This window comes from Carcharodon carcharias, chromosome 25 (genome assembly GCF_017639515.1).
Source record: "Carcharodon carcharias isolate sCarCar2 chromosome 25, sCarCar2.pri, whole genome shotgun sequence".
Lineage (NCBI taxonomy): Eukaryota > Metazoa > Chordata > Chondrichthyes > Lamniformes > Lamnidae > Carcharodon > Carcharodon carcharias.
The window spans coordinates 18180458-18324636 of NC_054491.1; the positions used below are offsets into that span (position 1 = coordinate 18180458).

General features: G+C 41.9%; 3 protein-coding genes across 3 annotated transcripts; all 3 read left to right on the plus strand.

Moving 5' to 3' along the window:
* Positions 1–21029: 21029 nt before the first annotated feature.
* On the plus strand, positions 21030–56878 carry gig2o (grass carp reovirus (GCRV)-induced gene 2o). Its single transcript, XM_041174266.1, has 6 exons — positions 21030–21173; positions 24853–25531; positions 34507–35176; positions 35729–35874; positions 50388–50472; positions 55763–56878. The coding sequence occupies exons 2-6, from the start codon at positions 24895–24897 to the stop codon at positions 56280–56282; spliced, it is 2058 nt and encodes a 685-aa protein (XP_041030200.1). The 5' UTR covers positions 21030–21173; positions 24853–24894; the 3' UTR covers positions 56283–56878.
* Positions 56879–70109: 13231 nt separating this feature from the next.
* LOC121269568 (G protein-activated inward rectifier potassium channel 3-like) lies at positions 70110–74245 on the plus strand. Its single transcript, XM_041174267.1, has 3 exons — positions 70110–70325; positions 72105–73368; positions 73926–74245. The coding sequence occupies exons 1-3, from the start codon at positions 70110–70112 to the stop codon at positions 74243–74245; spliced, it is 1800 nt and encodes a 599-aa protein (XP_041030201.1).
* An 11531-nt stretch (positions 74246–85776) lies between these two features.
* Positions 85777–117914, plus strand: zw10 (zw10 kinetochore protein). Its single transcript, XM_041174343.1, has 16 exons — positions 85777–85920; positions 89691–89825; positions 91214–91315; positions 92170–92247; positions 93126–93297; positions 94548–94697; positions 96178–96369; positions 96572–96735; positions 97928–98110; positions 100173–100411; positions 104113–104184; positions 110271–110440; positions 112136–112266; positions 114248–114379; positions 116020–116222; positions 117563–117914. Exons 1-16 carry the CDS (start codon positions 85816–85818, stop codon positions 117681–117683), a joined length of 2349 nt encoding a protein of 782 aa, XP_041030277.1. The 5' UTR covers positions 85777–85815; the 3' UTR covers positions 117684–117914.
* The last annotated feature ends 26265 nt before the right edge of the window (positions 117915–144179 follow it).

Below are 144179 nucleotides of genomic sequence, written 5' to 3' on the forward strand. Positions count from 1 at the left end.
GCTCTGCCATTTAATATGATCATGGCTGATCTGATAGTAACCTGAAATCTGCATCTCACCTACCCTCGATAACTTGCTTACCAAGAATCTATCCATCTCTGCCTTAAAAATATTCAAAGATTCTGTTTCCAGCATCTTTTCAGGAAGGGAGTTCCAAAGACACACAACCCCCAGAGTGAAGAAATTTTGCCTCATCTCTGTTTTAAGTGTGTGACCCCTTATTTTTAAACAGTGACCCCTAGTTCTAGATTCTTCCACAAGAGGAAATATCTTCTCCACATCCACCCTGTCAAGACCCCTCTGGATCTTATATGTTTCAATCAAGCCATCTCTTACAAGCCTAGTCTGTCCAACCTTTCCTCATAAGACAACCCACCCATTCCAGGTATTAGTCTGGTAAACCTTCTCTGAACTGCTTCCAATGCATTTACATTCTTCCTGAAATAGGTGACCAAGACTGTACACAGTACTCCAAATATGGTCTCACTAGTGCCCTGTACAAATGAAGCATAATCTCTCTACTTTTACATTCAATTCCCCTTGCAATAAATGTTATCATTCTTTAGCTTTCCTAATCACTTGCTGTACTTGTACACTAGCCTATTGTGATTCATGCAGTAGGACACCAGATCCCTCTGCACCTCAGAGCTCTGCAATCTCTCACCATTTAGATAATATGCTTCTCTTTTATTCTTCAAGCCAAAATGAACAATTTCACATTTGCCCACATTATACTCCATTTGCCAGATCATTGCCCACTCACTTAACCTATCTATGTCACTTTGTAGGCTCCTTACATCCTCTTCACAACTTACTTCCCTACCTATCTTTATGTCATCAGCAGATTTAGCAACCATTCCTTCAATCCTTTCATCCAAGTCATTTATATAAATTGTAAACAGTTGAGGTCCGCACACTGGTCCCTGTAGCATGCCACTTGTTGCAACTTGCCAACCTGAAAAAGATCCAGTTATGCCTACTCCCTGATACCTGTTAACCAGCCAATCTTTGATTTTAAAAAGAGCGTGGAGAGTGAGGGGACTTCATTTTAAAAAGAGCGTGGAGAGCGGGAGACTTCATTTAAAAAGAGCAGGGTGGGTGAGGAGACCGAGCAGGGAGAGTGAGGAGACTTCATTTAAAAGGAGCAGGCAGAGCGGGGAGACTTCATTTTAAAAAGAGAGTGGAGAGTTCATGTAAGGCTAGCGGCAGAGTGACATCATGAACCACAGCGTGATGCGAGTGCAGGGAAAGCAGCTGATTGGTGAGTAGGGTTGGTAAGCATTTCTAGTCTTTTAAGTAACGTAAGGTCCTTAGTTTGTGTTTAGGCTGCTGGTTTCTTTTTTCTCTCTCTTTTTTCTTAAAAATAGCCTGTTATGTATAAGATCAATACTGTGTTAAAAAATAATTATAATAAAGTATAAAGAGTGGAATTCTTCAAGTGTAAAGAACAGGGATACCAGAGCAATTCATTAATAAATTAAATAAAATACGATAGTGATGGCAGGACGGGTGGTGTGTTGCTGCTGCAGGTGATCCAGAGCAAGCACATCTGTAGTAAGTGTTTGCAGCTCGAGGGACTTCAGATCCGAGTTGAGGAGCTGGTGTCCGAGCTGCAGACATTGCGCCACATCAGGGAGGGGGAAAGATACCTGGACACTTTGCTCCAGGAGGTGGTTACACCCCTCAGATTAGATAATTCAAATTTGGTCTGTGATCAGGGACAGGAGGGTGTAATTTCAGGTGAGACAGGTAATGGGGACTCAGCGCATAGCGTTCGAGGAGCCTTGGCCCCTGCAATTGTCCAACTGTTATGAGATTCTTGCCATCTGTGTAGATGAGAGCAGGGAGTGCAGGGAGGGTGAGTGAACTGACCACAGCACCATGGTACAGGGAGCCATTCAAATGTGGGGAGGAAATAGGAATATGGTAGTGGTAGGGGACAATATAATTAGGGGGATAGATACTGTTCTCTGCAGCCGTGAGCATCAGTCCCAAAGGCTGTGTTGCCCACCTGATGCCAGGGTTAAAGACATCTTCTCAGGGCTGGAGAGGAACTTGGAGTGGGAGGGGAGGAATTCAGTTGTCATCGTCCACGTTGGTACAACGACATTGATAGGACTAGAAAGGAGATTCTGCTGAATAAATTTGAACAGTTAGGAGCTAAATTAAAAAGCAGAACCTCCAAGGTAATAATCTCGGGATTACTGCCTGAGCCACGTGAAAACTAGCATAGGGTAAATAAAGTCAAGGAGTTAACTGCGTGGTTCCAAGATTGGTGTGGGAGGAATGGGTTTCAGTTCATAGGGCACTGGCACCAGTACTGGGATAGAAGGGAGCTGTTCTGGTGGGACAGAATTCACTTGAACTGTGCTGGGACCAGTGTCCTGATGAATCGAATAGCTAGGGCTGTAGGGATTTAAATTAAATAAAGAGGGGGAGGGTTCTGGAGAGGGGATACGATATGTAGGCTTACAAAACAAAAGAATATGGCAATCTTGCAGGGCAGCTATTTAGTTAATGCTCCCAGAGTGTGACAAGAAGGGACAGAGTGTACAAACATAAAAAACAGCAGCAAATAAGGTCAAAGGGGGGAAAAAATGATAAAAAGGCAAAATTAATGGCTCTTCACTTAATGCACGTAGTATTCGGAACAAAATTAATGAATCAACAGCACAAACAGAGGTTAATGGGTATGATTTTATAGCCATTACAGAGACATTTGTTACAAGGAGATCAAAGCTGGGAACTATATATTCAGGGGTATGTGACTTTTCGAAAGAACAGGCAGGAAGGAAAGGGTGGTGGGGTAGCTTTGTTAGTACGAGATGGAATAAGTACGATAGCAAGAAATGATCTTGGATCAGAAGATATAGAATCCATATGGCTGGAGTTAAGAAATAACAAGGGGAAGATGACACTATTAGGAGTAATCTATAGGCCCCCTGACAGTAGCTATACTGTAGTACAGGGAATAAATCAGGAGATAATGAGGGCATGTAAAAAAGGTAGTACAATAATCATGAGTGACTTTAATCTTCATGTTGATTGGGAAAATCAAGTTGGCAGAGGTAGACATGAGCAAGAATTCAGAGTGTATTCGGGACAGTTTCCCAGAACAATGTGTTGTTGATCCAACCAGGGATCAGGCTATTTTGGATCTGGTAATATGTAATGAGGCAGGTTTAATAAATGATCTCAGAGTGCAAGATCCCCTAGGAAACAGAGACCATAACACGGTAGAATTTAGCATTCAGTTTGAGAGTGAGAAACTTGGGTCGGAAACAACAGTGCTAAACTTAAATAAGAGTTATTACAAAGGACTGAGGGCAGGGTTGGCTGGAGTGGACTGAGAAAGGAGTTTAGCAGAAAAGACCATTGATGAACAATGGTAGACGTTTAAGAAAATAGTTCATGACTCACAACATGGATATATCCCAGTGAGGAAGAAGGATACTAGGAATGGAATTATCCAACCATGGTTAACCAAGGAAGATATGGATAGTACCAAATTGAAAGAAAAAACATACAATGTGGCAAAGATTAGTGATAAACCAAAGGATTGGGCAAGTTTTAAAAACCAATGAATAATGACCAAAAAAATAACAAAGAGGGAGAAAATTCTTTGGGGTAAACTAGCAAGTAATATAAAAACAGACAGTAAGAGCTTCTTCAAATATATAAAAAGGAAGAGAGAGGCCAAAGTGAACATAGGCCCCTTAGAGAATGAAGCTGGGGAAGAACAGTAGGGAACCAGGAAATGGCAGAGGAGTTGAATAAATACTTTGCATCAGTCTTCACAGTAGAAGACACTAATAGCATTCCAAAAATACTAAATAATCAAGGGGCAAAAGGTAGGGAGGAAATAAATATGATAACTATCACTAGAGAGAAAGTACAAGGGAAACTAATGGGGCTAAAGGCCAATAAGCCCCCTGGACCTGATGGGTTGCATCCTCGGATATTAAAGGTAGTAGCTACAGAGGTAGTGAATGTACTGGTAGTAATCTTCCAAGAATCCTTAGATCTGGAAAAGTCCCAGAGGATTGCAAAATTCGAATGTAACATCCTTATTCAAAAAGTGAGGGGGACAAAAATCAAGTAACTATAGGCCAGTTAGCATAACATCTGTCTTATGAGGAGAGGTTGAGTAAGTTGGATCTGTACTCATTGGAGCTTAAAAGAATGAGAGGTGACTTTATTGAAAAAAAAATTCTTATGGGGCTTGACAGGGTAGATGCTGAGAGGTTGTTTCCCCTTGTGGAAGAGTCTAGGACCAGAGGGCATAATTTCAGAGAAAGGGGTCATCCATTTAAGATATGAGGAGGAATTTCTTCTCTCAGAGAGTAGTGAATCTGTGGAATTCTTTGCTGCAGAGGGCTGTAGAGGCTGGGTCATTAAGTATATTCAGGGCTGAGATAGACAGATTTTTAATCAGTTAGGGAATCAAGGGTTGTGGGGGGAAAGGCAGGAAAGTGGTGTTAAGTATTATCAGATCAGCCTTGATCTCAATGAATGGCGGAGCAGACTCAATGGGGTGAATGGCCTACTTCTGCTGCTACATCTTATGGCCTTATGGTCTATCCATGCCAAAAGTTACCCCCTATAATGATCACAAAGAGGAAACAAATTCCACTATGCTTTGCAGAGCCAACTCTAACATTATCCAATGGCAGTTGCAAGCTACATAGGATAAGTCTAAGTAAAATAACCTCCCTACTGCAACCTTTTTGAGCCTCCTCATTTTAGAACCATAGAACCATAGAATACTACAGCACAGAAAACAGGCCATTCGGCCCTTCTAGTCTGTGCCGAAATTTTATTCCGCTAGTCCCATTGACCTGCACCTAGTCCATAACCCTCCAGACCTCTCCCATCCATGTATCTATCTAATTTATTCTTAAAACTTAAGAGTGAGCTCGCATTAACCACGTCAGATGGTAGATCGTTCCATACTCTCACCACTTTCTGAGTGAAGAAGTTCCCCCTAATGTTCCCCCTAAACCTTTCCCCTTTCACCCTAAAGCCATGTCCTCTCATGTTTATCTCTCCTAATCTAAGTGGAAAGAGCCTACTCACATTTACTCTGTCTATACCCCTCATAATTTTGTAAACTTCTATCAAATCTCCCCTCATTCTTCTACACTCCAAGGAATAAAGTCCTAACCTGTTTAATCTTTTCCTATAACTCAACTCCTTAAGACCCGGCAATATCCTAGAAATCTTCTCTGCAATCTCTCAATCTTACTGATATCCTTCCTGTAGTTTGGCGACCAGATTATTGATACAAACTTGTTCCAGGGGTAGGAACATAGGAAGATGGGAACAGGAGTAGGCCATTCAGCCCCCTGACCAGATCCACCATTCAATGAGATCTTGACTGATCTGTAATCTAATGCCCATATCCCTTGCTCCTTATCTCTTAATAGCATTGGTTAGCAAAAAGAATCATTCCTCTTTTACTCCTCCTATACTCCAGATATCTGTGCAATACGCTCTGCCCCTTCCCTGCATTATCACTGTGTTGATATTAAGACTCATTATACTGTCTTCACCTGTAACATTCTTTCCCAGGACCTCAAGCTAAGGAATGCTTCATTTCCCTCCGTTTCCTCTTCCTCCTACAGTATATAAGCTTTTAAAACCCAAAGTTTGGTCTCAACAAACCACGAGCTTAATTTTGCCCTTGACGGGCGGGCGGGCCTGACCAACTTGGTGGCGGGTGGGCAGCCGATCACCACTGCCGAAACGGGCTCTGCCGCCATTTTAAGTGGGCAGGAAGCACTATGCGGGTGGGGGAGGAATTCCCCAAATGCGAGAGTGAGCTCTTTTGCGCGTGTGCATGAAAGAGCGCACATTTCCCTGAGGCTAAGTGGTGCCTCAGGGAGATCGCTGAAAGGTTTTCAAAGTTTAAAAATAGAGAAAGAAGAAAATCATTAACATGTTCCCCTCATGTGACAATGTCACACGAGATGGGACATGTTAATAAAAAGCACAAAAACTTTAATCAACTCTTTTAAAACTGACATGAAACCCCATCCCGCCGCTGGATGAGGTTTCGTGTTTTCTCTATTCGCCGCCGGAGCTCCTGGACGACCTGCCAACATTAAGCTTGGACGGGCAGGTCCTTTAATTGTTTTAATGATCCTGTCAATGGCCTCAATTGGCCATTGACAGGTCGGCGGGCGGACAGCTGATTGCGCTGTTCCCCCTCCCACCTTCCTGAATATTTAAATGGGGCGGGATGACATCGGGAGTTCCCCCCAACGTCACCCCGCGTCATTTTCCCCTCGGCGAACGGGTCCCACCCCCTCCTCGCCAACGGAAAAATTCAGCCCCACATATTAGCGATTTATCTCCTCCCTTATTCTTTCCAACCTTAATGTTGTCCTGCTGTTTAGGACTAGGCATTTCACGAAGTTCCTAAATGTAACAAAAAATCAAAAATTGCTGAGCAATCGCAAAGAAGATGTAATTCAATAAAATTTCTCTCAGGTCACCCAGTGAGAGCTAAATGGTTTTGGCTGTCCAGAGAATTGAGACCCGATGGATGCATAATCTGACTCTACCGAACTATTCTTCAGAAATTATTCACGTGTGCTGATAGAACAATGGAGGTCTTGTGGTACAGTGTGTAGTGGCTCTGCTCCTAAGCCAGAGGCTCCGGGTGTGAGTCCCACCCCAGGATTTGATAGCCAAGGAAGGTGCGTTCATATCATAACATGGCCAAATGGGTTAATTATCAACCGGTGAATACTTCTAACGCACACCAATGGCGGTTGGTAAAAGTGGGAGGGATTCCTGGTTAGCTATGTAATGGTAAGAAAGTTGGAGTCTCTACCTCAGGGCTGTCCAACCTATGGGCCTGTTGGTGGGGGACCACATTCCCAAATTTCTCTCACTCAAGGGACCAATGAGCAAATTCCAGAAAGATAAGGTTCAGCGCAACATTACACAGGAATTAAAAGCAAGATATGAAATGAAACAACTTGCTGAGCAAAAAAAAGGTAATAAATAAAGATGAGTATTAGAACGTAATAGGGCGAGAGTGTGCGTGTCTGGTTCAATCCCGGACTCAGGGTGCTCACTCACTCACCCTCACCCTCTGTGAGAGTGGATGAGAGTGTGTGTGGGTGATGGTGAATGAAAACCCTGATGCTGGGAGTGAGCCAGACTTATAGACACACTCTGCCCAGCACACACTCTCTCTCCTCTGTCTCCTCTCTCACACTCTCCCCCTCAGTCCATTCACACCCTCTCACTCTGCCCCTTCACACCCTCTCTCCCCTCACACACGCTATCTCTACCCCTCACACCCTCTCTCCATTAGCTCTTCACACTCTCTGTCCCTGTCACACCTTCTACTCCTCGCAAAATCCCTCCCACTCACCCCCTCAAACCCTCTCCCTCTCTCCTCCCTCAAACCCGCCACCTCTGCCCCTCACACACTCCTCCCTCACACAATCATCCCCCTCACACACTCTCCCCCTCCTCACACACTCCCCTACCCCGCCTCAACACTCATGGTGTTGTATGGTGGCCGAGTTGTACTATGGCTGTTAGAGTTGACCTGCAGACACTTCTTGGGTGGAAACATTAAGTTTATTTACAATATTCTTTTTGGAAAAATATACTTTATTCATAAAATATCTGAAAGAGCATTACAAAATATTTCTAAATGGCCATCACAAAATGTGCAATCATATTCAACTTTTCCACATAGATCTTGAGGTGCTTTAATACAATCAATGAATATTACAGTCATTTCAGTATGGTCATTACAGTCAGACAGTGCAATAGGATTGGAGTTGTCGACATACATCATGTTGCACTCTGAGGTGCTTCAATACAATTATAATACATTTAGTATTCACTACAGACATTCATTGTGAGCCGTACAGCTCGAGAGCTCTATACAATTCCCAGTCCCTCTGTGCACTGTGGCAGAAAGATCTTAGACAGCGACCTTTCCCCATTGCACCTTTGTGGTGGCTGCCCCAAGCTTTAGTGTGTCCCTCAGCACATAGTCCTGGAGCTTGGAATGTGCCAGCCTGCAACACTTGGTCGGAGACAACTCATTGCACTGGAAGACCAACAAATTTCGGGCAGACCAAAGAGCGTCTTTCACCGAGTTGATGATCCTCCAGCTGCAGTTGATGTTTGTCTTGGTGTGTGTCCCTGGGAACAGCCCATAGAGCACAGAGTCCTGTGTCACAGAACTGCTCAGGATGAACCTCAACAGAAACTACTGTATCTCTATCCAACCTTCTTTGCAAAGGCACAATCCACAAGGAGGTGAACAACAGTCTCTTCCCCACCACAGCCACCTCGAGGGCAACGTGCGGAGGGGGTGAGGCTCCTGGCATGTTGGAAGGATCTGACAGGGAGGGCTTTTCTCACCACCAAATAAGCTATATCTTGATGTTTCTTGGAAAGTTCTGGCGATGAGACGTTCTGCCAAATGACTTTGACAGTCTGCTTGGGGAACCATCTGACAGGATCCACTCTCTCCTTTTCCTACAGGGCCTCTAGGAAGTTACGTGCCGACCACTGTCTGATGGACTTGTGGTCAAAGGTGTTTCTCTGCATAAATGTTTCCACGAGGGACAGGTGGTACGGCACGATCCAACTACTTGGAGCGTTCTGCAGCAGCGTGGCAGACCCATCCTTCACAACACCGGGGTCAAGTAGAACCTCAAAACGTAGTGACACTTGGTGTTTGCATACTGAGGATCTATGCACAGCTTGATGCAGCCACACACAAAGGTGGCCATCAGGATGAGGGCGATGTTGAGCATGCATTTCATCAATAGACTCAGCAGCAACTATACGTATGTTTTCAACTCCAACTGTATCTCTACACTGATTGTGGAGGTAGCCTGTGTACTCTTCTATTGGTTACTACAGATCATGTGATCTTCCTTAACTAGTATTATTCTTAAAGGTACATTACACACTAAATAAAACCATAATTACTACACGTGGGCTTCCCGGCCCTCAGCTACCCACTCCAGGACTCCACAGGCCCCGAATGCACTGCAACTAGTGTTCACTTCTCCTCCAATCACAAATTGCTTCTCTTCCACATTTGCTGCTGATAGGCTCGACTAGTGAGAGAAGTGGCCTGTGATTGGAGGAGCAGCTCCGTGCAAATCTCCCACTCAAATTTACCTTTCTGACCGGGATTTTGAAAACTTGCTCATAGAGGCTGCATAGAGGGGCTCCATGGGCTGCATCCGGCCCGTGGGCCACACGGACAAACCCGCTCTACCATCGCTATCCATAGCTCTAAACTACAACACGTGTGTAAAAGTGCGTGTTGCCACAGCAACTCTGAGTCTCTTGAGGGAGCTGTAACGTGTCATCACCACTGGTGGAACTTCATGGTATGTGAAACTGAGGACCTCTAGTGGCTAAGATGAAGTGTAGTATCTGTTCTTATCAGTGCTGTCTAAGACCTTTCTGCCATAGTGCACTGATGGACTGGGAATTGTATAGATCCCTTGAGCTGTACGGCTCGCAATAAATGTATGTATTGACTACTAATTGTACTATAATTGTATTGAAGCACCTCAGAGTGCAACATGATGTATGTCGACAACTCCAATACCATTGCACTGTCTGACTGTCTGTAATGACCATATTGAAATGACTTAATATTCATTGACTGTATTGAAGCAGCTCGTGATCCATGTGTAAAAGTTGAATATGATTGCACTTTTTGTGATGGTGATTTAGAAATGTTTTGTAATGTTCTTCCAGATATTTTATGAATAAAGTATTTTTTCAAAAAAATCTGTTCTTATCAATTTCTTCTGCATGTACAGACTCCAGTGCATAACATCAGGAACTTGAAGAGGTGATGGCTGCAACCAATTGTGCCCCAAACCAGGGGGTACCGTTAAGCTGGCAGTGAAGGACAGCAAAGGAGGTACACCCTTGGACTGTGCATTCTTCATTAAGCGAATCCTTTTGGAGTCATGTGGATTTGAAGCTGCAGAGATTTACTGTCTGCAGCACTTTCCCAGCGCTGGATACTTCGATGTGACTTTCAGGAATTTTGCTTCCTGCATCAAGTTCCTGAGGGTGTTCAAGGAGAAGAGAGACCAGCCGCAGATGAGGATCCTGACGGTGGAGCCGCTCTTTGCTCTGCCATTGCAATGGGACCATGTGGTGACTATACATCTCCACAACCCCCATGTCCCTGTCGCTGATGTGCTCACCTTCCTCGCCAGGTAATTTGACAAGGCTGGGAACTGCACCGAGGGCAACGACGCCTTCGGGATTTGAACCAGCAAATGCCAGGTCAAGGTCACGCTCAAGACAGGTGATAAGGGAGCCATTCTCTACCCTCCTTCCAGCTTCGCTATTGGGGGAAGCCATGGCTACCTTGTCTACGCTGGGGAGTCCAAACTTTGTCACTCTTACGGCAAGTCTGGTCATGTGGTGGCCAACTGCAGCCATCCTCTGAAAGAACTGCAAACAGGAAGGGCACCAAAGGACTTCAAACAGACTAAGTGCTGCAACCTGTGAGGCGAGGCAGGCCACCTTTACAAGACCTGCCCCAAACGCTGCCCTATTTATGCACAGGCAGCTAAAACCAACAAGGGGAAAGCAGATGAAATGGTCAGTGTCACTATTATCAAGGACACTTGCAACCCTCCAACTACCAAGGCCTCCAGCAAGCACAATGGTACAAAGGAGGAGACAGAGAGAAACAAAATGAAGGAAAAGATTGAGGCAGCAGACAGCCAAACAATTGCACTACCCCCTGAACCTCCCAGTCCTCAGGAGAGCGAATCAATGGAGGAGGAACCAGCAGAAAATCAACCAGGGGAATGGCAGCTGGTGAAGAGAGCCAATAAGAAATGGCTAAGAAGGGACCAAGCCACTTCCCTGACGGGTGGCAAGAGGCATCTCCCATCTGAAACGGATGACACAGACGAAGAAGGGCAAGTGCGGCACCTACAGAAGAAGCAGCAAAGCTCTATGGAGCTGGAGGAGGAGATACTCGAGCTCCAGAACATTGGAAACAAAGAAGAGACCAGCAGCGCACCCCAACTTCACCGTTAACTTGAAGAGGCCGGTGCACCCCAGCCCTAGGAAGCTGGGAGCAGCAACACCCCAGAGGGGGAATGGATCGGAGAGGCTTCTCCACAGAGAACAATTCAAACCTTGCTCTTTGTACGAACCTCCTAATGCCACCTGAGCGGAACATCTCCAATGGGAAGGTTCAGGACGGGTTTCCTCAGCTCATCCAAAGTGAGACAATTTGTGAACACTATGGGTAAGCAGGAGCAGAGCAAAGGGCTGGAGCTCTCAAATACAACAGGTTTGGTAAGCGACAAAACGTATTAAAAATGGGGATGAAGATTGCATCCATTAACGTGCGCAGCTTTAAATCTACTACGCGATGTGTTGTGACCTTGGGCTACCTTGCCAAGGTCAAAACTTACCTGTTGTTTCTGCAGGAGTGTGCGATACCTACAGGCAACGGTCACCATGGTGGTTCCATGGGCCATCGATCTAGTCGGGAGGAAACGACTCTCGTTCCTCCGGCCTAGGGATTCTGCTGCAGGGAGGCAACTTCACCGTCTCCGAGGTTAAGGAGGTGGTGGGTGGGCACCTCCTTGTAGCAGATGTGATGTACGATAATGCTCCACTCCGGTTAATTAACGTGTACGCCCCGGCACAAAAGGGTGAGTGGCTGGCAGTCTTTCAGCAGCTCCCACTGCTGCTGGCAACCTCCAGGCCGGTCATTCTGGGCGGTGACTTCAACTGCATCATCGATGCAGGGCCGACAGCAGATTGAACGCTGTGTCCAGATCCCTGATGGAAACAGTTAAGGATACCAAGCTGCACAATGTCTTCAGCAACCCTGCAAACAGAGTGCAGCATAGATACACCTGTTCGCGGCCAGATGGGTCCAACCGTTCCAGGATAGACTTCCTGTTTGTGTCCCGTGCATTCACAGTCAGATTGACTGACGTCAAGCCGGTGTTCTTCTCTGACCACTGCCTCCTACTGGCTGACTGTCTCTTATAGGAAGACCAGAGGGTTGGCAGGGGGATATGTAAGCTGAACGTGCAACTGCTGAACCCAGAGAACATTGAGGAGCTCAAGAGGGATCACAAAGGTTGGAGAACCGTGAAACCCCTCTTTGAGTCCCTGACACACTGGTGGGGAGCGATCAAGGGAAACATCAAGAGGTTTTTCATCCTCAAAGGCACCCAGAAAGCTAGAAAGGAACAGAGAGAAATGTCCCGACTCCAGAAAAACATGCAGAACCTGCTCCGGCTGCAGTCAATGGGGGTCGATGTCAAGGAGGAACTCCAAGGGGTGAAGAGCCAGCAAGTCTCGCTCTTTGCCTCAGAGGCCTCCAAGATCATTTTCCATTCCAGGGTCCGCTCCGTGGAGCAGGATGAGACGTGCTCACGTTTCTTCTTCCAAAAGGTACACAGAGAGAGCTCTGTGATCAGCAGCCTGAAGGAAGAAGACGGCTCAGTAAAGTCATCGCAGTCCGACATTTTGAGGATCAGTAAATCCTTTTATGCCGGATTGTATGACCTGAAGCCCACAGACAACACGACCTCCCAGTCCTTACTGTCCTCTATCATGGAGGTCTTAGACGACAGTACACAGGAGAGTCTGGCCAAGCCGCTAAATCCTGACAAACTGATTAAGGCCCTTGAGTCCTTCGAGAAGAGGATAACTTCCGGAAGCAGCAACTTATTGGCTGAGCTGTATTCGACTCTGTGGGACTGGATCAGCCCAGACCTGCTAGAAGTGTACGAGAGTATGCTTCTGGCCGGCAGCATGTCAGAATCCATGAGGAAAGACATCATCATTTACAAGCGGAAGGGGGAAAGGGAGGGAATTAGAAATTGATGACCCATTTCACTGTTGAACGTGGACTATAAGATTCTGTCCAAAGTCATCACCAATTGAGTCAAGTCCGCTCTGGAGTTGGTGATCCATCCTGACCAGACCTGCACTGTGCCGGGCAGGAAGATCTCTGACAGCCTCATGCTGCTCAGGGATACGATTGCCTATGTGCAGGACAAGGGTGTGGACACCTGCCTCATCAGACTGGATCAGGAGAAGGCCTTTGACAGAATATCGCACACCTACATGGTGGATGTGCTCTCCATAATGGGGTTTGGGGAGGGAATCCGCAACTGGATCCAACTGCTCTAGACTAAGCACAGTCTCAATCAATGGGTGGGAATCAGATAGCTTCCCAATTAAATCTGGAGTCAGGCAGGTCTGCCCTCTCTCCCCTGTCCTGTTTGTGTGCTGCATAGAACCCTTTGCTGAGCCCATCAGGAAGGACCTGGGCATAAGAGGAGTGATGATCCCTGGCAGTGGAGGCACTCAGGTCAAAGCCTCCCTGTCCATGGACAATGTCGCCATCTTCTGCTCGGATCCACTGTTGGTGCACAGACTGATCCACATCTGCAACCAGTTCGAACTGGCCTCGGGAGCCAAGGTAAATCATGGGAAGAGCGAGGACATGTTCTTTGGGAACTGGGCTGACCGATCCTTTGTCCCCTTCACCATGAAGGTCAGACAGCCTGAAGGTGCTGGGGATATGGTTCGGAGAGACAGGGTCATGCGTTAGAAACTGGAAGGAGCAGGTGGCTATGGTGGAAAGAAAACTGGGCATGTGGGAGTGACGCTTCCTCTCCATTGTGGGTAAGAACCTGGTCATCTGGCGTGAGGTGCTCTCGCTGTTGCTGTACGTGGCGCAGGTCTGGCCCATTCCTCACTCCTGAGCGGTGGCGATCACCCGAGCCATCTTTAGCTTTATCTGGAGGTTGAAAATGGATTATGTTTGCAGGGACGCGATGTACAATCCTTTAGACAAAGGGGGAAAAAACATGCCCAACATCACCCTCAACCGTTGTGTGCGGCTGCATCAAGCTGTGCATAGACCCCTGGTATGCAAACACCAAGTGTCGCTACGTGCTGAGGTTCTACCTGTCCCCGGTGTTGTGAAGGATGGGTCTGGCCACGCTGCCGCGGAACGCTCCAAGTAGTTGGACCGTGCAGTACCACCTGTCCCTCATGGAAACAGTTATGCAGAGAAACACCTTTGACCACAAGTCCATCAGGCAGTGGTCAGCACGTAACGTCTTAGAGGCCCTGAGGGAAAAGGAGAGGGTGGATCCTGTGGGATGGTTCCCTGAGCAGACTGTCAAAGTCATTTGGCAGAATGCCTCATCACCAGAACTTTCCAAGAAGCACCAAGATATAACTTGGTTGGTGGTGAGAAAGACCCTCCCTGTCAGATCCTTCCAACAAGCCAGGAGTCTCACCCCCTCTGCACGTTGCCCTCGAGGTGGCTGTGGTGGGGAAGAGAATGTTGTTCACCTCCTTGTGGATTGTGCCTTTGCAAAGAAGGTCTGGAGAGAGATGCAGTGGTTTCTGTCGAGGTTCATCCCGAGCAATTCTGTGACACAGAACTCTGTGCTCTACGGGCTGTTCCCAGGGACACACACCAAGACAAACATCAACTGCAGCTGGAGGATCATCAACTCGGTGAAAGACGCTCTTTGGTCTGCCCAAAACTTGTTGGTCTTTCAGTGTAAAGAGTTGTCCCCAACAGATTGTTGGAGACTGGCGCATTCCAAGCTCCAGGACTATGTGTTGAGGGACGCACTAAAGCTTGGGGCAGCCGCCACAAAGGTGCAATGGGGAAAGGTCGCTGTCTAAAACCTTTCTGCCACAGTGCACAGAGGGACTGGGAACTGTATAGAGTTCTCGGGCTGCACAGCTCACAATAAATATATGCACTGAATACTAAATGTATTATAATTGTATTGAAGCACCTCAGAGTGCAACATGATGTATGTCGACAACTCCAATCCCATTGCACTGTCTGACTGTCTGTAATGACCATACTGAAACGACTGTAATATTCATTGATTGTATTAAAGCACCTCATGATCTATGTGGAAAAGTTGAATATGATTGCACATTTTGTGCTGGCCACTTAGAAATATTTTGTAAGGCTCTTTCAGATATTTCATGAATAAAGTATATTTTTCCAAAAAAAAACTGAGGACCTCTAGTGGAGCAGTGACACAGCACATTTCTTTAGTCCTTTGCTCTACCTCCCAATTCATTCTGTTTGCTGGATTACATGCTGTCTCAATATCCATTCAGAGATGGGATAGAGGTGGTTAAAATTATGAGGGGTTTTGATGGCATATATAGAGATAAGCTGTATCCACAAGGCATAAAGGTTGGTAGCCAGGCAACACAGATTTAAGGTAATTGATAAATGACCAAGAGGACAGATGAGGAGAATTATTATGATCTGGAATGTACTGTTTGAAAAAGTGATAAAAACAGACTCAGGAATAACTTTCAAAAGGTTATTGGATAAATAGTTGAATTTTTTTTTACTGGGTTATGAAGAAAGACTCTAATTGAATACCTTTTACAAAAAGCCAGCATAGCCCCAATTAACCAAAAAGGCTCTGAGCTGTGAGACTCGATGATTCTATTCTATGACTCATTTACACCCTCCGTTCCTCATCAATCGTGATAAGATGCTGTAAGATTACTGGAATTAGTCTGCATAATGTGAAAGAAACAATGTTACGAGATGACATTGTATCCGACTCTTCAATTATTTCATTTGCCCTTCTCGATTTCACCATTTTGTGACTAATTCTCATTCCACATTTAAAGAGGAATCACAGAATCATTAGAGTGCAGAAGAAGTCCATTCGCCCAATTGTGTATGCACTGGCTCTCTGAATGAGCGATTCACTTGGTGCCAGTTAAAAAAAATCACTTAAGCTTGACCATGTTGCAAGGCATTTGCCTGATTGTATTTTTGGTTAACACAGTTTCTTTATTTCCTTTAACATGATTGTATTGTTTTTCACAGGTCCTGCGCTCTACAGGAAGAAAAATAGACGTTCATGTAGCAGTCACAGGCCCTGCCATGCGCTGCACTTTGCGTATCTTGCACTGTGACCTTTAAAGCAGCAATTGATTCTTGCAGATAAAAGCAAAAAACTGAGGATGCTGGAAATCCAAAACAAAAATTCGAAAGCATGAAGCAGAAATGAGTTCCGTGGGGCAGGAACAGGCTGACACGATCGGTCTGCCGGGACAGTCCTGTTTGGGGATTTTGGGTAGGAGGTAGAAGCGGGCCGTTGAGGTTGGGTGACTATCAGGTTGCTTCATGCTCTTGTCTGGACCTGGAAAAATTTATTAATTTTGCTTTCAATTTCCACCGCTCCATCATTTTCACATGGTCCATCTCTGACACTTCCCTTCCCTTCCTTGACCTCTCTGTCTCAATTTCTGATGATAGACCGTCCACCAATATCCATTACAAGCCTACCGACTCCCACAGCTACCTCGACTACAGCTCCTCACACCCCGCTTCCTGTAAGGGCTCCATCCCATTCTCTCAGTTCCTTCACCTCCGTCGCATCTGTCCTGATGATGCCACTTTCAAAAACAGTTCCTCTGACATGTCTTCCTTCTTCCTTAACTGAGGTTTTCCACCCACGGTGGTTGACAGGGCCCTCAACCGTGCCCGGCCCATCTCCCGCGCATCCGCCCTCACACCTTCCTCTCCCTCCCAGAAACATGATAGGGTCCCCCTTGTCCTCACTTATCACCCCACCAGCCTCCGCATTCAAAGGATCATCCTCTGCCAGTTCCGCCAACTCCAGCATGATGCCACCACCAAACACATCTTCCCTTCATCCCCCGGCGACATTCCGTAGGGATCGTTCCCTCTGGGACACCCTGATCCACTCCTCCATCACCCCCTATACCTCAACCTCCCCCACCCCCACCCCGCCCACCCCAACAACCGCCCCCCCTCCCCCACAGCACCTTCCCATGCAATCACAGAAGGTGCAACACCTGCCCCTTTACTTCCCCCCTCCTCACCGTCCAAGGGCCCAAACACTCCTTTCAAGTAAAGCAGCATTTCACCTGCACTTCCCTCAATTTAGTCTACTGCATTCATTGCTCCCAATGCGGTTTCCTCTACATTGGAGAGACAAAACGCAGACTGGGTGACTGCTTTGCTGAACACCTTCAGTCTGTCCGCAAGCATTACCCAGACCTCCCTGTCGCTTGCCATTTCAACACTCCACCCTGCTTTCTTGCCCACATGTCCATCCTTGGCCTGTTGCATTGTTCCAGTGAAGCTCAACGCAAACTGGAGGAACAGCATCTCATCTCCCGTCTAGGCACTTTACAACCTTCTGGACTGAATATTGAGTTCAACAATTTTAGATCATGAACTCTCTTCTCCATCCCCACCCCCTTTCCGATCCCCCTTTTTTTCCAATAAGTTATATAGATTTTTCTTTTCCCACCTACTTCCATTATTTTTAAATGTATTTCCATCCATTGTTTTATCTCTAGCTTTTAGCCTTTTTCAATTCCTTCACCCCACCCACCCCAACTAGGGCTATCTGTACCTTGCTTGTCCTGCTTTCTACCCTTAATTAGCACATTTCTTAGATAATATCAGCAGCTTCAACACCTCTTTGTCCTTTTGTCTGTGACATTTTGGTTATCTCCACCTATCACTGGCCCTCTATCCAGCTCTAATTGTCCTACCCCCCCTTAAACCAGCTTATATTTCACCCCTCTTCTATTTTTATGTAGTTCTGTTGAAGGGTCATTCGGACTCGAAACGTTAACTGTGTTCCTCTCCGCAGATGCTAACAGACCTGCTGAGTTTTTCCAGGTATTTTTGTTTTTGTAATTGATTCATGCAGCTGCCTATTTGGCAAACAATTTGGCACTAACTTCACATACCACTCCAGGTTACTCTTGCAGGGCCTGAGAGGAAGAGAAACATGTGCTGCTCAACCATGACATCAAATGTCTCTGTAAATCTTTCGACATATCTGTTTTTTTGGTGATGGGAACTAGCAGCAATTATGAAACAAAAGCAAAATATTGAAGCTGCTGGAAATCTGAAATAGAGACAGAAAGTGCTGGAAATACTCAGCAGGTCAGACAGCATCTGTGGAGAGAGAAACAGAGTTAATGCTTCAGGCCTGTGATCTTTCATCAGAGGTGGGTGTAAACAAAGATGAAAATCGCTTCTCAACACTTAGGAACATAGAGCAGGAGTAGGCCACTCAGCCCCTTCAGCCTGTTCCACCATCCAATTGAATTGTAATCTTAACTCCACCTACCATTTTGGTTTCGTAACCTTTAATGCCCTTGATTAACAAAAACCTATCCACCTCAGATTTGAATTTTTTCAAATGATGCCCCAATACCCATCTTTTCTCTGTTATTGACCCACGGTTCATTTCCTGGATTACCTTTTTTTTAGCTCAGACTTGCAGCGTTTACGTTTTGAAAAAAATCATTTTTAATTCTGCAAACAATGTGAGGCGGTTTCGATTCTGAAGATGCCAAAATTGACAAGCAGATCTGAACTTCTTACAGGCAATCAATTTCCTCTCTAAACAGAACAAAGCTTTTGGCAGCTCAATTATCCCCTAATTAATTAAAGTGGAATAACAGCCACTTGCATTATTTAAGCATCTTTGTTTATTTGGGAAGTAACAAATACAGACGACAAGTGAATGCAATTAACTGAAAGGCCACAACATATCGCAACAAACAACTTTTGTTACATAATATCTTTAACATAGGAAAAGATCACAAAGCACTTCATAGAGAGGCAATTAAAAATGGGCACAGAGCCAAAGAAGCAGCTGGGCATTAGCTTGGAGGTGGGTTTTGATGGGGGAGGGGGTGGCTTTGAAGGAGAGGGCTGTGATCGATAGAAATAGGCAAGTGCTAAACCAAACTGAAAGTATAATGTGGAGCTGGATGGATCATTTTAAGTCTTACCGATGTTATGAAGCAAGTTCCTTCAGAGGCTGGAACTGTGTCTAGTGCATAGAAAGGCATCTGATTGTGGCCTGGATACCTTGTCAATCTTTCCATCCTGGGCTTTTGGCTGGCTCAAAAAGCAATTTTTATTGTAGATTATCGATCAAGTAGAGCCTGTATCTTAGGAACTTGCTCCTACCTTCAAAATGAGCAGTAGGAGGCAAAAGGAAAATAAAGTAAAGATTTAAAGGTTAGTTTTAATGTTAAAAACAAGGTTAGGCAGACAGATTAGATGGGGAAAGAGTCAAAATAAATTAAGGGCAGAAAGCGAGAATTTGTTTTATTTGCTTCTGGGATATGGGTGTCACTGGCTAGGCCAGCATTTATTGCCCATCCCTAATTGCCCTTGAGAAGGTGGCGGTGAGCTGCCTTCTTGAACGACTGTAGTCCCTGTGGTGTAGGTACACCCATAGCGCTTTAGGGAGGAAGTTCCAGGATTTTAACCCAGCGACGTTGAAGGAACAGCAATATATTTCCAAGTCAGGATGGTGTATGACTTAGAGGGGAACTTGCAGGCCATGTTGTCTTTTGGAGGAGAAGTTAAACTAAAGATCAGTTTGCTCTCTCAGGCAGATGCGAAAGATCCTGTGACACTATTATGAGGAAGAGCAGAGCAGTTCTCCCAGGGGCAGGATTTTTCATATGGCGGGCGGGCTGTGTGGGAGCGGGCGGGGCTGGGCACAGAGCCGATTGCAGCCTGCGATTGGCTCCATGCTGCCATTTTACACGGGCGGGCCAATTAAGGCCCTCCCAGCGTAATATGCGACAGTAGCGCTCAGCAGGGGTAGGAGGGAGAATCAGGGCCAGTGCTCTTTCGCACATGTGCGCAAAAGAGCGCAGCAACCTCCCTGAGGCACGGAGCTGCCTCAGGGAGATTGAATGGATATTAAGATAATTAAATGAACGATTGAAAACTGTATTTCAACATGAGTCACATGAGTTGAGACTTGCTTTTATATTTATGAAAAATTATTAATTGATTTAATAAAAGCTTCAGGAAACCTCATTGCGCCCGTGGATGAGGTTTCCTGAAAAACGCAATGGCCGCTTGGGCTTTTTGTCTGCCTGCCAACCTTAAGGCTGGATGGGCAGTGTTAACAAGTACTTCAGTTAATTTCTTAATGGCCTTAATTGGCTGTTTATATTTCGGTGGCCGTGCACTGGAGTTGGCTGCGCGCCCGCCGAATGAAATATCGCAACGACATCATCGCGCATCATTTTACGCCTCAGCGTGTCAAGCCAGCCCCTGCACGCCGACTGGAAAATTCTGCCCCATGCTGTCCTGGCAATATCTATCCCACCACCAGTCTCACTAAGATTGCTTAGTCATTATCATGTTGCTGTTGTGGGAGCTTGCTGTGCGCAAATTAGCTGCAGTGTTTTCTACATTAAACAGTGACTACACTTCAAAAAGTACCTCATTGGCTCTAAAGTACTTTTGGGATTTCCTAAGATCCTGAATGACGCTAGATAAATTCAAGTCTTTCTGTCTAAAGGATTTTATTACTTGCCAAAGTAGCTATCTAAGGCACTCATGCCACTTATGGGCACCTGGTGAAGGTACTGGAATAGGGTTGCCAACTATGATTAAATGAATTCCTGGAGGTTTGATCACATGACTTGCCCCACGCTCTAGTCGGCCAACATGTCCATCCTTGTGATGCACTGTCTTCCGATGCCAATTGGAAAGCGAAAAGACTCATTACCCAATTGGATGATGCTTGACTGTCAGTCAAACAGCCTTTCCCCACCACCATCAACCACCTCCCCCTCCCCCCATTTCCAATATTTTCTATCTAGTAAAGATAGAAGATGACAAAAAAAACCCAATTTCTTAACGTCCTGATGATTTTTCTCCAGCACACAGCCATGTCCTGGAGATTGACCTTCAATTCCTGGGGACTCGAGGCCGATCCCGGGGAGATTGGCAACCCCAAACTGACTTAAAAACACCTGAACGTACCCTATCCAGGGAATGGAGTTGAAAAGAAATTGGATCACCGTTCCGGTTACGAGATAAAGTCACAATTCCAGGACAAATTCCGGGATAATTGGAGCGCTGAAAAACACAATCACAGTGATTTTGGGAGATTTGGGAATCAATTCAAAATCGGTGGCATGCACCAAAATTGCGCACTCGTTCCTATTTCAATCGTTAATATTTCAGTCTTTTGCAGAACCGAAAGTAAACGAGTGTTAAGTGGAAAGTTGGTTTCGATTTCCATTCCTGAAAGTCGGGAGAGGTAACCGGACAGGAGGTAACCGGACAGGAGGTAATGGGTTTTAATTCGGATTTTCGGGAAGAACTTTTCCGTCTATTATAATCTCATTGGATGATTTTTTTCGCGATTATTGGAAAGATGGTAACAGTCACTTTCGCACACTTAGCGGGAAATGGACCCGTTTTAAAGGTTGGCGGCAGAAAGGATATTTATAAACGACCCAATTTCCTTGTGCAGGACAGGGTGTGTTTTAAGTGGATGGAAGGGGGTGTAGTGGAAGAGTCCATGCCGCCTGAATCGGAGGCAGAAACGGGCGAGAAATGTGACATGTGGGCTGTGGCAAAGGCAGAGGTTCAGTTGGCACCGTGATCCTTATATCTTTAACGTGCTAAACGCGGGGTTACAATAGAATTTACATAAATGGGCTATTAAAGACGCCACAGAGATCTGTTGTCACCCTATCGCGTTCAAACGATCTCCCTGACCCCAAAGTTGCGTGTGCGGCAGGAGGGCTGTTTGTCACTGCCAGACCACTCCCAAAGAATGTCACTTTTACATCCACTTTTTTTTTAACAATCTTCCACTCGTCCCTGCTGGGCCCCTGCTTCGCTTCCCCCTTCCCCCTGACTTTATCTCACTTGTAATTTTGTTTGCCGGAGCCTTTGAGATAATTAAAACTTGACTAGCGCTAGGGAATAAAAAAAAACACGAGTAAAATGCGGAATAAGCCAGGCAGGGTTTTGCAACACCGAAACAGGCCTGTGGTTCATGCTTGACAGGGCTCCCCAGCCCGATCTGTTTGAGTTATCTCACCCTACCAGCATATCCTTCTGCACCTTTCCCCCTCTGGCACTTATCTAGCTTCCTCTTAAAGACATCTGTTCTCTTTAACTCAACCACCCCTGTGGCAATAAGGTTCCACATCCTCACCACTCTGCTGAATTCCGTATTCATAGTGATCGTCTTGGGCCTGCATTTTATGTGCCGCCCCCCCAAGGTGTGTTTTTGGTGAGGGTGGTATGTAAAATAGGGCAGGTGTCAGCCTCACCACTTTCCCACCCCCTACCCCCCGAACTCACCCCATAATACGGTGGGGCGGGGGGAGGGGGAACTGGCAGCCTGCCACCATATCTAAATAAATAAGACTAAATTGAGCTTATTATCCAGCCAGTTGACCCTGATAATACACTGCCCGCACCATAACACAGTTGGTAGCTTGGCCTAAATAGCCAAGTGGTTATGGTACTGGGTTTGTAACCCTAGGATCAAGAGTTCAAATCCCACAATGGCAAACTATGAAACAATGTAACTTCATCTGAAACAGATGGAAACGGGTTTGTACTCGAAAGCGTTACAGACATACTTGCATTAGGCTTGGCCTAAATAGCCAAGTGGTTATGGTACCGGGTTTGTAACCCCAAGAGTTCAAATCTTACCATGGCAAACTATGAAACAATGTAACTTCATCTGAAACAGGTTTGTACTTGAAAGAGTTACATGGAGTCAGCTAATATGAAGGCTGCAACCAAACGATAGTATAACACAGTTGGTCTGGGCAGTCAGGCAACAGTGGGCAGGCCATCTGATTAAAAGAAGGGGGTTTTCTATCTTCGGGAGGTGCCCTTTGTACATGCCCCCACCTAAGATAGTACCCCTCTTCCTATCCGCCTGCCCAATAAAACATATCAATCCCGTCTTCCTATACTGCCCAAACCCCCCAACCTGTCCAACAGCCTGGATTTGCCTGGGCCTGCTGTTGGTGCTGCCAAGACTGCTGGAGCTGCTGGCCAAGCCCCCCCACCCCAATCCCAATGCAGGACTTCCTCCCTATGAGGGAAGAAACAACTTAGAGCTAGTTTAGCCCACCTGCAGTGCATTATGGCTGCAGGGCAGGATGCCAGCCAGCGAGTTGGCTCCACACTGGCTTTGCTTCCGGGAGTTGAGGTGGTGGGGGTGCAAGTTGTCTGCCCCCCCCCCCCCCCTGGTCATAAGCTGCCCTTCCATCCTAGAAAAATCTTATCCATGTTTACTCTATCAAATCTCTTCATAATTTTAAAGACCTCTTTTAGGTCACCCTTCAGTCTTATCTTTCCTAGATGATTTGATTTAATTTATTTCACATCATTTCTGATCTTTCAATTTTACCTGCAGATACCTTGTGTTTGTTAAATGTATTATCATTTAGCCTAGATCTGCTGCTGTCAGTAATATATACATGATTTTCCATTCCCTTTAGTATATTGAGGATGCGGTATTTCTCTACAATAGGATATAATATTGGTGTTTAGAGAGTTTCAAGGCCCACTGTTATCACAGGTTTTTATTTGTTAATTTTTGAGGTTTTTAATCAACTATTTCTCTTGTGTCCATTGGCAAAGATCATGCCTTCATCCTCTATGAAGCACTGTGCGTGCCCAGTATCTGGTAGTGGATTAAGCCCAAGAGTCAAAAAAGTCAGCAGAATGACACTGGGACTAAAAGGGTTTAATCGGGAGGGCAGGTTATATTGCCTAGACATATATTCCACAAGTATAGAATGTTCAGAAGTGATCTAATCGTGGTTTTAAGACAATTGAAGGATTTGTTAGGGAAGTAGAAACAATTGCCTCTGCTGGGGAAAGAACAAGGGAGCGCACTCCCCGTTACCAAGGAAATTAAAAAATACCTCTCAGTCTGTCAGTCAAACATAAATAAACCAGCCATCTAGGCCAGGAGTTAACCTCCAGCGTCAGTAGAGGCTGTCTACAAATGATCAGACCCAATCCAACGATTCCCTCTTTCATCTGAAAGGGTCATCCCCAACACAGTGAGTGATGTTAACCCAATGAACCTCAATAAATTATTATTCACTGCTGTACTGAAAGAATGCGGTGTTTAATAGGTGGGTACCCGTTTACCAACTCAGGCAGCAGGAGACATTCTGTGAATCAACTGATTTATTGTTAAACTGTAGTTCAGTACAAATTGCAGTTTCCACACTTCCCTTCTGCATCCTTTCTCTGTCCAGAAGCAAAACCCCCTGTACTGAGGAAAATCCCAGCTCTTAAGTACAGGCTCCAGTGAACATCAATTCACTCTGCAGCTTGTCGTGGTTTCCTCCTTAAGAGACATGCATCCCTAACATTGTCATACGGCACTGTCGGGGCTACTGTCTTTTGGATGAAATGTTAAACTGAGACCTTGTTTGTACATGTGAAAACTTCCAAGGGAGAATTTTGAGGAAAGCCAGGGGAAATCCCCATGGTGCCCTGGCCAGTAGTTATCCCTCAGCCAACAGCAAAAAACATTTATCTGGCCATTGTCAGATTGCTATTTGTGAGAGTTTGCTGTGTGCAAATTGGCTACGGTGTTTCCTGCATTATAACAGTGAAAACACTTCAAAAGTACTTCATTGGCTGTAAAGGGATGTCTGGTTCATGAAAGATGCTCTATAAATAAAAGCCTTTTGAAATTAACTTGATTTTAACCCTGAACGCGCTGAAATGGGAGGACAGAATAAAATAAAAAGTAGGAGCAAAATGTCACATTTTGTCACATTAGGAAATAAAGTACAGCCCATGTAAACATATAAACCTAGCTCAGATATTTTAAAGAGGTTTCAGTCTATCTCTGTATAAGTCTAAATGTACCAATACCTCATTTCACAGTCCCTCATTAATTTTCTTATGAAAGTGTACTTCTGGCTGTGGCCGAGACCTTAGCAATACTGTGTAAACATTTCCCATTACAGGTCTCACGTGACTGCAGAAAGAGATAAACACTATTTCGAAAAATGTCAGTTGAGTTTTATGGCTGGCAGGCAATCTACGAGGACAAAGGGCACCTGAAAGCGGGACAGGAGCTTCAAGATGGTAGAGGATATACCATGTACCATGGGACCCATAAAAATAATGCCGCAAATATAATACGCTTGGGGTTTATACCATCGAAGGATGGACTCCTGGGCCCAGGGATATATGTTAGCAGAGATATGAATAAAGCAAGAGCATACCCAAAGCTTATAGCAGACCATGACAAAGTGGTATTCAAGCTGAAAGTTAGAGTTGGAAAAGTGAAGAAAATAGACTTGGATAATCATCCCCTTCAAAAAACCTGGCATCAGCAAGGCTATGACTGTGCTTGGGTCCCACCGAAATGTGGGATGAGCTTCATTCCCAGTGGAAAAGAAGAAGACTGCATCTGGGATCCCAAACGGATTACAGTGGTAGATGTCGCCTATGCAAATGACCTGGTCAAGAAAGATCTGAGGAAGCTGATATGCAAACAGCCAATGGCCAAGAAAGTGAAGCTCAAGGATCAGTGCGATGTCTGTGGCTATCAAAAATATTCATCCCATGTCATTCAGAAATGCTGGGGTTGTGAGAAGGACATCTGCCCTTTTTTGAGCAAGCATGTTTGTAAAGAAGGGAAATAGGTTTAGTGGTCACTCTTTTTTAATCATTGTTTCTGAATGAGCTTATTTGTCTCTTCAGTCCTGGTCTTTCTCTTCTTCATTAATATTAAGAATATCAGGAACAAGAAAAGGTCTTTACATCCAACAAGCTGTAGTTTTCACCATTAGACCCCCACCTGCCTGCTTCTCACCCTACCTATCCATTCTGTCCCTTTGCAGAAGCACTTTTGATTGCATCACAGGCCCAATTATATATTCGAATGCCAATGCCACAGACAATATAACTCCCTTTAGGCAAATAAGTTTTGTGACTTTTGTTCTCAGCCCAAATTTCCAAATGTTTCATTAACTCCTCCTTCACATGCATTTGCACACTGCAGCACACATAATGGTGCACACACACACACACACACACACATATGTACACATATGTACACACTCTCTCACACACACACGTTTTCTCCCCATTAAATTTCTACCTCTCAGCATCACATTTTTTTGTATCGCAGACACAGGTTTTGCTCGTATGTCCTTGAGAGGTTATCTCAGCCCTGACCACAGATCCTAATCAATCTGGATAATGATGTATAACATCCTCCCAACAACACAACCTTTACCACAAGCTTGTTACACTTGCTGGTGCAGCCCTGCCAATCTTTGAGCCAAGGCGAGATGTGGTGGGATTGCGATCACACTGAAGGTACTAAAATAGCACCTGCCCTCTGAAGTGCTCATTCGCCTGTGTGCTCAAAGAACATATAGATATTTAAGCTCCGAAGAAGAGTCAAAATGTTAACTCTTATGTTTCCTATAGGGGCAGTGATGGTGTAGTGGTATTGTTGCTGGGCTAGTAACCCAGAGACCCAGGGTAATGCTCTTGGGACCTGGATTCAATTCCCACTATGGCAAATGATGGAATCTGAATTCATTAAAACTCTTGAATTAAAAGTTTACTGATGACTGTCAATCAATTGTTGTAAATAAAAACCCATCTGGTTCACTAATGTCCTTTAGCAAAGGAAATCTACTGGCCTACATACATGTGACCCCAGGCCCTCTGAACTGGGGATGTGTAATAAATGCTGGCCTAATCAGTGACACCCACATCCCCTGAACAAATATAAAAAAAAGATGCTGCCAGACAGGCTGAGTTTTTCCAGCATTTTCTGTTTTTATTTTATATAAAGAGATTTGTTGAGTGTATTAACCAGTGCAAAACAACAATTGAATCCCTAAGAGTTTTCTTTAATTTTCATTAGCTACAATTGCCTTATGGGTGATTTTTCACACATAAATTATAAATCTAATACACATACAAGCACCAGAAGTCTTTCCCTAAAAAGCTAAAGGGTAAATAATACCATTTTGCATGTCACTAAGCCATACAGTCTAAGGATGTTCCACACTCAGCTCTCTATTTTAAGTGATTTCAGATGGTGTGGTACTTTGGAAGCTGCTACTTGCTTGATCAGCCTTGCGTTAGGGAGCAGATAAATCAGCCAGAGTCCTGCTCAGGATCACCATCCAGTTCTGATGATTATGCACGAGCACTTTCAGGCAAGGAATGGATTGGACTTAGCTGTGATGCCCTTCATGGTTAATCAGCCAGCCCTGATTGTTTAAGTGAACACACGATGAATGGCCACTGGATGACTGGCCACACATGTGGAGGTGTCTGCCTACAAGAGGAGGAGAGTGAAAATTGTAGCAGATCAAGACACACAAAGGCCTGGGCTGTTATGATAATTGCTTTGGAAGGAGGTGTTCTGTGTCATGTTACAGTCCCGAGATTACAATAATGTTGTGCAATATAGCATATCAAGTTTACAGTCTCAACTAAACTGCTTTTTTATTGTTGTCAGAAAGACAAGTAATGCTAATTAACTTTTACACCAAGTGTATTACATTAACATCAGGGGATATCATGTTTTATAATAGTGCAATAGTTTCTTAACCTGTTTAAAATAACAGTTAAGAAGTTTACAAAGGAATTTTACATACATGAGTTAACAGAAGAAATTAAACCCTTAAGTTTTGAGGAGATAAACTCGGCACTAAGTTCATAAGGACAATCGTCTTAATATCCTGTTGCATTGCTTGCATATTTTCAAAGATGTATTATTTCCTACAATGATATTCTTTTTCAACTGCAAATTACCACTGCCTATATTGTGAAACTGCATTAAAATTATGTCAGAGGAAATCAGCTATGAGTCACCTTGTGTTGAATATTGTCACAGCTTAATTCTAGGAAATGAACATAGCTTTTGTGAACAAGTTCTTGTTCAAACATTTTCTATTTGTTTATATAAAGGACATGTAGATAACTTTGGAATCCTGTAGTCATTGTGTCTAAAAATGGCAGAGTGGGCCTATGGTAAGGGGATAAATAATTGCAAGACAGTCTAAGATGAAGGTGCCCTTTTTAAATTCATTTTTGGGATGTGAGCGTCGCTGCAGCATTTATTGCCCATTCCTAATTGCCCTTGAGAAGATGGTCATGGGCCATCTTCTTGAACCACTGCAGTCCATGTAATATTGTTACATCCACAGTGGTTTTTCCTGTCACAGTTTGATGCAAGCGGGAGTCTTGTTAGTCCATTTCAGAGAGCAGTTAAGAGTCACACACATTACCATGGACCTGCAGTTATATGTAGGCCAGACCAGGTAAGGATGGCTGATGTTTGTCCCTGAATACCTGGAATGGGTGGGTTGTCTTATGAGGAAAGGTTGGACAGACTAGGCTTGATTCTGCAGGAGTTTAGAAGAATAATAGGTGACTTGATTGAAACAGATAAGATTCTGAGGGATCTTGACAGGGTGGATGTGGAGAGGATGTTGTGGAAAAATCTAGAACTAGGGGGTCACTGTTTTAAAATAAGGGGCTGGCCATTTAAAACAGACATGAGGCAAAACTTTTTTCACTTAGAAGGTCATGAGTCTTTGGAACTCTCTTCCTGAAAAGGCAGTGGAAGCAGAGTCTTCGAATATTTGTAAGGCAGAGGTGGATAGATTTTGGTAAACAAGGGAGCAATAGGTTATCGGGGGTAGGTGGAATGCAGATTTCAGGTTACTATCAGATCAGCTATGATCTTATTAAATGGTGGAGCTGGCTTGAGGGGCTGAATGACCTACTCCTGCTCCTTGTTCTATGTTCATATGAAGAACACCTGTGAACCAAATGAGTTTTTGCAACAACCCTGTAGTTTCATGAGCATTATTAATAAGACTAGCAATTTAAATGCCCTCAAGTGTGCTGTGATTTGAAATCATGTCTGTGAAGCATTAGTCCAGCCTCTGGATCATTAGTTCTGTAACATTACTATTGTGTTACTATTTTGTCCTTTTACTTTCTTGGTCTCTCAGCACCAGTCACCAACTCCTCATGAGAGGGCAAATGATCAATCAACTTTCACACTTATGCCTGTGCCGCTGTGTGGCTGGGATGAAGGATGCTGGGTCAAAGTGACTGTTTTGCCAAACTCTGCTCCCTCTCTGTCCAAACTCCTGCCTACAGTGTGCATAAGCACATGGGTAGCATGAGACTACCCTCCACAATGGCTTAGCAAGTGAAGAGCTGAATTTAACGGACCAAGGGCAGAAATTCCCCCCCCCCCGTTGGGGGGTGTGGAATTGATGGGCTGGAGCGTGCTGGCGCGCTTCCGATCGGCGCCCCCGATCTAAGGCGTGGCGCCATTTTATGTGGGTAGGCCAATTAAGGCCCACCCAGCGTGATGTCCGCAGGGAAGTGCTATGCACTCCTTATGTGGGTGGGGGGGGGGGCAATCCCTAAAATCGAGAGTGCACACGTTCACGCATGCGCACGAAAGAGCGCTTTCATCTCCCTGAGACTAATCGTAGCATCAGGGAGATCGCCTCTACTTTCAACAATATTAAAAATAGAGAAAAAAAAATTCCCTTACATGTCCCCTCATGTGACAATGCCAGATGAGTTGAGACATGTTCATAATTTCCATAACAACTTTATTAAAATTTTAAAAACCCTACATGAAACTTCATCCCACCGCTGGATGAGGTTTCCTGTTTTCTCTATTTGCCGCCGGGTCTCCTGGCCGACCTGCCAACCTTAAGCTTGGACGGGCAGGTCCTTTAATTGCTTTAATCGATCCTGTCAATGGCCTCAATTGGCCATTGACAGGTTGGTGGACGCGCAGCTGATTTTTCTGCGCCCCTGCCGTCCTGAAAATTTAAATGGGGCTGGGTGATGTTGGGAGTTCCGCCCCCATTCACTGACGGTAAAATCCTGCCCCAGGAGTCTCCAAGAATTAATTTTTATTCTATGATGAGTCAGCAAGGTCAATGACAGAAGGGCCTGAATTTATACAGCTCCTTTCTCAATTTCATTGATTTCCAAAATTAGGTAACAATCAATAAAGGTTTTTTTTAATAAAGTGAAATATGTGTTGTAAAATAGGGAACAAAAATTGCACACAGGATTCTACAAACAGCAATCTGCTTTTTAGTAATATTGATTCAGGGATAAATATTAACCAGGACACTGGTTCTGATTCTCTTTGAGTAATGTCATTGGATCTTTCATATCCATTTGAAAGAGCAGACAGACCCTCAGTTTAAAGACTAATTGTAAAGATGACACTTTTGACATTGCAGTATTAGTTCAGATTCTGTGCCCACGTCTGTATGGGTGGGACTTAAAACCAGAACCTTTAGACTCCAAGGCAACAGAACTACCCACAAAGTTCAGACCCTAATTTGAGTGGTGTTGGGGGAATTACAATTGACCTCAGCACCTTCTGGTCAAAAGAGGGAAAACTGGCTGGAAATACTACACATGACTGTCATGTAGTGATCTCTAATGAAAATCCATAAGCTGAAACAAGGGTAGGAATCTTTAGATATAACTCAAAATTTTCCTTGGAGCAGAGAATGTTAAGAGGAGATCTGACAACGAGATTTCAAATTGTTGAAATTTGGTAAGAATCTAAAGTTGATGACTTAACAACTAAAGGGTCCTAAATTTATGATCATCACTAAAAGTATTAAGAGAGAGATCGGGGTAAGAATTTGAAAATGAAATGGGACAATATTTGAAGAAGAAAAGTAGAAAAAGGTAAGGGCAGGGGAATACCACTAAATCGATTGCTCTTCAGAGAGCTGGCACAGAGCAGTGGGCCGAATGGTCTTCTGTATTGGAAAGATCAACAATTCTGTCATTGTATATCCAGACAGTAGGTGTGGTCAGGATTAAGTTTGTCTATAATGCTCTCCTGCCCAACTGCTCCATGACCAGAAAACTCATCAACACTTAGGTCAAGCTTTGGGTAGGAATAGAATCCACATGAACAAGATATCAGAGGACTATTAGTGTCTACAGACAAGTACTCCAACAAAAAGTTAACACCACTTTCAGCAGAAGGAGGGGAGAAAATTAATAAGCAGGAAAATGAAAGCCAGAAAACTCTTTGCATGTCAGGAAGGGTGGTGAAGCCTTCGGAGTTTGAGGTTAGATAAAGAGATAGATGCTGGGATTTGGATCCCAGTTTGCATTAGGGGCCCTCTCACTCTCACTTAGCTCCAAGCTGTTTGAATGGTTTATCTGTGTAGTTGGGATCTTTAAACAGTCATTTCATAATGAGACAGGCTTTTTTTTCTATTTTAAGGTATTGAAATTGAAAGTTAAATATTGTTGGAGCATGTGAAATCCAAGTGGGCTCTCATTCTTTAAAAGGAATCTACTTTACCAGCTAAGTATTTAATCGACTGACACAACTCAGATCAAATCGGTGAGCTTGTTGATATTTTATATGTTGAATATTTCAGACTGTTTACCGATTGGTGTCTAAAAGCAGTGGGCACTGCAGATGTGTATGACCACTTCCTGATTATTTCTCTCTTTGTAGCTGTTTGATGTACATGTTTTACCACTCAATACATGGACTTATTTTGTGTTTTGTATTCTACATGTAGCACAGTTGCTGATTTAGTGGGTAAATGTTCTGTCCAGGGGCTTGACAAACCAGGAAGTATCAGCTATGGTCCCCGACTCTACTGAGTGAGCTAATTTAACTGGGTTGCGGCTACAATCAGCCACAATGCCCTGACAAGGCAATCAGGCTTCTTGTTCCCGATTAGGATCTTGAGGAGTTTCCTTACAAAACCATGTGAAAACAGGAATTGGCTTTGCAGTGATGATTTTCATGGTTGAATATCTTACTGACAATCATTGTCCAGATATTGGAGGAGTGGGGGGGAGGGGGTTGGTTTGACACTCACGAAATTGTACCCTGGCTTCAATGAACAACTAGGGAAAAGTGGAGAGCATTTTTTGTCGCTCATTAGCTAATAACCCAGCAATATAAATATTGTGGAGGAATCACAGAATTTTTCAGCAGAAAAGGCAGCCATTTAGCCTATCATGATCTTTCCAATTAGTCCCACTTAACTGCTCAATTCAAGCAGCCCTGCAAGCGTTTCCTTTCCAACTCAATATCAAAACACTTTAAAAAAAGTTATTATTGAATCTCTTTCTGACACTCTTTCAGACAGTACATTAATAACTACTCACTGTATAAAAATGTGTCCTCATTTTCCCCTCTGACTCTTTTGACAGTCACCATAAATTTACATCATTTGATTTCCAACCCTCCTGCAGAGGAAACTGTATCTCTTATTTACTCTATCTTGTAACTTGAATACCTCTATTAAATCTGCCCTTTACCAGCTTAGCTAGTCTCCCCACAATTTTCTACAGACTCATGATTGAGTGAGTGTGGTCAGACCCAAACTTCAGGCAATAAATATAAAATAGTCACCAATAAATCCACAAGGAAATTCAGAAGAAACTCTTTTACTCAGAGAATGGTTAGACTGTGCAACTCATTACCACATGGAATATTTGAGGTATAGCATAGATGCATTTAAGAGGAAGTTAGATAAAAAAAGAATAGAAGAATATGCTGATAGATTCGATGAAGAAGGGGTGGGAGGTGGCTCATACTGACATAAGCACCAACATAGACCAGTTGGGCTGAGTGGCCTGATTCTGTGCTGTAGGTATTTTGTATTACTTTGTAACTTTATAATCTGTTTAGAAATGCATGATACGTTGATTTTGTTTTGGGGTGCAGGAATTTTTTACAGGGGTTGCGTGAGCTTGGTGATGGTCTATTAGCATTCACATCCAATTTGCAGAAGCGCAGATTGGAAATCTGATGAAACTCTGCATTTTGGTAACAATATACATGAATAGGTCAAGCTCGTTCCTTGACAGTTGGCTAAGACTTGGATTAGGCAGGGAGAGTATGTGATGTTGGGCGTTGATGCATGTGAAATTTGGGTGGTATGTGGTCTGTAACGATGTTCTGTTGGCCGCGGACAGTTTGGAAAGTGAAAGTTTCCCCAGCCTTTTGGAACTTATCCAAAAAATACTTCCTACATCAAATGTTTTCCCCACCGTCTCTGCTACATGTCATCAGGTCCTGTGGGGACCCTGGTAGATAATTGGCCCCAAAGAGATTAAATCATTGAAGGTACAAGCATCTAAGTAGTCAGGCTTCGATGAATCAAGGAGAAGAACACTACGTCCGAGAGCCAAATCAGCAGTGGCATAAAGAAAGCTGTGAATTATCCATTAAAATGCCCATCCTACTGCTGGAGTTACTTTAACACTAAAAGTATGATTAAGGTAAATCAAGAAAATAGATACAATCATCCCATGCTAAAAAAACTTGGAATCAACATAGATGCAACACATCCTGAGTCGCCACCCGCCTGTGTGTTATCAGCAAGCGATTTATCTAGAGTTGGTAAGGTTATTGTATCGGTAATACACTGGATACCAGTGCGTGTCCACATGTTTAAAAGGTGTATGTGAGCTGGCCCTGGGATTTGCATTCTCTGAAATCCAAAGCTTGAAATTTATTGAAAGTAATCTGAATATAATAAATATTTCATAAATATCTCAGGTTTTAGTGTGATGTTGGTGACAAATTAGCTTTGCTGCAGGTGTCCAATGCATACATACTCACACTAGCAAACAAACAGATAGCTTTGACATTGTCATTCGCACAGGGTTCCATCAACACAGTCACATGAATGATCACACACACACACACACACACACACACACACGTTTTTATAAGTAACATCAATAACATGCACATATATACGTTCACATTTACGAAGAAACATAGGACAGTATTTTCAGGTTGGCCCAGCCCACTCGAGCGTAAAATAACGTGTTAAGATGTTGGGCCAGCATCCCGACCTCATCCCCCGCTCGCGCAATGTTTTGGTTGGCAGGCGTGAGGACAAGTCATCCAAGGGCGGTATGAGGTTTCCATTATTGAATTTAAAAAAATCTATGGACAGAATTATTATAATGTACCTATTCAGGTGACTGTTTGCAATGCTTGAGCATTTAAAAATTTTTTTTAACACTTTTGAAGTCTTCAGCTCCCTGAGGCAGCTGTCTGCCTTCAGGGAGCTTTCATTCCATGGTCGCCCGCACCCCTGCGCTTACATCAGTGCCCGGCCCCCCTCCTGCCCCCATTGCTCAGCGCTGAGCATTTCAGCGCGCGCTTCACAATGGCTGCCCGTTAATTGGCCAGCCAGCGTGGAATCGCGGTCGGGGGCTGATCGCGCAGTCAGCTGTCCATTCCCCGGCTGCTCCCAGACCCACCCATCGCGCCCACCCTCCGACCTGAAAATTCTGCCCATAGAATTATACAGCATAGAGGAAGCTATTTGGCCCGCTGTCCTCAGCTGGGTATGTGCTAATGCAGCCTAATCATGAATATAGACATTCACACACAGCTGCGCAACAACTCTAAATATTCACAGACTCACACACAATTCTTTTGTGTACATGCACACACTTCCTCATTTGAGCAAGTTGTAACTGAATTAATACTAGACCAAGTCAATCTTCAAGAGGATATATCTATTTACATTTTAATTTATTTTTGTTTTCTTGTTTACAGGATACTACATCTCCCTGTGCTTGAGCAGCCAAGACCAGTGGTGAGATGGCGTTGACATTTTTTGGTTGGGACACTATTTATGACAATAATCATCATTTGCAATCAAGTCAGGAACCAATGAATGGGACAGAATATATTATGTACCATGGAACCTCAGTCAACAATGCAAGGTCTATCATACAATCAGGCTTCAAGCAATCAGGCAAGGGAATGTTAGGCCCTGGAGTCTATGTTAGCAGAGACAAAGAGAAAGCTAGGAGGTATCCAATTAACAGACCGAATGATAGAGTTATCTTAATGCTAAAAGTACGAGTGGGAAAAGTCAAAAAAATAGACAGAGAAAACCATCCCATGGCAACAACTTGGAACCAACAGGGATATGATACAGCTTGGGTCCCTCCCAACTGTGGGATGAGAAATGTACCCAGTGGATTGGAGGAAGACTGTGTTTGGGATCCACAAAGAATCCGGGTGATTGATATAATAAATTCCCCCGATCCCGTAACAACACAGCAATTGAAAGATTTGCTTCAAGCAAGCTTGAACAGTCAGCCTGTGTCTGGACTAGAGTCGGGTGAGCACTGTGAGGTCTGTAGAAACACTTTGGCACCTTCTCACCAGTTGCAGAGCTGCTGGGGCTGTGGGCAGACTATCTGCCCTTTTATGGAAAGACACTTCTGTGCCGGCAGTCGAAATTGAAACCGTCTCAACCTGATAGGCGTGCCACCTTCCTTTATTTTTCCGTCTTTCTCTTCATGACTTTGACACTGCCTGCTTAATGAAATACTGCTGGGAATCTCGGCTTGCAATGTACATTGGCACATTGACCTTTCTCCTCTGTCAGTTCCCTGTTGCTGAAAAGAGAATTATGATTGGCTCAGTTCTTGGAGGAGTAGAAACTGGAACTGCTTTATGCAACAAATATGACATCATGAAGATCAAAAGAAATCAGCCTAAGTTTAATCGAAGATGATTATATCCATGATTGAGAGAAACAAAATTGGCAATTCAGGAAATCACTGCCATAATATGCATGATATTGCTGAGAATTTTCAGAAATTGCATTTATACAGCACTTTTCACAACTTTGGGACATCCCAAAGCAGCAAAAAAAGACAGAGATACTTATTGTATAAGCATCAAACTTGTTTAAACATGGTAACATCATGTGTCCAATCAGGAATTTGAATTTCTGTGTTAAGATTCATGAGTCAATCATAATGTAACTTAACGCCTCTTACTCCTGTCAGGCGAATGGATATTATGATGGAATGTGATATCGAGTTACAGCCCCATAGTTTCCGAGCGCTGTCCCGCAATTTGTCACTAAAATTGGAACAATTAATGTCATACAAGAAGGATCATTTGATTAAAACCGTGCCTGATATGGATAATAGTACAGTGCTGGAGCATCATGTTTTAAGTTCTGAAGATGAACTATTATTATACAGGAATATGAGGGAAGGACTTACTTTTGAAGTCCAGCTTATTAAACAATGCTTTTGCTATGTTTGGAATGATGAGGAACATAAACTACAGGATCAAACAGCTGAAGAAGATATAGTAATGTCAATAATGTCATTGGAAATGATTTTAAAATAAAGTTTATTAGTGTCTTTGCCTATGTATGTGTGTGTGTCTTAATTGGATTAAAGTCAGCTGGTCTAGAGCTTTAATGTATAGAAGAGAAGTAGGTTTGAAATGGTAATTAGATAAATATAGGGAAATAAAAGGTGAGGTATAAAGGGGGAAATTTGCATTTTTTAATAGACCATTCAGAAGAGCGGGTGAAATATTACACCTAACCAGTGGGTATTATGAAAGGATTTTATTGTTAGAAGATTTAAAGTAAAAAAATCCTAATGGCAATGAGAATTTGCATTCAAAGTGGAAAATATATATAAAGAAAGAGAAGGCTGTTGGTAAAAGGTGGTATTCTAAGATCTAAAGCCTCCAGCCTGTAAGGCTCAAGTCTGTCTGCAAGGACCCAGAGCTGAAAGAAACTCTTTTGAATGCGATTGTCCAGGGTGTGCTTTGCCAGGGGTCTGTTTAAATTTACGTGTTTTACTGTTGCCTTAGTGGGGGTCTAACTGAGAGTCAGATTAGTTAGGGGATTTTTGTACTTATAGTAATAATTTTGTAGACATATGCATGTGCTCACAATCTTTCTTGTATTAATAAATGTTTAATTTACTTTTATAAACAAGCTCTTGAGACTCAGTGATCTTATTGCTGCTGAATTCAAAGCCTGAATCTCGAAACATACAAATTGTAAAAATGGGTTATGACAGTTGTTTCAAGTTTCCCTTTGTGATTTGAACAACTCAGCCTTTACCATTGGCTGTGTCATAATATAATGTTGACAAGATGGTGTAGTTCTTGGGCAAACTCACAGTGGGAGGAGATTAAGTTTGTTCACTGGCAATGGAAACAATTTTACTCGAAATAACGATAAATTCTACACCATAGTCTATTATATTTTTAGATCATTTCTGTAGTTTAAGAACGCTAAACTTGAAAGGCAGCAAAAAAAGATGGATCTGTACCAAGGGCAATTATAACATACTCCGAGCCCAGCTGGCACATTTAGATTCACTTTATCACTTCCAGCTGGAGACCTGATTCTATTCTAATGCCTTTCTAACCTAAACATTGTCATTTTGGGTAAGATTTTACGCGTCGGTGACTGGGAGCATGTCCCGCTCACCGACACGTAAAATGACGCAGGGTGGCGTCGGGTGGAACTCCCAACGTCACCGCGCCCCATTTAAATTTTCAGGTAGGTGGGGGAGCAGCGAAATCAGCTGCGTGCTTGCCGACCTGTCAATGGCCAATTGAAGGACCTGCCCGTCCAGCCTTAAAGTTGGCGGGCAGACCAGGAGCCCCGGCGTGAATTAGAAAAAGCATGAAGCCTCATCCACGGGTGGGACCAGGTTTTGTGGAGGTCTAAAAAGTTTTAATAAAGTCTTTGTAAAAATTATGTACATGTCCCAACTCATGTGACAATGTCACTTGAGGGGACATTTTAGGGAAAATTTATTTTTCTATTTTTAGCTTTTTGACATTTAGAGCCGATCTCCCTGAGGCTGCATTTAGCCTCAGGGAGATGAGTGCACTCTTTCATGCTCATGTGCGAAAGAGCGCACTCTCGATTTTGGGAGTCACCCCCCTCCCACACAGGAAACACATAATTGGCCCGCCCATGTAAAATGGTGCTCTGCCCCTGATTGGGGGCACCGATCAGAAGCACGCCTGTGCACGCCCGCCCTTCAACTTCGCCCCCGATGGAGGAAATTCCTGTCCTCTGTGTGCAACTTCAGAAATAGGCCTCGGATATTTGGATGTGGAATTGGACTAAATGCAGACTTCATCCAAAGGTCATGGGCTGGCACTGCTTAGAAATAATACAAGTAAAGTTAGATCATAACCACAAGGGGAAAAATCAATGAGTAAGCTGAGTTCAGCTGCTGTAAGGGACTTTTTTCTATGATGCATTCAATGTAAGCTTGAGTGGCATGAATATGTGCAACTATCGTTTTCAATAAAGTCGCAAACCATTTTTACTTTGTATTTAGACTCATTATTAATATAAATGCAGGATTGTTAACCTTTTTTTTGTCTAAATACTGGAACAAAATTCTCATTCCAGCAATTATATTGCTCACCTCTACCACTACCTCAGCCTATCTGCTGTGAGAAAGAAAAATCACCTAAAATGTTAAATTATAAAGGGAAGCAAGAACAGTAAAATAAGAAGAACAAGCATTGTCATGTGAAGTGACCTGGCATCAAAGGTTAGATAAAGAGTAGATAAAAAGCATACAGGATGCGATAAATGCAAAGAGATGTTGTAACTTGGAATGAATAGCACATTTTTAGAAGAGTTAGGGATAATCAAAAATCATTGCCACAGAAGGCTGTGGAGGTCAGGTCATTGAGTGTATTTAAGACCGAGATAGATAGGTTCTTGATCGGGAAGGGGATCAAAGGTTACGGGGAGAAGGTGGGAGAATGGGGTTGAGAAACTTATCAGCCATGATTGAATGGCAGAGCAGACTCGATGGGCCAATTGGCCTAATTTCTGCTGCTATGTCTTATGGTCTTATGGTCTTATGTATGCGTAAGCAAAATCAAATAGCTAGCCTAGATATAATTATAAGAGAATAAAGAAGGGCAAGTTAATAAGATCACTGTGTAAAAATGCTGGGGTCACGTAATTGTACTGTATAAATACTGCTGGTTGAACACTAACTTCAAGCAGATCTAGATGATCTCTCCCAGTGGCCATTGTACGGTTTAGCACTTGAATAAAAGTACTCTTTCTCGATGTAACCTATGATTGTTGGTATTTTTCCTTGACAGCTGCTTTAACTTTCATTCTCAGACTCACCTATTTCAATGTTTTCCAGCTGGTTTCTCATTCTCTTCCCTCTATGATCTACACATTCATCCAAAACTCTGCCAGTAGATCCTACCCCATGCACTCATCACCCTGTACTGGCTCCTATACCCCTACCCCTAACCAATGTCTTAAATTTAAAGTTCTCATCCATTACTGATAATCTCATCACATTCTTCCATGCCTTCATCCCTCTTCACCTCTATAATCTCCTTTAGACCTCCAAAGGCCTTCAGTCCTCTGTTGCTCCAACTCTGGCCTTTGTAACACACCACCCTGCTCTCATGCCCACATGTCCGTCCTTGGCCTGCTGCAATGGTCCAGTGAAGCTCAACGCAAACTGAAGGAATAGCACCTCATCTTCTGATTAGGCACTTTGCAGCTTTCCGGACTTAACATTGAGTGCAACAACTCCAGATCATGAACTCTCTCCTCCATCCCCACCCCCTTTCCGATCCCCCTTTTTCCAATAATTTATATATTTTTAAAATATATATATATTTTATATATATTTTTCTTTCCCCACCTATTTCTATTATTTTTAAATGTATTTCCATTCATTGTTTTATCTCCACCATTTAGCCCATTTTGATCCCTTCCCCTTACCCCATCCCCACTGGGGCTATCTGTCACTTGCTCGTCCTGCTTTCTACCCTTAACGTCACCATTAGCACATTCCATAGCCAATATCACCATCGTCAAAACCCCTTTGTCCTTTTGTCAATGACATCTTTGGCAATCTCTTCTTTGCCTTCCCCTATCACTGGCCCTCTGTCCAGCTCTACCTGTCCCACCCCCCTCTACCAGCTTATATTTCATCTCCTTTCTATTTTTCCTTAGTTCGGATGAAGAGTCATATGGACTCAAAACTCTCCGCAGATGCTGTCAGACCTGCTGAGTTTTTCCAGCTATGTTGGTTGGATAAGAGTCTTTTTTGTCACCTGGTGTGAGCCAGGATTTTATGGATTTTATTTTGAATGGAGATTTAAATGGCTCACCGCATCTGCTGGGGGAGACACACCATGGCAGTGCCTTAAAATCCTGGCCTATGGTTTACAGAGTCTCAACCCCATTCCCAGTGGGTAGAACTCAAGCCCACTAGAGAGGCCATGGGATTGGCTGCTGTGAGAAATGGGAAAATAGCACAGTAATGCTCTAGGTGGTGCCTTTCTGAGATTGGGCAAATGGTGTACTCTTGGGACAATGCAGAAGGATCTTTGGCTTGCACTTAACCATTCTTTTTTAATCTTGATTTTGCTTTATACTGTTCTTGTGAAGTTTTCTTACGTCAAGGTGCTATATGAATATAAGTTTCTTTTGTTGTTGTTGTTGCCACTGTGGAGCCCTCTATTTTTCACAGTCGATAAAAAACATTTGCATTGATGAAGCACCTTTCATGACATCAGGATGTCCCAAAACACTTTGCAGCCATTGAAGTATTTTAGAAGTGTAATGACTGTTGTAACATAGGAAGCAGACCAGCCAATTTTCCCAAAATCAGTAATTAAATGAATGACAAGATCATCTGTTATAGACGAAATTCATTAGATAATTACGAATGAGACAGGCCATTCAGTCCATCATTTACAATCCATTCAAAAGATTCTAGAGCTTCACTGCAGCATCCAATTGTTTCATATGTGATTCAGGCTTTCCAATCCACTACTCGAACCTGATGTCCATCTCATATATGGATCACACTTTAGTTGAATTCTCCTCCCATTGACTGGTTAGCAGGGTGGTGGAACTTCATCTCCCTGCGTGAATATTGTTTTTCTGGAGCCCTCATTGGTGATGCATGTAGGGCTGGAAGCAGTGATACCCCTCCTTAGGGGATAAGCAGCAGGAGAGAGAAAAACACTGTCCTTGGTTGAGACTAGAGACCAGAACTCAGGGGCTCAGTCTTCAAAAAAAAAAAAATCATTATTAGAGAACACTAATCTTGTGATCAGGCAGTGTAAATGTTTTCCACATATATAGGTTAAGACGATGGAGGAGAGGGAGGACTCCATTACCTGTGATTGCACTGCCTTCCAGGATGTTTCATGTGGCATGCCCAGAGAGTGACAGTTGAGGATAATTCTGCAGCAATAAAACACTGAGATGTTATATTACAGACAGTGGTAGTTTCCAAAGTAGATGCCTTGAAGGTCAACATGAATGCCTTACTTTCATATAGGATGAGGAATTTTATCGGGTTGGGGAGGTGACAATTTTAAAAATCCAAATTCCGACCCCAAGCCCCCTCAACCTGTCTACTCGGTTTAATGGAGGTGGGACAATAAGGTGGGCAACCGATTTCTCCTAGGAGGCAAATACTTTAAATGTTTTAGTAAGGCTCACATCCTCTGATTTAACCTGGTCGGTTGGGCTTCCTAGGCCCTGGGAAATCCAGCAGCAGAATTGAGGCGAGGACAGCTTCAGGGAGAAGGCAAGTCCCTTCACAGCACAGTGGACCAGGAAGAGCTGAAGTTTCACCTGAGACCCCTCCCACCCCCGTCCCCCACAGGTTTCCCTCCACCAGACTCTCCTCACATCATAAAGGCCCCAGGATCAGACCTACTCCCACCTAGAGTCATGAATTAGACACCCAGTACCTAGTTCTGTGGCCTCTTCTAGCACTCTGTGCCTGACTGGAAGCCAAGCCTGAGAAACAGGCTGACTTCTGGGCAGGGAGCCTCTAAGGTCCTTGTCGTGGAGTTAAGACTCCACAGCACATGGAAAACACAGATGGTCTGAAACGATATCTACCCCGATTAAGATCAAGGCCATGGTTTCCAAACCTGGTGGGAAGTATCCCATCTGTAATAACACTGACTAGCAGTATAGTATTCCAATTTGTCCATATTTTGTCCATTCTCCACTTTGTCAATATTTCACTTTTATTGTCTCCAACCAGGGCAGATATTTTCAATGATAGTTAAATTTAGGCAACTCAAAAGTGAAAGGAGGTAGAGATTTTAATACTACATAATTCTATTTCATTGAACTTCAGCTGTGTTAATGCAAGCGGCAATGTGCATACACTATCAGTCTCTGGGAAGCTTGGACCCTCCTTCCAGAATAGCTTACCAACTGGGATTTCCTGGAATCCCCCATTCACAATGTTCCTGGACTGTTATTGGATTCTCTTGTCTGGGGATAGCATTTTCACTTAATTTTCCTCAGACTTTAACACAACAAGGACAAGTTTCTTTTTTTCAAAGAAATCATAGAACGATTCAATACAGAAGGAGGCCATTCTGCCCATCATGCCTGTTGCAGCTCTTCAAAAAAGCTATTCAGTTAGTGCCACAACCCTGCTCTTCCTCCGCAACTTTGTAATGTTTACATTTTCAAGTGTTTATCCAATTCCCTTTTGAGGGAATTGAGTTTGCTTCCACCAGCCTTTCAGGCAGCACATTCCAGATCATAATAACTTGCTGTGTAAAAATATGTTTCCTCCTGTTGCCTCTGTTTATTTTTCCAATCACTTTTATACTTTGCTCTTATGCTCACCACAACTATTATTTCTTTTATGCTTTGTGCATAGTGAAGTATTAAATGTATTCCATATAAATGCATTTATGATTGTGCTACCATGTACCCTGACAATTTTTCACTCCATCTTGGATGGGGAGGGACAGAATATTGTCCATGCTATGTATCTGGACACACTCCTGCCTCTGTGCCCTCCCACCCCCCCACCCCCATTTCCCAGCGGCTAGACATGGCAGTACTTGTCTATATATGCGTGGGTCTCTGCTCTTTATTTTTAAACCAACCTCAAGGTAATTTTACTTTGTATCCGTTGCTTTTCTTCACAATCTTGTCATCCATGTTCCTACATGGGACTTAGTGTTTCCAGGTTCTGGGCAATGATTCATCAGTTCTCCTCTCTGGTCCTTTGCAAGATTCCTGTAATTGGACTTATTGCTTTATCTGTGATAATTAAATTTCTTTCTCAAGGTTGCTTCTAAAAACATAGTAGGGTCGCAAGTGGACTTTCACTTGACAGTACAAAGATGCTATTCACATATATCATAGCATAGCAGGAAGTCATCTCCGCATAATGACTGTGCATAGAATTCAAGTTCTTGATCTGACAGTTCACTACTAATATTAAGCATTACACTTATCTTAAGCAAAAGAAATCACTGTAAACAATACAAAGCAGGGCACAAAGAAAAATAATTTATCCTGACATAAAGGAAACAGACTATGAACTTGCCATAGTGCAACCACACTTTTGCTTTCCAAGGGCATACATTTCTAAATTGGCATATAGATTTAATCCTTTCCCCAGACTTCAATTTTACACAAAGCTTAATTTTGGGTAAGACTACAATTTTAAAAATATTCATTCACGGGATGTGGGCTTCGCTGACTGAGCCAGCATTTATCGCCCATCCCTAGTTGCCCTTTAGAAGGTGGCGGTGAGCTGTCTTCTTGAACTTCTGCAATCCCTGTGGTGTAGGTACACCTACAGAGTTAGGAAGGGAATTCCAGCATTTGGACCCAATGACAGTAAAGGAACGGTGATATATTTCCAAGTCAGGCTGGTGAGTGACTTGGAGGGGAACTCCAGGTGGTGGTATTCCCAGCTATCTGCTGCCCTTGTCCTTCTAGATGGTAGCGGTTAGGTTTAGAAGGTGCTGTCTAAGGAGCCTTGGTGAATTCCTGCAGTGAATCTTGTAGATGGTACACACTGCTGCTACTGTGCGTTGCTGGTGGAGGGAGTGAATGTTTGTGGATGTGGCGCCAATCAAGTGGGCTGCTTTGTCCTGGACGGTGTCCAGCTTCTTGAGTGTTGTAGGAGCTGCAATAATCCAGGCAAGTGGGGAGTATTCCATCACATTCCTGATTTGTGCCTTGTAGATGGTGGACAGGCTTTGGGGAGTCAGGAGGTGAGTTACTCATTGCACAATTCCTAGCCTCTGACCTGCTCTTGTAGTCATAGTATTTGTATGGCTAGTCCAGTTCATTTTCTGGTCACTGGTAACCCCCAGGATGTTTATAGTGGGGGCTTCAGTGTTGGTAATGCCAATGAATTTCAAAAGGCGATGGTTGGATTCTCTCTTTTTGGAGATGGTCATTACCTGGACTTTTGTGGCACGAATGTTACTTGCCCATTGTCAGCCCAAGCCTGGATATTGTCCAGGTCTTGCTGCATTTGGTCATGGACTGCTTCAGTATCTGAGGATTTGCAAATGGTACTGAACATTGTGCAATCATCAGCGAACATCCCCACTTCTGACCTTATGATGGAAGGAAGGTCATTGATGAAGCAGCTGATGGTTTGGCCTAGGACACTACCCTGAGGAACTCCTGCAGTGATGTGCCAGAACTGAGATGACTGACCTCCAACAACCACAACCATCTTCCTTTGTGCTAGGTATGACTCTAATCAGTGGAGAATTTTCCCCATTGACTCCAGTTTTGCTCGGGCTCCTTGACGCTACACTTGGTCAAATGCTGCCTTGATGTCAAGGGGAGTCATGTTTCAACCAAGGCTGTGATGAGGTCAGGAGCTGAGTGGCTCTGATGGAATCCAAACTGGGCATCAGTGAGCAAGTTATTGCTAACCAAGTGCCACTTGATAGCACTGTTGATGATCCCTTCCATTATTTTATTGACAATCGAAAGAAGACTGATAGAACCATAGAACCATAGAAAAGTTACAGCACAGAAGGAGGCCATTTGGCCCATCTTGTCCATGCCAGGCCGAGGACACCCATGTGCTCTTTCTAATCCCACCTTCCTGCACCCGGCCCATAGCCCTGCAGTTTACAGCAGTTAAGGTGCAGATCCAGGTACTTTTTAAAAGAGTTTAAAGTTTCTGCCTCTACCACCAACGTAGGCAGCGAATTCCAGACACCCACTACCCTCTGCGTAAAAAAGTTCTTCCTCATGTCCCCCCTACAACTTCTGCCACTTATCTTGAATCTATGTCACCTGGTTCTAGAATTTTCCATCAAGGGAAACAATTTTATCCTGTCCACTCTATCCATTCCCCTCACAATTTTGTACACCTCAGTTAAGTCACCTTTCAGCCTTCTTTGTTCTAAGGAAAATAACCCCAACCTATCCAATCTCTCCTCGTAGCTACACTTTTCCAACCCTGGCAACATTCTTGTAAACCTCCTCTGCACTCTCTCCAGAGCTATTATGTCCTTCCTGTAATGTAGTGACCAGAACTGCACACATTACTCCAGTTGTGGCCTCACCAGTGTTTTATACAATTCCAACATTATATCCTTATTTTTATATTCTTTACCTCTGCCTATGAAGGAGAGCATTCCATATGCCTTCTTTACAACCCGTCTACTTGAACTGCTGCCTTCAGGGACCTGTGTACTTGTACGCCAAGATCTCTCACTTCATTTACCCCTTTTATATTCCTATTTATTGTGTAATCCCTGTAACTGTATGACCTCACACTTCTCTAAAATCCATCTGCCACTTTACCGCCCACTCCACCAACCCACTTATAGCGTTTTGGAGATTATGGCTATCCTCTACACTATCCGCTACTCGGCCAATCTTTGTGTCATCTGCAAATTTCCCAATTGTTCCCCCCAGGTTCACATCCAAATTGTTAATATATAACACAAACAGCAAGGGTCCCAACACCGAGCCCTGTGGAACACCACTTGAGACAACTTTCCATTCGCAAGGGCATCCATCGACATTACCCTTTGTTTCCTGTTACAAAGCCAACCTTTTATCCAGTTTGCCACATTACCCTGAATCCCATGGGCTTTTACTTTCCTGACCAATTGCCATGTGGGACCTTGTCAAATGCCTTGCTAAAATCCATGTACACAACATCCACTGCGCTACCTTCATCAACCCTTCTTGTCACTTCCTCAAAGAATTCAATCAAATTTGTGAGGCAAGACCTTCCTTTAACAAATCCATGCTGACCATCCCTAAATAGTTCATGCCTTTCCACATGACAGTTAATCCTATCTCTCAGGATTGATTCTACTAATTTGCTCACCACCGATGTAAGACTAACTGGCCTATAATTGTTTGGCAATTCCTTTGATCCCTTTTTAAACAATGGAACTACGTCCAGTCCTCCGGTACCTCCCCTGTATCTAGTGAAGGTTGGAAAATCATCCTCAAGGCATCTGCTATCTCCTCCCTGACTTCCTTCAGCAGCCTTGGAAACAATCCATCTGGCCCTGGTGTCTTATCTTTCAAGGATTTCAACCCTTCGAGTACTTCCTCTCTCTTTATGACTATCCTGTCCAATATCTCGCAGTGTTCCTCCTGGACTACTATATCTATATCCTCCCTTTCCTTTGTAAACATGGAGACAAAATATTCATTCAAAACCCTTCCCACAGCCTCTGCATCTACACACAAGTTTCCATCTTCATCTCTGACAGGTTCCACTTTTTCCTTAACTAACCTTGGGGTGGTAATTGGCCAGGTTGGATTTGTCCTGCTTTTTATGTACAGGGTAATTTTCCACATGGCTGGATAGATGCCAGTGTTGTAGCTGTACTGGAACTACTTGGCTAGGAGCACAGCAAGTTCTGGAACACAAGTCTTCAGTACTGTTCTGGAATATTGAGGATATTTGTGGAGCCTCCTCCTCCAGTGAGTTGTTGTCCACCACCATTCACGACTGGATGTGGCAGGACTTCCAAACTTTGTTCTGATCCATTGATTGTGGGAACGCTTAGCTCTGTCTATCACTTGCTGCTTGGCACGCTGTTTAGATATGCTACTCGGCATCTGGTTTCATTCCTTTTTTGTGTCTTTGTAGCAGCTTGTTACAGCTGAGAGTCAACCACATTGCTGGCAGATTTCCTCCCCTAAAGGGCATTAGTGAACCACATCGGCTTTTACAACAATCGACAATGGTTTCATGGTCATCATTGGACTTTGAATTCCAGATTTTTATTGAATTCAAATTCCATCATCTGCTGTGATGGGATTCGAACCCAGGTCCCCAGAGCATTACCCTGGGTCTCTAGATTACCAGTCCAGCGACAATACCACTATGCTCGCACCATTGCCTCCCCTGAATGATTCCTAATAAACTCATGTCTGTAACATTATACAGAAGAATGTACAAGGAGGACTGATGTTGTTTTTGGAAGAGAATTCTAGTGCAATGTTTAACTAGCGTAGTTGGATGGGTAACTATTAATGTCACCAAGTTTCGCATCACAAAATTGACTAAAAGTGGGGACTATATCAAAGTAATATCTAGTCCTTTGTGTGAGGAGACAATTTGTCCAGAGAAGCTTTTATTTCAAGGTGGTTGGAATATAAGAATAATGATGACTTGCTGCAATTATATAGAGTTTTGTTGAGGACATGCTTGGAGTGCTGTGTACAGTTTTAGTCTCTTTACATATGCCTTAGAGGGAATGGGGGAGGGGTGCAATAAAGGTTCACTGGATTGATTCTTGAGATGAGGGGTTTGGCCAGTGAGGAGAGATTGAGTAGAAGATGTATACATTCTCTGGAATTTTGGAGAATGAGAGGTAATTGAAAGGTATAAAATGCTTAGATGGTTTGATGGGGTAGATACTGAGCAGTCTCGGAATATGGGTCATATTCTCAGGATAAAGGGGCTGACCATTTATGACTGAGATGATTAATGGCTGAGTAATGTTTTCACTCAGAGGGTTGTGAATCTTTAGAATTCTCATCTCCAGAGTGTTGTGGGTGCTCAGCTATTTGGTATATTCAAGACTGAGATCCAAGATACTTGAGTATTAAGGGAATCAAGGAATATGGGGATCGGGTGGTAAAGTAAGGTTGATGTATGAAATCAACCATGATTTTATTGAATGCTAGAACAGGTTCAAGGGGGAACATGGTCTATATCTTATGTTCTTATATCTCTATTATTAGTTCAATATTTACCTTTTACCGGTTTAATCCAGTGTCTCCTTGTCCCGCTTTCATAATTTAGTGCAGAGTGGCTATTCAGTTTGACCTATGAGATTGTTTACTATCTTGCTTACGTGTATAACGTCACCTCTCAGACTCCCCCTTTCAATACTGTGTTGCTCAAGTTTTTTTTTTCCGTTTTTCTTCAGAATTGAGGTCTCTAACTAATAATCACAGCTTTATGGCTCTCCTGACCCCCACCACATACCCCATAAGACCATAATGTAGCCTGACATCCCAATGCACCACTGAGGGAATGCTGCATTGTAGGAGGTGTCCTATTTTTGGATGTAACACTAAAAATATGACCAGTCACAAAGGATGAGATGTGATAGGGAAGCAAAAGGGAAACAGGAAATGATTGGAGCGGGAGAGATACGCCTCAGTTGTTGCTTGCAAGCTGCTGAAGTGCCTGTTTACAACATTAATGAAACTGTAAAATAAGTATTTGGTGAGGGAATTTTACTGCCATTATAGAGTAAAGGTTTAATTCCACACTGCAAAATAAAAGATTTAAATATTCATGGCTTCTTAGAATAATTAAGATCAAAATCCAATTAAAGGCATCAAATAAAGAGTTAATTCTACAATGAGTGCTTCTGTTAAGAAGTAAACTATTAGTGACCAGGAAACATCTGCTTTTCCTTCACAGACAGGGTGGGGCTGTCTTCCCCAAAATAGCAAAGTTTCATTTTTGATTCAGCAAAGTATCATCACAGTGTTTGTTTCAGGGTGATAGTAGTTCGATGTCAGTTGATGAGACATTATTTGGTTTTGGATAAATTAATAACAGGAACCATGTACTGCTGAACACAGTTTTTGCTCCAAATTTTGTGCTCACTACCCTCTTTTGAGCTATGGCCGGTTATGTTTACCCGGGTAATGGTAGCCCACAGATACTTTGTCCAAGGGGCCAGTCTTCATTTGTGTGCCCGCAAGCGCCAGTATTGTGTAATGTAGCCTATCCCCTGAGATTAATCCTGTCCTCATCTGGACGTACATGGCACAGACACACATTTTCTGGCACGAAACCCTGGTCAGGGTTGAGAATCCTACTGGATTCTGCCCCTCCCACTCTCTCACTTAGTCCCTGCCACAGTAAGTTCCTCTCCAGCCCTGAGCAAATGTTCCAAACCCTGGCATGGACAGGCAACACAGCCATCTGGACTCTCGCTCTTTGCTGTAGAAAACAGTGTCAATCCCCCTCAATATACTGTCCCCTACTACCATTACATTCTCTTTTGCTTCCCCGTGCTTGAATGGATTCCTGTACCATGGTGCCCTGGCCAGTCTTCTCATCCAGATTGCAGGTTCTGCTTTCGTCCACACAGGGCCCAAACACCTCGTACCAATGTTTGACAATTGCAAAGTCTGAGGCTCCTCTACAACTGTCTGCTTGGTCCCTTTACCTGCCTCTCTAATGATCACACCGTCCTATCCCTCACTGCTGTCCAAAACAGAAGACCCTATTCTAAGAGGTGCAACTGTCTGCTGGATCAAAGTGTCCAGGTATTTCTCCCACCCCCTTTTGTTGCGCATGTCTGCAGTCGGCATCCAGGTCAATAATCCTGATTCAGAATTCCTCTAGCTGCTTACACTTTCTGCAGACATGTTTGCCCTGGATTGCCTTGGTGTTCAGAAGTTCCCACATTCCACAGCTGCAACATAATACCTGTTCTGCCATTGTTTTTTATGTTATTTAGTTCATTTGATTTAATTACTTTCTTAATTAACTTAGAATAATTCCTACGTATACCACAATTTACTGTGCTTATTAAAAGCTAGTACCACCTACAACTAAAAGTTATACATTACCCGATTGCACAGGTATCTTTAAAACTATTTATTTTAATTATTTCTTTTAAAATTTTTAGTTATTTTTATTTATTTATATTCATTTTATATTGATTAAATTGAGCAAGAACATGGTAAGCGTGTAAAACCCAGCTGCAAATTTGTTATCAGCCCTCTTGCAATAAAGCCCAACACTAATTTCATTCCCACAATCTGGTCATTTATTTCTGCAACTGTTTGTGGGATCTTGCTGTGCACAAATCATCACCTGTGTTTCCTATAGTGGAACAGTAGGTACTCTCTTAAAAGTATGTCATTGGCTGCAAAAATCTAGAAGTTGCTATGCAAATGCAAGCTCTGTCTTTTCTCCTGATTGACACATAATTCCACAGCTCCACTCATGTATTATAAATCATGTTATAGCTCCTCGTTACAATTATTCTAGTCTGCTGTGGACAACCTCTGTCTAAAAGACTAGGGGAAATTATTGCCAACATTGGCTGTTTAATCCCAATCTCTGATTATTTAAGGATTGCGATTAAATTGGTCAAATACAATAAAAATCATTTTCAGACAACGGGGAAAAAAAAGATTGCTCATTGGGAGTTGACAAACTGAAGGACAGAGGATATTAGCACATCTGTCTCATCTGAAGGATTTCTCGGGGGTGGGGTGCTGGTATTGGTGATGGAGTTTCTATAAACGGCATTAACTTGAAAAATGTTAAAGGTATTGTGCTTGATCTGAGACATCTTGATTAAGTTATCTCTCAACTGTTTGAATGCAAGAATGTTCTCGATAACGTGTTACTCTTTTAGAGGAATTGAAACTGAAACTTCGAAAGTTGAGCTATAAAGTCCAGATGTATGCATATTCTGCTGCAGAGTTACTGACAGCGTTGAGGTGAGTGCCAGAAACTCCCTACAATTCACTTCATGCTAAACTGTAAAAGAACTAGAAGGGAGGTGAGGAAAATATTTCTTTACGGGGTGAGTTAAGATCTGGATTGCACTGTCAGAAGCTGTGGTGGAAGCTGATTCAATAACTTTTAAAAGAAAATTGATAAATATTTGAATTGCCAGAGAATCCAGGACTATGGGGAAAGGTGATTGGGGAGTGAGATTAATTGAATAGTTCTTTCAAAGAGCTGGCACAGGAAGAAATGGGCCAAAAAATAGGCTTCTTCTGTGCAGTTAATTCTATGGTTTACTGACTGTATAATGCAATGGACCCCATCTGGAATAGTATGTGGTGTTTTGTTAACTTAGTAATAATGAGGAGAGAGCAATAAAAGTAATTATGTCCGTCTAGGATTTAAACAGTTATGAAATTTTAAACATCTTGTGCTGAGAGAATTGAAGTCTTCAAGTTCAAGAAACCAGTTTGACAGGTCAGTTCTGTAGGTCAGTTCTTCAGTATGGTGAAGGATCAGAAATTTAAACTAAGAAAGCTCAGAGGGAGAAATGAATACTTTTTCAGACTGAAGATGGTAGGAGTTATCAGATTAGTTACCAAGGAAGGCACTGAATGCACGAGAGAGAAGTGATTGAAAGATATGGTCGAAAGGTTGGTAGTTGGGTTTAATCCCTGAGGAAACATTTACTTATCAGGGCTGGCAGTCTTTTCTTCTTCCAAAATCTAATACAGACTTACAGCTAATGTTCCTAAATTTTTTTTGTGTGTTTGGCCTGTTTATTACATTGCATGGTAGGCATTCATTGCTGCATAGCTGAGCACATAAGCACCTGAAAGGACATGTTGATGTTGCATGACCTGTTTGTTCCAAAGTACATTTCAGATTGCTGTGCACATACATGGTTTAGAGGCAACATTGCCTGCAGTATTGAGCTCAGATTCTTTTGGAAAAGTTGCTGAAGTTATACTTTATACGTGTGCATTTTGAAGTTAATGTTGTGTTATGGTAGTTGCTATTAAACTTTACTTGATATATTTTCTTGTGTTTCCTAATTTTAATAATAGAATCAAGATAAGTATAAAGCAAAATACTGCGGGTGCTGGAAATCTGAAACAAAAACAGAAAATGCTGGAAACACTCAGCAGGTCTAGCAGCATCTGCGGAAAGAGAAACTGAGTTAACATTTTGAGTTCATATGACCCTTCTTCAGAGCTCTGATGAAACGTTAACTCTGTTTCTCTCTCCACAGACGCTGCTAGACCTGCTGAATTTTTCCAGCATTTTCTGTTTTTGCTTGAGTATAAAGTGGGCTGTGCAGTGAGTGAAATGCCTTACAAATTTGGTGCAATCATTAAGTACAGCATTGTGAGGCAAACTATACTTCAGTATTACTTAAACTGTAAATCACAGTGAATCACAATTTGCAAATAATGTCAGTATCACTTTCACCTTTGCCAGATTATTTGTCATTTTCTAGTCTATTTTTGCCCCACCCTGTGTCCAGTCACAACTAAATTGATTCTTTGAGGGTTGCTTTCAAGCTTTGTGCAGCCTGTAAATAAAAACAAGCATTTTCTCAATTAGTTGAAAGGAGTATCCAGTCGATCTGAGAAATGCTTCTTCCTGATGTTTTCTGGTTAGTCAGGAGATTGAAGATTGAATGTTCTACATGAAAAAAATATGGGAAGTCAAACTTTTTCAAATCTGGCCCCTTAAAAACTACTCAGGATTCTGTGAAACTTCTATAACTACCGGAGCTCTGTATAGCAAGTCAGTGAAACTACGTTTAGATTGTTGTGTGACGTTTGGAACATTTTTAGTGAATTGCAACAAGGGTCAAGGATGAATTTTAATGAAAAATAAGAAAATACTTGTTTTTCACCCATAATTGGTGAATGAGCAATTGGAATATCAAGTATTTTCTGAGAAATTTCAAGACTGCTAAAACAGATTCGACATTCAAACTTATTCTCTGCGGAGAAAATACTTTTTTTGGAAAAATATACTTCATTCATAAAATATCTGAAAGAACATTACAAAACATTTCAAAATGGCCATCAAAAAAAGTGCAATCAGATTCAGCTTTTCCTTATAGATCATGAAGTGTGTTGTGGTCACTTTGACAAACAGACCACAGGCATCTCAGGTACAGGTCACGATCATTTATTCGAGCAATTGCAAGGGGAGAACCATCTCAATGCAGCTTGAGATAGCACTCTGCTAAATTACAAATGTTCAACATATTTATACATTATTGGTCATGTACAAGAACAATTTCCAGATTCCAATCTCGTCATCATATAGGTTTACATTAAACAGACATCTCTGGTAACAGGTACATGCATTGTATGTCCTTATTTTCACCTAGGCAGAGACCTTCCCTCCTACCTAAACTAGGACCATCTGTTCGTTCCCTATCTGCTGTAAACAGGCTCAATCTTAGATTAAAAACAAAAAACTGCGGATGCTGGAAATCCAAAACAAAAACTGAATTACCTGGAAAAACTCAGCAGGTCTGGCAGCATCGGCGGAGAAGAAAAGAGTTGACGTTTCAAGTCCTCATGACCCTTCAACAGAACTAATTTTTCTTTACAATGAGAGGAGTGAAATATAAGATGGTTTAAGGTGGGGGGGGGGGGGCGGGGGGGGGGGGGGGTGCGGGGGGGTGGTGTGTGTGTGGTTGGGGGGGGTGGTGTGTGTGGCGGTAAGGAGAAGTGGAGGGGGGTTGTTGTTGTAGGGACAAGCAAGCAGTGATAGGAGCAGATCATCAAAAGATGTCTCTTTACATTGAGAGGAGTGAAATATAAGCTGGTTTAATTTCACCCCTCTCATTGTAGAGAGACATCTTTTGATTATCTGCTCCTATCACTGCTTGCTTGTCCCTACAACAACACCCCCCTCCACTTCTCCACCCCCCCCCCACCCCCACCTTAAAGCAGCTTATATTTCACCCATCTCATTGTAAAGAAAAATCAGTTCTGTTGAAGGGTCATGAGGACTCAAAACGTCAACTCTTTTCTTCTCCGCCGATGCTGCCAGACCTGCTGAGTTTTTTCAGGTAATTCTGTTTTTGTTCTCAATCTTAGTTGCTTTTTTACAACCTAAGTCTCCAGTCTGACTTCCAGGGCTTTGCTGGTGATTGCAAACCCTGAGGGTGTACAAAGTTCAAGAGTGTATAACGTTCATCTGGTGCTTTTTCGCTGATTATGTACTTGCAGGCACTGGCTGCTTGTAGATTCCAACAGTATCATTCCCTTGCAATGAAGTCTCCCTTACCATAAATTCTTATTTACTTTCCTCCCCCTAACAAGGTGCTTCAATACAATCAATGAATACTACAGTAATTTCAGTATGATCATTACAGGCAGTCAGACAGTGCAATGGTATTGGAGTTATCGACATACATCATGTTGCACTCTGAGATGCTTCGATACAATTATAATACATTTAGTATTCACCACATACATTTATTGTGAGCTGTACAGCCCGAGGGTTCTATACAATTCCCAGCCCCTCTGTGCACTGTGGCAGAAAGGTCTTAGACAGCGACCTTTCCCCATTGCGCCTTTGTGGCGGCTGCCCCAAGCTTTAGTGCGTCCCTCAGCATGTAGTCCTGGGGCTTGGAATGTGCCAGCCTGCAACACTCTGTCAGGGACGACTCTTTGCACTGGAAGACCAACAGGTTTTGGGCAGGCCAGAGGGCGTCTTTCACCGAGCTGATGATCCTCCAGCTGCAGTTGATGTTTGTCTCGGTGTGTGTCCCTGGGAACAGCCTGTAGAGCACAGAGTCCTGTGTCACAGCACTGCTCGGGATGAACCTCGACAAAAACTCTACAGGGGAGAGACTGAAATTGCAAAGTCATGATGAAAAATGAAGTTTTCATAACCACTGGACGTCTCAATGCCCTTTGCAGTCAAGGAAATACTTTTGAAATGTAGTTACTGATACAATTTGCATGCAGCAAACTCCCACAAACAGCAATGTGACAATGACCTGATAATCTGTTTTTGTGTCATTGGTTGAGTGATGAGGAGAAGCATTTTTAATTATACTTCGTGGGACATTTTGCAAAAAGAATATTGGATGAGTTATGGGGTTCATGTCAGCCACTGCTCCTTTGGTTGCACTCTTCCCTCTGAGTCACAAGGTTCTTGGTTCAAATCCCACTTCAGGGCTTGGGCTCAAAAATCAAGGCTGACAGTCCAGTGCTGCATTGTTGGAGGTGTCATCTTTCAGCTGAGATGCTAAACTGAGGTCCCATTTGCCTGTTTGGGTGAATGTAAAAAAATCCCATGGCATTATTTCAAAGAAGAGCTGTGTAGTTATCCCCAGTATCCTGGCCAATATCTTTGGCAAACTATATTTCAATATTATTTATTGAAGATATTGGCCCTCTTTCCAGCTTCACCTGCTCCACCCCGCCAACCCCCATAAACAGTATAAATTTCATCATATTTTTACTTCTCTTTAGCTCTGAAGAAGAGTCATACGGACTGGAAACGTTAACTCTGTTTCTCTCTCCACAGATGCTGTTAGACCTGCTGAGTTTTTCCAGCATTTTCTGTTTTTGTCTTCTAATGACCTGTTATGTTGAGCTGTTGATGGTCAGGGATGTATCACGATGCCTTGAACAGCTTCTCAAAGTTTAGGAACATCATTTCCTTTATTTTCCTTTGATTGTGTTCACTCCTGGGCTGCTGGCAGCCTTCAACTTCATCCCCTGAATGGCCATTATTTATGTGTAAGCTTTTGCATTGAGTGTCAGGCAGGATATTCTGCTACTGGGGCATCACCACAGTTAAAACAAATCCTGCCTTTATCTGATATTCATGTTAGGAAGTGCCTTTCATTAAGTGGTCAAAAGCAGAGGTCCCTGCAGGTTTTTGCATGTGGTGCTTGAACGGTTGGAGTTAGGGGGTGGGGGGGTTGTTGGGGTGGGGGCGGTGGTGGTGGTGGTAGATGAGTTGTTTGGAGGTTTGTGCGCGCTCTCCAAACTTTACCTCTGCATGTTCCCATCAAGGTCTCACCATGTATTCTTGGTAAGCAAAGGATAATAGCGGCACCCCAACAGTGGAGGTCAGCTTGTTAATTCAGCAGTTTTGCGATCAAACCCATGTTCTATGTAAGTGCATTTTTAAGAGTAAGGGTTATTAGAGGAGTTCACCAGTAATAACAGCATAGGTAAATATAATCAGATATTGCTGACAGACTCAATACATAATTAAAATGTCTTCTCCTGCATTTAACTTTCCTCTCTTTTGTTAAAGGTCAAGTTGAGAAGTTTGCCTGTTTACCATGGCATATGCTTGCGGTAATACGTGGGCGGAAGAGGATGGACCTGATTTTGTTCCAGCATGTCTTCAAAGCTACACAGCACCACAGAACAACAAGATCTATAAGATGTACCATGGAACCACCGAGAAGAAAGCACGTTTGATTTGCAGAAATGGTTTCCATCAATCCAAGCATGGCATGCTGGGCCCTGGAGTCTATGTCAGTAGGGACATTGAGAAAGCCAGTAGATATCCAATGAATCTGCCTTATAATGAGCAGAAGGTTGTGCTTGAATTAAAAGTTAAAGTGGGAAGGGTTAAGAAGATAGATTACCAAGGGCACCCACTCCAGTACACTTGGCATTATGAAGGCTATGACACTGCCTGGTGTCCTCCAAACTGTGGGATGGTGCCAAGTGGTCTGGAGGAGGATTGTGTCTGGGATCCCAATAGAATAACAGTTACTAAAGTGCTTAAAACATCATCTACGCCAGACCCCAGGGCCTACACTGACTGGTGCTGAGTTATATAGTGATCTCAACTGGGAAAACAGAGGTGGGAGGGTCAAGGGATGGGCAGCGGAGCTCTTGGGTGAGGGAGGGAAGATTCTGTCATGTTCTCACTCTTCAGGGATTGGGTTAAATATGATGCTCCATAATCACAGAGCTCGCTGAAACTTATTGGAGTAAATTTTTGGCAACTCTGCTCCTGACAATGAGTCTTGCGTGCCAGGGGCACAAATCAGAGTGTTTGTCACTGTAATCATCATGTCCCATTCTCAGTGCACCTCAGCTCCCGGAGCAGAGTCTCTAAAAACACATCTCATTATTTAGATTCGCACATGAAAAGTGGTTAAGCCATTGCTGATGGGGCAGAGCTTCAGAATGAGTCACTACCTTCAGAAGAAGAACAGAGCCAGTTGGGGAGAAAAAGACAGTTGATATTACTAAAGGTATTGCAGGAAAATCAAAAGCACAAGTTCCAATATAATGTTCTTTGAAATACAATCTGTCAAAGCAATCATTTTGTAACATTCTGTAACAAGATTTTGGTGATTTGAAAAACGATTGATTGCTGTACCTAAGGTGTTCATAAAATTGAATAAAATCATTAACTGTCTCTTTCTGTAGTATTCCAATATTTATGGAATGAGATGGATGCTGAAAAATTAATGCATGTCCAACTTGAAAAAAATCATTCTGTTAAACATAAAAGGCCTTACCCGGATTAGTGCGGCTCCAACAACACTCAAGAAGCTCAACACCACCCAGGACAATGCAGACCACTTGATTGGCACCCCAACTACCACCTTCAACATTCAATCCCTCCTCCACCAATGCACAGTGGAAGAAATGTGTACCATCTACAAGATGCATAGGAGCAATAAACTAAGGCTCCTTCAACAGCAACTTCCAAACCCTTGATTTCTACCACTTAAAAGGACAAGGGAAGCTGATGCATGGGAACACCACTACCTACAAGCTCCCCTCCAAGTCACACACCACCCTGACTTGGAAATATATCCCCGTTCCTTCACAGTTGCTGGGGTAAAATCCTGGAACTGCCTTCCTAACAGCACTGTGGGTGTACCTATACCACATGGACTGCAGCGGTTCAAGAAGGCAGCTCACCACCCCTTCTCAAGGGCAATTAGGGATGGGAAATAAATGCTGGCCTAGCCAGCGATGCCCACATCCTATGAATGAATAAACAAAAGGGTGGTGTGTGGGGTGAGGCTGTTCTTTTACCCTCTCTGCTTGATGAAAACTAGCTATAATGGGGCGGGTGGGGGTGGGGAGGGGGGTAGTTAATGTCCAAGCATTGGCCCTAATGCTTTGTTTCCACCTTGTTACAGTATTGCCACACTGAAGCATCAAGTCTCAGAAATGTGTGCAAATAGGAATTTTATTTGAGAGGCATTTTAACTGCCTCTTTAACAGAGGAACGTTGCCATGGATGCTTCACTTGGTGACCAACCTAGTTTTGGCCAACTTTGTTGGGTGGGTTTGGGGCAGGTGTCCAAATTGAGGTTTGTCCAACTTGGCAGGAACAAAGAACAAAGAACAAAGAAAAGTACAGCACAGGAACAGGCCCTTCGGCCCTCCAAGCCTGCGCCGATCATATTGCCCATCAACTAAAACATTTTGCACTTCCGAGGTCCGTATCCCTCTATTCCCATCCTATTCATGTATTTGTCACGTTGCCTCTTAAACACCACTATCATACCTGCTTCCACCACCTCCTCTGGCAGCGAATTCCAGACACTCACTACCCTCTGTGTAAAAAACTTGCCCCGCACATCTCCTCTATAGTTTTCTCCTCTCACCTTAAATCTATGTCCCCTAGTGATTGACTCTTCCACCCTGGGAAAAAGCTTCTGACTATCTACTATGTCCATGCCACTCATAATTTTGTAAACTTCTATCAAGTCGCCCCTCAATCTCTGTCGCTCTAGCGAGAACAATCCGAGTTTCTCCAACCTCTCCTCATAGCTAATAACCTCCAGACCAGGCAGCATCCTGGTAAACCTCCTCTGCACCCTCTCCAATGCCTCCATATCCTTCTGGTAATGTGGTGACCAGAATTGCACACAATATTCCAGATGTGGCCTAACCAAGGTTCTATACAGCTGCAGCATGACTTCCCAGCTTTTACACTCAGTATCCCTGCCAATGAAGGCAAGCATGCCATATGCCTTCCTGACTATCTTATCCACCTGCGTTGCCACTTTCAGTGACCTCTGGACCTGTACACCCAGATCCCTCTGCCCGTCGATGCACTTAAGGGTTCTGCCATTTACTGTATAATTCGTGCCTGTATTAGACCTTCCAAAATGCATTACCTCGCATTTGTCTGGATTAAACCCCATCTGCCATTTTTCTGCCCAAGTCTCCAACCAATCTATATCCCGTTGTATCCTTTGACCATCCTCTTCACTGTCTGCAACTCCTCCAACCTTAGAGTCATCTGAAAACTTACTAATTAGCCCAGTTACATTTTCCTCCAAATCATTTATGTATACTACAAACAGCAAAGGTCCCAGCGCTGATCCCTGCGGAACTCCACTAGTCACAGCTCTCCATTCAGAAAAGTACCCTTCCACTGCTACCCTCTGTCTTCTATGACCAAACCAATTCTGTACCTATCTTGCCAGCTCACCTCTGATCGCGTGCGACTTTACCTTCTATACCAGTCTGGCATGAGGGACCTTATCAAAGGCCTTACTGAAATCCAATATATAACATCCACTGCCCTTCCATCATCGATCATCTTTGTCACTTCCTCGAAAAACTCGATCAAGTTAGTGAGACACGACCTCCCTTTCACAAAACCATGCTGCCTCTCACTAATGCGCCCATTTGCTTCCAAATGGTAGTAAATCCTGTCACAAAGAATCTTCTCCATAAATTTCCCTACCACTGATGTAAGGCTCACTGGCCAGTAATTTCCTGGATTATCCCTGCTACCCTTCTTAAACAATGGAACAACATTGGTCATTCTCCAGTCCTCTGGGAACTCACCCGTAGCCAGTGAGGATACAAAGATTTCTGTCAAGGCCCCAGCAATCTCCTCCCTTGCCTCCCTCAGTACTCTGGAGTAGATCCCATTTGGCCCTGGGGACTTATCCACCTTAATATTCTTCAAGACGCCTAACACCTCCTCTTTTTTGATCTCAACATGATCCAGGCTATCTACACACTCTTCCCTAGACAAATCGATCGCTAAGTCCTTCTCTTTGGTGAATACTGATGAGAAGTATTCATTTAGTATCTCTCCCATTTCTTCTGGCTCCACACACAGATTCCCACCTCTGTCCCTGAGTGGGCCTACCATTTCCCTGGCTACCCTCTTGCTTTTTACATATGTATAAAAGGCCTTGGGATTTTCCTTAATCCTGGTTGCCAATGACTTTTCATGACCCCTTTTAGCCCTCCTGACTCCTTGCTTAAGTTTCTTCCTACTTTCTTTATATTCCCCATGGGCTTCATCTGTTCCCAGCCTTCTAGCCCTTACGAATGCTTCCCTTTTCTTTTTGACTAATCTCATAATATCCTTCGTTATCCAAGGTTCCTGAAACTTGCCATGCTTATCCTTCATCCTAGCAGGAACATGCCGGTCCTGAATTCTTATCAACTGACGTTTGAAAGTCCCCACATGTCAGTTGTTGATTTGCGCTCAAACATCCGCCTCCAGTCTAGATTCCTCAGTTCCTGCCTAATATTGTTATAACTAGCCTTCCTCCAATTAAGTACCTTAACCCGAGGACTCCTGTTATCCTTATCCACCAGTAGCTTGAAACTTACTGAATTATGGTCACTTTTCCTGAAATGCTCCACTAATGAAACTTCGACCACCTGGCCGGGTTCATTCCCTAATACCAGGTCCAGTATTGCCCCTTCCCTAGTTGGACTATCTACATATTGTCTCAGGAAGCCCTCTTGGATGCACCTTACAAATTCTGTACCATCCAAGCCCCTAGCACTAAGTGATTCCCAGTCATTATAAGGAAAGTTAAAATCACCCACCACAACAACCCTGTTGCTTTTACATCTTTCCAAAATCTGCCTACATAACTGTTCCTCAATCTCCCGCCAGCAATTGGGAGGCCTATAGTAAACCCCCAACATTGTGACTGCACCCTTCCTATTCCAGAGCTCTATCCATAATGCATGAGCCCACCGAGGTGTCCTCCTGTCGTACAGCTGTGATATTCCCCTTAACCAGCAGTGCAACTCCCTCACATCTTCTACTTCCCTCTCTATCCTGCCTGAAACATCTAAATCCTGGAACGTTTATCTGCCAATCCTGTCTATCCTTCAACCAAGTCTCTGTAAGAGCAATGACATCATAGTCCCAAGTACTAATCCAAGCTCCAAGCTCATCTGCCTTGCCTGTTATACTTCTCGCATTGAAACAAATGCATTTCGGACACCCAGTCCCACTGTGTTCAGTAATTTCTCCCTGCCTGCTCTTCCTCTAAGTCCTACTGGCCATATTCACTGGTTCCCAGTCATTTATTTCACCTGCTGACCTACTGCTCTGGTTCCCACCCCCCTGCCATATTAGTTTAAACCCTCCCGAGTGACACTAGCAAACCTCGCAGCCGGGATATTGGTGCCCCTCCAGTTTAGATGCAACCCGTCCTTCTTGAACAGGTCCCACCTGCTCCGGAAGAGATCCCACTGATCCAGATATCGGAAACCCTCCCTCCTACACCATCTGTTCATCTACGTGTTCATCTGCACCATCTTCCTATTTCTAGCCTCACTGGCACGTGGCACAGGGAGAAATCCTGAGATTACAATCCTAGAGGTCCTGTTTTTTAACTTTCCGCCTAACTCCATGAACTCTCGCTGCAGGACTTTGTCACTCTTCCTGCCTATGTCGTTAGTACCAATGTGTACCATGACCTCTGGCTGTTCTCCCTCCCCCTTCAGAATGTCCTATACCTGATCAGAGACATCCTGGACCCTGGCACCAGGGAGGCAACATACCATCTTGGTGTCTCTTTCACAACTACAGAAGGGCCTATCTGAGCCCCTGACTCAGAGTAAGGAGAGCCAGCTGGGAATCAGAGGTTCAAAAGACCGACTTGGTGGCTGAAAACGGAGGCTGAAAATGGAGGCCGCAGACAAAGCCACACTGGTTGACATCTGAATGATAGGAGATTGGCAGGTGGCAAGTCAGAATCCCTCCTGACACCCTTCCCTTCCCCTCCCATGCCCTGTTGATTCCATCTTTATTTCTGTTACCCAGCAGAGGCATCAAAGGGTAAGTTCAAAGGCTATATTTGCGGGGTCAGGATACACAGGAACATTCCTCTAGCCCACACAAAGAAAGCTTGTGTAGTTTCCATCCTTTGCAGCCCCTCCCTACCCACTAACCTGATTGCCAGCCAAGTAGCCATCTGTTATTAGACAATCTCAAACCTGCCAAGCTGCCACTGGTCACCTATTTGGGCTGGGGATCTCCTTGGTTACATTTAAATAAGGTATTGCCATTAAAATATCCCTGGACTCACGCCACAGTTCCTGGAAGATCTGTCCTTTGTTTTCACCAGTCGACCATCCAAGAGTTAAAAATCTCCCTCGATCAACTAGGTACTTTTGTGTTTAAGTGTGATTCTTAAAGCAACAGTTGTTTGAATAGCAGCACAATGCAAGCACATAGTATTAAAAAAATACTACACACTGACTTCCATAAGATCCTAAGAAATAGGTGTAGGCATAGCCCATTTGGCCCATTGAGCCTGCTCTGCTAGTCAGTAAGATCATGGCTGATCTGATGTGGCCTTAACTTCACTTTCCTGTCTGTCCCCCCATAGCCCTTGGCCCCCCCGCCCCCTAGTTGCCTTTCAAAAATCTGTCTAATTCAGTCTTGAATATATTCAATGAGCCAGCCTCCACTTGTCTCTGTGGAAGAGAATTTCGAAGATTAACCACCCACAGTTCTCGAGCTGTGAAAATATCACCAATACGTGAGATCAAATATTGATCAACAATCTTCCCAACGTCCATGTGAATATTTACTGTGCTCTTCTGATTCTGGTCTACTGCGTGTTTCCCCCTCAACTATCAATGACAGTGCCTTCAGCCCTCACTCATTTGCATTGTGAAATTCTCTCATTAACTTCCTCCAAACTTGCTGCCTTTCCATTAAAAGCCTCTTCAAACGTAACTGTGTCTAAGGGTCTATGATATTTTGTAGAATGTGTGAGAGCGTAAAAGCATGTGTATGTGTGCAGCTGTATAAATGTAAATATTTGTGTGAAATTGTGCCTTTTAAAACAAAGTCCTAACTAAATTAATTCACTTGATAACATTAGGAGGTGAATTACTGCAGCTACTTCAATAACCAACAAATATGCAGTGAATTACAGTCCCTTAATACAACATGCTAGTGTCAGCATTATACAAATCTCCTATTGAACATCATTATAGATGTAGGTTTATAATGGATCACATTAACTAAAATGTTTCTGTAAATCTGAATGGCATGGAAAGGATAAACGATCATCATAAAAGTACCATAAAAGGAAGCATGGTGGTTACAGCCAAAATTGAAGATAATGAGCTATTGAAAAACAACAGGAAACAGATCATGAGGGTGGTTAAAAATAAGATAACAAGAGAATGGTTGAAAATCAGGTGACCAGAGAAAAATGCTAGAGTGAACTGGGTGGGAGGGAACTGGAGAAGGAAGCGTTTACTTACTGGGCAGGGTCAGGGAATACAATTTGAACTGGGAGAGGGGAGGAATAGTTCTTCCTATTTGGCTTTGTGTGTGTGTGTGTGTGTGTGTGTGTGGGTGGGGGTGGGGGGGAACGGGGAAGAAAGCCAGCTTGAAATCTGGGGGATATGGGTTGCGATGAAAAGAGTGCTAGTGTGGACTGTGAGTAGGGGGAGGAATGAGTGTGAACTGGGGGTAGGGGCGGGGGGAGTATGTATGAACTCTGGGTGGGGAGGAGTGAGTGTGGACTGCAGGTTGGGGAGGAGTGGGGGTGAATTGTGGATTGAGGAGGAGTGAGTGTGAACTGTGTGGGGGAGGGGTGAGTGTGAACTAAATGGAAGAAGCACAAGAGTGCGAACTGGTGGATTGAGAAAAATGGAGAAGGGCACCTCAGTGTCAGTGCGATTGAAGCAAGCCTACAATCTGACTTAGTCGAGAGAGTGCAGTTAAATATGCACAATCATGTACACTATTTCCAACTTATCACAAATGTCATATCCATACCAAATACTGTCAAAGGATCTTTATAACATCAGCAGCTAATGGTCTAACATGATCCAGTTATCTCAATAAGAAGGATTAACCTTTAGTGACACCAAGAATTTAGCTGACTCAGTGTTGCTCTAGGTCATTCTATTTGCAGGTATATCCTTGATTGAAGCATCCATGTCTTCCTCATAGGGCTGTATAATGACCAGCAGCAGTAACCTGGGGCAATTTCTCTACAGAAAAGATGTCCAATTAAAACACAACTAGTAGGAATGGTTCTGAACTCTGGCAAATTCAGTTCGAACTGGCTTGTCTCATCTGAATATTGAGGGCCTGGGAGGTTTGGAAGGGGTTGCTGGAGGGAGGAATGGGGTTCACACTAGCCTTTCACCAGGGCTCAGGCTTCAAATCAAGCTTCAGGCTGATGATAGAAAACTCTTCATTATCGCTGAATGTTGGGGCTCAATTCTGGGGCCCTGACGACATTGGAAATGGACGGAACCTGAAAATTATGAGCCTGGCTGGCCTGTCAGCATCCCGAGACTGTTCTCGATTTTGACTATTTGAGCCGGCACAGGTTCAGGGCCTGGGAAGCCACCGACCCCCATCTGACCCCCATAAAGTGGGCACGCAATTAAGCTTGTTAAGAGCAATGTTGATTAAAGAGGCTGACTGGGATTTTCCAGTCAGCTTCTAGTTAACTAATGGTGATGACAGTGGTGGGCGGAAGGGAGATCAACTGCCAGGAGGGAGGGCACCCAGTGGCATGCTGAGGTGCCAGTGCTGAAGTCAGGCTTACAGGGCCTCCTTGTCTTCCGGGGTGGGGATACAACAAAAGGCCGCTCTGGAGAGGGTCTCCCACCCAACAGTGGGAGTTTTTAAAAGTGCTAGAGAGGGCGCCTTCTTGCTGAAGCTACTTCCCCCCCACTCCTCCCCGCACCCACCTTGCAGTCACTTTGCATGTAGCCCGGTGCTTCTCTGAAGCTGGAAAGTCTATGATTGGCCCTCCGGCTTCGAGAGCCTGCCAGCTGCCCTTAATTGTACAGAGAACTTATCTCTATGCCAATTTAGGGCTCACCCACATGAAAATCTGGACTTTAATCAATTCTCCACCCGAGATGGGTTCAGGACCTGAAAATAGCCCCGGCTCCTGTTTCCTGCATCCATGGGGATAATTAAACCCTTGGTATTCAGCATGAAGCTATTTTGAGCCATCTTAACCTATCAATACTGCCCCTAATTTAGCATGCATTGGCAACCACTGAGGAGACATGGGATAACTGTATTTGTTTTTTTATATGATAATGTCATCTATCCTTACCGCTTTTATATGGAAGTATAGAATATTTTTATATAATCCTTACTGCCCTGTCCTGGAAGTTTGATAGGATATTGTCACACATCCATTACTTCTAAAATAGGATAGAATTCTCCCCCCGTCGGGGGATTGTGTGGGGGCGGGCGCGAGCAGGAGTGGACCCAATTGGTGCTCCAGATCGGGTCCGCGCCACCATTTTACATGGGCGGGGCCAATTAACAGTGTCACATGAGCAGGGACATGTCAATAAACTTTAATGCAAAAAATTATTTAATTTATAAACCCTTCATGAAACCTCATCTTGCCCGTGGATGAGGCTCCATGAAAAATGGAAAGGCCTCCTGGGCTCTTCGCCTGCCCGACAACCTTAAGGTTGGACAGGCAGCTTTCTCAATAGCTTTAATTAGTTAATTAATGGCCTTAACAGGCCTTTGACAGTTTGGCTGCGCGCCTGCCGAACTGAAAATCTAAATGATGCGTGGTGAAGTTGGGACACACACCTGACATCACCCTGCGTCATTTTATGCCTCAGCGAGCGGGCCCTTGCTGAGCTGAAAATTCTCCCCATAGATTCAAGTAAGAAACATTGAAATGCCTGCTTAATACTCAATTAAATCAAATCAATGAGATAATAACATATAACCCCTCACATGCAGCGCATATGAAATATATTATTTCACTAAAATACAATTAATAAATGCTTAGAAAGATTTGCATTTAGGAAACACCTTATCATTGTTCAGAAAATTTTCACATGCAACTAACAGAATCTGAGTGGAAGGATCAAGTAATAACGTAGCGATGTTCTGGACATTCATCCGCTGAGATATGATTTGAGATTGGGTGGAAGCTTTCATCCCATCAGCAGGAGCTGGATTTGAATCTAGGTGCCAATATTGAATGATCAATGTGTTATCCAATGGACCATCCAGTTCTTCTGTATCATCCTGTTTTTGTTGCGTCCTATTCAAATAATATCTATCCGCCAACAAGGACAGAAAGGCTTTTCAAGTAGAAGTATGCACAATGGAACAGATCCCAACAACTTGGGGTTGATGGGGTTAGTTGAAGAAGGGTGGGAGGAGGCTTATATGGAGCATAAACACTGACATTGGGACAATGACCTGTTTCTGTGCTGTAATTGTTTAGTATATAATTTGATTTGCAAAAACTAACATGCCTAGTGCTGTGATCAGCTTAAATGAACATTGACCATTGTTCATTAAAGGTTGCAGCTTGAGTGAGTGTCAGGATGGCTTGGAGAGGAAACCATAGTGGTTTGTCAGGCTCTGGCCATCACCAGCAATGAATTCCCTGGGCCCAACCTTTCTGATGATCTCATTTTGAAGTAATGCTGTGTGACATTGAGTTAGATTAGTAAGGAGCCTCTGACGAGGGATTGGAAGCAATTAGCCTTGCTTCCATATCTCAACACTTGCATTTGGAAAAACAACACTCTACATTGGGAAAATAAATAAATTTTGTCATTGGACAATGGATGATGTGTCAGGCTAAACACTGGGATTGAGATCTCTTTTTTGTCTTGGCTGTTTCTGAAGAGAAGCTGGAAGAAAACTGCAGGAATCTTCTTTGTATCTTCAGATTTGTCTTGAAGAACCGAAAACGGTTTAAGTACGGGACTGGATTTTAAGGTGAACTGAATTGCAACAGCTACTTTGTCTAAAGAACGTGACCTACCTTGTATGTATCGTTTGTGAAAGGTAACACTTTATACCACACTTTGTAAGTTTAATGAGTAAAAATACACATCTCATGTATAAAGTATAAATAAAGGTATAGATAATCCTATATTCTTGCATTTGCATATTGTAACATGATTGTTAACCAAACCAAATCAAGCCTCCCAAACCTTCTCAATAAAGCAGAATGTGGGACAGACAGGTATTTATGGGGATTGATTTTTAAAAATGTATTATTTCAGGTGATGTGGGTGTCACTGGCGAGGCCAGCAATTGTTACCCATCCCATGAGAAGCAAGTTACATTAATATGATAATGTAGAACATTTGTGTGTCTTTGCTCATAATAATAATGGTTTGGAGTGAAATCTCTCGCCTGGTGCTTAGAAACCTGATTCCCTCAATCAGACTGGAGTAAATTACCTGCCTTGAGTACATGACAATGAGGTGTTGGAATGGAAAACTAGAGTCACACTGCTCCAAGAGGGGGTGTTATTCTGAGGTTTGCGCTGAGGAATATTGTTGGGGCAGAGCAGAGGAAGCTGTACTCGCTCTGCTCCAACCAACCTGGGACGCTTAGTGTTGCCACTGGGTGTCTGAAATGCAAAGTGTTCCATTAATCGGCACTAGAATTACTCACCTTGAGAAACAATTAAGTTAAAAAAAACACTCTTCTAGGTGAGATTCGAAAAAGAGTCGTGATCTCTCTGTAAGCTTTTTTATGCAAGAGTTAAACATACTGGGCAACAATTCAACATGGATACATTGGTTAGGTCTTCTGATTGGATAATTTCATTTTTCATATTCTGAACATAAATAAATTGCTTAGGTAATTTGAGATTGAATGAGAAATACTGACTGCCAAGAAACGGGCATGTCAATTTAAGAATCACTTTAATGGACAAGCACTTGATATTGCTATGTCTGGAATTTTATTGGTGGCATTAGCCTGTTTAGTTTAAATAGATTTGCTCCCAGGTTAAACTAAATCATGGAGGAATTTTATATAGACTTGTTCAATGTTTGCTCAGCTAATAACAACAACTTATATTTATATAGTGCCTTAAACATAATAACATGTTAAGACGCTTCACAGGAGCATTATTAACCTAAAAATGACACTGAGCCACATAAGGTGATATCAGGACAGACGGCTGAAAGCTGGGTGTCTAAAGGTAGGAGATAGAGATAGAGAGCAGCATTTTCCCCTCAGCAAGCAGAGGGTGGAACCCGCTCACTGACAGGTAAAATGACACGTGTGTCCTGACGTCACCGCATGTCATTTAGATTGTCAGTTCGGCGAATGCATAGTCAACTTGGCTGCGTGCCCGCCAAATTGCCAAACACCTATTAAGGCCTGTTAAACTGTTAAAAACTAATTAACTCAATTTAATGAGCTGCCCGTCCAACCTTAAGGTTTTTGGGCAGGCGAAGGGCCCAGGCGGCCTTCGCATTTTTCATGAAATCTCATCCACGGGCTGTTTGAGGTCTCATGAACTGTTTTAAAATCTAATTCAAATTTATACATTTATCCTTTGACATGTCCCAGCTCATGTGATAGTGTCACATGAGGGGACATGTTTTAAAAGTTTAAAAATCTTTTATTCCAAAAGTTAAGACTGAAACAAATCTCCCTGAGACACCTCCGTGCCTCAGGGAGATCTCTGCTCTCTTTTGCGCGCATGCATGTAAGAGTGCAGGAAACTACTCAGGGAAACCACCCCCCCCCCCAACACTGCCCGCACAGGGAGTGCTCAGCACGCGTCACAATGGGCAGGGCTTAATTGGTGCACCCACATAAAGTGGCAGTGCGGCCCTGATCGGGAGTGCCATTCGGGTTGGTGCCTGCCCCTGCCCCCGCCCATCCTCGCACAAATCCCTCGATGGGGTGGAATTTCTGGCCAAAGAGGCAGAGAGGTGTAAAGAGGGAATTCCAGAGCTTAGGGTCCATGCAACTGAAGGCGTGACCACGAATGGTGTAGTGATTAAAATCGGGGATATTCATGCAGCCAAAATGAGGGAAGGTGCAGATACTTCAAAGTGTTGTGGGGTTTGTGGAGATTATAGGGAGATGGAGGGTCAAGACCATAGACGGATCTGGAAACAAGGATGAGCATGTTAAAATCATGATGCTGCTTGACTGAGAGCCAATGTAGGTCAGCAAGCACTGAGCTGACAGGTGACTAGGCTTTGGGATGAGCTAAGACAAGGGTAGCAGAGGTAAAAGTAATGCCTAGCTTAGGGACAGGTGCATGCAGCTGCCATGCAGGGAAAATAATAATGATTTATTTCCTCTGCAAATGTCTTCTGTTCTCCCCTGAAGGTCCTTACTCTTGCCGGGACAACATTTCATGACTGTTGGACCTACCCCATGTCAGCTGCATGTGTCTTCAGATTAACCGTGGGGCATCAGAAGCAAGCCCCATCCAATCCTTACCACACACGTACATTTTCCACTGCAAGCTATTAGACAGCAATTAGAAGCTGACACATTGGGTTCATATTTTCCTTAGCTCACTAACTTCAGGAACTTGGCAGCTAAGAGGACATCTTTCCCTTTTAATTGGACACGAAACCACACAATAACTGTGCATGATATATCAAAGATAATACAAGTACATAGCGCAGCTGCATATCAATAGAAACCAATATAAAGTGGCCTACACAGGTTGGAAAGCCAATTTATGTTCTAATTCTAGGGTGTGGTTTCAGCATAAACATTGACAATACATTCTAGCACATGCCAAGTATCAATAATTAGCTGGCAATTAATAAGGACCATCATTAAGGAGTTGATATATGTGTTGCTTTATCTTGTAAACTTTTGAGACTAATTGCTACGTATAATGCACAATTTACCACTGTTGTTTATCTGTTTGTGAGTTTTAAATCTACTAGGCCTTTGTGGAATCTGCAGAATGACAGAATAAATTGCCAAGATCCTAGTAGTGGTCTAGATCAGCGTTGTCCACGAATGAATTGTGGGAAGATATAAATTCAAAGATACCTTTTTCAATTGGTACTTAAAGAATGCAGCAACATATGGGTCCAGGCCTGGTACTCATTACACAGCTCAATATCTCGATCACACACCTGGGAACTGTTACCAAGCAAAAACCTGAACCTTCCCACAGCAAAAAAAAAATGAGTTTGGATGCACAGCTCTATTAAGTGGCTCTAATTCAAGAGGGCTCTGTCACATGCTGAATGGACGTTGAGATAACCCAGTCTCCTGGTAGAACTCCCTTTTATTTGGTGTAGAATAGGGAACAATGAATGACAAGATTATCCACATTCAGGGAAGGCATGTGTCATGTTCCGGAAAGACAAAGTAATAGTGCGTATATAGAGGGCAGTAATGAAAGAAGAGGTGGCCTCAAGTGATTCTTTAATAGTACTAGGAATACCACCAGCCAACTTTTCCAGTGGCATTGAAACTATTATAGATGTAAAGTAATAATAAAAAGTTAAATAAACTAATGATCTTAAGTGAAGAAGAAAATTACCAAAGAGCATTTTATCTGGTTGACTTTTGAATGACAATGAAAGGTTCTTCTTTTCTACAGAGCTTTGCAAAGTATCACTCCATTTTGTGCACTGTAGTAAGGAGTACCATGAAAACCACCAATTTGAGCTGCAGCATGGACCTGTACAGGGACAATGAAGTCCGTGCTTATCATCGCATCAATCCTATGCCAAAAAACCAAAAGGAGTGCAAAAGGCATCGAAACTCCATACCTCCTGCCCAGACACCTAGAGGCAAGCACATGTTGGCATATCTTCCAAAGGTTCCAGTGGAAAAGGGCCAATATGGAACATTTTCAGTAAAGGTGAGCAAATATTCTCAGATTGCTCAAGCTATAGGGATATCTGCCTTTGTCGTTGGGAAGAAAAATAAACGGACCAGCTGTGTTTCATTTTCAATGCAAAACCATTCTGAATTTTGGCATGAATTGCTGAATATTTACCAAATAGTCCAAAGAAAAAAGGCTTGTCACTTTTGAAAACCTTCCCATGATGGCCTGAATGTATGGTACGAACAGGCCAATGTGAAAATTCAAGGCTTAACCTCTAGTCCATAAATTGGCTTCTCTGAGCCGAGCCACAGTTAAGATTTTAGAACTGGGATCAGTGCCCTGGATTAAAGGCAAACAGCAGCTCCTGACCACTTTCAAACATCTATTGCAGGGAAGAAATGTGTGAGTGTCATGTGAGGAAGGGATCAGGTTTGCTTGTGATGCTAGTCAGCAGCAAATAGAAGGTTGATTCCCACTGTCAAGATACATACTTTGGGTAAACTTTTGGAGGGCACTCATAGAACAAGACTCCTTAGAATCAGCATCTGCTGGAGATTGGTTGAGCAAAAGGATAAAAGAAACCTTTTTGTAAGCTATGTTGTCAGGTTCTGCTGGTCTATCTCCGTCCTTCACACAGTGGGGATGAGATTCATCTTTGGTATTAGCTTCAAAATGGATGATAGTGAACTGGCAAACTATTCTACACCCATCTCAATTCTCTTTCAATCAGAGGTCATTGAAAGAAATATCAAAAGGATGTAAAGCAGTCTGCTGATTCACTATCATCCATTTTGCTCCACCAACCAAGATCAATTTCAGCCCTGTTATCTTTGACGGGTTAAAATTAATGCACAGACAGAACTGGAAATCATAAGCCTTAGATTCAAGAATACACCCCACAGTACAGAAGACTGTGAATTACACACTGCACTTACACAGCTAAATCAAGGCAGCAATACACGGTTTGCTGAAACTGTTCAGGAGTGTAAATATCCATTACTGCTTCCAAGTTGTTCTTATGTTTTCTTAATATTTGGATTGTGAAACTGAAAACAAAACTGGAATTGATCTGAATCCTCCTGGCATTTTACCGATGTGAGGAGGCTCAGAATGGGAAAGGAAATAAGGTGCAAAAGAGGAGAGAAGATCAGTACTGAAGTCATGATTAAGTGATAACTTGGTAGGGTTTTAAAAGACTCCTGATTGTAGGATAAAACAGAGACCTACAGCTTTGTGTGTCTGCGAAAGGAAGAATTAGAGTAGTAGATAGTCAATGACCCTTGATTTTAACATGCTGAGGATGGGGGAATTTTCCTTGTGGACATTAAACCATGACAGACAATTCATTTAGTGGACTCCAAGGTATTATTGAAGTTACATCTGCTTCCACCTGTTGCTTGAATGAGTTTATCTAGCCAATATCTGAAACTAGCAAAGCCCCAGATTGAAGCATGTTGAGATAAATGGTGTCAGTAGGGGAATTGCAATTGGTCTGAGTATTTTAGTATTAGAGAAATTAATTTTGATTTTGGGTGATAATGTCAAACTGGCAACATGGAATCAACTGTCCATTGTACATCCATCCACGCGCCCCCCCCACCGCCCACCCCCCACCCCCCCCCCCCCCCCCCACCCCCCCCCCCCCCAAACCTGTATTTCCACTGAAGATAACAGGATGGATTTACAACAGCTGGCTGGTTATCACCCAAAGTCAAAATTGCTTTCAGTTTTTTTTAAATGGTCTTGGGGATAGATGGCAAAGGATAATTGTTGAGAAAAATGTAACATATTTCAAAAACTTGTCTCTTTCAGCCTGAAACCAAATTGATAGCCACATTAGAAGATATTCCAAAATCTCCACAGCATAGAGATTTCTCGTCTTCTGGAAGAACTAGCATTATTTCAAACTTAAAGCCATTGGTAGGCTGGAAGAATTGTGAGACACAAACATCCAATGATGCTTTAGCTCTGCAGTTTGCTTCTAGTCCAATCATAAATTGCTCGCAACTTGCACCCAACTCAAACGCCAAGCAGAGGTTAAGTGTGTCCGTCGATGTGGATGAGCACCCCAGGCATCGTTGCTTATTGACTAGTCTCACAAATTCCCAAGACATTAAAACAAGTTTGTACCCGAGGCATGCTGATAGCTTACCCAATCTTCCAAATCATACTCGGAATATACGAGCTTCAGCAAAAAGTATCTTATCTGTCCCAGGATCCCCTAAGCAGCGGTGCAAACTGATGAACAACAACCGGCAACTCTTCAATATTGCATATCAGCAGAAGCGACAGCGTTATGTAACGAAAGATGGGAAATGCCAAGTGAATCTGGGAAACATTGCAGAGAAGCAAAAGTTCCTGTTTGACATTTTTACTACAATCGTGGATTTGAAGTATCGATGGTTTCTCTTTGTCTTCATGATGTGCTACATTGTGACTTGGATGACTTTTGGATTTTTGTACTTCTTCGATGCATACATTAGAGATGATATTAACCATGTAGGTGAAACTGACTGGAAACCTTGCTTAGATAATGTGGATGGCTTCATTTCTGCCTTACTGTTGTCTATTGAAAGTCAAAGGACAATCGGTTATGGGTCTCGCATGGTAACTTCTAATTGTGCAGAAGGTGTCGTTTTACTCATAGCTCAGTGCATTATTGGTTCGATGATTGATGCTATGATGGTGGGCTGTGTGTTTGTGAAGATTTCACGGCCCAAGAAGCGGGCCGAAACTCTGAAGTTTAGTCAAAATGCAGTGATATCGCACAGGGATGATAGACTTTGCTTGATGTTTAGAATTGGTGACCTGAGGGAAAGCCACATGGTCGATGCAAAACTAAGAGCCAAACTCATCAAATCTAGACAGACAAAAGAAGGTGAATTCATACCTCTAGATCAAATAGAAGTTAACCTTGGCTACGACACAGGGAAAGACCGTCTCTTCCTGGTAGAACCCCAGACTATTAGCCACTCCATTGATGAGACAAGTCCCTTCTGGGAAATGTGTGCTGAGTCAATGAAGAGGGAACAGTTTGAAATTATCGTGATCCTGGAAGGCATAGTGGAATCTACAGGTTAGTTGCATCCTAACCATTTAAATGTTCACTGTGGAGTACAATGTGCAGCATTGTGGGCCTTAATTCTCTGGAGTTTAGAAGAATCAGAAGTGTACTCATTGGAATGTATAAAATACTTAGAGGACTGAGAGGCTGTTTTCTCTGGCTGGAGGGTCTAGAACTAGGGGTCATATTCTCAGAATAAAAGATCAGCCATTTTGAGATGAGAAGTTTCTTCACTCAGGTGGTTGTGGATCTTTGGAATTTTCTATCCCAGAGAGCTATGGGTGTTCGGTTGTTGAATATATTTGAGACTGAGATTGACAGATTATTGGGGATTAAGGGATATGGGGAGAGGGAGAGAAAGCAGCATTGATGTAGAAAAGCCGCCATCATTCTATTGAATGACAGAGTAGGCTTGAGGGGTCGGATGGCCTTCTTCTGCTCCTATTTCTCATGTTCTTATGACCTCCTAACTATGTATTTAATTATGTTACACTGCTCTGTAAAATGAACAAACAAAAGAATGAAGACAATGATTGATGAGTTGCTCTTTACTTTGTGTCCCTTTACAGGGATGACCTGCCAAGCTAGGACTTCCTATAAAGAAGATGAGATCCTTTGGGGCCACCGGTTTGAGACTTGTATCTCCTTGGAGAAAGGTGCATTCCGAGTTGATTATACCAAATTTGATAAGACATTTGAGGTGCAGATGCCACCGGGCAGTGCAAAGGACATGCGAGAGACAAAGGAAATAGACAAACATTATCTGTCCTCACTCAGTTTGTACTGGGATAGTCTGAACCATTCCTGTGCCAAAGAGCAGGGCCATAGTTTGACTGGGAATTGCAATATTGTGGAAGAGAGTAATATGGAAGATGGAGAGAATGACTGAAGGATGTAATTTTCTTGCAATGAAGAAGATGCCATTCTGAAATCAGGGGGATAATAAAGAATAAAAGGTTTAAAATCTATTGAGGATCTGAACAAAAATAGTTAATCTGGCCTTGACTAAGATCTTCAGCAAGAACTAGATAGGAAAAGAGAACACGATCATTGTAAAGACTGAAAAACTGGCATCAGTGGGACACAAAGATTCAAGGTTGAAAGGTTGATAAGCATTGTTTGGGGGACTGGGGTTGGTTGGGTGGGTAGATATTCAAAGTTTACACTTCATAATTACTGGAAGTCATTTTGAAGAACTTGGTGGATTCACGGGGTGTGGTAAAGACTATAATAGGATGGCAACTGACTTGGGTTGAATAGCCTTTTCTCATTCTTCCCTGAATGAAGCTTCTCTATTGTTCCTCCATATTGGGATGTGATATTATAGTTTCTTTGTGCTGTACAGGAACTAAATTGATTGAAGTAACAAAGCCTAGCTCATTTTAAAGTTATCCCAGTTTAAATACACACTGAATTTGTTGCAATATAATGAATAACCTACAATGGCTTTCAAATTCCTGGGCTCAAAAAGGGCAGAATGGTTGTTATTCACCTGGACAGAGGGCAGGGATGAGGGCAATGTGAGTGGGGAGGAAAGGAATTTGAGAACTAGGATTCCACCCATTGGCAATAATTCTATATCTTCTATTAGGGTGGGAGGGGATGTGGATGTGTTCCTACCCACCCATTTTAAGGGTTGTCTTACTAGTTACCTCACAGATTCTACCCTTTATAACCTTAAAGGATCTCAGCAGAACCTTTGTCAGTTGAGAGGTGACATGAGTCCCTCTAAGAGACCCCAAACCTTTTCTAGGGAAAGGCGATTGATCCTGGATCAGTTACCTACTCTGCGACGTTAATTTACTGCGTTGGGAAAAGAAGGTTCCTGGTGGGCCCCCTCTTTGTCAGTAATAGGGTACAGCCCCATTCCTACCTTTTGACTGGTGGTTCAGGGTGGGTTCTGATGAACCAGTCTTACTGTTCTACCACCTTGATGAAGTGAATAATCCTGTTTGTGCAATTTTGGGATGGGGTTTGAGGTTAATGTGAAGTGGGTAAATGGGGCGTTCCACTCTCTTGCACTAACACCGGCAGAAGAAGCTCCTGGGAATTTCTGTGCCATTGTGCTCACTTTACAATATTGTTGCTTCTTATTACAAGACAACTGTACCTCTCACTATGGCTGTAACAATGTCTACATATTTGCCTGAAAATTCTCTTTGTTGAATCTTTGGTGTTCATGTATATTATTTATTCAGAATCGGATTATGAAGCATCATTAACTGTATTCTAGGATTGCATCAGTATTAAATATGCATTGGCGAAAAATATGCATTTTATTCAATGATGTAGGAAGTAGACATCAATGAATTAATATAAATCTCTATTTAAAATTTCTTCTGAAATGCTCGGTGCCACTGAAATTATGATGGAGCATTGGAAAGATTGGTTGCATAAGGTGAGAAATACACCCTCCCTCAGTCACAGGATCATTTCTACCCTTTTCACAATGAAAGATCTCAATGTCTAAACCTTGTCTTCCTCAACATTCCTTTCCTGTTGTCAAGGACTGCTTTCACTCAGTGGATGGACACAGTTAGCCACATTCCTCACCCCTCCACAAATTTCCAAACTTTGACAATATGCATGTTCACAGCTAACATGCTGACAGACTCATTCTGCTTGAACATTCTGCTTCACTCTCTGATAATAAAGTTCACAGATTTAAACTTAACTTTTAAAAAGGCCCTTTTCTGGCCTGCTACATCACCACAGCCTCCAGAATGATCTTTTTCTTTCATTCTCTCATGTTCCCTTCAAATATTTTTCAAGAGAAAATGTATTTTCTTGTGCCTTGACAAATAAGAAACTTATTTTTATTTTTTGACCATCACACTCCTGATTTGCGCCTTCTCAATGGCAGACAGGTTTTGGATGTCAGGAGGTGAATTGCTTGACAACAGAATTCTCAGCCTCTGACCTGCTTTCGTTGCCATGGTATTTATATGGCTGGTCCAGTTCTATTTCCGGTCAATGATAAGCCCCCCAGGAAGTTGATATTGGGGGAATTTAGCGATAGTAATGTTGCTGCATGTAAAGCGGAGATGGTTAGATTCTTTCTTATTTCACATGGTCATTGCCTGGCATGAATATTATTTGTCACTTATCAGCCTAAGCCTGAATGTCACCCAGGCCTTGGTGCAGGCAGGCACAGACTGCTTCAGTATCTGAAGAGCTGCAATTGATACTGAACGCTCTCCACTCATCAGTGAATGTGGCTGGTCTGGTTAAGTTTTTGGCCAATGCCAGGAAGTTGATGTTGGGGGTTCAGTACCTACGTGAGGAAAAATGATTAGTGCAATTTGCCCAACATGGGTGGCTGGCCCATAATAAGTGCACGTGATCTAAATAGCGGGGGACTATCTCAGTAAAAGGTAATTTTCAAATCCTTTCAACTGACTGCATTGTACTGGACATGAAGCAGCACACCATGCAAGGAAACATTAGAGAGCTCAGCTATTTTCAGCAGTCTGTTAATCAGGATTAGCATTGAGCACTCCCCGGTCTGTCAGTGCAAAGGACAATTAAAATCAGATTAAGCTTTCCTCGCTGAAGCACTACTAAAAATGATAGCAAACAATTAGCATTTAGCAGAGATTTAAGTACAAGAAGTGACATCCACAATCAAAGTCTTTGCAGGTGACCCTCCTGAACTTTCCATGAAACGTACCTGGATTCATTAGTTGCATTAAAGCACAGGAACGTTATTGAGAAAACCAACACAAAACATAAACAGGCACTGAGTTACCTGAACTCCCTGGTTTATGTTCAGTTAGTGGTGACAAGCACATATCCATATATTTTAATTTCAGTTTTGAACTTGAATTCTTAGATTTCAATTCCAATAATTTACAGCCGTTTCTGAAATACAGGCAGTAAAATCATAGTTTCCACTTACATTAGGCAAAAGTAAATTACAAACCTATTCAACTTTAAAAACAACAAAAGCTTGTAAACCAGAAATTAAGTTTGGTTTTTTTACATGTATTATGAGTTGGATGGATCAATCTTAATTGAGCACTTTTTTTATTCTTGGATGCATGATACTTCTAGGCAATTCTTGATGAGGGTATCAGGGTTTTGGTCTCACAAGTTGCTGCTATACTGGAGGCACAATGTTGAATTGTTTTTTGCAAACCATCCTGTTATATTACCTTTTCCAAACTCATCTCTGCAGCTGTGAGAGTGAATAGTGCCATCTGGTGGTTCCTATACAAGGACGGTGTTTAAGTTTTTACACTCAGCTATGGAACTATTTTGTCATCATGCCTGTTTTCCCTTAGAAAGAATTTACAGCACTGAAATAGGCCATTAAGTCCAACTAGTCCACACAAGCGTTTCATGTTTTAACAACTCCTTAGGTAAGGAAGTTTCTCCGGAATTTCCTATTGGATTTACTAGTAACTATCTTATATTTATGAACATCTAGGGCAGAATTTGGCCCTTGGTGGGCATGTGGGCCGTGCCGGCTCAGCGGGGGGCAGACAGCTGACCCCCACCGCTGAAACGGAGCCCGCCGCCATTTGAGTGGGCGGGCCTTATGACCCGCCCAGCTGCCTGCTCAACGGGGGGGGGAAAGGGAAATCCCAGCTGTCAAAGTACATTCTTTCATGCATGCACGTGAAATGGTGCACTACTCCCTGAGACTAAGTGCTGTCTCAGGGGGATTAGTGACAGGTTAAAAAAACTCTAAAAATAGAAAAATAAAAACATTATTATTAACATGTCACATGAGATGGGACATGTTAATAAAAACGACGTTAACTTTATTACACTTTTTAAAAAAGGACATGAAACCTCATTCCGCCAGTGGATGAGGTTTCATGTATTATCAGGCTGGGACTCCTGGCCTTGATCTTAGTTAGCCTGTCAATGGCCTTAATTGGCCATTAGCAGGTCGGCGGGCGGACAGCTGATTTCGCTGTCCCCCCCCCCCCGCCTTCCTAAAAATTTAAAGGGACTAGAATGACATCGGGGGTTCCTTCCGACGTCATCCCGCGTCATTTTCCCATCGGCGAGTGGGCCCCGCCCCCAAATCGCTGGCAGGAAAATTCTGGCCCTAGTTTTGGTCTCCAACATAAATGGAAATGCATTCTTTCTGTTTACCTTAGCAAACCCTTCAATAATCTTAAAAGCCCTCTATGAGGGGTCACCACTCAGCCTTCCCTTTTCTAGAGGAAATACCTCCAGCTGGTTCACCCTTTCCTTATATCTATAGCCTCTCCGACCTGGTATCATCCTTGTAAATGTTTTTTGTACCTTCCTTTTCTGGGAATAATTATGAGGAGAGATGTGACATGGACTGCCAAGCTATTATCACCATTTTCACAGGGGGAGATGGTGGTGTAGTGTTAATGCCACTGAGCCAGGAGCCCAGGCAAATGTTATGGGGCATAGGTTCAAATCCCAGCATGGATACACTCAATCAATAAATCTGCAATTAAAAACAAGTTAGTAACAGTGACCATGAAACCAATGTCAATTGTATTGTTATTTAAAAAAAAAATCTGGTTTACAAATGCCCTCCTACCCTTACACAGTTTGGCTTACATGTGCACAGCAATGTGGTTGGCTGACTGAGCAACTCACTGAGTTGAAGGGTAAGTAGGGATGGGCCACAAATACTGGACTTGCCAGTGATGCCCACATCCCATGAAAGAAGAATTAAAAACAAAACATTAGTGCACAAAGTCAAATTTACTCCCATGGGGTCTTTTAGGAAGCTAGCTTTGCATCTTCAGCATACTATCCCACAAATGGAGACTCAGGGAAAATTCTATCTATTTATGCCTTTTTTATGTCAATTGCAGAATTGTTCTGAGTTTAAAAGGAAGACAAACTCTTAAATAGCAGCTTATGACCGCTCTCAAAAATGTCCCAAATTGTGAGATACAATTAGTTAATTTAAAATGTGATGACTATGGTCATGTTGGCAGAAAAGGGTGAGGTCACATTGTTGGGTAGTGCATATGCAGGTGACTTGATTCTCAAAGCTGTCAAACAGCAGTTAAACTCTAGTGTATCTCTTGAAATATGTGCAAACATGTAAAGAAAAGTATTAAAATGTAAATTAAATGTAAACCGCAATTTAAAGTATATGGTAGCATTATCACACTAATCTGAAAAATGTGACCAAAACAGGCTATATTCATTCTTGATTTAACTAATGCACAGAAACTATAATCCTGAAACCAAATCATACAGATTGAGAGCAAATAACTACAGTTGGAGCTTTTATAAGTCCTCATTGAGTAAATGTGCTCTTCATTAATCCACAGCAGCCATTAAAAAAATTAAGCAAGAGATTTTTCTGGTCAGAACTGCCACGAGAATCACAATCATAGAATTAAGAAGAGTTTTAAAAAAGATGGAAAGGATCAAAGGTATTGTCATGGACAGAATTTTATGTGTTTTGTACGTGAGGCGTGTGCATTTTCTTACCCTCAGAGTGATTGTCTGAATATAAATAATTCCTTTGTTAAATAGTTCCAGCGGAAAGCTTTCTTGTGAGTTTTAAAATAAAGTTATTTATTATCCCATACTTGCCCCAGAGGTTTAAAAATGTGGCATTTCACTCACTTCCCTTTCAGATGCTATCACTCATACAAACGTTAGATACAGGTGAAGAAAAAAAATATGATTACAAGAGATAAAGTCTCACATCTTTCTTTTGTGTCAAGCCTGTGGTTTCTTAAGTGATTTGAAGCTTTTAGTTGATTTAGTCTTATAAGCAGAGTTTTCTCACTAAGCTGTGAGGCTTCTTGTAGTTGAATTTCCAGGAGGTTGGTTCTCAGGTGAACTTGAAGTCACAACAGGTGGGAGAGAGTCCTTCTTCTAGTTTCAAGGTATTGCTGTTTATTATCTTGGCTGCTGAGTTGGCTACAGCTGGTTTGATGGCTTTCTAATGGATTGCTGCCCAGAACAGCTTCTTGCTGTTTTAAAAGCAGGCCACAAACGTGACTGTCTCGCCTGTTACAAGTTCAAAGCCCTTTCCAAATAAGAGTGGTGTTAAGGCTGGTAAACATCCTGTGCTGCCATTTGCCACTTTGAAAAATAGCCAGCCTGGGCTCAGATGAAGGACCATCTTAAAACAATGGGAAGTTATTGGGGGCCCCTTCACATTGTCAAAGACACATTGAGTTTTGATGCGTCTTTTGTCCATGGTGAGTCAGAAAGTTGACTAGGTTGGAATGCTGCGGATGTTTTGTTGAAGTCCATCCTTAAACAAAGTGATGTGTGAATTTCCTGGATGACTGTGAATGTCCTTAAATAATTAGGTATTTGCTTGAGTCTCAGTGCTGTCTGGAGCTGATACTGCCAAAAGTAACATGGTTTACCGCAGCCATTTTAACAGTCTGCTCATTAAAAGTATTGTCTGAGAGTTCGTAATATACAGTTTGAAGCTGTAGCTTTAATCCCTGCAAAATGGTGGAAGGAATAGCCTGAAGGATGGTCAACGGTGAAGACATGTAAGATGCTAATAGGCTTCTTTATTTACAGTAGCTCAGCTCACCCGATCACAATGATTACAAAATATTTCTGATATGTTTTGTGCTGTACCTGAACTATAAAAACAAAATATTTAATGACAAGTCATTGGCTGACTTGTGGAATTAAAAATGCTACTGAAACTTTAGAAAGAAAGACACTTGAGTTTATTTGATAAACTTCATGACCTCAGGATGTCCCAAAGTGCTTTACAGGTGAACAAGTACTTCTGAAATGTTGTAACATAAGAAACACAGCAGCCAATTTGTGCCCAACAAGGTCCCACAAATGACAATGTGATAATTACCAGATAATTTGTTTCAGTGCTGTTGTTTTAAGGGATAAATACTGACTAGGAAACTAATAGAATATAACTACCATTTAGGAAAACACTGCATTTATCCGAGCGAGTTTGAGGTGTAACTTTTCAGCAGACGCTGTGAATAAGACACAGGGTCATACCTTAGCTGGTAACATCAGTCAAAGGCAGACCTGTCATGCTCAACGATGGGAGGTAGTGGTCTAGTGATAAAGTCACTGGAATAGTAACCCTGAGGCCCAAGCTAATGCTCTGGGGACATGTGTTTAAATTCCCACAAAGGCAGCTGGTGGAAATTACATTCAATTAATAATTCTGGAATTAGAAGCTAGTCTCAGCGACAGAGATCATGAAACAATTGTCGATTGTCACAAAATGCCATCTAGTTCCCTTTTAGGGACAAAATCTGCGTCCTTGTCTGGTCTGGCCTAGATACAACTCCAGACCCACAGCAATGTGGTTGACTCTTAACTGCCCTCTGAAATGGCCTAGCAAGCCACTCAGTTGTAGAAAACTGCTACGAAGTCTTAAAAAAGGAATGAAAGTGAACAGGAGGTTTAAAAATGTGGCATTTCACTCCCTTCCCTTTCAGATGCTATCATTCATACAAACGTTAGCTACAGATGAAAAAAAAATGATTACAAGATATAACGTCTCACATCATTCTTTTGTGTCAAACCTGTGGTTTCTTAAGTGATTTGATGCTTTTAGTTGAAGTAGTCTTGTAAGCAGAGCTTTCTCACTAAGCTGTGAGGCTTCTTGTAGTTGAATTTCCAGGAGGTTGGTTCTCAGGTGAACTTGAAGTCACAAGTCCCGTCTACCCGACATTGCCATAGGCACCGGAAATGACAATGACAATTGCAGCCCCATGAAGATGGGACATAGTGATGTACAATCACAGGAGTTGCCCTGGGAGTCCTCAGCATTGACTCCGGACCCCATGAAGTATCATGGCATCAGGTCAAACATTGGCAAGGAAAGCTCCTGCTGATTACCACCTACCAGCCCCCCTCAGCTGATGAATCAGTTGAATGCTCCATGTTGAATGCCAATTGGAAGAAGCACTGAGGGTGGTAAGAGCAGAGAATATATCCTGGGTAGGGGACTTCAATGTCCATCACCAAGAGTGGCTCAGTAGTACCACTACTGACTGAGCTGGCCGAGCCCTAAAGGACACAGCTGCTAGGCTGGGTCTGCGGACTGGGAGGAAAAGGTTCCCATCCTCAGTGATGGGGGAGCCTAGCACATCAGTGCAAAAAACAAGGCTGAAGTATTTGCAATTATCTTCAGCTGGAAGTGCTGAGTGGGTGATCCATCTTGACCTCCTTCTGAGGTCCCCAGCACCACGGATGCCAGTCTTCAGCCAATTTGATTCACTCCATGTGATATCAAAAAACAGGTGAAGCACTGGAACTGCAAAGGCTATGGGCTCTGACCACATTCCAGCAATAGTACTAAGGACTTTTGCTTCAGAAATAGCCATGTCCTTGCCAAGCTGTTTCAGTACAGCCACACCCAACAATGTGGAAAATTGCCCAGATATGCCCTGCCCATAAAAGCGGGCAAATCCAACCCTGTCAATTACCACCCCATTTGTCTACTCTCCATCATCAGCAGAAGGTGTCATCAAGTGGCACTTGCTCAACAATAACCCTGCTCACTGATGCTCAGTTTGGGTTCTGCCAGGGCCACTCAGCTCCTGATTTCATCACAGTCTTGATCCAAACATGGACAAAACAGCTGAACTCAAGAGGTGAGATGAGAGTGACTAGCCCTGACATCATGGCAGCATTTGACTGAGTGTGACATCAAGGAACCTGAACAAAACAGGAGCCAATGGGAATTGGGGGAAAACTCGCCACTAGTTGGAATCATACATAGTACCATGGAAGCTAGTTGTGGTTGTTGAAGGTCAGTCATCTCAGCTCCAGGACATCACTGCAGCTGTTCCTCAGGGTAGTGTCCTCAGCCCAACCATCTTCAGCTGCTTCTTCAATCACCTTCCCTCCATCATAACGTCAGAAGTGGGGATGTTCACTGATGATTGTACAATGTTCAGCACCACTCACGGCTTCTCAGATGCTGAGGCAGTCCACGTCCAAATGCAAAAAACTGGACAACATTCAGGCTTAGGCTGATAAATGGCAAATAACATTCACAAGTTTCGGGCAATGATCATCTCTGAAGAAGAGTCATACAGAATCGAAACATTAACTCTGTTTCTCTCTCCATATGTTGCCAGACCTTCTGAGTTTTCCAGCATTTTTTGTTATTTCAGATTTCCAGCATCCAGTGTTTTGCTTTCGTCTTAGTGCTAACAACTGATGTGTGGCTGGGACTGGAGACCAAGGAAAAACTCATCAAATGAAACAGTGATGATAAAAGCAAAATACTGGGGTTGCTGCAAATCTGAAACAAAAACAGAAAATGCTGGAAAAGCTCAGCAGGGCTAGCAGCCTCTGCGGAGAGAGAAACAGAGTTAACATTTTGAGTCTGTATGACCCTTCTTCAGAGCTGAAGAGAAGTGGAAATGTAGTGAAATTTATACTGTTTCGGGGGATGGCGCAGAAGAAGCTGGATAGAGGGCCAGTGATAGTTGGGGCAAAGGAGAGGAGAGGAGAGAGAATTTCCACCCCTCCATCATTTTCACATGGTTCATCTCTGACACTTCCCTTCCCTTCCTTGACCCCTCTGTCTCAATTTCTGGTGATAGACTGTCCACCAATATTCATTACAAGCCTACTGACTCCCACAGCTACCTTAGCTACAGCTCCTCACACCCCGCTTCCTGTAAGGACTCCACCCCATTCTCTCAGTTCCTTCATATCTGTTCTGATGATGCCACTTTCAAAAACAGTTCCTCTGACATGTCTTCCTTCTTCCTCAATCGAGGTTTTCCACCCACGGTGGTTGACAGGGCCCTCAACTGTGTCTAGCCCATCTCCTGCGCATCTGCCCTCACACCTTCCTCTCCCTCCCAGAACCATGATAGGGTCCCCCTTGTCCTCACTTATCACCTCACCAGCCTCCGCATTCAAAGGATCATCCTCCGCCATTTCCAGCATGATGCCACCACCAAACACATCTTCCCTTCACCCCGCCGGTGGCATTCCCCAGGGAACATTCTCTCTGGGACACCCTGGTCCACTCTTCCATCACCCCTTACACCTCAACCTCCTCCCACGGCACCTTCCCATGCAACCACAGAAGGTGCAAGACATGCCCTTTTACTTCCCCCTCCTCACCGTCCAAAGGCCCAAACATTCCTTTCAAGTGAAGCAGCATTTCACTTGCACTTCCCTCAATTTAGTCTACTGCATTTGCTACTCCCAATGTGGTTTCCTCTACATTGGAGAGACCAAATGCAGACTGGGTGACTGTTTTGCGGAACACCTTCAGTCTGTCCGCAAGCATGACCCAGACCCTCCTGTCGCTTGCCGTTTCAACACTCCACCCTGCTCTCATGCCCACATGTCCCTCCTTGGCCTGCTGCAATCTTCCAGTGAAGCTCAACGGAAACTGGAGGAACAGCACCTCATTTTCTGACTAGGCACTTTACAGCCTTCCGGACTGAATATTGAGATCAACAACTTTAGATCATGAACTCTCTCCTCCATTCCCACCCCCTTTCCAATAATTTATATAGATTTTTTCCCCACCTATTTCCATTATTTTTAAATGTATTTCCATCCATTGTTTTATCTCTACCTTTTAGCCTATTTCGATTTCTTCCCCCTAGCCCACCCCCCACTAGGGCTATATTACGTTGCTCGTCCTGCTTTCTACCCTTAACGTCACCTATTAGCACATTTCTTAGCTAATACACTGTCAACACCTCTTCTGTCGGAGGGTCATGACGACTCGAAACGTCAACTCTTTTCTTCTCTGCCGATGCTGCCAGACCTGCTGGGTTTTTCCAGGTAATTCTGTTTTTGTTTTGGATTTCCAGCATCCGCAGTTTTTTTGTTTTTAACACCTCTTTGTCCTTTTGTCTATGACATTTTTTGGCAATCTCCACCCATCACTGGCCCTCTATCCAGCTCTACCTGTCCCACTCCCCTTAAACCAGCTTATATTTCACCTCTCCTCTATTTTTCCTTAGGTCTGTTGAAGAGTCATACTGACTTGAAACGTTAACTTGTATTCCTCTCCACAGATGCTGTCAGACCTACTGAGTTTTTCCAGATATTTTTATTTTTTTGAGAGATTGACAAAGATGTCATGAACTAAAGGACAAACATTAACACTCCCTTTGTCCTTTAGTTCATGACACCTTTGCTCCACCAGCTCTACCCACCCCCCCCCCACTTTAACAGTATCAATTTCATCACATTTCCACTTCTCTTCAGCTCTGAAGAAGGGTCACACGGACTCGAGACGTTAACTCTGTTTCTCTCTCACCACAGATGCCGCTGAAGCTTTTCCAGCGTTCCCCGTTTTCGAAACAGTGAGGATGTCACCCCACCCACTGCGGCATGCGGTGGCTGAGCGTCTCAGCTCTGGCTTCCCGCCCCTGACTTTGAATGGGGAGCGCGCGGGGGTTGACGGGAAGGGACTACAACTCCCGCCCTGCCTTGCGGTGGGGTGGCCACGCATGCGCGGGAACGGCGAGATTGGCGACCCGGTGGGGGGAAGAGGGAGAAGAAAAAAAAATGGCGTCTTTCGTGGCTGAGGTGCTGGCGTCGTCCGGGAGGCTGGAGAAGGAGGACATCAGCACCAAGATCAGCAAGCTGGCCCGCCGGGTGGAGGAGGTGAAGGTAAAGGAGGGGGCGCCGGGGTGAGTGTGGGGGAGGGGATGGGGAGAATGTTTGGTTCGGGCCCGGAGGGAGCCGAGTGACGGGAGGGAGTCTGTCCTGTCCATCCGCCCACCCGGCTTGACACCCTCCCAGTCACAACCCTGGCTTATTGAGGGTCATGAGGACTCAAAACGTCAACTCTTCTTCTCCGCCGATGCTGCCAGACCTGCTGAGTTTTTCCAGGTAATTCTGTTTTTGTTTTGGATTTCCAGCATCCGCAGTTTTTTTGTTTTTATCCCTGGCTTATTGATGTTTACTTTGGTTGATATCTGTCTGCTTCAGTTCGTTCAGATGGGGCTTGTCGCCCCGCCACCACCGCTGCTTTTACTTTCAGCTGTCTGCCCTGTGAGCTCTTGCACTTGCCTACCTTGATATTTTAGGCTGGCGGTTTGTTATGAGTCATGCCCCTAAACGGTTCAACTTTTTTTGTTTTAAGAAGCAGTTATAATTGCTGCTGGAACATGCTTTGTCTGGCTGCATTGCTTTTCAAACTAAGGTGTGTGTATTATTTTGTTGTTGTTGTTGTTGACAAAGTAGAAAAGGTTTAAAACAAAAACAGAATTACCTGGAAAAACTTAGCAAGTCTGGCAGCATTGGCGGAGAAGAAAAGAGTTGACGTTCCGAGTCCTCATGACCCTTCGACGGAACTTGAGTTCGAGTCCAAGAAAGAGTTGAAATATAAGCTGGTTTAAGGTTTAAGAAAAGGTTTAACTCTGGGATCAGTTGGAGGGAATGCACTCGGTGAACTGGAGCTCTAATTTGGCTGTGTGAATGATGCAGAACGTTACTATACTATAGCTGAATCGGGGGTTGTTTGTTTTTACCATCTTGGGTGCACCTAACAATCATGTTTCCGGACGGGTTTAACAAGTCTGTTTAAAGAAGAAAAAAAGGTAAAATTAAAAAATGAGCCAGTTGGGAGAAAAGGCATAAAAGTTTGTCGCAGGGTGTCACTTTAATCACTAAGCTTAATTGTATTCATAAATCTTACATGATACTTACTGTCCATGTGACTGTCTCCGGCAATGTTGACAGCATTCTGTCTTTTACTAGTCTTTACCCCGGACAGGTGCTGAGATAGGGGCTTAAGTTCTAATACTTGAAATTAATTGGTGAAAATGTATTAATATATTAACTAGTGCTTTTAAATTGAGATACAGAGGAAATGGATGTATAGTCTGCTGATAATTCAAAGCTGTATTCCTGAAAAACATTTGAATTATCCAATAATTAAGGTAAGCAATGTGGATAACTGGCTCAAAAAGTTAAACTTGAATTATCAGATCATTTCAGTTAGCTAGCTCAACCAAGTAGGCTGTGTTTGTGATAATTTGGATATTTAATGCCTAATTTCAGTTACAGAAAATCTGGACCATTCTATTGAAAATTGGACTAGTGGCAACAACCCAAGTATACAATAGCGTCCCATCTCCCAGCCACTCATGTTCTCTATCACAATCATTGTGACTTCCTCCAGCCCGACAATCCTCCAAGCACTCTGTGTCCTTCCAATTCTGTCCTCTCATGCAGCCCTCACTCTTTCTGCACCACCACTGGTGGTTTTACTTTCAACTGTCTGCCCTGTGAGCTCTACAGTTACCTACCTAAAGCTCCCTGCTTCACCTCTCTTTAGGACCATCCTAAAAACTTAGCAGTTAGTCAGCCATGCCAATATGTCTTTCTGCTCTTTGTCAATATTCATCTGATCACACTTCTTGTGAAGGGCTTTGGGATGTGTTTCTACATCAGGTGCGTAAATGAATGGAAATTGTTGTTGCGTTGCTCCCAACAAAGCAATGTCAGGATAGATTAGATGCGGTATGGAAATTATGCAGTTGTTTTACAGGCAAGAGGACCCCCAAGTGTTTGGTCTTTCCAGTTACAGTTGATTTATGCTGGAAAAGGAATGATGGACAAATTTCAAAGCAAAATAAAACTGTGATATAACTTCATTGTAAATCTTCAAAATCTATGTTGTAGTGGAAATGTAGTTTGCGCTTACTTTCGTAGTGCTGTCATGTTTAGCAGATTGATACTGATGAGCTAAAAAGTGAACTTAAACCAATATACTTGAGATACCCTTAATCCATTAGCTTATATTGCTCCCATTACTTTGCCAGCAATGATGGATCTAAATCTAACATTGGTGTCATGCAGCTAAAAATGCTTTTTCCCTAAACAGCCTGAGTTCAGAAAGCCAAAATCTTTAATTGTGCCGCCAGTTTTTTTCAGTGTTTAAGTGGACAAAATAATAAACTTCGTGATTATGTGTGCTGAAATCCTTTTGGGTGGAGGGGAAAACAGCCACAAATGCAGAGCCACATAAATATTTAATACACCTGCCATTCCAGTGGACCATAGCCCAAATTACTTACGGACATATTGAACTTAAGTAAGACATATGTTTTTAAATGAAGGACGTACAAGCAAAGGCTGGCTGAGACTGTAAAGTACCCACTTGCTGAAAAATTCCTATGTGGATTACACTTGATCGACTATTCCAGAGAACAGAATGTTACACCTAAAAGGTGTCAAGGCCTACTTCAGACAGAGACACTTCAAAGGAGAAGACGAAATGCAAAAATTGAACTGTAATCTCCTATGGTTGCAGGGATAATGAAGGCCGATTACCATCTCAGCAAAAACCATCTCCTGAGAGTTATATCCCAGACTGTGGATATGATGCGAGTTGAAAAGAAAGCAGATCTGGGTGAAAGACAGCTTTGTTTTATCCCCTCCAGGAATACACAAGAAAAGGGGTTAAAAGCCAACTGCAACAATCATCTGTGTGTGTTAGTTTTGGTGTTCCAGGCCTGGTGTGTCAGGGTGTGCTGTGAAGGCCATAGCTGAAGAACATCAACTAGGCATCCCTGTGCTTGCAGGTAAAAAAGTCTTCTCTCTCTGATTGCTGGAAGCAAGTCACAAGTCAGCAAAGCCACAGTCAAAAAGGAAACGGGACAACTCCTTTCAGCTAACCTGCGGAACCAAGAATCTCCAAACCAACTGCCCAAAGTCAGCTCTGCCAGAATCATCCAACTTAATACCCGTAACGTTTCATCATGCACTCCTTATGGATCAGCCGAACTCGCTTCTCAATTTTAATCTGTGTGTATATGTGTTACTTTTTTATTATTTTTTTTCTTGCGTTTTAGTAACTGATAAGCTGTCTTTAACTCAAGAAAGCCTGGTTCATTTGGCTCCTTTTAAAACATCAATACATTTGGACTGGGAAGAGGTATCCATGAGGGAAGGGATCCTTCTTAAATTAACCTTCTGACCAACCGAGGGGATTGAATAAAGAAAGGGAGCCAGTTCATTCCTCCCCACTACAGAGCATAACAAATTGGGGAACCTCACCTGGGGACAGGTTGTAACAACTGCAACCTGGCAATGGCAAACCACCACTAACAAAAACTCCCAAGGAAGCAGCTCAGGATGAATTATTATCAGACAATGAGCCAAGGGCCAGCTTCAAGCAGAGCATTCGTAAATGAGCAAATGGATATGTATCTACATTACACACCAACACTAGCTTTCTTTATAGGTGACAGTTTAAAATATGGAAATAACTTTTGCATTAAATTACCAGTTTGTTTTATTCAGAGATGATAAGTTTGTTTTTTCCAGCATGATTACAGCCCTTTTTGCTTGAGGGTTATGGTAATATTATAGCACAGCTAAGGGGAATAAGAATTTTGTGAAACTTGTGGCTTAAAGTTATTTTCTTACAGGGTGAAGTATGTGACATGATCAATAAGAAGTATGAGGAGTTCGTCCCAAGTTTAAAAAATGGAGAGGATTTGGTAAATCAAGTGGATGGGATATCGATGGAGATAGACGTCCTTAAATCACAGATTGAAAATGAGGTAACAGAAGCAAACAAGAATTTTTTTCATTCATTCATTCATGGGATTAGGCCAACGTTTATTGCCTATTCCTAATTGTCTTTGAAAAGGAGTAAATGACAGAGCATAGCAAGGCCTTATTGCCTAAGCTAAAGCGTTGCACGAGCTGTATTTAGGCCTCGGACTGGTGCTCAGGATACAGTGAACACTTAGCAGAGTTATACTGCCAGCTGTGCCCTGCTGCTGGTCACACACAGCTCAGCCACAATGGAGGTCAGCAGAGTCGAGCTTGGATGCATGCATCGAGCTCTGCTCCCAATTGCTAACTTTCAGTGTTGGGATACGAGCAGGAGTGTTTGTAAAATTCCATAGGATATACAGCACAGAAACAGTCCATTTGGCCCAACCAGTCCATGCCAGCATTAATAGTCTCCTGGCATAAATGAATGACAACATTTTGTACATAGAAAAGGCAAAATACTTTGGATGCTGGAAATATAATCAGAAAACGTTGGTAATGCTCACCAGGCCAAGCAACATCTGTTGGAGAGAGAAACGGAGTTAACATTCCAGCTCTGTGGCCTTCAGGCAGAATTGGAAAGTACAGAGACAAGAAAAGGGAGTGGAAGAAAGAATAAAGGAGATAGCCTGTGATAGTGTGAAAGGCAGGGTGACTTAAAATGGCAAAAGGGTTGATGGTGAAAGCCAAAAGGGAGTATTAAGGGGGCAACTAAAGAAACAAAAGGTGGGATTAGAGGAGCTATAAATGGCTACAACAATCATTACTGTGCAAACACAATTTTAAAATATCCACGACACCCAGTGAACTACTCAGTACCTTATAAAATTAATGTTGCTGATGCCGGTCTGGATCAACCTGAAGAAAGACTTGAATCCTGAGTATTGCTGATGCTTTAGTGTTTGATGTGTAGTGGAGACTGCTTTACATCAGTTGTACAGCAGCAGTGGAAGCTTGCATTAGGTTTGGCTATTAAAATTTCAATGGCACTTTTTTTCAAGTTCTTTTTTAAATTGAACTTTCATCATACGGATGCAGACAACCCATTCTATAGAGAAGAAAACAGATGAGTTTAAAGATTATAAATTTCTCAGAATACTTCAGACTTGCTGCACAAGTGTGCTTCTTATAATCAAAGCATAAAAGTTTCACCTTTTAAGTCTCTTTTGCAAAAAGCTCACTAACTGCTTACCTCAAATTTTATCTTTAGACTCAAAACGTCATACATGAATTAATTTTTTTTTTTCCCTGTGGATCTATAGGGATGAAATGTCTGGACTTTTTGAAATAGATGTAATATTGCATAATATTAATGTTGTAACTTGCACTGAATTTAATTGTCTTAATAACCCATGGAACTAATATGATGGTATCTTGTATGTTTTAACAGGTGCAGAGAGATCTCCGTGTTGCTGTGACTGAGTTCAGTGAGCTGAAACAACAACTGGAGAAAAGTACGGTTTTACTGGGTGTGTTGACCCAATTACATGAGGTGAGTAGCCACTTTGCGTTCTGTTCTAGAATGGATTTAGTTCCCTTCTATTAGTTTTATTGTAAATGGTTTTGGCAGATTTCTGAGTGGTGGGGGTGAGAGCTGTCCAGTTACCTCAATGTAATTCTTAATACTTTTGCCTAAAACATACTTACAGCCATTGTTTTTGTTTGCTGCAAAGAGGAGAAAGTAATGATTGGTGAAGGGAGGGGATTCAGTATCATTGGCATTTGCTCTAAATGAAGAGGATGACAGGAACATTGTGGATGAATCACACATGGTGTAGTGTAGCATTACTGATCAAATTTAAAAAAATTGAAATAACAAAAGGATTTTCTTGAATCATTTTTATTATATAGTCAGACTTACATTCTTCCCCACGCAGTTTTTTTCTGTATTGTGTTCTGAATGCTATGTTTGTATTTTAAGCAGTATTGGCATTATTCAGTGTCAAAGCTTTATGTAAATATTTTTCTCCATTAATTACTTGTCTGTTGTAAAAGGCATGCCTTTTTCCTGCACTAGAGCAGGAAATGCTGTAGACATAAAGCAGATCAGGCAATTTTTCGGAAATTAAAAAAAAAGTCAATGTTGAGGGTGTGAATCTTATCAGAAGTGGAAAATGAGTGTACTTTTAAAAGAATTGAATGAAATAAAAAACAGAGCCAAATTCACAAATAGGTTTTCTTTTGAAAGGTTGGAGGGAAGTTGAAATTGGAGAATAATTGCATTGTATCTTAGTGAGGATGAAAATAACTGAAATAAATCAAAACATAAACTGGTTTGTATGTGAAAAGTCAAAAACGGAGGAAGTTAGTGGAGCTAATTTTATTTTTGCTTGTTACTGTTTCCAGTTTGACACTGCCCTTGAAACGCATCACCAAGCCTTGTTAGAGAAAAACTACATCAAATCTGCCACTCATCTCACTAAGGTAAGTACATCCATCCCACACAACTGTTTTTGGAACCATAATGCTGTTAACTGTTTGGGATTTAACAGGATTATACAGATTGTAAATGAGACTTAAAGTTGGCCCTTATGCTGCTGAGTCGAAGGCTCATTGAAACGGAATATAAAAATAAATTCCTGCCACTGTAGTGTTACTGCCATAGTCTGGTGGAGCTGATTATAATTAGATTCTTGGGGTCTTGCTATCTGGACCAAGTCTGAAATTTACCATAACTGCTCCATGCAAGTCGATTTTTCATTATTCCCCACTCTGTCTCTTTTTGAAGTTTAATAAGCAAGCTCTGGTGTTCCAGGCATGTTGCTGTCATTATCTTTGTTTGGTTTTAAACTCCTTAATGGAATACGGAGATTCTGTTTTGCCTACTGCAATCAAAAGGCAACTTGTATTTATATATAACCCGTAACACATTTCTCAGACATATCAAGACGTATTCCATACGGTGAATTAATTTGTGCAGTGAGTGTTACATAGGCAAATATGGGAACGATTGTGCATAGCAAGATCTCACAAATGGCATTAAGATTAAACTATTAATTTTTTGGAAGTCAGTGGTGTTGGTTTAGGGTCACTGTTGATCAGGGCGCCAGGAAAAATTTTCTGCTCTTCCAATATAGGCATGTGAATTTTAATGTCTATCTGATCTATCAAACAGACAGACAGGCCTCAGTTACACATTTTTGTTCACCCATAGAGCAGATGGTTTGGCTTATATGCCTGAAATGCAATTATTTGTGGCCAAAATAAAACATGCACAGTTTAATTTTTACTTCCAAGTGTCTGAGTTCAGTTAAGGCTGCTGACAAGTCCAACGTTCCCTTGTTTCTGCTTATGTTTATCAGGCACAGTCCAACCTGACCCTACTAAAATCAAGGAAGGGAGTTGAGCTGAAGATGTTGCAAGTGCTTCACACAGAGCTGATTGTACAGAAGGAGAAATTGCTGTACCATCTGGGTGAGGAGTGGAAGCAGCTGGCAGTTTGGAACTTGCCCCCTTCACCAGCTCCTAAAAAAGGTGAATCGACTTGATTTTTTTTTTGAGGGATTAAATAATAGAACAAAATATGAAGGAGGTCTTGTTGCACAGTTGTAGTGTCCCTTCCTCTGGGTCAGAAGCTCTGGGTTCACGTCCCACTCCAGGGCGGATGGCCATGGAAAGTGCATTCATGACGTGGTCAAAAAGCTAGGTTATCAGCCTGTAAATCCTTCCAATTTGCCTGAAGGTAGACAGTAAGAGCGGGAGCGTTTCCTGGTCAGTCATACGGCAGAAGGTAATGGACAACCACTTTGCCAAACACAGTCATGGACCAGTCTAATGGAAACCCATCATTGCCAGTGCCCTCTTAGTGATTAGCGCTTGAAGGAGGAGGAGGGACTAAGGTATGAGCTGTGAATACCTAGATACGTTTGGAGAAATCTGTATACATCAATCTTAAAAAAAATTCTTATGTAAGACGTATAGAATTTCCTGTTGATGTTTTCCATTGACAATTCCTGTGTCCTTATTTACAATGAAAACTGCCTATGGAATTACAATCGCTCACCAGTGGAATTGCTGCAGCACCACCACTCATGATTGGGTGTAATTAGTGTGACAGTTTACAAAGACTACATGATAAATAAAATAAGAATTTATGATAGTACTGTTAAAATAAGGACAGAATGTGACTTGAAAATAGGGACTGAATTACACCTATGCACCTTGGTCCAGATAGCTGCAACCCTCTAACCATGCTTCACCAGAATGATAAATTGGCCTTAACTCTCTGTGTGCATGGTCATGGGAGATTGACCAGTAAGGATTATAAGCCATGCTAATAGCATAACTTCTGGTAATACATTCTCTCTCTCACTTTGTTGAGAAGCCTATTGTAAAGCAACATAATTCTTTGATGAGCAACACCTTGAGATATGTAAAATGAATGTAAATGCTTCTAGTTATAATAGTATATAGGATATTTTATTTTTATCTTTTTTCCAACTTAATCCTGACTTTTCTGCTGCGATTTTTCAGGATTTGAATAGCTTTGTTTTTAACTTTGTACTTTATTTCCTTGCTGTGCATTGGCAACTCTTGCATCATAATGACTTGCTTTTAGTTCTCAACTAATTTTTCTCAAGCATTCCAGTACAAAGGAAACTTGTGCACCATTGCCTAGCATTTTTCTACTCCTCTGCACAGAAGAAATACATTTTTGAGGTGAAGTGATAATGAAACTGTTGACATATGGGAGGAGCTGATCACTTGTTGCTGTTTTCCTCCAGCTGAGGATTTATTTGGGTGGACTTTGAAGACTGAGCTGCGCTTGTGCAACATGACATCAAAGAAGAAGAGTGATCTTGAGCCTCTACTTGTGTCGATACTTCAAGGCTTTGCTATCCTTGGTGAACTGAGCAGGAAGCTGAAATTCTTCAGTAAGCAGTTTTTATTAGTAAAATACTTCAGTTTTTTTTGTGGCCAGGATATATTGAACGTTGTGAAGCATTGGCACAATAGATCACAAATGTAGTTGTACGATCATTACTTTCTGAGTTGGATAACGTCCTTGCAGACAGAAAACATAAGTGATGTACTGTGGCATAGATTGGTAGGAAACAGGCGTTGATGCTTGCCCTTTGAGTATTGGGAAGAAAGGAATGCTATCAGTTAAATTAATTTTTATAACCCTAAAAGTAAAACTCATCTATTCACATTGTACATGACAACCCTATAACACTCTTCCTCCATTGTATTTCCACCTGCGTTGAATGAAAGTCTGAGAACCAGACTTCCAACAGTAAGTTCACAAGAGCAATGAAATGTGCCTCAGAAATTAACTTGTCCAATAATAAAATAATTTCTGTGTGCAGATCAAAGCTTTTATATCCATAAAATCCGTAAGACTTTTCATAGTGCTAATAGGTTTTAGAGGTCTGACTGCAGGATTGCAAAAACAATGAATACTCAAGCTTCAGTTAACCATTAAAAATCTTTACTGTTTTTCAATGCACTGTTAGTCAGATAATGGAACACAAAGAAACGTGGAGTTACAAGGAGCTTATATCTACAAAAAAATCCACGAATGATCAGTTCCCCAATGATTGTAGTCTTCAGTGATCGATTAGATTCTCTCCCTCTCCATTGACTGTAGTATGGAAATTCAAAAGTTGCTGTCTTTAAAATAATTGAACTTCCATCAGCAGGTGCTCTGTTGGGGGCAGATCCTTACCTTCTGATGTACTTTGGTTGAACTCAGTTTGGGTTGACTAACTTGGCAATTTTCCAGATATGAAGCCTGAGTACTTTGTTTGGAGGCAGGTAATTAGTTGCGTTTATCAGTTTCTCAGGTTCCTGATTGACACAGATCTGGTTTTCTGGACCTTCAAGGTCTTTTTTTAGCCTTTTTTAAAATAACTCCTCATTGTCCTCTTGTGATAACAGTGTGGCTCCCATGTAAGAAAATCACTTTAACAGACATTCCTCAGTCCAATAAACCTGGGCAAAAAATTCCCACTAATCTTGCTCCCTTAAAGCATGTTAGCAGACAGTGATGCTAGATGACTTTAGATTGTGGGTTTTTTTTACTTTCAAAGTTTCATTCTGGTCATGGTTTCTAAAGTGGATAAATTCATGCAGTTTTAAAATGCCTATAAAAATATTTTTATTGTTATTATTTATTAAAAAGATCAATTAACTGGCAAATTTCATTTCCTGTGGTGGGTGAAGGAAGAGAATTGTCCCCCTGTGAGCAATGGTTGAGGTCACATTGTAACTGTCATGTATATGTGTCTACTTTTGAGTGCAAGTTTGGGAAAAATCATGCACTTTACAGTTGCATTGTTGTAGAATGTCATTGATGTTTTTGCTCTGGATGCCTTTCATGACTTAATGTGAATTCGTGTCTGAATTGCACAGGTCAGATTCTGATGAAATACATTTTGAAACCACTGGTTCTTGATCCTTCCCTTGATGTTGAGATTGAACTTCAGACACAAGATGCGATATTACGGCTCAGTGCAATTGAAAGGCAATCTGACCATGCCTTGCCAGCAGCAGTTTACCAGAAGGTGATCACTGTGTTGGAGTTCCTACACCAACATCTTCTTTGTACGTACATTTTCTTTACTTTGCCCGTCTGCTTTCTGAATATGCAATAGGAATTTTGTTTATGTTCGAACATAAGGAACTTTGTTTGTTGCCTCATTAAGGAGATGCCTTTGAAATTAGTCCAGTAGCATAATTCAGATAAAACACTTACAATTGGATGTGTAGAATATTGACTGTGTCTTTCCTTTAATATTTGTATTAGACGTGTCTCAGTGGGATTCTGTGGTTTGTAACGTGAAGCAGGATGTAATCTTAGCAGAGATGCTGGGAGATATGATCTGGGAGGATTTATCCGAAATCATTATCAAGAATTGTTTAGTATATTCTATACCAGCAAACAGCAGCCAGTTGGATCAGTACGAAGAGGTAAGAAGAACACAAAGCTAACTTCACCAATGACTGGAGAAAAGTTAGAACTGCTTTGTGAAACCTGTTGCATAACAGTTTTGAAAACCCTGTAATTGGATTGTTGGTTTATAATAAGTTGATGGATTTTTGGGATAGTTAATGTGTTCTTTGTGAAATTATTTTTGTGTGTATATATCCAAAAGTGTTTCATAGGATGCTCACTTCCTATCCTCAAGCCTTGTTTCCAGTTGTTTCCAGGTTGGGCCACACTTTTCAGCTATTATTGAAAAATGTTGACACAAGAATTTCCAATCAATTTTGCTTTGTCAACCTCTCACAGTAGTTACAAACTCTGGTCTGTAAGTGGATTACCAGAGCAGGTCCCTATGTCCACTTTGCCACCATCTTGTATATTTGAAATAAAGTTTACTTACGAACTGACCACGGGCAATTTACTAAAATTTATAATCAAACATTTGCTCATTGAAATAGGATTGTTAACTATAAAAGTCATTAACAGTGGAAATAATCTGCCCAACATGTAAATAGCAACGCTACGAGCCAATACCAAACATGCAAATACTCATTATAATTCATGGCGTACCCTGCATCTCTGTTCTCCCACCAAAGCAAATTATTGATATAAGTGCTCCCTTATCTCTGGATGGAATCAGTACCACTTTCCTAGCGTTGCAGATGAAAGTTTTGCAGGGGAGGATAGGGGGTGGTTATCTTTTTTTATATTCCCTCTCTCCATGGAGGAGAGGACTTTCATCTCTGCCCTGTATTATTAAGTACTTGCTGATCCTTTCTCAAATTAATTGACTTAATTTTCCAATGAGCAGGAGCCCCTGTTTCTGTGACTGCATAATGCTACTAAAGTAAGCTAAGACAGGCTTTGGGGAGAAGCAAAATCTAATGCTTTTAGTTCCAGACAAACCTACTGTGGAACCAGCCAGGCTGATGCATGGAGGACGAGTTTTGACAAACATCTGACCCTATGGGTTTTGCTGTACATCCTTGTCATTGTGGTTTTTATATAAACATGTTGCAGCTTCAGTGGTTATAGACACCCGAGTGGGCATTGTAACTGAATTTTGAGGGATATAAATGAGAACAGAGTATTGTTGTTGAGTTCAGACATCATGGTTTATTGCTTTTTCTGGCATTGATTTGTATGTGTTTTTTTTCTGGCCCCTTTCTCCTCCAGGTGATAAAAGAAACAGATAAATTTGAGAAGAAGCTTAAAGAGATGAAATTTTTGCGGGACCATTCCACAGACTTGTTAAAATATGCAAGGAATGTAAATGTTCACTTTGCCAGTAAGAAGTGTCAAGATGTGATAGTGACTGCCAGAAACCTGATGACATCTGAGATCCACAACACTGTGAAGGTGAATTAGTGTGTATAGCCATAAGCAGCCATATTATTCTGACTGGAGATGGATTGGGGCAGGGCTGGCCATACCCTGGGCCCTCTGCAGTTTTGTTTTTAACGTAACTATAAATAATAGTAGTGTTCGAACATTAGCAATAGAATGCTGCTGATTTCCCGATCTGCAAGAAATACCCACCCGTGACTTATAACATTGTTTGAATTTCTTCAGCAAGTACTACACGTTATGATATGGCAGGTGTTATTTTCCAGGCTGACCAAATCCACAAGGGAAACTTGGCCACACCATCACAACGTATTTAATATGCAAAGGTCTATGCACTGAGTAATGAGCCCACTAACTCCTTTGGAGATTTTACAAATTAAATTACAATGTTTATTAACAAAAGAAAAGAATAAAACACATAAGATTACAATGACTTAATATTATCACAATTCTCAAACTTCGTAATTAACCAGATTCCCAACTACACATTCCCTTTAAGGCAACAGTCCAAAATAGACTTTAAATTTATAGAGACAATCCAGCAAGGTTACCACAAACAACCACTTGGCAATGGAATTCCAAAGGCTTTTAACACAACTTTAGTTACTGGAACAGCAGACTTCTGCAAAGTGGCTAGATGCTTCCCCCCCTGCACCCCCCCAAGCCTGTTTCACATGGTGTACCTTTCAGATCTCACATGGCCCCACACCATACAGTCTTCCATCCTTCTTTAAATATACTTCTCCTTCTTTGATTTGTAAATTCCATTGTTCCCTATGTCTTTGGAAGTTACTTTTCCCATAATATAAAAGTCTTTTTTGCTGTCGTTGTGGTCAGTACTTTTGGGGGGAAATCAACGTGATAACCTTGCTCTATTTATCTTGTTAGTTGTAAATATCCTATCATATATCTTTGAAAATCCAACAACTTTTCCCCCCTTATCCAAAAATGCAAATTCCCCTTACCTTAGCTCATCCTTTAGCAAATCAAATGCCTTTTTACACCTAACTCTCTTGATAATTTAAACCATCTCTAATTCAATTAAACCAGCCACACACACACAACCACACACACATATAAGCCTACTTTACAATATCCCACAATAATATGAGAAATATGATAGTTTTGTGACACTACGCTTTCTTCCATATGGTCATTAAACTTATTTAGTATTGATAACAATGTGCTATTGGGGAAAAAACACCACTACATTTCAAACTTGGGCAATACTCTCATGTCATTTCATTCTTCCCACAACTAAACTTTGCCTAATGTCTCATAATTCAAAGTACTTTTCTCCACAACCTAAGTTTGAAGGACAAACCTTATGTTTGCACAGTTTGACTTTTTTTCATAATTAGTGTTGGCATTATGTAACATTTTACAGGCTTCCCCACCTGTAACGCTTTACTGAAATATCTGTTGAAGTAGTGTTTTAAATGGCCAATGTTAAATATCGGTGCCAAATTTAACATGCCAAACTTGGCAGCATTATTGAATCTGGAATGGGGTCTTAATCAGTGGTTTTGGGATTTTCATTTGTTCAGAGCACCCTGATGCACCAGGGGGTGCTCTAACCTAACGTTCGAAAGACTGTCATAGATGCATTCAAGGGAAGGCTGGAGCAAAGAATAGAGGAATATGTTGATGGGGTTAGTTGAAGTAGGGTGAGAGGAGGCTCATGTGGAGGCTAAACACCATCATGGACCAGTTAGACAGAATAGCTTGCTTCTGTGCTATACATTCTATGTAAACTAACTTCAGATCAGATATATTTTATAAATATACAATATAAATATTCTGCAGGTAAGTCAGTGTGTACAGAAAAGTTCAGAAATCTGATGTTGGGGAACTTTTAGGATCAGTTTGTGGATCCCACTAGAATCTAGAACCCCTAGCTTGACAATTTGTCAATTAAGTAGAATGTCGGATTTCAAAAAACACTGCTTAAAAATCTCAATTTTTTTGATTGGCAGTATTTTAATTTTAGTTGTAAGCCTAGGTTTAAATGTGGTGCAAAACCTTGAGCATGAGTTGTTTGCGCTAGTTCAAAAGTCTACTTACTGTTTTTAAGATTACACCCGATTCTAAGGTCCCCATACCAAAGCTACCCAGCCTGGGGTTGGTCAGCAGAGCAAAAGCGCCAAAGACGTCCAACATTGCTCCGAGCGACATGGTGAACCTGGGGAATGGAAAGCAGCTCAGCCATCGGACTCTCTGTGTTCCCACCTGCCGTATCAGCGAATCCGTCCAGAAACTGGTGGAACTGGCCTACCAGACTCTCTCTGAGGCCACAAACGCCACGCCTGAATGGCAAGTAATTTTGTGCATTCGCTCACTAATGTTTAGAGATGTTAGTTCTTTGGGATAAAAAGAGTTCTCTGCAACCCTGAGATTGTATAGTGTGTCCCCCAGAGTCAGTGTGGATAAAAATGTAAGTTCTGTACATCCAAAATAAAGCAGAAAATGCTGGAACTGCACAACTGGCTCATCAGCTTACAGAAAATTAGACTAACATTTTGTTCACACAGCCTTGGATCTTTATCTTGGGCAGTGTTGGCTGTGGAGTGGAATTGTTTTTCTGTACCTAAGCATTGAGCTTAAACCTTAACCTGAAAGCTGTTTTACGTTTGGCAGTTCATGTCCAACATTCCAGTTGGGGCAGTGTAAGAAGATGCCATTATATTTTAGTGGATATTAACTACGGGAAATAAAATTGCAGAGTAACACTCTCTGCATCTCAAATATAGAAATCATTGATTAATTCAAGGGCTCATACAAATAGAAGGAAGCCATTTGGCCCATTGTACCTGAGCCTGCCCTTTGAAAGAACTATCAATTTGGCCCCCCTTCCCTATTCTTTGCTCCATCCTGTCTGTAGGATGGCATGCTTCTATCTCACCTGTTATATACTGCCCTATTGTGAATCAGCTGAATGGCTGATGTGAGTCTGAGAATGATGATTAGAAGTGCTTTTAAGCTGGGTGTCTGCTTCCTTCCATGCATACAACTATTTTGTTGTCCGAGGGTTAAATTTGTAATAAAAATCTGTGTCTCTTGTTACTTATAGATAGATAAACATTCGGAGTGGGGTACACCTTTTTTTAATTGTTTCAAATCCTATTACCTTCAAGAACAGCTGCCTGCTTGATTATTATCTTCAGGGCCAGGGAGGCAGCCGCAACTGCACAAACATGAGTTTCCAAGCCCAGAAACACTACAAACCATTCATCTCTTTGACAGTGAGTTCATGGCATAAAAAATACAATCAGTGCATCGGAGGTGGCAGTGTTTTCTTCAGAGAGACTTGAGGTGAAAAACAGGTCCTACCTAGTGTTCATGTGGGTTAATAGAAAGAAGGAACTTGCATTTATAAAACCTTTTATGAGCTCCAGATGCCCGAAGAAGTGTAGTCACTGTTGTGAGGTTGGAAATGTGGCAAGCCGGCACTGCAAATTTTTCAAGTTAACACCATAGTCTGAGACTATAGGATAGCTGGTGGCATATAGAAGAATCTTGCACTGGGCTTTACATGGTCTTAGTTTGGTGCGTTGGTGGTCAGAGTGGAAGGAGATTTATTGTGCATCTAACTATTAAATTTAACCTGGTAATACTGGATGCCTCAAATGGCATAAGTGTTTGTAGGAAGAATATGGGGAGACAATATAAAATAAATACAACTCTAAATAGGGTGCAGGAGTAGAGGGATGTGGATGTATATGTGCATGAGTTGTTGGAGGGGGCAGGACAAGTTGAGGGAGTTAATAAAACTTACAGTATCTTAGGCTTTGTTAATACGAACATAGAGTACAAGAGCAAGGAGGCTATGTTGAACTTGTATAAGACACGAGTTTGGCCTCAGCTGGAGCATTGCGTCCAGTTCTGGGCATTGCACTTTAGGAAGGATGTGAAGACATTGGCAAGAATGCAGAAAAGATTCCCGAGAGTTGTTCCAGGGTTAGGGAGGGTTACTTGGATGGATTGGGGAATTTAGGACTTGTTTTTCTTGGAGAAGGGAAGGCTGAGAGGAGATTTGATGCAGGTATTCAACATTGTGAGGAGTCTGGACAGGGCTGATAAGGAGAAACTTTTCACTCGTGAAAGGACCGAGAACGAGAGGGCACACATTTAAAGTAACGAGCAAAAGAGACAAAGATGATGTGAGAAAAAGATTTTTCACGAAGCAAGTGGCTAAGGTCTAGAATGCACTGCTTGAGAGTGTGGTGGAGGGAAGATCAATTGACATTCAAAAGAGAATTAGATTGTTATGTGAAAAGGTAGAATGTGCAGGGTTGTGAGGAGAAGGTGGGGAATGGCATTAGGTGAATTGTTCATTCGGAAAGCCAATGCAGACATGATGGTCCAAGTGGCCTCCTCCTGCGCTGTAAAAACTCTGCTTCATTTCCCCATACAAATGTCCTTCAGCTCAATGCGCAAAATTATTAAAAAACTTTTGAGGGCAATTTTAAAAAAAAATTTCAGGATCTGCAGCATGTTAGTTTCTTTGCTCTGACATAGAACCCTGCTTCCAGTGGAGTCCTCTTCTGAGCAATAGTTCATAAGGAGCAACTGTTAAAAGAAATCATGTAACTCCATGGTAAACTTGTATATAACAAGGATTTGTATGCTTGGGTTGCAAGTGAGTGAAGTGAGTTTTACATTCTAGAATGATTCTCAGACTTTAAAATAAGAATGACACTTCATTAAAATGTGCAGAAGAAGCCAGTAACTATTTATGCATTGTAAGTGAATCTAGATTTGTATATTATGGGGTTTTCCCCACTAGTCTCAAGATTCCTGTGGATAATAGTGTGCTTGAATATTCAATCCTTGTTGCCTGCTAGTTTAGTGGTGACATTAATGCAATTAAGTTTAATGCCTGCTTCAAATCACAGTCAGAAGCTGTTGTATGGAATACATCAAGTGATTTTGGTATCCTGTTTCTTTTTCAAAGAGGGAAAGTGTTGTCAGAATGTTGAATCGTAGATTCAGAAAGACCTAATGAGACGTTTTCAATAGTGTTTGAGAACTGGTGTCCTCGGTTCTGCATTTTTTGGCCATGGGGTGGTGCTAAGTTTCAGTTCTTTCAGGACAACGATTTACAGTGAAAGATCACTTCTTGCATGAAGTTGTAGATTTCTTCAAAAGGTAACTGTCTCATTTGGATCTTCATTCAACAGTTGCTGCTAAAGCTGGCCAGTTCATCAAGTAACCCTCCAATTCCACCACCTCCAGTGTTATGCCACCACCAAACACATCTCCCCTTCTCATCCCCTTTCAGCATTCCAAATGGACTGTTCCCTCTGCAACACCTGGTTCACTCCTCAGTCACCCACCAATTCCCATGGCACCTTCCCATACAAGTACTGGAGATGCAACACCTGTCCTTTTTATCTCTTCCTTTCTCACCATCCAAAGCCCCAAACACTCCTTGCAGGTGAAATGGAAATTGTATGTTTTTCGATTTAGTATAGTGTGTTTGCTGTTCACGATGTGGTCTCCTCTACACTGGATTGACTGAAAACAGATTAGATGACCACTTTGAGCAACCTCTGTTCAATCTGCAAGTGTGACCCCAAGCTTCCAGTCTCATGTCATTTTGATTCTTCATCTTTCCCTCATTCTGACTTTCTGTCCTTGGTCTCATACAACACTCCAATGAAGCTCACGGAAGCTTGAGGAACAGCATCTCATCTTTTGACTGGACACAGTTCAACAATTTTAGATCGTAACCTCTGCCACCATTTTATTTCCTTCTTCTTTCCTGGTTTAGGTTTTTCTTTCTTGCTTCTCTCGCTTTGCTTGTACCATGGACCCTTTTGTCCTTTAATCTCTCCTTCCCTTGTCTTCTTGTCGATTCACCCTCTTCCCCACCTTCCCTCTCCCCCACCACCCCTTCACTTAAGCTCTTAACTTTTCCCAATTCTAATGAAAGGACATTGATTCAAAGGTTAACGCAGTTTCTCTCTCCACAATCCCTGGTTTGTCCTTACGGTGTGTGTTTTGTTTTTCAGTGCCGTTCAGCTTTTCTACACAGTTAGAAACATGTTCCATTTGTTCTACGATGTGGTGCCTACCTATCATCGGTATGTATTTTATAATGTTTTAAAAAACCTGATTTTAAATTCCTTTGCAACATTGAGTTTATATCCAAGTTACTATATTTGCTGCTACAATACCTTGACCTTATTGCTGATTAATGGTGTATTCAGCCTATTTAGGGAAGTCAACTTCACAGTCCCTAATGCAGGCATAAATTGACATGTGCTTAAATGAGAATCCTCTGTTCCACCTTATTACATTTTAACAGCCCAACATATGTGTTTGCATTTTCATTCATCCCCATGCACACCATTATACTTGAGGTGTATATAATTATAAGTTAATAGGGAAGCTTTGTGAAGAAATGTGTTAAGTTTACAGAAAAATATGATTTGAAGGGATATTGATTTACCCTAACCTGGGAGGGAATAAAAGTCTGGTGGCGCAGAGATATAATGTCCAACTCTGTGTCTGATATTGCAGTATGAAAGCTTACTGTATTTATATGAATCAATTCACCAGTTTTTGTAGAAGAAGTTTTGAACAATTTTATATATGAATTAGGAACAGGAGTAGGCCACTCGGCCCCTCGAGCCTTCTCCGCCATTCAATAAGACCATGGCTGATCTGAATGTAACCTCAACCCCATATTCCTGCCTACCCTCCGATAACCTTTCACCCCCTTGTTAATCAAGAATCTATTTAGCTCTGCATTACAAACATTCAAAGATTGCTTCCGCTGCCTTTTGAGGAAGAGTTCCAAAGACTCGATCCACTGAGAGAAAAAATTTCGCCTCCTCTCTGTCTTAAAGGAGCAGCCCTTTTTGTTTAAACAGTGACGCCTAGTTCTAGATTCTCCCCCAAGAGGAAACATCCTCTCCACGTCCACTTTGCCAAGACCCCAAAGGACCTTAAAGGTTTCAATTAAGTTGCCTCTTACTCTTCTAAATTCCAGTGGATACAACCCTAACCTGTCCAATCTTTCCTCATATGATAACCTGCCCATCCCTGGTATTAGTCTAGTAAACCTTCACTGAACTGCTTCTAACATATTTAAATCTTTCTTTAATTAAGACCAGTACTGTACACAATACTTATATATGAATTAGGAACAGGAGTAGGCCACTCGGCCCCTCGAGCCTTCTCCGCCATTCAATAAGACCATGGCTGATCTGAATGTAACCTCAACCCCATATTCCTGCCTACCCCCCGATAACCTTTCACCCCCTTGTTAATCAAGAATCTATTTAGCTCTGCATTACAAACATTCAAAGATTGCTTCCGCTGCCTCACTATTGGTGGTCTCACCAATGCCCTGTACAACTAAAGCATAACCTCCCTACTTTTGTAATCAACTCCCCTCACAATAAATAACATTCTATTAGTTTTCCTAATTACCTGCTATACCTGCATATTAACCTTTTGTGGTTCATGCTTTAGGACACCCAGATCCCCCTGAATCTCGGAGCTCTGCAATCGCTCACCATTTAGATAATAAACTTCTTTTTTATTCTTCCTGTCAAAATGAATGATTTCACATTTGCCCACTTTATACTCCATCTGCCAGATCTTTGCCCACTCACTTAACCCATCTATGTCACTTTGTAGCCTCCTTACGTCCTCTTCACAACTTACTTTCCTATCTACCTTTGTGTCGTCAGTAAATTTAGCAACCATTTTTCCTGTTCCTTCATCCAAGTTATTGATATAAATTGTAAAAGTTGAGGCCCCAGCATTGACCCCTGTGGCACACCACTCATCACATCCTGCCAACCAGAAAAAGACCCATTTATGCCAATTGTTTCCTGTCAGCTAGCCAACCTTCTTTCCATGCCAATCAATATGTTATCCCCTACACTGAGCTTTTATTTTCCACAATAACCTTTGATGTGGTACTTTATCAAATGCCTTCTGGAAATCTAAGTACAGTACATTCACCTGTTGCCCTTTATCCACAGCACATGTGACTCCTTCAAAAAGCTCCAATAAATTGGTTAGACAAGATTTCCCTTTTACAAAACCATGTTGACTCTGCCTGATCACCTTGAAATTTTCTAAGTGCCGTGCTTTCGCATCTTTAATAATAGCTTCTAGCATTTTCCCTATGACAGATGTTAGGTTAATTGGCCTGTAGTTTCCTTTCTGTCTCCCTCCCTTTTTGAATAAAGGAGTTATATTTGCCATTTACCAATCTAATGGAACCTTCTCTGATTCTAGGGAATTTTGGAAAATTAAAACCAATACATCATCTATCTCACTAGCCACTTCTTTCAAGACCTTAGGGTGAAGTCCACCCGAACCCAGGGATTTGTCAGCCTGCAGCCCTAACAATTTGCTTAATGCCACATCCCTGGTGATTGTAATTTTCCTGGCTTCCTCCCTCCCTTCCATTTCCTGATTTACAGCTATTTCTGGGATGTTACTTGTGTCCTCTATAGTAAAGGCCGAAGCAAAATACCTGTTTAATTCATCCACCATCTCCCTACTTTACATTATTAACTCCCCAGACCCATTTTCTGTAGGACCAACGCTCACTTTGTTAACTTTTCTTATTTAAATATTTATAGAAACTCTTACTATCTGTCTATGTTATTAGCTAGCTTTCTCTCATACTCTAATTTTTCCCTCCTTATTAACCTTTTTGTCATTCTTTGCTGTTCTTTCTATTCTTTCCAATCTTCTGACCTGCCATCTGTCTTTGCATAATTATATGATTTTTCTTTTTAAGTTTGACAATGTTTTTAACTTCTTTAGTTAACCATGGAATTCCTCCCATTGGAATTTTTCTCTCTCATTGGAATGTATCTATTCTGTGTATTCTGAAATATCCCTTTAAATGTCTGCTACTGAAACTCTATTGACCTATCCTTTAACCTCATTTGCCAGTTCATTTTAGCTAGCTCTGCTTTCATTTCCTCATAATTACCCTTATTTAAGTTTAAGATACTAATTTTGGATGCACTCATTTGTCCTTCAAAATGAATGTGAAATTCAATCGTATTGTGATCACTGCTACCTAGGAGTGCCTTCACTGTGAGGTTATTAATTAATCCTATCTTGTTGCTCAGTACCAGGTCTAGTATAGCCTGCTCTGTGGTTGGCTCCAGTACGTGCTGTTCTAAGAAACTATCCCGAAAACATTCTATGACATTCATCTACGCTAACTTAGCCCAGCTGATTTTTCCAGTCTATATGTAGATTAAAATCCCCCATGATTATTGAAGTACTTTTCTGATAAGCTCCCATTATCTCTTCTTTTATACTCTGTCCTCCCATGTGGTTACAACTAGGGGGTCTGTACACTACTCCCATAAGTGAATTCTTGCCTTTTACCATTTCTTATCTCAACCCAAACTGTTTCTACATTCTCATTTCCTGAACTTGGCTCATCCCTCTCATCTGCTAATACCATCATTAGTTAACAGAGCCACCTCTCTATCTTTTCCTAGCTTCCTGCCCTTCCTAAATGTCACGTACCCTTCAATATTCAGTTCCCAATCTATGTCATCCTGTGGCCATGTCTCTGTAATGGCTATCAGATCATACTTATTTATTTCCATTTGTGCTATCAATTCAGCTGTTTTGATTCGAATGCTATGTGCATTTGGATATAGAGCCTTTAGTTTTGTCCTTTTATTATTTTTGTAGCATCTAGCCTTGTCTGCTGATTTATTCTTAGAATTTTACTCTCTGTCCCTTCCTGTCACAGTCTGTTTATCATTTCCCATATTAATACTTTTCTCTCTTGCCTTATCTCTTACTCTGTTTTTTCACATCTTCCCAAATTTGATTCCTTGCTCCCATTATTCAGTTTAAAAACCCTCTCTACTTCCTTAATTAGTGGCTCGCGAGAACACCCATCCCAGCATTGCTCAGGTGTAGACCCACCCAACAGTACGGATCCCACTTTCCCCAAAACTGGTGCCAGTGCCCCACTTTGCCCACACCAGTCTTTGATCCACGCATTTATTTTTCTAATCTTATTTGTCCTATGCCAATTTGCACATAATAATCCAGAAATTGTTACCTTTGAGGTCCTGCTCCTCAGTGGCAATGAAGAGTTTCCTTCCTCATTCTGCCTATGTTGTTGGTACCTACTTGGACCACAACCAATGGATCCATGCCCTCCCACTGCAGGTTCCTCTCTAGGCCTGGGCAGATGTCCCAAAACACCAGGCAGGCAACAAAGCCATCTGGAATCTCGTTCTTTGTGAGAACAGTGTCAGTCCCTCTCACTATACTATCCCCTACTACCACTACGTTCCTTTTTTCTCCCCCTACTTCAATGGCTTTCTGTACCATGGTGCCATGGTCAGTTTGCCCATCCATTCTGCAGCCTCTGCTCTCATCCAAACAAGCTGAACGAACCTCAAACCTATTGGACAATTGCAGAGGCTCACACTCCTGCCCTCTGGGTCCTCTTGTTCCCTTACTCGCAGTCACCCTCCTGTCTCTGGCCACTGACCAAATCAGAAGACCCTATACTAAGTGGTGTGACTACCTCCTGGTATTAAGCATCTAGATAACTTTCCCCCTCCCTGATATGTGGCAGAGTCAGCAGCTCAGCCTCCAGCTCAATGCTTCTGAGCTGAGGTTCCTCAAGCTGCAAACACTTACTGCAGACGTGTTTGCCCTGGATCACAATGTTATCCAGGAGCTCCCACATGCTGTAGTCTTAATTTTTTAAATTTAAATTTTATTTTAAATGGCCTATTGCCTTTGTTTAAATTGCACAATAATTTCATACAAACTTAAATGTTCGTATTGTTATATCAATGTACTTTCTGAATTGAAAGATTTGCCAGAGATTTTCTCAAGTGTCTCTTCCTAAATGAGCCAACTATCTGACTTGGCTGTATAGGACTAATTATTTTTCCTTGCAGTTCTCAGTGCAGGTTGGTTTTATATTCCTTCATATACACTACATAAATAAAAGTTTATAATTCAACTTTTGTGATTTAGATTTTCAAATGTAGGATTCAGACCAAAACATATTAGAAATTTGTGGCTGTGTGTTAGCCTTTGGGCTTAAGGATTAGCTGAGATCATCTTGTGATCTTTTAAACCGTATCACAGAATTTTAACAGCACAGAAAGAGGCCATTTGGCCCATTGTGTCTGCACCGGCTCTCCAAATGAGCATTATGACCTAGTGCCATTGCCCCTCCTTTTCCCCATACACCTGCACATTGTTTCTATTCAAATAATCACCTAATGCCCTCTTGAATGCCTCGATTGATCCTGCCTCCATCACACTTCCAGGCAGTGCACTCCAGACCCAAACCTGTAGCTAGAAGGATGAGAGGCCCAAATTGCAGGGATGGAAGTAAATTACATGAGCTGCATTGGCCTCCACTAAAGCAATGTCTTGATTTTAAAATTTTCATCCTTGTGTTTATAACTCTCCATGCTGTTGCCTCTCCCTATCTCTGTGATCTCCTTCAATACCACAGATGCCTCTCAGATATCTGCACTCCTCTAATTCTGGCCTCTTGTGCATTCCCAATTATAATTGCTCCACGTTGGTGGCCATGCCTTCAGTTGCCTTTGCCCCAAGATTTGGAATTCCCTCCCTAGACCTCTCTGCCTCACCTTCCTCCTTTAAGACACTTCTTAAAACCTACCTCTTTCTTTGACCAAACTTTTGGCCATCTGGCCTCATCTCCTTATGTGGCTTAGAGTCGTACTTTGTTTATAATGCGTCTGTGAAGCGCCTTGAGGCTATTCATTACATTAAAGGCGCTCACCTTCTCAAGGGCAATTAGGGATGGGCAATATAAATGCCCATGTGCCATGAAAGAACCCTATCTGATTTAACTACTGTAGCAGTGACAATCCTTTCTCAGGACGATGAGTTAGCCACTTTCTAAGTTATTGCCCCCAGAAATTCTGTTTAAATACAGCATTTCTTAATGTTATTATGGAAAGATTGCTATATCATGAATTGGATCTTGCTTATCGCTGCTGTTAGAAGTGTCGGTGAAAACACTAACAAAACTTGAGTTGCATTTGGCCTAGCTTTATAGTCGCTTTGGTTGTTGGATGTCAAGACTGTTCCAGTTGCCATTTAGTTACTTTTGGAGGATGCAATCTTAAGGTAATTCTAAATCTGTTCTCTTTTTCTCATTCAGGGATACCCTGCAGAAGTTACCTCAGCTGGCTGCCATTCACCACAACAATTGCATGTACATTGCCCACCATCTAATTACCCTGGGCCACCAGTTCCAATGCAGTCTCCCAAGTCCTTTGTGTAATGGAGCTGCCACCTTTGTAGACTTTGTGCCAAGTTTTAGACGTTTAGGTGTGTAACTGAATCTTGTTTCGCTAATCATTGAGCCCCTGTAATGGTCTGGGATTTCCAAAGCATTTTCTAGCAGTACAACAGCATTTATGATCCATATATGTCAAAAGTGGAGTTGGAGGTGATTACAGATATCTAGCCTTCAGTTGCAACACTGGTGAATCAAATTTGTTGCTGTGTTATGTTTAGATGAAATTAAAACAGAGCTGCCTTGCTCCTCTAAAGAATAAGAACTTCACTGAGCTTTAATAATGTGGATTGTTTTTGTGACATTGTTGAGTGAATTCTCTTGTTTTGCTACTGGGAATATTCTAAAGTGAAAATTGACACTAATTCTGAGAGAGTTCCTTTGTGGCTGCGAGCATGCATTCCACCACTCTGCAACAGCCTATTTGGAGCCCTAAGCTGCTTGAAAGATTGTTTAGAATTTCAAACTGAAGAAGTCTGAGAACTGACTGCACCTTCACAATAGGTGTGGCACCAATCTAACCTTTTTAACCTGCTTAATTAGTGTGATCACAGGGTGTCACTAAATCCATTAAACTGAATGGAAAATTGCTAGTGGCTCTGTAACTATGTCTATAAACATGAGGTGAAGGCATTTCCAGTAACATTTTGACCGTTTCCCAGTTATGTGTCTTTTCTAACTTTTAGAACTTGTGAAAACATTAATTTTGCTTGTTGTACAAATTTGCAAGGTTAAATCTGACTTGGATCGTCAACATCATATGGCACTGAAGCTCAGACATTTCTGATTTAACTTGTAGATGCTCTGTTCTTATTCTTTCATTCACCCCTTCCCTCTTATCTGCCACCTGAAACTGCAGAATTTTACATTTGCATTTGACAGTCAGCTTTACCTAGTAGTAGTGTTAGAAGTAGTAGCAGTATTCTTACCTTTTGAGTTCTGGCCAACATTTCTACCTTGAAAACCACCAAACCAAATTAAGTGATCATTCTAGTTTGTGGGACCTATATGTGCAAAAGTTAGCTGTTGGGTTTGTTAGTGTAACCCATGACTGAGAGTGTCAAAAGTGATATAAAAACGCAGTTCATTCTTTAAAGCCATCACTCTGCATGCTGATTACTAACCGGTGGATAAAAGCAACCCTGTCTTTTGAACATTTTGGTTCTGTCTCTGGAAAGTGTCCTTATCTTGATCTGTATTGCATTTGGGAATTTGGAACATCAGCTAGTAGAAACGTTGAGCCCAGAAATCTGGATTAGTTTTATTTTTCTTTTAAGGCCTTGATCAAATTAGCCACTCTGTGTAGGCAGCGGTGGATGGGAGGTATATGACTGGGGAAAGAGGAGAGGAATCAATAGAGAGAGAATATTGCACTTTAAATACTGTTCCGTGTAGGTCACTGTATTCCATCACTTTTGGCGTGTAATTGTGCTTTCATTATTCTTGTCTAAAGATCCACAGTGAACCTTGCTTTTAAAAATTGCAAAGCAAATTGTGTGCTGGATGAATAGATTTTAATTTACTCGTTCTTCAAAAGTAAATGTTACCTTAAATAGTAAATTTTGTGGCTGAAATGAAAATAAATGTTTCGTTGGGGGGTGTTGATGGATTGGGTGTCTTAGGAGTTTGAAATTGGTCATTGCAACAAAGTGCCTTTTAAAAAAAAAAATGTTGCATTTTTTTTTAAAAGCCCCTTTTTTAAATGACATTACATTTCTCATTGCCAGGGACGGAATGTTTCTTAGCGCAATTGCGTGCCCAAAGAGATGAGTTGCTGGAAAGGTTGTCGAATGCAAGAAATCTTTCAAGCCTGGATGATGCAGATAATTACTCGGCTGCAAACAAAGCTGTCCGGCAGGTTGGTGTAGCTGCTTGTTCTTTCAAATTCGCACAGGCATTGGAGAATTTACTAAGGTAAAAAAAATTATAATGGTGAATGCATAAAATCTGAAATAAAAATGAAACATTTTGCACAGTGTCATGCACGGTTCTGATTTCCAGAACGCAATAAGGATATCGATGTGCTGGAGAAAGTACAAATAAAGATTCACAAGAAACATATCAGATTTGAGAGGTTAATAACTATCAGGAAAGAATGAATAGGATGGATATTTTCTTTCTAGAAGAGAGGGTGTTGTGGGGTGACTTAATAGAGATGATCAGAATTGAGGGGCTTTGGTAGACTGGACATGAGATGTTTTCACTTGACCAAAACTGGGGATCATACATATGATAGTCACCAATAAATCCGATAAGGAATTCAGGAGGAAATTCTTTACCCAAAGAGTAGTTAATATGGAACCTACTGCTACACGGAGTAGTTGATGTGAATGCATTTAATGAGAATTAATGTGAAGAAGAAAGGAATAGGAGGATGCACTAATTAGCTTAGATGAAAATGAGCTTGTGGCTTGAATGAAACATAAATAACAACATAGGCCAGTTGGGCCTGTTTATATGCTGTAAATTCTGGAGATCTGCCAATGTCTGAAAGAAGAGACAGGCTAGCTTATTTTCCAAGTTCATTTTCTTTCCTGTAATTTGTGTTGTGCTTGTATAATAGAAGATTTTACACCGGTTGCATCGCATTATGTTGAGGATTTGACTGAAGTGTACTATTGGTCTATGCCGCCTGACAGTCTTGCAGCCATTCTCAAGAGATTTAAAAAAAAGAAAAATGAAACTGAAATGCTAGAATACACAGCAGATTCATCAGGATCTTTAAAAAAAATGAAACTGAAACTTGAAATGTGACCTGCCTTTTCATACTGACCTGTGTGGTTTCAGCTTTTCCTGTTTGTATTGTTGCTATCTTAACTGTGTTTCCATACAAGAGATTCAGATCGCACCTCAGTACTTTGTATGGTATTGGGCAGGGATTTATTTGGATATTCATATTTATCCCTTGAAATCACTGAGTGAATGCTTGTTCCAGTATTTCAGTATCTTGTTTAAAGGTTGTAGAATGTTACATTTTAACTGAGTGGAGTGAGTGCTTGAAAGCAGCTTAAATTATCAACTGATGTTTCTTCTGTCTTTGGAAGAAGATTTTGCTGGTTTTACACACACTCCTTGTCCTACCACAAAATTTATATTATTAACTTGTTTTTGTCAGCAGATGTCACTTGAAGTATTGCGTAACATTTTAAGTTTATTTTAAGCACCTCATTTATCACAAAATAAGGCGGCCAGAACCTGATCATCGCAATCAGTACCTGTGACATAAACAGAAGTTAGTGAGACTGAGTCCTAATTTTAATTGTGAGCCTGAAGTTGCAATTATTATGCATAATTACAGCTTTGCTGTATGATCGCTCAAATGTTTTAATATTGAGATTGTTTTAATCTGTTGCTAAGCAAGTGAGGTAATTGTGTCTTTAATTTAAAAAAGAGCCATTAGCAAACAAAACTTCAAGACCAGGATCCTATGCCTAAGCTGTGGTATACTTGTATTCTAATATTGGGCAACTTAATAGTTTATTAGTAACAAGATCACAACTTAATCATGACTTTATCTTCATTTTAGTTTCATGCAAACCCTTTGCTGTAGACTCACTCACTCCCATTCCTGTATTTACAAATCTAATTGAAAAGTGGATTCCATTTATAACTCTGCCATGATATTGTCCAATATTTGAGGGAACAAGTTGCGGGTTTCAAGTGTTCAGTTGGCTGATTTTCTATGCTCAGTTCTTTAATCTGTTATGCGAACCTGATGAGAGCATTGTGCAGATTGTTGAATCAATCTAACTAAGTGATGTATTAAGATTGTCCTATTCTAACCATCAGCAACAGAGTTTATCTAAAAGGTTGTTTTTTTCTGTTATCTCTTTTTGCAGGTGATTCATCAGTTAAAGAGGTTGGGCAAAGTTTGGCAAGATGTGCTTCCAGTTCATATATATTGCAAAGCTATGGGTACTTTGCTTAACACAGCAATTACAGAAATTGTGAACAGAGTCACAGTGCTAGAGGTAATTTGGAACAAAATGGAATAACATTTTGAGCAAGGGCTGGCTATAGCAGTCTCAGGAGTGGAATTCAGTTTTTTCATAATAGGGTGATAAATGTTTTTTTGTTCATTCACTCAGATCAGTTGTATTTGAAGTCCTATGCTAGACATAGATATGCTGGAAGTGGGGATGGATGGTGAACCCGGATAGAAATTAAGTTTTTATTTTCATTATGTTTGTCTTTACTGAAATTTTGTATAAGAGACCAAGTATGTTTTATATAAAGGGCACCAATTGAATAAGTCAAATGTCCATTCATTGCCAAGTAGTGTGGCCTTCTGGGCTTATGAATGGGCGATCAAAAAACATGTTTAATTTTCTTTTACCAGTTCAATATTTTGTGGGTTTACAAAAATAATTTGAAATGAGACTTGTATACAAGATCTTGCTGTTATTTAAGACTGACACTTGCATTTGTCGATTTTTGCATTTACTGATATCCTGTATTCCTTTCTTATTTCTTCCTGTATTGAAATTAAGATCCTGTCCCTCCTGACATTTTTAAGTTGCGTGTGCAACATGAGACTAGGAGTATTAGGCACTGTTCTGGTCTCCAAATACAGAAGCACTAGAGAGCTGTTTAAAAAAAAGATTTACAAGAATGATATCAGAACTGAGAGGTTCAAACTGTTGGGAAAGACTGAACAGGCTGGAACTCTCTACTTTAAAAAGCTGAGGGGGTAACTAAATAGAGATATTTAAAATTACAATATGGTTTGGTGGAATAGAGAGGTAGAAAAAAATTCTGCTTGTGGGTTCCAAAATTGGGTGCAGTTAATTTAAATAGTCATTAATAAATCTTAGAGAATTCAGGAGAAACGTCTTTACCCAGAAAGTGGTTAGAATATGGAATTTGCTACTATGTGGAATAGTTAAGAAAAATAATATAGTTGCATTGAAGGAAAAGCTGGATAGTCACATTAGGGAGAAAGGAATATGCTGATTGGGTAAGATGAAGTGCGGGAGAAGGCTCATGTGGAGTATAAACGTTGGCATAGACCAGTTGGGTCAAATGGCCTGTTTCTGTGCTTTAAATTCTAGGTAGGTTTTAAATGTTCTTGATGGCACTGATTGAAAGTTGGCCAAGACACCAGGGCATTTCCCTGGTTGATTTTAAATAGTACAATGGAATCTTCAACATAACCAGAGCAAGAAATTGCGGCTTTAGCCTGGTAAACTCTTATACTGAAATGTCACCTTATGTACTCAAGTGCTAGAGTGGAACCAAAATCCACAAACCTCCAACCAAATTACTCCTTTAAATACGAAAATAGGAAAACTTAAGCTTTAATGAAGCATGGTGATTACCTTTGATATAAACTTCTTCAATCTTTATATATGTTAAAGAATGTATTCAATGGAGGCTAGGAAGTGAGAATAGGGGAAAGTTGGAGAAATAATTGTGACTTGTTAAAGTTTTATTCACTGCGTACTCAGGAGCGCAGTGATCCCCTCCTACTATACTAGTGAGACTGTTAAGCAACCAGTAGAGTGGATTATGCTTTATTGTAGGCTTTGATTGTAGATTCTGTACTAATTTTATTAGTTTTGTGTGGAACTGTATTAGTTTTAAGAATAGTTCAACTCTTTGCATGTTGCAGGATATCTCCTCGGAAAGTGCAGACTGTCTCTATTCATTATGTAAAACTATACTCGAGGAAGGGCCCCAGATCTTCCAACCACTACCTGAAGAAAGCAGAAACAAAAAGTATCAAGAAGAAATTCCAGTATATGTGCCAAAGTGGTTGAAATTCAAGGAGCTAATGACAGTGCTTCAAGCTAGTCTGCAGGAACTGGTGGACAGGTATGTCCCTGGATTATAAATGGCTCATAAATAAATAGATGACTTCTGTCTTCTACAATAATGAGTAATACAGTACTTAGATGGCTGTGCCAGGGCTTTCTTTAAACTAATGGCCTGTTGAATTGTTCACTATAGCAGCAGGCCATGCATAAGCATTTATTTGTTGGTTTTGCTAAGTTTTTAAAGTGAACTTGGTTCACATTTCTGGCGTGGAGATTGGGCCACACAACTTGCAGACCTATACCAGTGTGCCCTTTGTCTGGCTATCTGACACCCCACCTCCCCCACCCACCTTTCATGCTCTCAGTTTCCTCGAATATGGCAGCCTCTGCACATCATCTTGTCTGCTTGGTGAAGCTCTAATGGTAAACTGAGTTAAATGGAAAAGGCACTGGCCTTCCCTTGCTCTGACATTGAGTGGGTGTTGATGCTTCCTTTATGCAATGCCATGCCATGGTGCACAAATTTAATTATTCAGTCCACTTGGGCAAGCATAAAAGCCTGGAACTTATTTATGGAAACAACTGTCATTTTCTGTTTAGGAGTTTTTGTGGAGAAAAAAAAGTTGTAGGCTGAGGAAAGGCTATGAATTGAACATTCATTAGAAACCTGTTGGGAAAGTCTTTATTCCCCACAGAAATCTCAATTTTGAATATTTGATCTCACCATCTGCCGCTGAGGTATCATAGGCAAGCATGTCTTTGGATCGACTGTGTCTTGGATGCCAGTGTTGCCTCATGTGCCAAGGATCAGTAGATAAACTGGGTAACTATTGTGTTCCATGCTAAACAAAGTTGTTGCAACCCCAAAAGTATATTGATACACGCTGAATAAGAGAATAATGGGTAAAGAAGCATTTATTTACTGTCTTTATGGAGTCATCAAAACTTCTCAAAGCATCCCCTAACAGTTGGAATTGAGATGATGTGCAAAACGCAGCACCCATTCTGAGCCAACAGTGCCCCACAAGCAGCAATGAGATAAACGACTGACTGGTCAATCTTTGGGCGTGCAGAATGGTTCCCTTGAAGCCAGAGGAATTGTCACTGGACTCTTGCATCCACACCTGAAAATTTAGATGGGACCTTGGTTTAACATACATTCAAGATTTAAATACTGGGTTCTTGTTTTGGCAGACAACTGTGTTGCAAGCCAGCCATTCCTGCACCCCACTGAAAATCTGATGTACTCACCTCCACTGCCAAATGTATAAAATATCGATTGGAATCTTTGCCAAAAAGCAAATTGATCAGAGTATCTTTAATTTCCTCATTCTTAATATTAAATTAATAGAACTTGGGACCTATTTTTGACTTCACTTTCTTTTTAAATGTGTTTAGATGGACTGATGGGAAGGGCCCTCTCGCAGCAGAATTTTCCCCAGTTGAGGCAAAGAGCCTAATCCGAGCTTTGTTTCAGAACACAGAGCGAAGAGCAGCAGCACTGGCTAAAATCAAATAAAAATAGTTATGGTTTTCTATGTATTCAATGAATTAGATGTTAATAAATGTATACTTACCTTGTAAACACTATCTTTTTGCTGAGTTTTTCCAGGTATTTTTGTTTTTGTTATCTTTTTATTTTGTTTTTAATGTTTCTTAAAAGCCATACGTCTGTAGAATATTGTAGCAATATGTTCAAGAAACCAGCTTGTTCTATCGATTGTCGCCTGGAATAAAAAAAATGTATATACTTTTTGTTTAGTTGCTTTTCAAATTTTACCCCATGTGGATGTGATAGATATTGGGGCAAGTAATTTTATTACAGTAAGGGATCTGGTACTGTATCATTCTACTCTAAGATTAGCATTTTGACTGCCACTGGGACACCGTAAGAAAATTGAGGTAATTGTGGGAGCTTATGGTATATGCCAAAAAAAACATCTTCCACCTGGAACCCTCACCTTGGTTGGGGCCTTGACCTTTCTGAAGCTATTTCTTTGCCTGTTTTTTAATCCTTTCTGACTCTTTTTATAGATGTTGTAATTCAATAAAATGCAGTGTAAGTTTCACATTGTGATTATAGACATCACTTGTTCAAAGGATTTACAAAAGTTTCCTGGCATGTCACTGATATCACTTTGCATTAGATACTGGCTTTTCACATGTTTGATTCTAGTCCAGACTGAATACCTTTTCTATTTGCTGGTTGCTGAGGTCATATGTAGAATGAGTTTGGCAGTATTGGTCTAATTCTCACAACAGCACAACACTGAACCTAAAATGGCATTTACTTGGAGATACCATGGGATAGCTGGTGTGGGAAACATTAGGGTAGGGTTTGCTTTAGGCAAGTTGGGGACTGAGGGGTGTTGTTCGAGCAGTGTATTCCTGGTTAGAGTACTTGCTGTTGTCACCGATTTGTCCAAAATGGAAAACATTCCGTTCCTCAACACCACCATCCCTTGCCTCTAAACATTAAGATTCACGCACAAGGCTTGTATAGTACAGTGAGCTGAGTCACAATAATGAAATGTTGATTTACATATTTCTTTTGCTGTCTTTTATAACTGTTCAGAATTAGTCATGCTTGAAAGAGTACTACAACAATGCACTACGTGACTGAAGGTTGGACAACTTGTGGCAATCATCTAGAACCAAAATGGGACAATGTTCTTAACTATAGATTATTGAAGTGAAAACCATGTAATTGGTTTTACTTGTGTCTTTTTCTCTCTGCAAACCTAATGTTTGCTGTGAAAATACAGTGACTTGTCAGAAAAATGTGGCTAAACAATGAATGATGGGATATTGAACAATAATGGTCTCTGAAGATTGAATCATTTTGCTTATTAAGAAATGCCTTTCATCTATTCATTTGATTAGAACTAACCTCATATTTGTTTTAAGGGATTTAATTGTGATTAAAATTACTAAAAATCAAGCCTTTCCTGGAAACTGCACTTGTGACCTCTGGAGAAAATATTGTGTTGGAGAGAAGGTAATCATTCTACTGAAGTAGGTCATATTCCTGTTACAAAGGCAACATATTCAGAGGCTGGAAGTCTGCAATAAAAACAGTGTTGGAAATATTCGGAGAGAGAAACCGAATTAATGTTTTGGGTCAATGTACTGAGACAAAAAGTCACATACCAGTAACCCCGCTGCTTGACCTACTTAGCATTTCCAACATTTTATGTTTTTATCGCTGATCCTGTTGCATTTTTGGCCATCATTTATGACAATAATAGCTGCTGCTTATAGCCCTGAACCATGGCTACTAGTTTCTATTTTTAAGACTTGTCAATTGCGTTGCTGGACGATGTCCATCGAAAAGACAACTGAGCTTGACTCTTGCTTGGTTAAAATTACTGTTTTAGAATGACCAGCAATCTAAACTTGGACTTTGGTTGATCTTAACACTTGGTTCATGACTGTTACTCAACTTCTCTTGTATTGTTCTGACAAAACCTGGTAAAGTGTGACATTTTCATTTCTATGTTAGTTGTCTAGGATGCAGTCAAGTTTTGGAGTGTTTTCTATTAGTTAGTGCTCACTAGCAACAGCTTTAAAACTAGCGACTCGTTACATGCACCAGAGAGGATGACATTTGTTCCATCTGATTGGGACTGAACCCTGAGTTAGTGTTCTAATTGAGCGTGTCATTCAGTTGACACGGGAGTGAATTCTAGGATCTCTGAAAATGAGGTAGAGATGTTATAAAATGAGCCAGACCTTTTAAGTAGATTTGTGACACCACATTCTTCCATCATTAAACTCTTTAAGCTATTGTGCAAGGTAGCAAAAGTTCAATCCCATAGATAGAACTTCTCCCTCTTTGTTGACAAATACATGTTTGACTCCACAAATTAAGATCAGATTCTTTCTGCTGTCCTATCCAGGCTTGAGCCTCAACTGCGAATGGCACATCTGTCATTGGATCCATCATTGATTTAAAAAAAAACTAGTATCAAGTTGTAAAGTGTAAAGTTGCGGAATAGGCCAATAGAGAATAGGCCAGGGAGTGGAAAGCTGTCAGTCAAGTGGAGTGAAAGCAGCATTATGATAGAAGGAAGCAAAGTGCATAGAATAGGATAAATTGGCTGAAAAATGTGGGCAAGGTGACTTAAGGTCTAAAGTTACTAAAATCAATCTTCAGACCAGAAAGCTGTGATAAACTACTGGAATACCAATGGTCAGCTCACAGTTCCCTTAGTTTCATTTTGCTCCTGAGGGACACATTCTTTTATCTTTATTATTATATACTTTATCTTTTATCATATTACCTTTTTTATATACCGTCGATCAAATGTTAAATTTAATTTCATCACTTAGGCTGTGGTGAATCTCTGCATTAGATAATCATTAGGTATGGAATTTTCTCTCCCAGGAGTTAACATGGTAAATGCCAGCACCGTCCTTATTTGTTGCCTTAGGTGGCATAGCAGAATGTAAATACCAAAAGACACTATTCAAATAGCAGTAATGTTTTAATCAGACATGTGTTTGACAAGAACACAGTTAATGAGCATGGAAGCTGTTGAATCCCTAATGAAAAAATGTAATAAGGATATCTGAGTTTCATCAACCCAGACTGAGGTTTTAATGCCAGTTGTGTCCTGAAGCTTGTGAAGAAGTGGCAATAATCTAAGAACAAAGGACTCCTCTTAATGAGATATCTTGGTCTAGTTTAATCCATGTGGAGGAAGGTGGGAGGGAGTAAGGCTGAAAACCCTACCACCTTAACACTGGCAAATGGGTTGTCCCAATCCCAGTGTCCACATACTGAACTTTATGCATCAAAACCTGCCTTAGGACAAAGTTCAGTTCAGCTTTGAAGTAGACGTTCAGCTGGAGCTCAATACGGGATGGCAAGTGCTGTCGGGTGATTCACAACTAAATCAGCAATTGGGATTACCTATGGCTGATTTGGACAAGTAGATGAATGAACTGATCAAGGACCAGCATTGACCCAGCAGTAGGAATCTCATGCTGCTATTTATCAAGTGAAGGCCAAAAAGGAGGATGTTGAGGTGTATATTGTGCACCTGGCTTTAGAGTTGACACAAACTGAGAGGTTCCTGCGTGGCAGTAGAAATGCAGGGACTGTGGGCTATGTTTGTGCAAAGATGCAGGAGACACAGTCCAGCCTCAGATTAAATTGTTGATTCTGAAGTATTTTGTTTTCAAGAATCTGGAGGTCAATGTAGAAATAAAGGTGGAGCAAGATTGTGTGGGAATACCTTTAGAGAGAGGAATAGGGATGAGGAATTAAGTAATCTTTGTATCTGATCTCCCAATTTTTATCTGTGTGGGGAATAGTCCTTCCTTGAGGGATGCCTCTCAATCAGTAGAGTCAAGCATTTAATGAGACGTGACTACTTCAAACCCAGTTTTTGGCAGTGGCTGGAGAATACTGACATTACAGTTGGAAGATGTTCAACAGTGAGTGTCTACCTTTAATGAAAAATCTCTCCTGGGCTCTGTGGAGAAGTATTTGAACTGGTTAAAGGTAGGAGTTTTTGTTTTAATTATTGCTCTTGCTTGTCTCAGATTTCTTCAGCGCTAATGTAGGGTTTACATATAGATTGCAAGCATGTAGTTCAGCCTGCACATTGCAAGCTTGCTTTAGCTAATATACAACTACCCTAAAATATAACTGGCACAGTTTTTAAGAGAATAATATCACCTTCCAAAATTGCATTTATATAGCACCTTTCATGACCTCAGGACATCCCAAAACACGACAACCGTTGAAGTATAGTTACTATTCTAATGTAGGAAACACAGCAATCAGTTTGTGCACAGCAAGCCATCAAACAGCAATGTGATAATGACCAGACAATCTGTTTTTGGGCTATTGATTGAGGGATTAAATATTGACCAGGACAACTCCCTGCTCATCTTTGAGATATTGATAGATGCTTTTATGTCCAACTGAGAAGGAAGACAGGATTTAGTTTAATGTCTCATTGGCAAGAGGGAACCTTAGTGCAGCATTCCCTCAGTTCTGCATAGGAGTGTCAACCTCAATTTTTGTGTTTAAGTGTCTGGAGTGGAACTTGAACCCTCAACCTTCTGACTCAAAGACAAGAATACTACCACTGAGCCAGGGTCAATACTGCTTTGTAGCCTGCAGGTAATACAGGGAAGAGTATGAGGCTGATCCCTAGTGTCGGAGCACTAAATAATGAGGAAATGGTACAGTTTGAACTCTCCAGCCTAGAAAGGAAGTGCATGAGTCAGGGCCTTCATTTAGGTACGTAAGGTGCCCAATGAAATGGAAAATGTGATTGTAGAACTTTATTTCAAGCTAACTCAGCTGCAAGGCAAAGAACACATGCATAACAGTAAGTTGATATATGTTTGGAATAGTTTTTCAGGTTTGGTAGTCATAGCAGAAAAACTCTGGGAGGTCTAGCAAGACACAGTTAGATGCTGTGATGAAGGGGGTGAAGTCATCTATCAAAGAATAGGACTAACTTATTTATGTGACATCAAACTGGTGCTGCACTTAAAAAGCAACTTGCTGCTTAGCCACACAAACATATATATTTTCCAGCCGTGCTGTCCATGTTGGCCTTGCCAGCTGGTACTTCCTGGCTGGAGAGTTGTCATTTCTTTACTCAAAAGCACAAATTGTGAAAGTCACTTTGCACTCAACCAGTTTCACAGGCTGTTTTCAAAGTGATATTTGCGATGGCTAGAGAGTTGCCTATCCACTCTCTTAACTGGGGATTTGAACAAAATGAGAGATTTAATGGGGCAAAAATGTGTTCAGGAGCTTGTGTGATCAAATGATTCATTAAGCACAATTAAATTTTTAAGGTTACAGGCATAATTGATTCTTTTGATATTGTATCGATGGTCTTCAGACTCAGTACAATGGAGCTATAGTGGTTTGATTAGTTGAGGGTTTATGTCAAGAGCCTGCCTAACTGTTCTGGTGGAGGATCAAGATCCCAGACATTGAATCACAATAGATGAATACTCTTGGTGGCCTGACCAACTTTCTTTTCTCAACCTGATGATATTGCATGCCAGAGCAGGCCCGTAGGGCCAAATGGCCTAATTGTTCTCCTATTTCTTAAAAGAACATATGTACAACCTAAAGGAAAAATAAACTGCTCCTTCATCTAATTTCCATTTGTAGAATGCTGCAGTTTCAGAATGTCTCCTGTGTTAACCTGCGACCATGCAGCACTCCAAAATTAATTCACTATGGAATGTATCAAGACTTTCTGACAACTTGATAAGTCTTCATAAAAGTCAAAGAACCATTCATGATTGATGGTTTGATTAATTTTTGCATCAAGAGAATTATCAGATAATTTGAATTACATTAAAAATAGATGATTGTATTTTTAATGAATAACTAATTAGTTTGGACAGGTTTTCATATCAACACAATTTATTGGTTTATGGTTAACAATCCAAAATAAAGCCACGCGGAAGATTTCTTAACTGACATAGACTGAATCCTTAAAGTTTCCAAGAACCACATGTTTCCTTGGTCATCACTTTGGCATTTTTCAAACTAACTCCAAAGAGACAATTTCTAACATTCTAGTAGTTATAATGAAAAAGATACATAGTTTTCTATTGAATTTCTTTAATGTACTCTTGCAGTATCTTCCTTTCTTCTCCCTGCCAAGACACCGATGCAGAAAATAAATGAAATGATTGGACCTACTTTCCCTCAGGAGCTTTCTATAACTTCCTATGAACTTTCCTTTCTGGCCTTGAGAGAAGTTACAAGGACAATCGCTTCCCACCTAGAGAATTTCTTTTCACGTCTTTCCCCAGGAAATAAAAGTATGTTGAGGTATTTGAACCAAAAGTAAAATGACATACAATTGAATCATCAACTAAGTGCTTTTAATGTGGAACAATTATCGTTTGAATCATGACTAAAGTTTGCAAGTTAACAACCGCAACTTAAATTTCTGAAGTAAGGTGAAAATTTTTCTGCTGCAGTTTTTGATGTAAATCAGAGTAGTTTTAAGATATCTTTTGGAGGGAAAATAGGGCTTCAGAAAATTGAACTTTTAGAGATTCCATTAAGGGTCAATTGGCAAAGTGCTCTTATCTCAGCACCCATTGAATAATTTATTAAATGTCAACTTAAAGGCCCCATCTAATCTTGTCTTGTCACCATGTGTTTGATGATTGGAACTGAGTGCTAAGTAGGAGTTCAAATTATTGCAGGAGAAAAGCACACACGTTTAATAAAATACTCATAAAATGTGTCCTCTAAATGGCACAGGAAGATGAGCAGTCTTATTGTTACAAAATTTAATTTTTTTCCATTCATTTCAGGCACCATTTCTCATGTCAGACACTCCTAAGTAGCTAAAAACTTGTAAAATCAGTTTTGATTTTTAGGTTAAAAAATTGGATCATAAATCCTTTACGTTTTTGAGAAAATTTGCTTTAAAGACTCCAAACATCACTAAAATTCAAGGAAACAAGAAAGGGACTTATAAGAGAACAATCAAACGAAATGGCATCCCACAATCATTTACATAGTTTACAGACACCACTTTTAAGAGGTTTTCTATAAAATGCTTACTTTGCTCCTAAATAGTCATTTTGTATATAATAATAATATATAATTTAGTGAGACCACAAGTCAAGAGATGATTGGGAATTTCCCTGGAAATTGCACTGCTGAAAGTGACTGGAATTGTTTTTATGCACAATTTATATTGTGCAACTATCTTTCACTCACTGCATTTTGCTAGTGAAATAGTCCTGCTTTACTTAGGTGACTTTGCTGTGGTTTTGGTTGGGAGTTTGGAGACTCTGCTGTAACTGCTGTTTTCTGCCACTATGTTGATGCTTGAGGTTGTGAATGCTGTCTAAGCTGAGCAAGTCTTTGATGGATGACCTCAATCTTCAGAGGACAATTGATGTGCCCATTGTGTCAGTGTCCAGTTACTCTTGCTCCCTATCTATAGAGGGATGAAAGCTGTCCTTTTCTGTAATGCAAAATGTTTAGTTTCCACTGCAATAGCTAAAGTTGATCCAGAGCCACTTAAAGATATAAATTGCACAGTCTTGGTTCCTGTTCATCTTGAAACTTGAGTCTGGGGATGCATGAACTTTATATTGGTGATCTCAGCTGGACACATGGTTTCCTTTATAAGATTTAATAGCCTGTGTTTGTCCCTGGGCTGTTTTGCCTTCCTCTCTAAGTCATGCTGAGTTTCAGGTTATCTGAATGAACAAATGTTCTCCCCAATCTGAAAATTATTGCCTGTATTTGTACATGGTGTTAGTAGTTTGCACTCTCGGGCAATTGATAGTCCTGCCAGTTATTTAAGCGATTATCCTTTGTGTGTGGTTGGCCAGAATGAAATGTAGAAGCTCATCATTATTATGCTTCCCTCAATATTTAATAAACAGCAATAGAAGAAAACAAACAGAAACAAAACAAATCATATTAGATGATGGGACATTTGGGGAAGAATATTTGAATTACCTAGTACAAGCAAATCAACAAATTAATTAAGTGTTGTATATGCAGTACCAGCAAAAGATGCAGAGACCAATATCTTGCATCTTTGTAATGAGATACATGGATACACTGACTGATTCGCTCTCTGATCCATCATCTTTCACATTAAAGGCCCTGTTATACTTAGTACATTCTTCTCCCTCTGTCCTATCATCTGTTATTGACATTTCAGCATAGAGGCACTAGGGTAATGACAGACATTCTATGACACCTAGCTTTGTTCCTTGTCCAGTCATTAATCAAGGTGTCTTTCTGAATTTGCTTCTGCATGGGTACCAAGTGCAGGACTACAGCCTTGCCTTAACATCCTTAGTGAAGGTAGGGAGTGAGAGCAGTTTAAAAAATGCTGCTTCCTTCTGAAATCTCTTAACTTTAAGAAAATTGAGGGTCATTTTAACCACCAGCATAAACACTGGCACAGAGCATCTGGGCTGAATGGTCGCTTTCTGTGTTGTAAAGTCTGTAATTCTATTTTAGTATCTTCAATTTTTTTCCCTGAGGGCCATAAGTCTATGGAATTCTTGCTGTCAGTGGAGGCTGGGTCATTGTCTATAACCAAGGTGGAGTTAGATAGTTCTTGATCAACAAGGGTTATGAGGGGTTGAGGCCATGATCAGATCAGCCATTATTCTTATCAAAATGCTGAATGGCCTTCTCCTAATTCTTGTGTATATGCCACTTACTCTGTCCCAATATCCAAATCATTTGAGCTACATAATGAAAGATGGGAAGTCTTGTGTCACAGTGGGTAGTGCCCCTACCTCTGGACCAAAAGCTCCGGGTTCATGTCCCACTTCAGGACCTGAGGAAGGTACATCCATAGCACATCCAAGCAGGTTCATTATCAGCTTCTAAATCCTTCCAATAACCCTGATAGGTATGTGGTAAAAGTTGGAGAGTTTCCTGGTAAGCCATGCTGCAGTACCTTGTGAAGCATAATCATGGACCAATCTGATGGAAGTCTGTGGTTGTCAATACCCTCTTAGGGCATGGTACCTGAAGAAGGAGGAGGCCCTAAAATATAACCTTTCAAAGAACCACCAGCACCAGGCACTCTAAGATATTGCCCTTAACTCCCACTGACAGTTTCTTTCCTTCTAACCAATTTTTAATCCAGTTTAATACCTTTCCCATAATTTTAGAAACAGAAAGATATACAGGACAGTAGGAGGCTATTCGATCCATCATGTCCTTGCTGGCTGCGAAAGAGCTATCCAGTCTAATACCACCTTCCAGCTCTTAGTCCTGTAGGTTAAGGCACCTCAAGGCACAAACCAAGAATTTCTTAAATACAATGAAGGCTTCTGCTTCTGCCACTCTTTCAGGCAGTGATTTCTGGACCCCAATCACCCCCTGGGTGAAAGGATTACTCCTTCCACAACTTATTTTAAATCTATGTCTCTTTTATACCTCTTACCTCCATTAATCTCCTGTGTGGCACCTTGTGTGGGATGCTCTGAAGGCCACGTACATCACAGCACTCCCGCTCCCTCATCCACACATCTGGAAAATTAAAATAATGGATTCTGTTTGGCAGAATTTCAGGCTGTAGCATGAGTTACAACCTGAAGATGCAACTCACTCTATATTATGTCAACTAGATCTTTCCTCTTGGTGCACTGCCTGGGCCAGTTGGACCATTCTGTCGCTCCTTCGGCAGGGCAGACCAGTGGGTCCTAGTGCATGTGCTGGTTATGATCACACAGGATTTCACGCAGTGTGGTACCATAGTTAGGATTGTTTAGGACCTCTCCAAAACACTGAACTCGTTTGCTGAGGTCATTGAAAGCATTTTACAATTCATTGTGATTTGATTTCCTGAAAACTGGCAGTTTGTAGATCAGCTTAGTTCAGTAAATTGAATGAATTCTGTTGATAAATGGGCAACAAGTAATGACCAATATGTAGTGCTATTCAGCAAAATAAATAAAATAAATGAGCAGGGAGGTAAATAGTCAGCAAAAGAGCATTTGGTGCCATTTAATTCATTTGAGAGGAATAATCATTAATAAAACTTAGGAAACAGAACAACATTAGATCAGCAAAACATTCCGGCTACCTGAAATCTGAAATAAATACTCAGCAGGTCTGTGGAGAGACTGTCATCAGGACTGGGCCATGTTAGAGATGTAGAAGCTTTTAAGCAAGTATAAAGACAATTAAACCTCATGGCCTGTTCAGTCCTGAGCTGAATTTCATACCTTAGATCTGGTCCATCATCCATACTCAGAGCTCTGGAGAATCATCTGGCTGTGTCCCATCCTCCTTTCCATTACAGAAATGGTTAGCCACAGCATCATCACCACATGGTTCAGTTTCTCCACAACAAACTAAAATTCATCTTGTACTTTGTGCACCTATAACTTACCTTGCACGGAGCTTCGCCTATCCATCACTTCTGTCCTTGTCCAACTCAACGTACTCTCTCTGGCCCATTGACTTTCAAGTTCTTGTCAATCCCTCCATGGTCCTGCCCATCCTACTTCTCTCACCTACTCGGCTGATTCCTGAGATGAAGGGGTTATCTTATGAGGAAAGGTTGAGCAGGTTAGGCCTTAGAGCTTAGAAGAACGAGAGGTGATCTTATTGAAATATATAAGATCCTGCGGGGGCTTGACAAGATGGATGCTGGGAGGATGTTTCTCCTTATGGGGCAGGGGCACAGTTTTAGAAATAAGGGATCTCCCATATAAGACTGAGATGAAGAGAAATATTTTCTTTCTGAGGGTTGCTAGACTTTGGAATTCTCTAGAGAGCAGTGGAAGCTGGGTCATATATTCAGGCTGAGTTAGACAGATTTTTGATTGAAAAGGGTTATTGGAAAGTGGAGTTGAGGCCACAATCATCAGTCATAAATGGTGGAGCAGGCTCGAGGGGCTGAATGGCCTACTCCTGCTCCTATTTCTTATGATCTTATCAGTTGGTCTTTTGTACCAGCATGGAAGCAATCCTCTTCCAACTCCAGTCTATTGCATGTACTGCATTCCCAAACCTCCATCTCCTTAACTCTGCTCTAAGCTGCCAAATCCCTGCTCTCTGGAATTCTTCTGCCTTGTTACTTCTCTGCCCTCTTCCAAAAAGCTTAAGACTTGCATCTCTTGCTTTCAACTCCCTCCCATAACTTTTCTTCTACTTCCTATGCAATGTCTGATATTCCCAATATACACATCTTGGATCACTTTTTTTTAAACAGGAAAGCAGCCATATAACTCCAGAAGGTGCAATATGCAAGCCTGAGTGTAAGTCAAAGGTGTCCTCTTGAACATCCCACTCTTTATTGCTCTGCTATTGGTGGCCATGCCTTCAGCTGCTGAGGCGCGAAGCTTTGGATGTCCCTCCCAAAACCTTTCTTCCTCTCTACCTCTCCTTCTTTAACATGCTCCTTAAAATCTACCTTTTTGAGAAATTTTTTTGGCCACTTCGTATCTTGATGTGGCTTGGATTCAAATTTTGATCACAATTTTGTGAAGTACTTTGGGCCACTTTACTGCATTAAAGTTGCTATATAAATAGAAGTCGTAACACGTGGATTGACATTCAGTATTGCTTCTCAGCCCTTGTGTCATTGTTTTGAATTATTACACTTTATATAGAGAGCACAGCCCAGCTAGACTATTGAGAGGCCAACCATTCCTGTCTGGTTTCTGTGGTTGTGTTGTGGGTGAATTTTAAGCTCTTGTACTAATTAGAGTTTCAAGCATCTAAGGAGATGCCTGTGGGCAGAATTAATTCATTAGGTTTTCCTACTTATAAAGCTTTAAGGGACCTTTTGATGCATGTATTCAGACAAGAGAAAATCATCTTCCTGTTTGCGAGTGTTTAAAAGACTGCATGTAAAATAGAAGACAAACCATTTCTCAACTATTCATTACTCTTTGTATGGAACTTGTATCCTTTGTGGATAATTTCCTTGTGTGAAGGGATAATGCTGCTGGGGAATTTCCATTTCCATTTCCATTTTAGGTATCCTGTCTCTGTCTTGCACTCTCCCAGGTAAACTGGAATGCAGATATGATAAGGTAACAGTTAAATTCCTGGACTAGTTAATCCTGAGACTGTGAACTCAAACCCCACCTGTGGCAATTTAAGAATTTGAACAATAACAACAACTTTCACTTATATTAGCGTCTTTAATGCAGAAAAACATCCCATGGAACTTCACAGGAATGCAGGCAAACACAATTTGACCTCAAGCCACATAAATGGACATTAAGAAGGGTGTTGGTGGCAATTAAGGAATGACTTTTGTGGTGGGGCCCCAAGATAATGGTTTTGGTATTCCCAATATTTAATTGGAGGAGCTTTCTGCTCATCTAGTACTAGATGTCAGACAAGCAGTCTGATAATTTCAAGACTCTGGAAGAATCAGGAGAGGTAATGGTGAGCTGGATGTCATTGGTGTACATGTGAAGCTAGACATTGGATGAAGGCAGCATGTTGATGAGATGTAGGAGGGGGCCAAGGGTAGATCCTTGGGGACACCAAAGGTAACAGTGTGGGAGCAAGAAGAAAAGCCATTGCAGGTGATTCTTTGGCTACAGTTGAATAGATTACAGTGGAACCAGGTGATTGCCAATTGTGGACCTGATTATTCTGCCCCAACTATGTGCCAATAGCAGAAGAGCTGTTACTTTGTAGTGATATTGAAAATGTTAATGTTAAATTAGTGGCAGGTTTGTTCTACAGGATTTGATTTGAACTCAGGTGCTAGAGGGCAAAGGTCAGTGTCCTGAGCCATACCTGTTGCTCTAAGCAGCGAACGAATGGAAAGAGACAAGCTTTGGTTACTATATTAAAGCAGTATGTTGACACGAATATTTCTTTATTCTCATGATTACATGGTTGAAATCACTCCTATCAATTTGGAAAAAGTTGGAACGAGTACTAAACTTGTACTCAGCCGGTCTTTTGTTAAGTTATCAGCAAAATTTAAGGAGCTTTAAGAGACTGGTGCAGGTGTGAGCTTGTGCATGATTGTGGGAGCAGAACTTAACTTTGTTTTAATGAAGTACTTCTAGGTTCTTCACATACTGGTTCAGTTCGATCCTTAAACTTGCCAGGAATTACACTGCCACAAATGATTAATGGAGTGCATTACAGGATTTGTTGCAGCAAACTTTTCAGTAGTGATAGAGGGGGGAAGCAGGTCATGGTGGATAATGAATACTGTTTAGGTGTGATGGATGATACTCTATAATTAAATATTAATGGTGCAATGGTTCGAGAGTCTAACCCAACTCTGTTATCAAAAGCTTAATGATAAGGATTGCTGTTAGCTCCCAAAAAAAACTGCGAATGAGGCTTTCTAAGACCATTTTTAGTGCTTTTAGATACTTACTCATTAGATATTTAGATATTTACTCATACTATATGGATGACTGAACTAATATCCTATTAAACACTGCAGCATGATCAAAAGTGCTAGAATTTGAATGTGCCACTTAGAAAGGCGGAACTTGCATTTATATAGTGTCTTTCACATTTTCAGGACATCACAAAGTGTTTTACAGGCAAGTGTAAGAAACATGGAAGTCAATTTAAGTTCCCAGAAACAAGATTTGCGATGATGTTTTAGTGATGGTGGTTGAGGGATAAATATTGATCAATGTCATCTTTGAAATAGTGCCCTGAGATCTTTCATATCCGCCTGAGAGGGCAGAGAGGGCCTCAGTTCGACATTTCATATGAAAGACGACATTTGTGGCAGTGCAGCACTCACTCAGCACTGCACTGGAGTGTCAGCCTAGATTATAGGCTCAAGTCTCTGCAATGCAATTTGAAACCACAATCTCCTGACTCATGTTTGGTCTAGAATAAAAGGAAGTGATGGACCGCTCCTTTCACTCCCATTTGGGGGGAAGCGATGGCTTAGTGGTATTTTCAGTGGACTAGTAATCTAGAGACCTAGGGTAATGCTCTGGGAACCCAGGTTCAAATCTTCAGCAGATGATGTAATTTGAATTCAATTTTTCCAAAATCTGGAATTAAAAGTCCAATGATGACCATGAAACCATTGTCGATTGTTGTAAAAACCCATCTGGTTCACAAATGCACTTTAGGGAGGGAAATCTGTTGCCCTAATGCACCGCCACACTGTCATTGTGGAGATGAAGTCCCGCCTTCACATTGAGGATACCCTCCTTCGTGTTGTGTGGCACTACCACCATGCTAAATGGGGTAGATTTCAAACAGATCTAACAACTCAAGACTGGGCATCCATGAGGCGCTGTGGACCATCAGCAGCAGTTGAATTGTACTCGATGCCAATCTGTAACCTCATGGCCTGGCATATGCCCCACTCTACCATTACCATCAGGTCAGGGGATCAGCCCTGGTTCAATGAAGAGTGCAGGAGGGCATGCCAGGAGCAGCACCAGGCATACCTAAAAATGAGGTGTCAGCCTAGTGAAGCTATAACACAGGACTACTTGTATGCCAAACAGCATAAACAGCAAGTGATAGACAGAGCTAAGTGATCCCACAACCAATGGATCATGTCTAAGCTCTGCAGTCCTGCTGCATCCAGTTGTGAATGGTGGTGGACAATTAAACAACTCACCGGAGGAGGAGGATCCACAACTATCCCCATCCTCAATGATGGGGGAGCCCAGCACATAAGTGCAAAAGATAAGGCTGAAACATTTGCTACAATCTTCAATCAGAAGTGCCGAGTGGATGATCCATCTCAGCCTCCTCGGAGGTCCCCAGCATCACAGGTGCCAGTCTTCAGCCAATTCAATTCACTCCACTTGATATCAAGTAACGGCTGAAGGCACTGGATACTGCAAAGGCTATGGGGCCTGACAATATTCCGGCAATTGTACTGAAGACTTGTTTTCCAGAACTTGCCGCACCCCTAGCCAAGCTGTTTCAGTCCAGCTCCAACACTGGCATGTATCATTCTATGTGGAAAATTGCCCTGATATGTCCTGTACACAAAAAGCAGAACAAATGCAACCTGGCCAATTACCGCCCCATCAGTCTACTCGCCATCAACAATAAAGCAGTGGAAGGGGTCATCAACAGTGCTACCAAGCGGCACTTGCTTGGCAATAACCTGCTCACTGACGCCCAGTTTGGGTCCCGTCAGGGCCACTCATTTCCTGACCTCATTACAGCCTTGGTTCAAACATGGGCACAAGAGCTGAACTCCCGAGGTGAGGTGAGAGTGACTGCCCTTGACAACAAGATTGCATTTGACTGAGTGTGGCATCAAGGAACCCAAGCAAAACTGGAGTCAATGGGAATTGTGGGAAAACTCTCTGCTGGTTGGAGTCATACTTAGCATGAAGGAAGATTGTTGTGATTGTTGGAGGTCAATCATCTCAGCTCCAGGACATCACTGCAGGAATTCCTCAGGGCAGTTTCCTCGGCCCAATCATCTTCAGCAATGACCTTCCTTCCATCATAAGGTCAGAAGTGGGGATGTTTGCTGATGTTTGCACAATGTTCAGCACCATTCGCAGCTCCTCAGATACTGAAGCAGTCCATGTCCAATGCAACAAGGTCTGGACAATATCCAGGCTTGGGCTGTCAAATGGCAAGTAACATTCACGCCACACAAGTGCCAGGCAATGACCATCTCCAACAATAGAGAATCCAACCATTGCCCCTTGATGTTCAATGGCATTACCATCACTGAATCTCCCACTATCAATTTCCTTGGGGTTACCGTTGACGAGAAACTGAACTGGACTAGCCATATAAATACTGTGGCTACAAAAGCAAGTCAAAGGCTAGGAATTGTGTGATGAGTAACTCACTTTCTGACTCCCCAAAGCCTATCCACCATCTGCAAAGCACAGGTCAGGTGTGTGATGGAATACTCCCCAGTTGCCTGTATGAGTGCAGCTCCCACAACACTCAGGAAGACTGACACCGTCCTGGACAAAGCAGCCCACCTGATTGGCACCACATCCACAAATGTTCACTTTTTCCACCACTGTCACTCTGCGACGCACAGCAGCAGCAGTGTGTACCATCTACAAGATGCACTGCAGTAATTCACTAAGGCTCCTTTGACAGCATCTTCCAAACCCATGACCACTACCATCTAGAAGGACAAGGGCAGCAGCTAGATGAGAACACCACCACCTGGAAACTCCCCTCCAAATAAATCACCATCCTGACTTGGAAATATGTTACTATTCCTTCACTTTTGCTGGATCAAAATCCTGGAACTCCCTTCCTAACAGCACTGTGGGTGTACTTACACCACATGAACTGCAGCAGTTCAAGAAGGCAGCTCACCACCACCTTCTCAAGGGCAACTAGGGATGGTCAATAAATGCTGGCCCAGCATTTGCTAATGCTGACCCTGTGAATGAACAAAAAAAAACTGCTATTAAGCACAAAGCTATTCTTTTCTCATCCCCCAGTTGCCCATTTTGTGTACATTTAAATGGATTAACAAAAGCAGCTCATCTTTGACGTGTACTTTATGGGCTGGAATCCAATGGGATGCCTCACTGATGCTCAATGTCCAGGGTCATAGTAAGAATGGCCACTTGACTGAGGCATTGAAGAGCCACGGGTGTCCAGCGATCACATGAAAAGTTACTGCCCTCACACAAACTATCCTGGGTTTTTCAGGACTGTCCTGTAACTCGGCCTCTCATCCCATGTTTTGGGTCTGGTCTTCCCGGGATGCATTTTGTCCTGGATTTCTTCTGTCCTTGCAGTTCTTGCGTCTGTGCATATGTTGGCTGCAGCAGGTTGGTGGTTTGTGTGTAGGGCTGTCCACCGGGTGTCCTCCACCACCCACCCCGCCCCCCCCCCACCGCCCTCACCCCTCCACTCCCTTGGGTCCTCCCTCTCCCATCCCAGAGTCCAGGAGCCCCCACAGTCCCAACAGCTTCTTCCATCAGACCCCCCACCTGCTCCCATGGTCTCGTCAACAACAACCCCCCCATGGTAAATTGTCAAATTGTCCCTTATTTTTTCGCCCAGTGTTGATCACCCTGCTCAAAATAGGAGAAATTCAAGAGTTCAAATGATAGGTTATTGAGCTAAAAAATATACACTTTTAATTGTTGTGAGTGGGTACAGGGCCTTTGTGAATTTACATATAAATGGCAATAGGTTTGAGAAAGTATTAGTCTCCTTCAATACTGAGGGAAAGGAGCTATTCAAAGCCAAAGTGAATGAAGTTTCTTTTAAGCGATGAGGAGGATAATTTACTGTCATAGCCATTTGCTTTGCTTGCTTTTGTTGCTTGGGGATAATCTTGACTGACTCAATAGATGTATCTGTTGAAAAAGATGAAGTGCATTTTTCTGAGTGGTGCCTGTTTTACTGAATAGTATGTGTCATTTTGGAATATTTCAGATATAATTTTGAGAAGGTGGATTGCATATTATGGATATAAATAATGCTGCTTCAGTTTTTCAGAGGAGTTGAGGGACAGGTTAATCTTAAAATAGGTGGGAGGGAATTCACTGGCTGACTAATACAACATGGAGAATCTGGACTAGGTGGGCTGGATGGCCTGTTGTTCCCAACTTTTTATGCTAACATAATATATTCTATTTAATTTTATGTTATATTTAACACAATAATGGGACTCAGCTATAAACCGAATAGTCAACCATGAAGAGGGAAATGACCTGCAAGTTTAAAATAGATCCCAATTTTAAACACAGCAACTTTTTTAATGAGTACTTCACAAGTTCTGATAATGGCAGAAATCTCGTGGATTAACTTTGAAGGTTTGTGACCTTATTTTGAATTCCATCCATCTTATGGTTTCTGTCATTTTGTTCAGCCATACATCCAACATGAGTATGCTTTCTGGATTGCTGCTGGCCCTCTCTCCAATGTTGGTAGTTGAGCATTCAGGCACTGGAACTCTCCTCCACAAACATTCTGCCTCACTAACTCCCTCCCTATCTTTTAGAAGCCTCCTAAAAATCTTCCTTCTTAACTGTGTCTTTTGTCTGCCCTGTGCTCCCCCCCCCAATACCAAGTTCCTTACTTCTTTTTCAGTCTACACCTCCACCTTTCTAAAATGTTGTAAAATATTCTTACATGTGAGAGGTGCTCTATGAGTTGTTGCTAGTGATGGTAATGGCAGTGTTAGTGGTGTGATGGTGGTGCTGAGGACAGTTTTGGTGGCTCTTAGTGTTGAGGTAGTATTGGTCCAGGCGCAATAGGCCTAGATGGTGCACAGCCTATCACACTGGCTGCTAGCAGTGGCACCACACCTTCAATGGAAAATTGCAGCCTGTAGTCACAGACCGTATTGTAACTTCGCTGTTGTTACTGAATCACTGCCTGTTTATTTTCCTCCCGTCCTGAAATAATTGATCCCTTGCTGGAATTCTCCTGCTCTTCTTCATTTAGTGCCGCAGGATCTTTCTCACCCACTCCAGTAGGCTTGCAGAATCTTGATTTATCATCTGACCCAAATAACAGCACGTCCAACAGTGCAGCATAGCTACACTGCGGCACTCTACTTTTTGCCGAGACTATGTGCTGGAGTGCAGCTTGAACATACAAATGAATGACTTGAAGTTGCGAATGTTACCCACTGTGCCAAGCTGGCACTTGGGATTAGACCACCGAAGTTAATGCTCATGGTAAGTTACTGAACAAATTCACAGGAGTCTATTGATGAGCTTTTAACACAAAGAATGAATCATTTATGAAATAAGAAAAAATGAGCTATATTACACCAGACAGAAAGGTTGGAAAGATCTCAGTACAAACACAGTGGTGACCATGAATGAGCCTTGCTGCACATTTCCCCCTTTAAAGATGGCAGCTGCACATGTGCCCTGGTGCACATTATCTAACATCAGCATATAACTGTGCATGCAGGATATTGGCAACAAACACGGACTTAAATTTAGTGATAAGGATTGGCAGGTTATGTAAATTCCTTCCAGTAACATCTTTTTCCTATAATGAGATGAATGAAGACACTTGCATAATTTACTTGCTACATCTTTTCTAACATTTCTATCCTGCTAACAGTTTTACATTTATCTTCAACAGTTAATACTTTCTCCATTACCATACATGTATTACATATCAAGCCTTTGTTCTTTTAAATAAAGCATCTTCTTCCAGACTCCTTGTCAGTAACAGGTTACCTCACTTGACACCTCTTTTGTACATCTGCGTATTTTGTACATTTGAACTTGACAAAGTGCAGCATCCCAGCCGACATCTGGGAATCCCTGTTGCAAGACCACCTGAAGTGGAGGGAAAGCATCCGGTAAGGAGCTGAGCACCTCGAGTCTCATCGCCAAGAGCTAGCTGAAGCCAAGCGTCAACAGCAAAAGGAGTGCATGGCAAGCCGGACACCCCACCCACCAGTTTCCCCTACCACTCTCCGCCCCACCTGCGACAGAGACTGTAGGTCATGCATTGGACTCATCAGTCACCTGAGAACTCATTTTTAGTGTGGAAGCAAGACATCCGCAACCCCGAGGGACTGCCTCAGAGAAGAGAGACATTTGTGCAGTACCCTCTCCTCAAAAATTGTCCATCCACTCCGTTTATGTGATAATAATCAAATCATCTGTTTTAGTGGTTTTGAATATAGGATAATTATTGGCCAGGAAACCCCCTACACTTCTTCAAGTCTGCTTAAGGGATCTTTTACATCTACTTGATGGGGCAGATGGGACCTCAGTTTAATGTCTCATCCAAGAGACAGCACCTCTGATAGTGCAGGATTTCCTTGCTGCTGCACTGGGGGTGTCAGCCTAGATGATGTGTTCAACTTTCTGGAGCGGGACTTGAACTCACAGCCTTCTAACTCAGAGAGAGTGCTACTGCCGAGCCAGGGCTGATAGCTTTTGGTGTACAGCATGTTTGGTGCTAAACATAGACAAATCTCCCATTAGTCCTTTCTTGTGACATTCCACTGTGCTTTAGTTGTGCCTATTCTTCTTGGCAAGGGGGCGTGTTGGGATCTCTTGTTCTGACAGCAAATGTCTCCAGATCAGCTGCTATTGTGACTGGAATTGTTGAAGTATAAATTTGGTTTAACCTCAGGTGCTACTCACAGCAATGACCCAAATGTGATTGATGTGACAAAATTAATTACCAAACTATGATAAAAGAAATGAAGATTTGCATTTATATATCCCCATTTATCACACCTTTCAGCATGACTTCTGGATTCATTGAATTACTTTGAACTGGAACAATTGCTACTGTGTAGGGAAACATGCCAAACTTCAAAAAAAGCATTGGGATGAATAGCAAATAATTTCTTCTTTTGTGGTGTTGGTCAAGAGATAGCTGTTAATCAGGGAACGAGAAAAACTCTTTGCTCTTTGAGTGGCGTTATGGAATTGTTTGCACTCAGCTGTGTGCAGCAGAATAGGCTGATGGGCCCTTGGGTTAACGTTTGAATTAAGTGCTCATTAATCTCGAAAACATATTAGTTTCTTTTTGTCAGCCAAAGTAAGTGAATGTGTTTTACTTTTAATTTAGCGCTGTAAGCACTCAACATTGCTGGTAAGTTATTGACTTTTATGTTGCAGAATTTGTCTTACTTTTTGTGGGTTGTTCTATCTTCTTCATCTTGTGCTTTTGCAGCCAACACATGCTCTAATCAAACCAGGATACTAAAGGAGCCCAACCATCTGCACCATTGGAATTCTTGATCAGAATTTATGCCTGAAAAGATTACAATATCTAAAGGCATTAGTTTATCATTATCATGGTTATCCCAACTCGGTCTTTTTTTTAGGAGGAATATTTTACTCTCTATTGCTCTGTCTGTCAGCCTCTTGGCTTCTCCAGCTAACATGGCGGTTGGCAGACCTGCTCTCGGTCCTCTGGTGTTTTGCTTCGGAGCTCGTTGACCACCTTCCAAAGCAGCTAGGTTGATAACAGATCTCAAAACTGTACCACACCATTCAAGCGCTCTGTATGTTACACCCTAATGCACTGTACTATTACAGAAACTTAAAAACATTAACCAGTGTAAATGAAATGCTTTTTATAGAGTACATTATTTATGGATCCTAAATATAAATTCAGCAAATTGATTACATTTAGCAACTCCAGACATGATTCATTTTTATACTCTGTACTTTAAATGTCACACTTACTCTGATGCCAAATGCTATATTATCCATAAGTTATACCAACACTCATAAAACCATTATCATAATAGCCTGCATTCATGCTTTGGGTTTCATATTTTTGCAGTACAAAGTCTCGATTGAGTTCTTGCACCGTATGCCCAGTGCAGTACCAAGGGAGTACAATGAATATCAGCTTGCAGTATTCCTTCAGATGAGAGCTGGAGCTGTTTCTAGCTGGGGTGGAAATTACCTTGTTCAAGAGGTAGGTGTTGTAGAGCATTATTCAGACCAGAGTGATCTCCTGAATTAGTTTCGATCACCAATGGAGGTCAGAGAAGAATTTCCCAAATTTCTTTGACCCCACCCACCCCAGCAATTGGTCTTGGTTTTTTACCTAGAATTTTTGCCTCTCCAGGAGATCACTCAGTTTTGGGTGGAGTAAAGAGTACATACATTGTGATACACAATGGATTGGGCATTGGAATTGGGTAGGATGTATTGGATGCATCAGAAGGACTTTTTCCTGTCTGTCATTGTCTGTATGTGCCCTGGTAAACTAGATTACCATCAGCCACCAAAAGGTTAATGTTAGAACCCAATTAATTTACAAATAATGAAATGCTTTGCGGCTATGGCAATGTTTTCAAGGACTCTTTATTAAGCTTTTTCTGCTTGGTGAAGAAATTTAATCTGTGATGATATATGTGCAGACGTTGCCTCAGAGGACATTTTGACCCTTTTCAGCCACCTCGGATGGCCAGATGCTAAGTGGCTCTGCTTACTTCTATTTGCACCACAGGGTACTTTATAATTGAATTTTTCACAGCCAGAGTTTTTTTTCCTGAGGTATCTACAACTATCTCTTGATAATCTGCCATCAGCTTTTAAACTCTAATTTTAAATAATCCATGGCACAAACATGGCTGGAATCGACTAACAATGAGGACCTTGGCTGTAATCTTATGTTTCCACCTGTGTCTTTTTCTGGTTAGGCATGCCTCTCTAACAAATTACCCTGTCTGTATTACCTGCTGTTATCTTTTCATTTGCATGTCTAGCCTCCTTGCCATCCCATACACAGTAGTTGTGATGAAAGACAAGGCAATGGCGTTGCATTCAATGCTCATCAAAAAGAACCTTGTCCCTGAATGACAATGACAATTTTTTTGAATGTAACTGTATTGCTCATCACTAAAGTGATACGCTTTAAAGAGAGAATTTTCATTTAGATAATGCTTTGTGTCTTCAGGATGTTACAAAATGCTTCACATCCAATGAATTACTTTTCTGAGGTAAAATTTTTGTAGCCTAGGCAAACATGACAGTCAATTTGCGTACAGTGATGTCCAACAAACTATATCTGTGGCAACCTCAGCAGGTCTGGCAGCATCGGCGGAGAAGAAAAGAGTTGACGTTTCGAGTCCTCATGACCCTTCAGAAGGGTCATGAGGACTCGAAACGTCAACCCTTTTCTTCTCCGCCGATGCTGCCAAACCTGTTGAGTTTGTCCAGGTAATTCTGTTCTTGTTTTGGATTTCCAGCATCCGCAGTTTTTTGTTTTATCTCTATTTTTATATCTGTGGCATCTGGTTAATCTGTTTTCACTGAGGGAATAATGTTGAGACAGTACACTGTCTGTTATTTGATAGTTTGCCTGCTTTCATAGAGACTTTGCTTTAATATTTACTTTGAAAGGTGGCACTTCTGACAATGCAGCACACTGACAGTGTTGAACAGATGACATACTTGAACCTGTTTCCAGGTCAGAGTGCAATCAAGTTATAATAAAGTTGAAAAATCTGGGCCCTTTCACTGGGGCAGAGAAGGTTAGGGGGTTATCTAATTCTATGGGCTTTTGAGATGATAAATAGCCTCAAAAGTGTCTGAGAATATTGGGCAAGTGGAGGGAATTAATGCATGCACATTTGTGTGCTTGGCCGTCATCTTTATAGGGGATAATGTACAGCTGGGGGCATGCACGGTGATCACTGGCCCTGGAATTGCAAATATTACAGTGCCAGCAGCAGAATCTCTCAAGGGTCCCACAGTTTTCTTTATCCCATTTGATTTCCTTAATACCTTTCTTGCCTTTTATTCCCTATTCTTTTGGGATGGCACCTTTCTTCCAATAAACCACCATGTCATGGCAGCATATCTCAATGGTGTGGAAGGGATGGCGTAGTGAAACCTGTATTCCATTATCTGTCTGCCTGTTGGTGCTTAAATGTGCTGTGCTGGGAAAAACAAGCCTCTGGGCTGCAAATGGAATTGTGGCTGTCACTGGGTAGATCAGAAGCCTCGCCTACCTCCCCATCCCCATCCCAATCCCCGGACTCAGAGGCTGCGGAGAGGCTGCATGCGACAAGCTGCCCGGCACAGGGCTCAGGGACTGGGTGAGCGGCTTCCAACTGGTACTGGGTCTCTTGCAAATGATGACATAGGATTCTGCGCATGCATGGCCAAGTGCTCATGCGCAGACAGGTATTGGTAACCATCTTGCGCAGCCAACTGGCGTTGGCAGGAGACACAGTGTAAAATTAGAATAAATAGTTCTTATTGAAGACCTAGAACAGAAAAGATTGGCCGAATGGCTGCCTCATGTATTTTACTTCCTATTATTCCATGTTCTATATACTTGCCAAAATGTTCACATGGTAAAGAGTCTTCAACAATTTAGTTGCATCTTTTATCTTTCTCCCTCTTGCCCCGGTTATCTACTGAAGGCTGACCTACAGCAGTATTGCCCATCCTCTGCTGGTTGAGTGGCTATTCCTTACATTTAAGAATGAACAGTGGGTGTTGTTAAACGTAAATGGGCATCACAACCAAGTTCCATCCTAGTATCATCCCCCACATTGACACACATGAATTTTCCACTGAGCCTCTTAATTGGATATTAATTGGGTGTTTAAATGAAGCTAGGCAAAGAGCATTAACAGGGAATTCACTTCTGCTCCTATATATATATTTGATAAGAGCAGACTGAAACTGTGGTTGTTGTGATTGGAATGTGATTGGCTTGTAATGTGTATCTATGTAAATAAAAACTTATAAATGTGTAAAAGATGAGGCTCCAGTTCTATCCTTCACCACCTCGCTATCTAAGTGTAACAGTGTCCACTAGATAGGAATCTTATTTTTGCAAAAATATACTTTATTCATAAAATATCTTCAAGAACATACCAAACCATTTCAAAATCACCATCACAAAGTTACAATCAGATTCAACTTTTATAACATGTATCATGAGATCAGTAGGCTTTTTGTCTTCCTACACTAGGGGTTTTAATGTGAGTTGAAATGCCTAAGCTGCTACCCTAGCTAAGATCAGCTCATTTCGCTTAGACTAACAATTGAACCTGGTAGGATGATTCATTGAGCTGGTAAAATGAGTTCCTTAGTTAGGAAAAGAACTACTGTCGGCTTAAAATCAGCTTCATTCATTTTTCATCCATTGGTAACTACAAAACTCAATATGAATGTTTTCAGGAACAGGGCCATCACTTTAAGTAAAATTCTCTCTCCCTATATTTGTTCAGCCTTTTGGGAAAACGGATCTGAAAATGTTGCCACAACTACCTATCCTGTGTTGGATGTTGACAGTTAAAACATAAAAGCACTGACAACGGTCCCACAGGACACAAACCATGCCAGATCGTCTCTGTAAAATAAGCAAAGCAGTATAAATGGAAAGTGTCAATGTTCACCTTCTATGGGTAAAGTCAGAGTTTGAACTGATCATTTAGGATTGAGATGACAGGAAATTTCTTCACTCTTTGAAATTCTCTACTCCAGCCAGCCGTGGGTGCTCAGCTGTTGTGTAAACTCTAAACTGAGATTGATAGATTCTTGGGCATTAAAGGAGTCAAGGGATAAGGGAATAGGGCAGGAAAGTGGAGTTGGGGTAGAAGATCAGCTGTGATCTTATTGAATGGTGGAACAGGCTCGAGGGGCTGTATAACCTACTCCAGCTCCTATTATGTTCTTATTATCAACTTTTTCAATGTCCTTTATCTCTTCTCTCTTTCAATATGCATTGCTGAGCTGGTGCTCCAGAAACAAATAGGGGCACCATATCCATTGAGTGTTAAGGGGAAGGTGGCTACATTGATTGTAACTGGACTAGCAGAAATATAAATGTTTTGATAAGGCAAATTCTGCTAACATCCCCCCTCACGCAATGGTCAGCTTTCTTCCTTGTGGGTTTCCCAAACCCCTTTTTTCACTCCGTCACTTTAATGGATGAATTAATTGCTTGTTAGCAATACTAGTCAAACACTGTTGGCTCAATAAACTGTTTTTGCATATGACTATGTTGTCATGTGCGTGTTAACGTTAGCATATATTAGTGCATGGATAGATGTAGAGAGGATGTTTCCACTTGTGGGGTGAGACAACAAGTGGGGGGCCATAAATTTGGGGTAGGCACTAATAAATCCAGTAGGGAAATCAAGCAAAACATCTTTATCCAGAGTGGTTAGAATATGGAGGTTACTACAACAGGAGTAGTTGAGGTGAGTACTTGGATGTGAAGCCAGATAAGCACAAGATAAAAGAGATTAGAAAGATGTGCTGATAGGTTTAGATGAAGAGGGGCAGGTGGAGCAGAAACACCAACATGGATCTGTTGGGCTGAATGGCCTGATTCTGTGCCATAAATAATATGTTGACATATACAATAGCTACAATTGTGCTGAATTTTCCCCAATATACAAATGGACAACTGGTTTTCAACCTTTTCACTGTGTGGAACTTTCTGTAAATATTTTTTTTATTCATTCATGGGATGTGGGCGTCACTGGCTGGACCAGTATTTATTGCCCATCCCTAATTGCCTTTGAGAAGCTGGTGGTGAGCTGCCTTCTTGAACCGCTGAAGTCCATGTGCTGTAGGTACACCCACGGTGCTGTTAGGGAGGGAGTTCCAGAATTTTGACCCAGTGACAGTGAAGGAACGGCGATATAATTCCAAGTCAAGATGGTGAGTGACTTGGAGGGGAACTTCTAGGTGGTGGGGTTCCCATCTATCTGCTGCCCATGTCCTTCTAGATGGTGGAGGTCGTGGTTTGGAAGGTACTATCTAAGGAGGCTTGATGAGTTCCTGAGTACATCTTGTAGATGATACACACTGCTGCCACTGTGCGTCGGTGATGGAGGGAGTGAATGTTTGTAGATGGACTGCTTTGTCCTGGATGGTGTTAATCTTCTTGAGTGTTGTTGGAGCTGAATTTTCTAGGCAAGCAGAGAGTATTCCATAGCACCCCTGACTTGTTCCTTGTAGATGGTGGACAGGTTTTGGAGAGTCAGAAGGTGAGTTACTTGCCGCAGAGTTCTTAATCTCTGACCTGCTCTTGTAGCCACAGTATTTGTATGGATAAACTCCTGAGGATCTACTGCAGATGTTGTCACACACCTGCAGACCTGAACTAACACAGAAATATACAGATGCCTGA

Bases quoted from the DNA above. Each gene is read 5' to 3' on its own strand.
- gig2o (XM_041174266.1), top strand. From the start codon at position 24,895: ATGTCAGTTGAGTTTTATGGCTGGCAGGCAATCTACGAGGACAAAGGG. The intron at 25,532-34,506 runs AATAGGTTTAGT...GTGCTTGAGCAG, and splicing joins GCATGTTTGTAAAGAAGGGA to CCAAGACCAGTGGTGAGATG. The intron at 50,473-55,762 runs GTGAGTGCCAGA...AAGGTCAAGTTG, and splicing joins GAGTTACTGACAGCGTTGAG to AGAAGTTTGCCTGTTTACCA.
- LOC121269568 (XM_041174267.1), top strand. From the start codon at position 70,110: ATGAAAACCACCAATTTGAGCTGCAGCATGGACCTGTACAGGGACAAT. The intron at 70,326-72,104 runs GTGAGCAAATAT...TGTCTCTTTCAG, and splicing joins ATGGAACATTTTCAGTAAAG to CCTGAAACCAAATTGATAGC. The intron at 73,369-73,925 runs GTTAGTTGCATC...GTCCCTTTACAG, and splicing joins AGGCATAGTGGAATCTACAG to GGATGACCTGCCAAGCTAGG.
- zw10 (XM_041174343.1), top strand. From the start codon at position 85,816: ATGGCGTCTTTCGTGGCTGAGGTGCTGGCGTCGTCCGGGAGGCTGGAG. The intron at 85,921-89,690 runs GTAAAGGAGGGG...ATTTTCTTACAG, and splicing joins GCCGGGTGGAGGAGGTGAAG to GGTGAAGTATGTGACATGAT. The intron at 96,736-97,927 runs GTAAGAAGAACA...TTTCTCCTCCAG, and splicing joins AGTTGGATCAGTACGAAGAG to GTGATAAAAGAAACAGATAA.